The following is a 144,179-nucleotide window of genomic DNA, read 5'->3' as shown; positions in this document are numbered from 1 at the left end:
TTCCTTTTGCTGTAATCCTCCTCTGAAGATGCCAATCCACTTTCCTTCTTCCAGACAGCAGCCAAGTGGGTGTTTTTTTCTTCTTTTTACTTTACACCTGTTGTTGAGGCTGACTTGCACACGCAGACCTTTCCTCAAACGTCGCCAGTGTAATAAAGTTGAGGGAGTCCAAGTAGTTTAGATAAGCAAGTGTAGTTTATTCAGCCCCAGCCAACAGTCAGCTAACAACTGACAATCCTGGAATTACCAGTAATGGGAACCTTGGTGACATATGGTTCCAAACACTAGGTTCCAACATGGAACCAGAATATCTAGAAAGACAAGTCATCACACTTTACATCCCTACTGTACAATAATTCAATTTCTATTCCCAAGAGCAATAGACAGTTTTAGATTTGTTTCTACTCTCTGTGAAAAAACAAAGCCCTGAAATTAAAGGTTGAGAGGTAATGCTTGGATATCAGATACCTTACAAACTAACCCCAAGCACAAACACACAGTAAGGCTTGAAAATAAATATTTTAGGGCAAAGCATAATTACCTTGTCAGTTTTAAAGCCTAGGACAAAATACACATCAAAGAGAGCTGGATATTTTGTGATTAAAAAATGAATGCTGGACCAACGGTTGATTCAGTTGATTCTTCCTGGCTGACCTAACCTAAATAGCAAGATATTCTGTGATACATAGAGGTCAGAAAAAACAGGTGAAGTCTGAAGCTATATGTCATTATCTATGGCCTATGTTTCTTTAAGACACCCCACCATCTTCCACATTCTCATGTGGAGCTGCTTGAATCTAATAAGTGCATGAACGTTCTGTTTTGAATGCCATAACATTTTGTGAAACACAGGTATCAAATCTGGAAAATCGGAAAGCCTCTTTAAGAGGGTATTACTGTAATCTCCAAAAGAGGGACACAATCCGGTCCATTATTGTCAGTCTGTAAAACTAAGTCTGAAACCAGGAGATCATCACAAATGTTAGAAATCAATTTATCTAAGATGAATTGTGTAGCAAAATGTCCATGAAAACTATTGCTGAATACAAATATCCAAAGCTGTGAGAGCCTGAGACGTTTTAAGATGTGCAAATTGGGCTTAGTCCCTTGGCCCCCAAATTTTAAGGTCCCCCCGCACTTAAGCTTTTCGTAAAGTGCCATACTGTCTAGATTTTTAAAACAGCTGGTTTGTTCACTTTATTTTGACCAATTTCAGGCACAGAAATGACTTTAAACACACTAATTTTAGTTGAAAAGTTAATAATTCACATCTAACAGTCATTTACAGTTAGAAGATTAAATGCTAAAATGTCATCAATATTGACCATTTTGGGAACGTTCGACAGGTCATCGTTTTTCATTAGAAAATTGATTTTTTTGGACTGTACCAAAAATGATTCAAAATGTAAATTGGATCGTGCCTCATGATGAATTACCACTTTTTAAACCCTCACAGTGACCAAAATTGCAGTTTTTACAGATTTTTGCTTACTCGGAAGCCTCAATTTTGACCAATTTCAGGCACAGAAATGACTTTAAACACACTTATTTTAGTTGAACAAGTAATAATTCATATCCAACAGTCATTTACAGTCAAAAGATTAAATGTTACAATTTTATCAATATTGACCATTTTGGGAACGTTCCACAGGAACTGTCCAGGAAGCCTGCCCCGGCCTGAGAGAGGATGGGGTTAAAAACAGATACATGTTTGATCTGGCCATATTCAGCAAGCTCTCTAACCCTTTTAAGTGCATTAGCTCAGCCCAAGTGCACAAGCATTTGCCTTTATTCAGCATATGCCATTTATGCAAAGCAGAGATAGGCATTGTGTGTTCCCTCTGTGACTATCATCTCGGTGGAGCTGCTGCTAGCAGGTTCAATTACAGCCTGCTGTCTGCTGAGTCCTAATACCTGTCATGCTCAGCACAAAAAGTGCAGTAAATGAAAGTACCCTTCAGCACTGTATGTCTAGTTTCTGATGACAGACTAGCTACACCACACATAGGGGCATATGTACCAGGGAATGGCGGAGTACGATGTTAAGCAGAAAATGCTAACGCCACACTCCACCACTCCCGAAAACGCAGGGATGCCCCGTACTTACAAAGACACAGTGCACCCTTGCGTTTTCCCTAGCGCTGATGCTAAAGTAAGCTGCTGCATTGAGGGAATGATTGTTTGTGTACTTTTATAAGTACAGGAACGTGGCCCTTTCTCCACATAAGCAATCACAATTGGCGATTTGTAGTTTCTTTGTGTGCTGAATTATGCAGCACACATAGAAGTTACAAATCATCCTTTTTAAAATGATTGTTCATATGCAGAAAGGGACACCTTCCTGCACCTAAACAATCATTCATGTTTTTTTTCTGTTTCTATGTGTGCTGTACATTGCAGCACACATAAAAACAGCAAAAAACAATGAGAAATAAAGCATTTCTCTTTGTTTTGCCATGTTAAGGCCAGGCTTTCCTAGTCTTAATTTTGGCACTGCCTCCGAATTATGCCACCCTTGTAAATAGGGGGCAGTGTCAAAATCAATGGGTGTTGCGGTGGAACGCCCACTGCAACACCCATTGCCCACCCCTTTCACACTAAGTATAGCGTGAAAGGATGCCTTATTTACAAGGCGGCATTAAGCCACGGTAAGTGGCTCAATGCCACCTTTTAAATATGGCAAAGCCCTTATTACGTCAATAAAAGGGACATTCCTGTGGCAAGAGGGGCTTGTAAATATGCCTCATATTGAGTAGAAGGCTTTGTCAGACCACACGTCGTGGCAGGTAGGCCACATGCTAACGTGCAGCAGAGAGCAACATTATTTGCTTCCTCAATGACTTTTGACATGAGGCAGCTGCTGGGCTGGTGCAATTACAGTTTGGTGCCACCTGACTTGGAGTCCCTGATGGTCAAGGAACAGGGCCTTAAGAGCAGCAAACAATAAAAAGTACCCTTCATATGCACAGGCCCAGATTTTGAAGAACCAGTCCACTGCCCCAAATGCAGCAGACTTGTTCAGGTTGTTAGCCTTTCTGTTTTCTGGTTCCGAGAGAGACTGTTTGCTCCCAGTTGGTGCCCAGATGTAAGGAAGAGGGTTGCCAATGGATGCTGAAGGCATAAATGAGTCTAAAAGGGCAAACAAAGTCAGAGTTTATAAAAAAAAAAAGGGGTGCCCACATTATGTTTGACTCAGAGCCCAAAACCCTAAAATGCCCAAGGTACGTGCCAGAGTTTGAAAAAAGCGGTACAAAAGGGGGTGGTGATGAACGGAGCATCTGAACCAATCAAACACTCATACCCAGTCAACAGATCTGGGTTTAATCCATCATCAGAGTTTGAAAAAAAAACACAAATATGTTGATGGAAGCACTCTCTGGAGAAATGCCAGAAAAAATATGGTTCCTAAAAACTTGACTCATTCATAGTTTAGTGTCTGCAATATATGAAGCATCTAGAAATATATTGTATTTAGCATCCCCAGTAGATACTCTGCATGAACTGAAATAAGATGCTTCTAACAAAAAAAACACAAAATGTTCTGGCAATTTTGCAAAGGTCTTGAATATACTTCCACCCATGCGTAAACAAATGGAGGGAGCTAGGATTATGATGGAGTACGTCCTTATCCACAGGATATAGTACAAAAAACACAGTGGACGAACCTACTAATAAAGTTGACTCAATAGTAGTTATATGAGCAGCAGAAACCCATTAGGTTTATAAAAAGACCCCTCACCCACCAACCTAGTTGGTGGCATGCTTCGTCATTGGGGTCCCAACTGGGTAGCCGAATGCCATCCAGTTGTGCTAGAATGCCTGATTACAGCGGAGCTGGATTTGTGTAAACGTGGTACGGGAAAGTGCTAATAAAGTGGTGCTAGTTAAAAATGTCTCTGGAAATTCTTATTTAACGGTTTTTATTACCAGCGGCCCAGGACAAGGTTAAACAAGCGTTGGCATAGCTAATAGGTCTCGCTTTTGTGACCTTATAAGTATTTAATTATTCAGCACAATATCCTTGGTGCAACAACATCAAAGTTGCATGGCTAAACACTTATAAGATCCCAAAGGCAAGACCTATTGGCTACGACAAAGCTTGTTATGGATGGTAACTGAGCTGTTGTGTTTGGGTCGGCAGCGAACAAGTGGTCGCACATGTGTGCTTGAGTGTCGATGTGTGTGCATCCTTTGTTTAGGTCTCATAATCTTTTAGAGACCATATCTCGGTGTGTAGTTGGGTCTGCATGTTGGAAGTAGCTGTAGTCAGGGCGTTAACACATTTGCTGTTTATGGCAACCATGCATGGCTTTGCTATGCAGCTGTGCGAGGCTGTTTGTATAAATGTGGTCGGGTATGTCTGGAGTGTTTCAGCTTTTGAACCCTAGGGCACACCCTTCTCTGGGCTTGTTAGAAAATTATGAGTGTGCTTGTGTGCAGTGCATTATTAGTTTGATTTTAAGCCACAAAGTATTTTGTTTGTATTTATTGCTCAATCTCTTTCACATGGTGTTCTTTTACAATAAACTGTTGCTTTTTCAGGGCGCAGCTGAGTTGCTTTGCACATTTCCCTCTTACCAAGTGTGTCGGTGTTTCTGAATGGCACCATTTTATAAATATTGAAGGAAATGAGTAGAGGCCTGGTCCGGTATGTGAGCGAAAGGCCCTCGTCGCAACAGGATGAAGGTATTTTGTCAGTTTTAATATTATAGGTTCAGTCAGTGGCTTTCCACGCGGATAGTTTTCTGACAATCCCCGGGCCACTGTGCCTTTTACAAGATGCCTGCGGCTGCGTGGATGAGTGCACGGGTCTCTGCGAGCGCATAAGGCCAGTCCAAGGATTTCCAACCCTCACACATCTTCTGCTTCTACATCAAAGCCTGTCGGTGATTTCCAGGGTGCAATGAGGCAGATGGTGCGGACCAGAAACTGTTGCACCCACGGTGGGGGAAACTGCCCGCCTATTAATCTGAACTTCATTTCACCACTGCCCACCGCATGACAGGTACTTCTTCACAGGAGCTCCGCTCACTGAGGGAGATTGAAATGTAAATATGATGATTTAAAAGTATCCTTGTCTCACAACAAACCTTTACAGGACAGAGTTAGGCCACGTTTATTAAATAAAAAGAAAAAGAGGGTGACAATGAACACATTAGGAAACAGAGCCACGAGACAGAAAGACATAGGAAGGAAAAACTAACAAGTGTTGCTTTCCTGTCAAAGGGTGGGAGCCCAGAGCTGGAAACAGGGCACCTGAGAGGGAGGGTGAGGGTGAGACAGGCATGGGAGAGAGAGTAGAGAAATGTAAACAAGCGCACACAGCCACGTTAATTAGAAACAGATAGCCCCTACGTGCCGCTGCTTGCTCCTGCAAGGTGGATGCCGCCACATGCACGAGGGTTAGAAAAGTGCAGACCGATTCCAAAAGGTCATCTCGTAGTGCAGCTCGACCGAAAAAGGAATAAGGACAACATCAAGATGAACTGATCTTATGTGTCACTGTGGTGTACATGTTTCAGTCTCCTTTTAAAATAGTGAGGCTTTCTTCAGGGCCAGGTCAGATGAGTGAAGTTGTGGCAAAAACACGCTACATGTATAATTGTGCAGCACACGCGCTAAGGTGTGCTGGGCATGCAATGGTGTCTGTGTACTTACGGGCCCACTGGAGGAACACTAGCTACGAGTTTTTTGTAGCTTTTAGCAGAATCCGAAATGTAGTCACACATTCATCAAGACAGAGCACCCATTGTGCACCTATTTTGGATCTTCTCGCGGTTTTGAAAGCATGCCACCAACTAGGTTGGTGGGTGAGGGGTCTTTTTATAAACGTAATGGGTTTCTGACACTCATATAACAACTATTGAGTCGACTTTATTAGTGGGTTTGTTCACTGTATAGATCCACCCAGACAATTCAAATTTCTTATCACTGTTAATAAATTGATGTATGTTAACATGGGATCGTGAGGTTTGCCTTTGTCAAAATCCAAAAAGCAAAGGTACTGGGAAGCAGCCTTAAATAAATGATCTGTAAAATGTAAAACTGCAGAAACCAAAATCCTTTAGGTAAGAACTTACCACATCAAGGTCTCCAATTAGTAGTGCTTGCACCTTAATCTGAGACTAAGGGCCTGATTTAGAGTTTGGTAAATAGGTTCTCTGACTCAGAATTATCGGATTTCCTGTCTGCCTTATCACACGTCCAATAGGATATAATGCACTTGTGATAAGTAGGATAGGGTATCCACCATGTTTGTGAAAGAACATCAAATTCACCAAACTATAAATCACACCCTAAATTAGGGTACATACAAAAGATACACCATAGGATGAAGCTACTGATTTAATTCCATTTGTTCATCTTGTAATGACAACAGGACAAGCCCTTTCTTCATAGTAGTTATATCAACATTCGTAGGGAATGATAAATACTCTAAACATGAAATAGAACCTAATTATGAGTCAAGGTGGTTGATCCCTTGACCAGGCACTATGGCCAGTTGATGAAGAGAGAGACTGCTTTAGAGCTTCATCAACAAATCTTCATTGACAGATCATTTTAGCTAGACGTTAAAATCCATTTAATGAGATGGTATTATAGTTAGTTCAAGACAAAAATCAAGACTAGGAGTAAAGAAATAGTTCCACAGAAGTTGGTTTTACACAATTAAATGAGTCTTTGTTGTGAACCATGTCTTGAGATTAAATGTATGAAAATATCCTGACACAGAGTGATGTTGCTAAGAGCTTTAGGAGTTTGTTAATAACCGTGGTGCTGAAGGCTGTTCAAACAGCAAAAGCCATGCCAACTGCCAATTTATTATAATCTAGCAAAAACTGTGGACATTTGGATGGGGAGGCTAGTAGAGCGCAGAAATGTAATCATTTTTCAGACTGACAAAAGCTGTACAAGTTGTACATTCTCATGTGTGACCATTGTTGGAAATGCCTTCTTTGCAGGGTCACCACCAAACCTTTTGCATTCCTGGTCCTCTTTTTTGTGGAATTTATTTTTGCTAGCCTTAGGACTGCTAACTAGTGCTAAAGTGCATGTATCATCACCTCTAAACATGGTAATATGGATTCATCTTCGATTTACATATTTAATGTACTTATAATTCCATAGTAAAGTGCACAACATGTGCCCAAGGACTGTAAATTGAATGCTGTTTATGGGCCTGCAGCACTCGCTGTGTCACCCACTTACGTAGCCCTCTAACCATGGCTTGGCTTACCACTGCAGAGAATGTGTGTGCAGTTTACACTGCCATTCAGACCTGGCAAGATAAAGCTCTTACCAGGTCCCAATTGCCCATTTTTATTCATATAACTCATCCCTAGACAACCCAGAGGGAAGAGTGCAATGTATTATAAAGGCAGGGCATGAACCTTTCAGTTTAAATGTCCTGGTAATGAAACACTTTATAATTAGTTTTTCACTACTGCTAGGCATATCACTCCCAAAGAATTACATTGGGATTACCTTATTACAGTTTATAAGTGCAATATCCAGTTGTGAAGAGGTAGACTTTTTGAGTTTGGCGTCTCTGGTGTCACAATTTTAAATCCAAACTTATAGTGAAGTCGGATTTTAAATTGTAATTCTGAAAATGGCACTTTTAAAAAGTTGGTATTTTCTCACTTTAGCCATTTGGTGCATGCTGCCTGTCTCTGATCACATGTGTAGGGTGGGGGACAGTGAGCTCTGTGTATTCCTCCTGGACAGCCACACACAATTAGAGCTTAGGTATGGCTTTATGGGCAATCCTGGCATCGTGGGAAGGAGGAGCTAGCCAGACCCTCACTTACACCTGAATAGGCTGTTTCCAGACCCACCCAAAAGCTGCATACCCCCCCTGTAGTGAGTTTGGATCCAGTGCAGGAAAAGAAGATCTCTGTGCACTTCAAAGGGATATATGACGTTACCACGCGTTCTTTTACCACGCAGACCATTACCACGCATTTTTTACAACGCAGGACCCTTTACCACGAATACCTTTACAACGCAATACACTACAACGCAGGTACTATTACAACGCATACCATTACAACGTAAGTATAGGTAAGTAAATAATATGGTAAAATAATGTAATTATTAATAATATTTTTTTAATTAATACATTATTTTAATATTTAATATTCTAATTATTTATATTATTATTTATTTATTAATTTTTAAATATATATGTTAAAAATACCCCTGTACCCCAAAACCCAAACCCAGCCCTCAAACCTAAAAATACCCCTGAACCCCAAAACCCAAACCCAGCCCTGAAACCTAAAAATACCCCTGTACCCCAAAACCCAAACCCAACCCTGAAACTTAAAAATACCCCTGTACCCCAAAACCCAAACCCAGCCCTGAACCCTAAAAATACCCCTGTACCCCAAAAACTGAAAACTGACCCTGAACCCTAAAAATACCCCTTTACCCAAAAACTGAAAACTGACCCTGAACCCTAAAAATACCCCTTTACCCAAAACTGAAAACTGACCCTGAACCCTAAAAATACCCCTTTACCCAAAAACTGAAAACTGACCCTGAACCCTAAAAATACCCCTGTACCCCAAAAACTGAAAACTGACCCTGAACCCTAAAAATACCCCTTTACCCAAAACTGAAAACTGACCCTGAACCCTAAAAATACCCCTTTACCCAAAAACTGAAAACTGACCCTGATCCCTAAAAATACCCATTTACCCAAAACCCAAACCTAAAATATTTTAAATAAAATAATATACTTACCAATACTTACGTTGTAATGGTATGCGTTGTAAAGGTATCTGCGTTGTAAATACCTGCGTTGTAATGGTATGCGTGGTAAAGGGTCCTGCGTTGTAAAAGTTGCGTGGTAAAGGTAGGTCGTGGTAAACGTTGCGTGGTAAAGGTTGTATACCCTTCAAAGGCATGTCTTTAAGTCTGCCCTACTTCAAATGAAGAACTGGGTAAAAGTACTGGACCTCTGACACCAACACTTCAGTACACGTCTGGACCTGTGAAGACTCTGCCAGGAAGAAGGACTGCTTTGATGCTGAAGGACTGACATTCTGCTGGACTGCTGCTCTGCTGGACTCCTGCCTTGCTGTGCTGCGTTGCTGCCTACTATTCCCCTCCCTGGGTGAGAAGGACTGGGTTTGCATCACTTGAACCCAGTGTGACTCCAAGGGCTTGCAGTCGGGCCTCCTGATCTGAAGTCTCAGGGACAGAGAAGACTTCCAATAATGAATGAATGAATTAAATGAATGAATGAATGAATGAAAGGGGTTTTGTAGAGCACGACTGCTGCCCGAGGTCGTCCAAGCGCTAGGTAGAGGGAATAGTACTCTGAGGGACGGGGGGAGAGAGCCAGGGGGGAGTATTTAATTTCTGAACAAGAATGTTTTTAACTCTTTACGGAAGGACAAGAGGATGGGGTTGGACCTTAGGGGAAGGGGAAGGGAGTTCCATAGTTTAGCGGCATTGAGCGTGAAGGACCTGCCTCCTGCTCTGGACTTTTGATTCTGGGAACTGCGACAAGGAATGCGTTCGTAGATCGGAGTAGCTTGCCGGGGCAGTAGGGGGTGAGAAGTGTGTGGTTGATCTCAGGGCTGGCTCTATGGAAGGCTTGATGCGATATGCACAGGGTTTTGAATTTTATTCTTTCTCTGACAGGGAGCCAGTGGAGTGACCTGATCCCTGACTTAGCTGATTCTCTGCGGGGTATCTGGAGTAACGTACGAGCTGCGCAATTCTGAGTACGCTGGAGTTTCTGCAGCACGTATTGAGGGGCTCCCAAGTAAAGGGCGTTGTTAAAGTCAAGTCGGGACTGGATGAGGCCCTGAATGACAACCTGCTTGGCTTCAAAGGGCAGGATTGGAAGGATCTTTCTCAGCATCCGGATGATCCCGAAGCAGGTTGCTGCTGTTTTCGATGCCTGAGTGTTAAAAGTGAGGGTTTTGTCCAGCCAAATTCCCAGACTTTTGATGTCCTCCTTCGGGGTTGGGGTGGGCCTAAACTGGAGGGCCATAGTTGGTCGATGGGGGTGGGAGTGGGGGGGCCGAGGAACATGATCTCGGTTTTGTCGCCGTTGAGTCTTAGTGAGGATGCTGTCATCCATCTCCTGACATCCTCCATGCAGGCTGCCAGGTTGGGTTGGGGGAGCCCGCTGTTCTTCTGTGCCAGGGAGACCACCAGCTGTGTGTCGTCGCATACGAGATGATCTTGATGCCATATTGGCGGACGACCTCATCCAGCGGTCTCGTGTACACATTGAACAGCTTAGGGCTCAGGCAGGAACCCTGTAGTACCCCACAGTTAAGAGGTCTGCTAGTGGAACAGGAGTCACCGTCGAAGACCTGAAAGGTCCTTCCGCTCAAAAAGGATCCCAACCAGTCAAGAGTGTCTCCGGAGACTCCCAGATCGGATAGTCGACACAGCAGGTTTTTGTGGCACACCGTGTCAAACGCGGCGCTCAGGTCGAGGAGGACCACTGCCATTGACCCCTCTCGGTCCAAGATCCTCCTGGATTTTTCCGTCATGGCTAGAAGAACCGTTTACGTACCATGTTTAGGACGGAATCCTGTTTGGGTGGAGTCCAGTAGAAGATTCTCTTCGAGGAATTTAGTGAGGTGGAGATTAATATGCTTCTCCAGAATTTTGCTTGCCCAAGGCAACAGGGAGATTGGACGGTAGTTGTTAGGGTCCGTGGGATTGAGATTGGGCTTCTTAAGCAGTGCTTTCACCATTGCCTGTTTCCAAGTAGGGGGAACCACTCCTGTTTGCATGGAGCTATTGAGTAGCTCCATGAGGGTGGGGAGGATGACTTGGTTGGCCATGTTCATCATGCGAGTGGGTGCTGGGTCGGGGGGAGAGCCTGATTTTATCTGTTGCGCGAGGGATTTGAGTGATTCTAAGTCTAGTGGTGGGAATTCATTCAAGGATACTCGCGGAAAGTGTTCTATAGCGCTTGGAGGTTGGGGTTTAGTGGTGATAATCTCTAGGCCGGGGGCTGCGAAGGATACATATATTTTATTAATCTTTTGATAGAAAAATTCAGCTAGCTCGTTGCATCGAGGTATGGGATTGTCAACTGGGGCTGTGGGAGGGGAGATCTTGGAGAGGCTTTTAACTACTTGGTATATTTCTCTTGGCTTGGATCTGGCTGCCATGATTTTCTCTTTGTAATAAGTGGCTTGAGCTGTATTTATTTCGAGTTTGTAAGCCCTAATAGCTTCCCTATACCTGTTTTTTTCAGTGGTGACGTATCCTAGGCGCCACTTCCTTTCAAGCTTTCTGCACTGACGTTTTAACTCCCTGAGCTCCTCCGAGTACCAGGGGGCAGTTTCTCGTGCTCTTTTCAATATGGTTTTCCTGGTGGGGAGGATGGAGTCGATGGAGTCCTCGATTGATTTATTGAATTTCCTGCTGTCGGGTATGGGGCTCTGGGAGAGAGAGGGCTTTGAGGTGGATAGGAGGCTCGACCACTGCTCTGGCGGGAGTCTGGACCAGTTTCTCATCTTTCGTGAAGTAGGGGTGGGGGGAGTGAATCTGTGGGTGGACCAGTTGAGGGGAATGAGAAAGTGATCAGTCCAGTGGAGGTGTGTGATAGTACCAACCATGAGGTTGGGGCAATTGCTAAAGACCGGGTCAAGCAGGTGACCTTTGTTATGAGTGGGGGACCGGATTAGTTGTTCTAGTTGGATAGCGGCTAAGCTAGAGGCTAGCTCATTGGCGGTGCTGTCAGTGCTGCTGTCGAAATGAATATTGAAGTCGCCCAGCACCGTGAAGTTGGAAGAGGACATAGCAGATTCGGCCGCTAACGAGGGTAGTGAGGAGTGGAAGTGATTCAATGGGCCTGGGGGGCGATATACAAGTGCCCCAGTTAAACTGTCGTTGGGGGTGAGTTTGAGGCAGAAAGACATGCTTTCGCAATCTGGGATTGGGTCCAGGGTGCAGTGACACTGGCATAAAGATTTATGGATAATTGCAAGGCCTCCTCCTTTTCCGCTTGTGAGGTCCCTGCGAGAAATCTGGTAACCCGGGGGAAGTGCTTGAATCACATCTGGGTCACAGTCTGGGGTTAACCAGGTTTCGGTTACAAAGACGGCGTCAGGAGTCCGCTCGTCTAATAGCAGGAAGATTTCAGCGCTATGTTTTGGCATGGACCTGCAATTTAAGAGCAGTAGGGTGTAGTTTTGCTGGACCGGTCTGAGCCGGGCAGAGTGGAGGCTAGTATTGCAGCGTTGAGAGTAGGTGGGGAGGTTCAGGGGATGATGTCGGTGAAGGCAGCTAGCATCCGTGGGGGTTTAAGTGTGAGGAGGGCAGCAGCGCTATAATGAGTCCTAGGAGGGGGGCCAGGGGGAGTGGCCCCTGTCCCCCACCGGCCGCGGACGGGCACAGACGGGCTTGCCTTTGGCGCGCCTTCGGGGCGCTGGCGGCGCGTCCGCTGCACGTCCGGGAAGGCACATTATTTAAGGGGAAGGGGGTGGGCGTGGCCTCCCGGCCATGGGCGTGGCCTGTGGGCTCTGGCAATGGCGGCGAAATAATTTTTCCTACCCGCGGCAGCGCTAAGGTCCGCTGCGCGGGGATGTCAGGTGGCTTTTGAGGGTGGAGTGCCCAGGGACAGGTGAGTCAAGTTAAAACACACAAGTACAATTTACAATTTTTTTAAAAAAGATCGAGCGTCTCTCCCGGCTAATCGCCTCAGGAATCTGTGTCCTCTAAAGCGTGCCGTCCGCGGCGCGACTTATATAGGGTTTGGTCAGGGGGCGTGGCCTCCCGGCCGTGGGCGTGGCCTGTGGGCTCTGGCAATGGCGGCGAAAGAATTTTTCCTACCCGCGGCAGCGCTAAGGTCCGCTGCGCGGGGATGTCAGGTGACTTTTGAGGGGGGAGTGCCCAGGGACAGGTGAGTCAAGTTAAAACACACAAGTACAATTTACAATTTTTAAAAAAAAAGATTGAGCTTCTCTCCCGGCTAATCGCCTCGGGAGTCTGTGTCCACACAGCTTTTGCACCAGGACTCTGCCATCTGTGAGTCTGCCCCGCAAGTGTTGCCACCCCAGTCCTTGACTCTTGGAAGGGGGTCTAAGGTACTTGTTCCAGTGGAACTGATGCATCCACAGTCAAACCAAAGCATCATTGCTGCTGCCCAGATCAAAACCAAAGCATCCCCTCTACTGGGAGGATCTGAAACAGTGCATCACCTCTGTTGCAGGATCAGCATCGACACATCACCTACTGAACCACCACTGAGCAATGCACTTCTTGGTGAATGGACATAAGGCTGCAGTCGATGACAACGCCAAGCCTCCGCATTGCAGCTCAGTGGTCATTGGAGCTGTTACATTGCGCGGATGTTGCGTGAAACTGCACCGGCGCATCGTCACCAATGTGTGGATTGTCACAGCTGCGCCACTTCAACTGTACCACGCATCCTCAGCGTCGAAGCACCCAGGATGAAGGTGCTTTTGTTCAGCAGGCCTCACTGGGCCACAGTATCCAGAGGGTGCTCCTTCGCAGTTAGCCTAACATTTTGACTGTGTCCATGTCCGCCGTGACCAGATATCCTGAATAGCACTTTTTGCTTCTAGGTGCTATTTTCACCCAAAATCGTTGAAATTAAATATCTAAAGTTCTACTTATTAGATTTTTTTAATTTTGGTCTTGGTTTGTTTATTAAAACAATCTATATTTGTCTTACCTGGTGTGGAATCTTTTTGTGTGATGTTTTCACTGTTTGAAGTGTTGCCCAAATTCTTTATACATTGCTTCTAAGTTAAGCCTGACTTCTCTGTGCCAAGCGACCAGAGGGTGAGCAGAGGTTAATTTAGGCTGTGCCTGCTTCTCACCCTGACTAGGATTGTGGTTGCTGCTTGACTAGGGCTCATACCCCAGTCAACCTACAACCCAATTTCTAACAATCAGTATCTGCGAGGGAAATGTCATGCCCATCTTGAAGTTGTGTTATAGGATAGATCAATTCAAACTCTCACAGATTGACCACCAGACTTTATTTTGTTTTTCCAATATAAATGAGAAAAAGTATGGTTTAAAAACTTTGGGGTTTGGAGCAGTAAAATCTATAGACCTTAGTCTTGAAAGTGTTTTACATCACTCTGCACCAGAGAATAGTCATATTCAGAGAAATAATAGCCAAGTTCATGTTCGCAGGGAATTTAAGATTACTCAATGTGGAAACCTTCTATCAGGTGTTAAATTCAAGGGTCTGGTAATATTCTGTTATTACTGAACTAAGAACAGAGCCTTTGTGCTACCATTTCATGGCAAAAAACAATGGAACAATTACTCGTAATTCTGTTGCATCTGTATCTGTATTCAGGACCAGAGAAATCAATACTTCTTGTGAAAATAAGCCTGCACACTGATCATTCCAATAAAAAGAGCCCCGTAACCCAAGAGACCAGAACCATCTACTGCAGCTTACCTGGCCACATTCACTGTGATATTTAAAAGTCGGTTCATAAACTCGGATCTCAGAGAGGATTGGACCTTGTCCATTGATGCACTGTGGAGAATACCACAAATGTTCTCTTTTCCTCCACAAGTTTATTTTCAAATAAAAGTAACTGGACATCTGGCCCTACATCTGTAGATATCTATTGTCTTAATTTCAGATCGCATTTTATGGGCTGGCCATTACAAGGCTACATTTACATTCCTCAAGAGAAAGTCCCAAACATGTGAAGCTTCACAGTTCTTCCTTCTTCCTGGAGTTTAATATAGCTCAAACTTGACCCGAAATGATCAGGTATCCGAGCGCTTTACATAGCACCAGTAACGTTACGCAAGGACACATTCCCTTTTATTATGCAAAGGGAGATTAAGTGATTTGCCCAGAATCACAGGATATTGACCGTCATTGCCGAGACTCAGCCCCGGTTCCCCAGATTTGAGCTTGAAATCGACATCCCTATCCCCTTTGGCCATATCCTCTCCCCAGTTTAATTGGTAGCCCTCGAATCTAATTTTCTCTGGCAAATCCAGAATCATACGGAGAGGCACCACCAAGTAAAATATAATTGTGGCTTGAAAACATTACTAAATTGCCTTTCCAAGATTTTTGATACACCTGGTGGCCAACAAGATTGGATAGACCATGGGAATTCAAATTACATTGCCCCTAAAATGAGAATAGACAAGACACTACTCACGTCATTTGTCAGTGAGGAGGGGTTTGCTCGTTCTGTTTCTGAGTTGTGCTTGTGTAAATTAGGCACTAACTCGGAGAAAATTAGTCTTAATTGAATGCACTTTAAAAAGGGAAAGTGCATAAAAATGGGCTAAGCTCTTACTGTGCCTGTGCTACTGTTCAAGATATGGAACCATATCTACAAACAGGCAGGCCACAAATAGGGGCTGTCAATTGAATGTCAGCGTTTTGCAACGTACCCATATTTTTGTGATGTAACATATTAACTAACAGATCACATTGAAAAATTCCCATTCTCAGGGGTCACAGAGTGACTTGCCTTACAAATGTTAATTAGGAAAATGGCAATTTGTGCCTCTTGTGACTGGCTACAAACGCATGGGCGGTACCATCCTTAAACAAGCATTTACAATGCAACGGTTTCGCCTTTGAAAAAGTTAGAGCTGTTGGCATTGTAAATTACAACATTTTTATGTATGTGTTGGTTTTGAAAACAGATAAATAAATGGCACTGTCATTTACAATGCCAATAGCTTAATCTCTCGCAATTCTAATCTTCACTTCCTTGCCAAAATGTGGTTCTTTTAACAAAATGTGTCATCTCTCTGTGCCACACTTTTTCATTTCTGAAGTGCAGAGATGTTGGTTAACGCAAAGTATTAGAAACTATAAAAACTGGATATTAGCATCCAAACCTTTCTAGAGGGTCGCACCATGTTACCCAAAAGCAAAGAGTGGATTAGCATTAAATCTCTGCATGTTTCGTTTAGAGTCCACAACAACGTCCATAAAGCAGAAATACCAGCAAGTGGCATTTCTCAATCTGTTGAGAGGAAACACACACAAAATGTCACCCGACTTGTGTACTTTATTTGCCCTTATTTCAGTTCTACCCTTAAACAGGAAGCGCATGAAACGCAGTTAGGCTATATGTAGCCTCGGAAGAAAACTAAACTTGCAACACATTGTTCTAAAGTCAAAGCACAAACAACAAAAAGACACATACGAGGGAATAATCGAAGGGCATGCCTAATGTTCACAACACATGATATATCACACACGAGTCCACAAAAGCTACAGAGGCCTACAATAAAAATGTAAACCATAAATATATGCAGCCACTCCTCCAAGTTACCCTCGGCACTCCCACACAGCCCTAGGACCACGAGACATGACTGCAGCAAATACAACAATGTAATTTAAGAACTGGCTGGATAACTTCTCTAGTTGTTGGTCTAACCCAAGCAGCCTAACTGCTGAAAACGATTCTTAGGGTTTTTAAGTGGTTCTATAACAGGAAAAGCACTTCACTAAAACTAGCACACAGCTCAACAGACAGGTCATGGAAATCAAACTGTTTTAGATGTGTGCTACATGGGGCATTTTCTGAATCAATAATGATTTAATTGCTTCTGTGCAAAATGCGGATAAAAGCTACTTCAGAGCACTTGCCGATGCTGAAACATAAGACCGGTTTAAAAATCGCCAGGACATTACTTTGAACTGTGCTGTATTATTGCTGGAATAGGGAAAGTACAATTTTCTAACACAAACATGCATCAGTTCGGCTCTGTACTAGTTGAAATAAAGTGTGATAATCTTTAAATCAACAACGTGCGGCAGAAATGAGAATGCAAGGCAAATCTAATGTGTGTCTGACCATCTCAAACGTTGTAGTAGGCTATGGCTCGAGAAAAGCATGTTCGTTGTCAAAAGAAAACGCGTGGTCGTGCATCTTGAAAGGTTGCCCAACAGCGAAAAAATGTTGGAGGCGGGTGTAAAGCAAACAGAAGGGTTTGTGAGTTGTGCAAAGTGTTGATGTCACCAGTGACATGGAGCTGTACTGGTTAGGAACTGCCTCTCCTCCTGCGACAGCAGGTCACACTACAGCAGTCAGTGCCCTTTTCTACTGATTTTTAAAAAAGTTTTATTTTTTTCATAGCGCCAACTTGGAACACGGGATTTAGATGGCTTTACAACAGAACCGGGCTACTTTATACATTGTTTGCTTTACAGGCAGAGGGAGCTAACGTGATTTCATTCCAGTAAAAGAACGGCAGGTTCCAGCTGAACATCCTGTGCCATGTGGCGATGGCAACGCCTGGAAGCAAGAATCTAAGCCATTGCACTAATCATTTGAACGAAGTAGTAATAAAATAAAGGCAGGAGGCGCTACATCGATATACAAACAGATCGATATTTAAGGCACGTGATTATACGTTCTCAGAGAGAGCCCGGTAGCAGCCAAATGCTGGGAATCTAGGGGCATATTATCAAGGGGGTTTATCTCCGCTTTTATGGCTTTAAAAGCCAAGAAAGCGGAGATAAAATTATCTCCCTATTACCTATCTGTCGCTAACACCAGTTAGCGACAGCTAGTAGGAGATAGCGACCATCTTGGGCCCCACTTTGCATGTCAGTGATATTTATCACTAATGACATGCAAAGTGGGCGTGCCAAGATGTTAGCGACTGGAAACAGTCGCTAACATCGCTATCTCCTATTACCAACTTTTGGAGATATTCGCGCTAAGCGCGAATATCTCCAAAAACTAACACCTGCCCTGAGCAGTTCTTAGCCATGTTATCCAATGGGAGGTGGATAACATGGCTAAGAGAATTAGCTCGGTAATGCATGAATATCGCTGACTTTTCAGCGATATTCATGCATTGCGGCCGTTTTTTATCGCATTTGCGATAAACCTTGATAATAGCAAGGTTTATCTGCGATAATTTCTGACGATGCTTAGCGTTAAAAAATTCGTTGCTAAGCATCGTTAGCGATAAATATCGCTTAACGTTGGTAATATGCCCCCTAGTTATTTAATGCATATTAAAATGTGCTTGGTGCACTGTGCTTGAAATAAAATTAACTAATAAAAAGTATAGCTTTTACAAACAGAGGCTGCAAAGGAGAGCGAGAAAGCAACTTTTACAAGGTAGGATTCAAAGGGAGGGTGAGAATTGGCAATGAAATGTGCCACTGCCCTGATCTGCAGATAAAACACACTATCTGGAGGAGGACTGCAATGGACGTACAAGCAGCACCGAGGGATTAATACATCCCAGGTGGAAGTATCACACTGAAAACAGTACTGGAAGACATTGCAACAACATTAAAATCGAATAATATACAACGGACGGCAACAGGAAGAGAAACTATCTACCAAATGTCACTGACTTGGCCAGTGCACATTGAGGTTTGGCGGTAGTAGGGGAGAACTGAGCTGATCAGGGCAATTAATAACAGCAAAAGACAGAAAGAAGCCGCAGCTCAGCATGCACTCAACACGGGGATGCTGCAGATAGAAGAAACGTTAACATGAACGAAGGTCCATTTGAATGCAGACTGGAGAAGCAGAACACTGCCACAATATGCATTATTCTACATGGCTCAACTACTAGAGGACTTGCAGGAGTCTGTGATGCACACTGGAGAGATCATGCAATGCTCGTAGGGGTACTACACTCACCTCCGGGGTCCAATCCTTGGGCTTTTTCCGCAGAGCCTCTTTAAACTTGGGCTCCAGGAGGGAGCTCATGATACGAGTTTCCAGAGTTACTGCCGGTGGAAGTTCCAAGTCTGAGCACTGGAGTCCTCCAAGTAATGTGCCGAGTGCACGGCTCAGTGCCAGGCAATGCAATCTGGGGGTCCCGGGCAGCTGCTGTCCGCACACGGGTCCCTCATCGCTGCTCCGGCCGGCCCATTACTTGGGCTCAACTAAAGGGGTTGCCAAGTTCCATGATGCTGGTCAGCACAGGCCGGGCGGCCACTCCATGCTCCCCTCTCGCTACCTGCAGCCCACGCACAGACCCCGGCAGGGAAGCCGCGCGCTTGGGCTGGGACAGAGGCGATGGGCGTGCGGGAAGCTCCAGCCGGGACAGGGCTGGCAGAGAGGAGGCGGCGCGAGCGGTCCACAGGTTTCAGACTGGAGCCCGCCGAAATGAGAAGAGCGCTCTCCGAGGCGGCCTCAAGTCCTCGTTACTTTCAGAGGCTCCCGGTTCTCCTCAGTGAACTTCCCCCGCTCTCATACTCGTAATGAACACAACAAAAACAAAATGCCGTGATGAAAAAAGGGGCGGAGGGCGGGTGACGAAAGCCGTGACGAAAGGGGCGGGTGACGAAAGAAGGGGGCGGGACTTAAAAAAAGGCACGGGAACGCCCCCGATTCGCGTCCGGACGGGCAAAGAGTGACGGACAACAATGTCTGCCAATGGCTAGCCTCCATTTATGGAGCTAACCAATGGTAGACTAAGGCGGGACATTGCCACATACTGTAGATCAACAGATTTCGCCTGCGCGAACGCTGCTGCGCAGCGGACGCCAGGCGAAACCTAAAAACAGCCTGGCTGTTTTCGCAATCCCAAATCGGAAACAATATTTTAAATCAGCCTGTGTTTCTTTAAGTAACAGATGCTGCTTTAAAATGTGGTTACGACTTGGGAAGATACCAGATGGACAATTTTATTTCCTGTACATCTGAGTACCCTACTCCTTGTAAAGTTGGCTGACACAATCGCAACGGGGAAAATGTCCACCTGGGAGAGCATCCCTTCTGCAGACTAGCTTGTCATTGGTTTGCTACAATTGATGCATTCTTATGCATCTCATTGCTAATCACAAATAGGACGGGGGGTCGCTTCCATACACCATTCCAATAGCAATTTAAGAGTCACAAAACTCCTTTTTGTCCAGAAAGTATTTTCCAAGTGGCAAAAGGGGTTTCCTACATTTAATTTAATTAAATCCCCTTTGCGGTTTCAAAGCTCTTATTTTATCAAGTGCTGACAAGGTCGCGCACCGCTATTGCAGCGCTTTGCGCTTCCAACGCTGACACTGCTTTTAAAAATCTCCCGTTTTACCTATCTGATTTATTTTTTGTGGTTTGTTCCCTGTTTTTAACTGGGCCCTTAACTTGCACTATAATTGTTGGAACACCGCCATTTGAGCGGGTCCGGTACCTGGGGCGGGTCGCCTAGTATTTTCGCCGCCATACTGTAGTGGTGTGGGTGCTTGGCAGGCGAGAGGATCGGCGGGCGCTCTACTGCGCAGGCGCCAGTGTGAGACAGCTACTTAAAGCTCCTCCCCTAGCGCAGCGGGATCGCGCAGCGGGATCGCGCAGCGGGGGCGCCGTCGCTTAGCCGGAGTCGTGCCAGAGTCCTGCCCGTCTGCGCCCGTCCGCGCATGGTCGCGCTGGTCCGGTGGTGACTCTGTTTCCGGTCAACGTATGCACGATGCTCAGCTATACTAGGGAAGCCCTTATGTCTATCAACTACTGTCTGCCAACCTGCGACGGAGCCCGCATCTACCCCTTGTGTGGCCCCTATCGGTGCGCATGTGGTAGGTGGCTGCTCGAGGCACCCTCCCTATCGGGGGCCATTGGAGCGAAGTCCCCTACTTGTAGTAGCTCTCCCTTACATCATATTACCATCTGGAACCTGAACGTAAGGTCGTTAGTAAAACACCATCAGGACGTAGCCGACCTCATGGGCAAGGAACTTCCTGATATATTCTGCCTGACAGAGACTTGGCTCCAGGACTCTGACACAGCTGTTCTCAATCTGGCGTTTCCCTCTGAGTATTCCATCTATACGCTCAACCGCCCTTCCAGGGGCGGAGGAGTTGCGCTTGCTGTTAAATCTTGTTACCCTTGTACCTGGAGAGTTCAAAACATCGCGGGCTGTGAAAGTGTCCTGTTTAAGGTTTCTGTTACATCTCATTTTACTTTCTCAGGATTGCTAATCTACCGCCCGCCGGGCAGCGATGTGGCATTTCGGGAGGCTCTCCCTGAGGCAGTTAGCTCACTGGCAGTAGGCTGTGCCAACTTTTCCATCATAGGAGACTTGAACCTTCATTTTGACACCTTGGCCCTACCCTCAGTGGGTGGGATGGTGTCTGATCTTGAGGCCCTTCAATTGCTTCAACTGGTCTCGGATTCCACTCATGTCGGTGGACATATTCTGGACCCCTTCTTTTCAAATCTAGAGGGGGTAAAGGTGGCCCCTCCCCTTCCCATGTCGTGGACAGATCACTCGTTGGTGACTATTCACTGTCCATTGATAGAGGCTCCTGTTAAGTCCTTGTTGCGAGCCTTGCCCAGGCGGCGTTGGAGCAAACTAAAGCTGGAAGACCTTCACCGCCTTCTTACTGAAGATCCATTGGGCTTAGTGGAGAATGTGGAATCTGGCTATGACCATTTCTGCGAATGGGTAACCAGAGCCCTTGACTCCCTTATTCCGATGATATCGAGTAAGTGTGGACCTCGCGATCCCAGCCCCTGGTATAATGGTACATTGCGTGCACTGAAAAGCTCTTGCAGACGTGCAGAGAGAGACTGGCGGAGAATGTATGATAAAAGCAAAAAAGCCTTTTATATGGCTACTGTCAAGTCTTATCATCGAGCGGTCTGCAGAGCCCGGGCCGCATTCTATGCATTGGAATTTCGAAACAGTTCGAATACTGTTAAAACCATCTTTAAGGCTCTGAAGGACCTTGTGGCAAAAAAGCCCGCTACTGACACCATCAGCTCCAACACTCATTGTGAAACGCTGGCGGCCTTTTTCCTGGAGAAGGTTCAAACCATCTATAGAGCCTTTCCTACTGTTGCGCAGACCGGCGCCGGGTCGCACATTTTGCCTGGTCAGGTGGTGTTAGATTCTTTCCCCTGTCTCACCCCGAGATCTTCAAGACTTTGGCTCTTCAAGTCAAATCTGGGTCTCCGGCTGATCCGCTCAAGCCAGTAATGTTTAGAGACCTGACACTCTCTCACCCAGTCCGCGATCTGATTAACATCTTGCTTACATCTGGCCGGGTGCCTCCGAAGTGGAAGCAGGCAGTAGTAATGCCCATTTTGAAGAAGCCATCTCTCGACCCCAGTAAATCGGAGAACTATCGACCGATTTCACTTCTCTCGTGGCCAGCCAAACTCGCGGAGGTGCATGTTAACACCGCCCTCACTGACCATCTGTCGCGTACTAACGTTCTGGATGATACACAGAACGGTTTTCCAGCTGGCCACAGCACGGAGACAGCACTTCTATTTATGGTTGAGCATCTGCGGCCAGTGCTTGATGCAGGTCAAACGGCGGCGCTTGTTTTGTTAGATCTGAGCGCCGCCTTTGACACTGTCTCGCATGGGATCCTCCTGCAGCGCCTCGAGGAGGCAGGTGTGACGGGTACCGCACTCCAGTTGTTCCGTTCATTTCTAGCGGATCGTTCCTTCCGTGTGGCTGCCCCACCCTACCAGTCCAAATTCCATCCTCTGTCGCTTGGGGTCCCGCAGGGTTCCTCGCTGAGTCCCACGTTGTTCAATCTTTACGTGAGGCCGCTGGCTGAGGTCGTGAAGTTCTGCGGCTTGACTATGGTGTCATACGCAGATGATACTCAGCTAGCGGTCACGATCAGCGGGGATTCCGCAGTGGAGGCCCCAAGATTCAGGGACGGACTGCGGGTGGTGGCCAGTTGGATGACGTCCAACTGTCTCCAACTGAATGCCAAAAAAACAGAGGTTATAGTCTTTGGTAGATAGACGGAACTCTGGGGAGATACTTGGTGGCCCTCAGAGTTGGGACCCACCCCCACTCCGGTTTCGGAGATTAAAAATCTGGGGGTGTGGCTGGACCCCTCACTCAGTTTTGTTGGCCACACCAAAAGGATGGCGGCCTGCTGCTTTGGCATTCTGTGTAATTTGAGACCTGCACTCAAATATTTTGATGCCGCAACCCGTCAACTTGTGGTTCAGGCGACGGTACTGGCTCGGCTAGATTATGCCAGCTCCCTTTTTATAGGGTTAAATCAGGCCGAGCTTACTCGTCTCCAGCGAGTGCAAAATGCAGCAGCCAGAGCAGTCGTAGGCCTTCCTAGGTTCTGTTCGGTCTCTCACACCTTGCGTGCTCTCCATTGGCTGCCGGTCAGGCAGCGGATTCACTTTAAGGTGCTCTGTATGTCCTTTAAGATCTTAAAAGGCCCCTCTGCGCCAATACTGCATAACCTTTTGTGTCCCTATATCCCTGGCCGCTCCCTCCGTTCGGCGGATCTCGAATTAGCAGCAGCCCCACGTTTCAAACGTAGTCGAGCTGGGGGACGTTCCTTCAGGGTGCGGGCAGCCGCTCTGTGGAACGCACTCCCTTTTGAAATCCGGACCCTTGCCGACCTGCTCTCCTTTCGCAGGGCCGTTAAGACTTTTTTGTTTCCACAGCCCTGTTAAACTTAAATTTTTAATAAATTCTGGTCTTTAGTTATGTTGTGTGGCTACCTTGTCGGGCGCCGGGACGCTCCTTCGCTGGAGCAGCTGCGCGCATTACAAATGCCATTAACATAACATAACAAGTGAAGGGGTTTCGTCTGAAAAAGGACTTTGTACGTCAGGACCTAATTTCAAAAATACTTGGAGAAACTGTGGTGTGAAGCTGCCAGATGAGCAAGAGCATCGCATTGCTTACGTTTCTTTCCTCGCTTGATTCTACCTTTATAGTTTAAAAACAACCTAACACCGAATTCAAATAGGCGAGTCTCTTGTTCTTATTCAAATTTGGGTTATTTTTACTCCCATTTTAAAATGCATTAAAAGATTTTTTTGCATGGCAACACGTACTTTGAGCATGAAATAATTTGTCAGCTAATTGGCTTCTGAAGAAAGGATTTTTCTTATTTTAATGACTTTCCAGCACTTCGGTGTGCTAGCCTTAGTGTTTACTGTGTTATAAACTGTAAAATTATTCTTCAGTGGTAAATTCTATAAATGTTCTGCAGTTAAAGTGTAAAACCCCTAAAGTGACATTAATATGTATTAGTATTAAAAGCCTTAGACTTGCTTTTAGTGAGTGTTTGCTGCTATATAGCCTTGCAGGCTGTATTAATTCAGTAGAAGAAAATATCGCACATGTTCTTATTGGGTGTGCAATTTTTGCAAACCTCAGCAGAAGTTCTTTACATGCTCAATATATAGATTAGCTATGCAAAAAGTAAGAAATTGTGTAGTCTGCCTATTATAGTGAAGTTTGTATGCAGTAATCAGTTAAAGAGTTTGCTTGGGAGTGAACTGAGTATTGTCAGTCTAGTGTTTCCATAAAAGCAGCATTTGCCAACCAGCCAAAGTCATAGGGGGTCCAGTAATATATGTTTTGGAGTGATTTAATTTACACGAACACATGCCCTGCAAGCACATGTTCCTTTAGGTACAAGAAGGATTAGAACAGTGTGAGATGTGGAAAGCAATAACTGAATAACTGAAGGCAGAGTTGTGATTGCTTCTTGAGAAAGGGAGTAGCAAGGGTTAGTGAAAAGTGCATTGGTTACTATGGACTTCAAAACTTTGAGAAATGTGATCAGTATTAGCCGGGATCATGTTTCCAGGACTTTAAGTTGCATGTTGTAGTTTATTTGCTAAGACTATGAACATACTATCAGTTTTGTGGGAAGGGGGAGTGGTGTAACATTTAAGGGATCTTCATTCAATTCAATGTACTTTATTCGACCCACTTAAAACATAGATCATAGGAGTGCAAGTCAGGTTAAAATAAAATTTCAAGAAAATCACATTACCAATTACAGAGAGAAGATTGTCCCATTAGAAAATAGGCTTAAAAATTAAATAATAGGCCCCCCAAAAGATACCATCCAAATAAATCCATGATATGAAGCACAAACAATTCTTCGTCAGCTAGTAAATGACTGGGTCTTCATTAAATTAACCTGTACATTTCTTGGCTTTCCCCTGAAGAAGGCTTGCCGTTTGCATAGCCCACCCTTAGGATTGTTGCGGGATGAAAGCATCAACTATTTCATTGGTAAATGATGATGAGGTTATGAGCTGGTCGATTACCAGAAACCTCACGTTCCAGTTGTACTGGATAATTCTGTGCAATGGGTGATGGCCTGGGAACATATAGAATGACTGCTTGAAGGCCTGATAATGTTATTGGGGTCCAATAACATAACGTTGGCTTTGCAGTGGTTGAGTTCCAGCTAATTTCTTTCCAGCAGAATGACATTTCTTGATACATTTTCAAATGTAGCAAAAAGTATCTTGGTTCAAGGGTAGAAATGTTTTTCATCCTCATTTTATCGATGTAACACCATACTTTAAGAATGAGCATGAAAGTGAGTAAGCAATAACAATGTAAAAAAAAAATCATACAATTACTGAAAGTCAATTTGAGCTCTATTTTGCACTTTAAATTAACCCTGGGCGAAGCACTACGCTACACTCGCGTAGTTTGCGAAGTTTGCGCAACTTCGCACTACGCGAGCTGCACGTAGCACAGTGCGAACACGCGTAGCAGAGCATAGCGTAGTACAGCGGTCATTTTTTGCTTGTTCGCGGGCCTCAACGTCATGTTCGAGACCGCGAGCAAGCAAAATGACATCCCTGCGAGATTCTCAACGCAGGGAGGTCAGGTTTCTCATTGCGAGTGGCCGCGCATGCTCGCGACCGCTCGCGATGAGAAACTACCAGTCTGTGTTGAGAAAGCTGCCGCTCGAGTAAAAATCTACTCGAGCGGCAGAAAACTACAGCTTGCACTGTGCAAGATGCCGATTTCAATGATTGCACAGTGCCGGATGCTTGTCCGCACTGTGCAATCATTGAAAACGCATCTTGCACAGTGCGAACATGCTACTACATAGCTCGCGTAGTGCTACGTGAAGTTCGCGTAGTGAGAAGTGCACTTCGCGCAGCTTCGCGTAGCGCTACTTCTCGAACTATGCCCAGGGTTACTTTAAATCCTGGAGTGCCTAGGAAAAAATGAAAAATTGCAAATATTGTCACAGTTTGAATTCAGTGGACTGTAGACACACCCTGGATAATGTGTTAACCAAAACCTTGCCTACATTTGTTTTTGGCTGCCTAAATGCCCTCCTCTTTTGCTAGAGCTACATGATGTGATTTGCTATACCCTCGCCGATCACATGAATGGCGCTGTTAGCATATAGGACTTGCATTTGACACAGTAATTGATGTTAATTGTTGTTGTCAGAAATGGGGTTATTGGTTGAGGTGAAACCAGGCTCAAGCAGCAACCACAATCCCTGTCAGGGAGAAGTCTCAAGCAAACCCCAATTTAATCTATGCTCAACCCTGAAAACACATCAAAAGAAAAATCCTAAACCAATATTTTAAAGATTTCAGTAAAAAAGTACAAAAAACAAAAAGATCCAACTGTGGACATCTGGTTGTGTGTGCAAGACTAGGACAAAGTCACAAGTTCATGCTGACCTTGATGGAGGGTGGGTTGGCTACAGGGACCGAGCTAGATCAATGATCAAGAGTACATTTTATCATGGTTGCCAAGAGTTGCCGAGGGCAGCTTTGAGGATACATAACATAGCCGAGGAGATGCGAGGACCTGGTCAAAGATGCATCGCACAGCATCAGTTCCAAAAAGCTACAAGGCTGTGATGCGAGTTCCTTCATCGCTGTTAACCCCATGGCTGCTCAGCATTTTCCCCTGCTGTGCTGGAAAATCGAAAATGCCACTCCTCATGACGAGCTGGGCTCGTCATGAGCGTGCGAGGAGGCTACTTCATGACGAGCCCAGCTCGTCATGAGCGTGGAAGGGGTTAAGTAGCCCTTCGGCGAAGGGGCTGGCGAAGTGAAGTCCTGCATCAATGATGCGTTACACATTGTCTGGTTTCGAACAATTTGCGGGGCTTGCAATGTAGAGTCCTCCATCATCATGAAGGCTGCCGTCAACGAGAGTCTTGTTTTGTGAGGGCCTGCAACAGTGATGCATCACACAGTGGTGCATCTGATAAGGCTGCGATGTGAGATTTTGCGTCGGGAAAATCCATACTGCAGAGGGGATGCATCTGTCTGGCTCAGGGCTGCGGCCCACAACAGAGGAGATGCATTGGTTCTGGTTTGAACGGCAGAACACCTTCAAGCCCACTTCCAAGAGCCTATGACTGGGGTGGCACAGCTTGGCAGGGTAGTTCTCACAGATTGTAGATTACAGGTGAAGAGTTCAAGGTTATTGGAGCTTTCTGTCCCTTGGACTCTAGTCAGGAGGCCAGCCAATTAGCCCTTGGAGTCACTCTGGGTTCCTGGGTTTAACAGATGCAGGTACAGTCCTTCTCACCGAGGCAAGAGGGCATCACATAACAGGTTAGTACAGCAAGGAAGCAGGTCATCAGGTCAGGAGTGGCAGTACAGTCAGCAGCACAGCAGTCCTTCTTCCTTGGCAGGGCCCACATGTCCAGAACTGTACTGAAGCGTTGAGGTCTGAGGCCCGTAATGTATACCTGGTGCCTGCTTTGAAGTTGAAGAAGCTTCTAGAGGTCCCCCCCCGAGGTACCAGGTATCCCCTTCCTCCCTACCCTTGCCCCAACTTGTCTGGGGTCACAATTGACTTGTGATAATTCCTTTGTGAAAGTGCTCAGGCAGTACCTTTGTGTTGTGCAAGTGTGCTTGGTGTCAGCTCCCCCCCCTTGTTACTCAGAGTGGACCATCGTGCCAACACCTATTTGCGCTTTGTCTCACTTTCTGGGAACAATACACAAAGACCAACTGACGATTACACGTAGTGATGTGACCCAGGAAGAGGCTGCAGGCACCAAATGGTTAGGACAAGAAAATGGCAACTTTCTAAAAGTGCTAACCACAAAAGGGGTTTGGCCATCAATCAGTAAGGCCAGGACACTAAATAGTACAAGACCCAAGATATGTTAATACTGATGATCATTCACTCAGTATTTAATTCAAAGATCACATCACCTAATCTGTATGACCTGAAAAAATATTTTTTATTCTCTTTCTTTCTTTTTGTTTCTTTTGTTTGTATTCAAAAACTCTTTATTTTTAAGAAAAAAATTATTTGTTTGATACATGCAACAATTATATAGGAATGTAAACATACACTGAAGTCACAAAGAAAAAGCAATAATCAATTAACACATTAAATGACACATTACAATCATAGTACACAAAAAATCACATTACAGATAACTAACATAAACCACATATATAGCTCTGGTCCTGTGTGGTTTTTATCAACCACAATGATATTTACAACCAATATCCCTGAATAGTATCTTTCTCGATTTAATTTTGATTATTTCCAGAGGCAAGTCCTAATGGTGACCCTACCATGCTCACTTAATTTTTTTTTAAAACAAACACAAGAGAGGTATTTTTGTGTACTATGATTGTAATGTGTCATTTAGGGGCCTATTACGATGGAGGATTTTCCGCATCCTCCGGGCCGGCGGAATCCACCGCCGGCCCGGAGGATGCGGAAAATCCTCTGCGGACCCACCAAAGACCCACCGCCACATTAGGATGGCTGGTGGGTCCTGGTTTCCGTCCGCAGCTTTTCCGCCGCGGTTGGCTTACAACCGCGGCGGAAAAGATCTAATATGGTGACGGTGTCTCTCAGACACCGTCAGCCATATTAGGATGGGCTGTGAAAAATGCTTTTCCGCTGCGGGTTTTTCGCCGTGGAAAAGCATTTGTAACTTCACTGCGGGGGCCCGTTGCGGGCCCCCTGGGTGAAGGAGGAGTGGGGGGTGCACATGGGGGGTACCTATGGTACCCCCTCCTGCATTTGTATGCAGAAATCGGCAGGCACCGCACGGTGCCTGCCGCTTTCTGCATACAAATGCCATGTATGCAATTTTACCATTGCGTCGGATGCAGCTTTAAGCCGCACCCGCCGCAATGGTAAAAATAGAGGATGTGACCGCCAGGGTGGCGGTTACATCCTAATTGCACAGGAGGGAACTCCGCAGGCCATGCGGAGGTTCCCTCCTACTCTATGGTGGCGGACGGACTCAGGTCCGTCCGCCATCATAATTGGCCCCTTAATGTGTTCATTGATTATTATTTTTTCATTGTGACTTCAGTGTATGTTTAAATTCCATATATATATAAATATATAAATCTGCCAGTCACCTCATGGTGGATTTGTGCTCCTTTTCAAAGAATATGATGACAACAGAAACAACACAAGGTTCCAGCAAGTTGAGATGGCGAGGGTGAGCTAGACTTGGCACTCTCTGTAGCACGATTTCCAGTTGCTAGGAAGCCTTTCGGTGACATTTTTTAATGTAGGTGGTCTCAAGTGGTTGCATTCAGAGGGCTGCCTCTTAAATACATTTACAACTTGAAAAGCATTAAAATGATCTTGAACTTGGATTTTTAAGTAACTATCCTACTTGAATGAATGTTTCAGACATTTTTTTAATTTTATGGGGCATATTACCAAGCAATAGCGATAATTATCGCTATTGCTTGGTTAGCGATAAAAAATTATCGCCTAGCTGCGACGATTTTTATCGCAGATAAACCTTGCTATTAGCAAGGTTTATCTCTGAAACGATCAAAATCGGCTGGAATGCATGAATATCGCTGTAAAGTCAGCAATATTCATGCATTACCCAGCGAATGCTCTTAGCCATGTTATCCACCTCCCATTGGATAACATGGCTAAGAACTGCTCAGGGCAGGTGTTAGCTTTTGGAGATATTCGCGCTTAGCGTGAATATCTCCAAAAGTTAGTAATAGGAGATAGCGATGTTAGCGACTCTTTCCAGTCGCTAACATCTTGGCACGCCCACTTTGCATGTCATTAGTGATACATTTCTCTGACATGCAAAGCGGGGCCCAAGATGGTCGCTATCTCCTACTAGCTGTCGCTAACTGGTGTTAGCGACAGCTAGGTAATAGGGAGATAATTCTATCTCCACTTTCTTGGCTTTTAAAGCCAAAAAAGCGGAGATAAATCGCTTGATAATATGCCCCTATATTTTTTAACAGGAAGTAAGTGCCACAGAGGCTTTAATTTTCTCATCCTTCCCGAAGGGGCATCCCAGTGATTTTCCATCACTTCGTCACGTTTCATTTAAATTTTGAAGGAAAAGGGTTGCTCTCTTCTTTGTCTGCAACATACCACAAAAGGGGTGATTTTCAAGGATTTTATTTTGAGGAACCAATTAGGTAAAATAACTTTTGGATAAGTCTGTTGCTTGATGGAGGGCATTCAACACAGATCTGTGACTGGGGGCGAGTGTCTGAAAAGTTTCATGCTCTGTCCATCATCTCCTTGTGTTTACTTTGTTTGCCCTAGGTTGGCAGGGTATGCCCAGACTTGTGTCCCTTGCTCGCTGTGCCACTGGTTTTAAGATAGCCTGGCTGATGAGGGGTGTTACCCTGAAATCGATCCCAGGATTCTTTTCTCTTGTGCAGGGAGGACCTGGCTTCGCAATTTGGGCTGGACTATTCCCATGAGGAATGGAGTCAAAACTATTTTGCATATGGCTGGGTCTGAAATGGGGTGGCAAAGTGAGCTAAAGAACGATAATGGTTCCAACCCAGATCTGTGACTGGGAGTGAGTGTCTGCGTCCATCATCTCCTGTGTTTGCTTTGTTCACCTTAAGTTGGCAGAGTATGCCCAGATGTGTGTCCCTTGCTCACTTTGCCACTGGATTTAAGCTAACCTGGGTGATGGTGGGTGTTACCCCGAAACCTGTCCCAAGATGCTTGTTTCCCATCCAGGAAATATCTGGCTTTGCAGTTCGGGCTGGACTGTTCCGACGAGGAACAGGGCCAAGACTAATTTGCATATAGTTGGGTCTGAACAGGGGTGGCGAAGTGAGTTAAAGAACTATGATGGATTCAAGCCAGATCTGTGACTGTGGGTGAGTGTCTAAAAAGTTTCAGCGCTCCATCCATCATCTCCTTGTGTTTGCTTTGTTCACCCTAAGTTGGCAGGGTATGCTCAGATGTGATCCCTTTCTCACTTTTCCACAAGATTCAAGCTAGCTTGGCTGATGAGGGGTGTTACCCCTAAACCAGACCCAGTATGCTTATTTCAGGTCCAGGGAAGACCTGGCTTGGCAGTTGGAACTGGACTGTTCCCATGAGAAAGAGCGTCAAGACTAATTTGCATATGGCTGGGTCTGAACTGAGGTGGCGAAGTGAGATGAAGAACGATGATGGATTCAACCTAGATCTGTCACTGGGGGTAAATGTCTGAATAGTTTTAATGCTCCGTCCATCATCTCCTTGTTCACCCTAAGTTGGCAGGGTATGCCCAGATATGTGTCCCTTGCCACTGGATTCAAGCTATCCTGGCTGATGTAGGGGGGGTTGCCTCGAAACTGGTCCCAGGATGATTGTTTCCAGTCTAGGGAAGACCTGGCTCTGCAGTTCAGGCTGGACTGTTCCCCTGGGGAACGGAGTCAAGACTGATTTGCCTATGGCTGGGACTGAAATTGGATGGCGAAGTGAGGTAAAGAACGATGATGCTTTCAACCCAGATCAGTGACTGGTGGTGAACGTCTGAAAACTTTCAGCGCTCGGGCCATCATCTCCCTGTATTTGGTTTGTTTGCCCTAAGTTGTCAGGGTATGCCCAGATATGTGTTCTTTGCTCACTTTGCCACTGGATTCCAGCTAGCCTGGGTGATATGGGTTGTTACTCCGAAACTGATCCCAGGATGCTTGTTTGCTGTCCAGGGCAGACCTGGCTTTCCAGTTCGGGCTGGACTGATCCCATGAGGAACAGGGTCAGGACTGATTTGCATATGGTTGGGTCTAAACTGAGGAGGCAAAGTGAGCTATTGAACTATGATGGATTAAACCCAGATCTGTGACTGGGTGTGAGTGACTGAAAAGTTTCAGCACTTGGTCGATCATCTCCTGTTTGATTTGTTCACCCTAAGATGGCAGGGTATGCCCAGACGTGGGTCCCTTGCTCACTTTGCCACTGGATTCATGCTAGCCTGGCTGAAGATGGGTGTTACCACAAAACCGGTCCCAGGATTCTTGTTTCTGGTCCAGGAAAGACGTGGCTAGGTAGTTTGTGCTGGACTGTTCCCATAAGGAACATGGTCAAGACTGATTTGCCTATGGCTGGGTCTTAACTTGGGTGGTGAAGTGAGCTAAAGAATGTTGATGGATTCAACTCAGATCTGTGACTGGGGGTGAGTGTCTGAAAAAGTTCAGCGCTCCGTCCATCACTCCTTGTGTTTGCTTTGTTTGCCCTAAGTCAGCAGGGTCTGCCGATACGTGGGTCCGTTGCTCACTTTGCCACTGGATTCAAGCTAGCTTGGCTGATGAGGAGTGTTACCCGAAACTGGTCCCAGGATTCTTGTTTGTGGTCCATGGAAGACCTGGCGTAGCAGTTCTGGATGGACTGTTTCCATGAGGAACAGGGTCAAGACTCATTTGCATATGGCTGGGCCTATACTGGGGGGGGGGGAGTGAGCTAAAGAGGGATGATGGATTCCACTGAGATCTGTGACTGGGGTGAGTGTCTGAAAAGTTTCAGCCCTCCGTCCATCATCTCCTTCTGTTTGCTTTGTTCGCCCTAAGTTGGCAGGGTATGCCCAGACGTGGGTCACTTTTTCACTTTGCTACTGGATTCAAGCTAGCTTGGCTGATGGGGGGTGTTACCCCGAAACCAGTTCCAGGATGCTTGTTTTCAGTCCAGTGAAAATGTGGCTTGGCAGTTTGGGCTGGACTGTTCCAACGAGGAACAGGATCAAGACTGTTTTGCACATGGCGGGGTCTTAACTTGGGTGGCAAAGTGAGCTAAAGAAGAATGATGGACTCAGCCCAGATCTGTGACTGGGGGTGAGTGTCTGAAAAGTTTCAGTGTTTCGTCCACCATCTCCCTGTGTTTGCTTTGCACCGACCACCGGCCATCGGCGCACACCAGCAATAATGTTATTAAGGATTATTCTATTTCCCCCTGTATGCCATGCCTGCCACAGGTATGTCATAGGCCTTAGAGGTACACAAAATACCAATTTAATCTGTATATTATTATAATATTATATCAATATTACTTGTAATGGATACACTATTGTTCAACCATTGTGATGTGACCTCACCACATTATATTGTCTGTAGATTCAAACTGCAAATGTCACATTTCACTGATTAATTTTCTTGTTTGTTTGCTGTTTGGTGCACAAGCAATATCATCACACACAGTGCTGCCCGACAGAAAGCTGGTAGCGATGCACACCATCTGAGTCCTCCTCTGCTTCTGTTTTGTGCAGCTAAGTGGCAATTCCCAGAACTAAGAATGAACTTGAAGATGGCCCCAAAGAAGGGTGTTCCTCCCAACACAGTGGCTAGTGAGGAGGAGAAGAAGAAGGACTTTGCCACCATTGTTGTGCAGGCCTCTGTCTTTTTCAAGAAAATTGGTATACCTGCTGTGCCATCTTCTGGTCAGCAAATGGCTGGCAGAAGCACTCATGCATCATTGACAGCACACACTCAACGTAAGGCTAAGCTCTAGACCTTGTCTTGTCACGTGGTATGGAAAGGTAGGGTATGAAACACCACGATCTCTGGGTGTTCTGGTCCCAGCAAGGGCACCCTGCATGAATGATGGGGCCGTGGGGTAGCCTCAAGATCTCTCTGTTCCCAGCTGACATCCTGCCTCCTGTGGGAACCAGCATTCCTTGCTTTCCTATGTGCACATCTGCAGACTGAAAACCTCTGCTTCCATCAGGCGGGAGCACTTTGGCAGCTCCTGCCAATCAAAAGCACACAGATATGTCCCGGGGGTGGACACCCTGGGACACAGCAGGAGCCAGCTCTGGGGGGTGGCAGTCCCCAGGGCAACTGGCGGCTTGCAGAGGGAGTGCTGCAGGGTCGTGGGGCGGGGGAGGGGAAGGGTGGCGGGATCGTGGAGTCAGATGCGCTCGCTGCATCGCCAACTCAGCAATGCAGCGCGCGCAAGGTGAATAGTTTTATTTATATATTTACTTACTTTACTCCTGACTGTCATACGTCTGACTTCACTACCCTCTGCCCTTCCCCTTCCCCACCTCACCATCCCACAGCACTCCCTCTGCGAGCCGCCGCTGCCCAGGTTCCACATGTGGCTCTTGAAGGAGGCTTGAGCACCCCCTCCTTTATTGTTCATGGGCCGGCCCTGGGGAGTTGGTAGGCCGTATAAAGGACTGCTACTACTACTATTTACTAAGTATGGTCAATATAATGAGTTGGTCAACATCTGCTAATGAAAGAGCTATGAAACAACTACACTTTGCTATCTAACACTACTTAAGAAAGCAACATGCTAGTAGTAGTAAGATTTGGGACAGTAGTAGAAAGCATAATGGTATTTGTGAAAACAGGAGTATTGCTAAGTTGTAGTACTAAGAGTAGCAGTTATAGTACCAGTGGTACTAGTAAAAGTTGTAGTATTACTATTAAAAAAGTCAAAATTATAATTACAGATATTTATAGCTTTAACCGAACTGGAAAGGTTAACAATGATCAAGAGCAATAGGACTACCACTTCTACTACTACTACTACCACTACCACTCCTAATAATAATATTGCTATTAACATCGAACAATATTATTATTACATATTTTTACTCAGAAGTTGCATATTAAAAAAAAGTGCAGCTGAAAAGAACTTAAACAATATTCAAACACCTTTGAAAGCAATTTCACAGAATACATTATTCCTATTGATTTGTTATGTTTGCTTTAATTACACATTGCAATACATCCGTAAAGGACAAATCAAAATTGCAGTTTTAAATGGTAAAACCTTTCACCTTTTCATTACATGCTTCAGTGCCTACAAGAATTGCCAACTTGGATAGCTAGTTTACATCGCCCTAAACTGAAAAACACTGTTGCCATGTATTATGCATGTGTAATACTTTTATTGAATTTCAAGCATTACTGTGTCCTTTTCATTTTAAATAGGTCAGAGAAAACAATTGTGATATTTAGTTATGTGAAAGAGACCTTCAGCTAAAGGAAAAAAATAGATTCAAAAGGCAAAGGCATAGAACAGCGAAGCCATCAACGAAGCTCTACTGTTCTTATGAAAACCACATGTGCCTAAAAACAGTATTGTACTGATGCAATACATTTCATTTGTTCAAACAGGACAGTAAATACAAATAAGATAAGTCGAAATATTAAAAGCAATAATTATTGACACACTTTATACATTGAAAGTTCCTTTAACAGTCATTGCATTGGACCTAAAAGGCCGAAACAAAAAAGCACGTGAGGGGTCTCCTTCTCAAAGACAGTTTACTCTTGTGTTATTGTTTTACATTCGTTTACATGATTTTGTCAGTTTGGCCACAAAATATTTATAATGGAAAACATATAGGAATACTTGGGTCATATTTGTATACAACTAGTGCCAATTAAAAAGAAGTGTTCTTTTTTTAAACTTATATGTAATTTGACATTACCCACATTTCGGGTCTTATTCACAAAGAAATATATTAGCATGTTATAAAGGTACTCCCTTAGAACTACTTCCCATACTACTCAATGCTTTAGGGAATCAGCTCCTGTTTGTTAGACACTGGAGCACTGGAGAATTATTCTTTGTTAAAAATTGTGGATATTCAATATAGACAAAGTAATAAGATTACTGCCAGCAAATATCTATGGTTACAACCTGTGTTAAGCACTGCCAATTAAACAAGTAGGCAATGCAGGCCCTGATTAAAATCTTCTCTGATGGGTTCATATCAGAAGTAAAATGATCGTCACTGGTAAGTACATTATACTTGGCAAACCAACCACAGAAATACATTTTGCCCACACTGATGGAATTTACTCTACAAATAATATATGCACTGGGTCATCCTTAAGATAAATACAATTGCTGACCAGATTCCACATTAAGAAGCTTTTGGTGGGTTCGGTCACTAAACACGCCAACAATTATGTGAGAGTGTTTTATCATGCAGGCAAATGGGAAATGTTCTCTCAAAAAAGCCTACTCAGCTTGTGGACTTATCCAGGCCCCATGTCTCAATTTCATATCAACATAAACTGAGACCAAAGTTATGTACCATCCTCGGGATGGCACCAGCTGCAGCTCAGAATTCTTTTGAATGTGGATATTCAATTTAAGATTTGTTTCAATTGTTAACTACGGAATTTACAGGAGTCAACTTCCAGTTTTTTGTCATTTATAAAGAATGAATACATTTTCTTTGAAGTTTTATGAGGATCTTTGCTTTTCCGGCATGAATGTTTAGTTTGTTTACTTTATAGTATCTAACTCCTCCTCTGAGTAGTGCCTGCAGCGTCGACGATTGGTGATGATCTCTTCAGAGATTTGTAAAAGTATATCTGATGACCAAGCTGGGTCAGGAAGAAACACCTGTGATGGTATCACATTGGAGCTGGTGGCTTAGTGACTAACCTGAGGATTTTCACTGTGATGATTAACGTTAGGCGTTATTTAGAGGGGTTGCATTTTTGTTCGGGAGTCTATTTTTCTACACATTTGTAATTCTATAACTGCATGCACGATGGCTGCTAGTTTATGTGCACTTTAATGGGCCTCTGTGGTTATGGTGTCAAGCAAAATTGAAGCTGGTAGGCCCTACTGGTTCATTGGGAAAGGTTCTGCTTGATTCCATGGGTTTAATCTGTTCATTTTGAAACATTATGATAAAGCCAGTTTGCCTGATTTACTCATTGTAAAACAAATATGTTAAAAGCCATATGCTTTTAAGAATGGATTGCTATTGCACTGTGCTAAAGACTGTAAGGAGATATTTTGTAACAAGGAACCTCACAGATTACTGTAGTGGTTTGGTGTTGGTGGCCCATCCAAACAAAACATGGGTACAGAAGATTTGCACTACCATAATCAATACTGGGTTCTATTAGGAAGTTTTTATATTGTTATGATAATTGTAATTTGTACATATTTTAAATTTTATCAGAACATTGGAATGTTGGGAGCCTCCATTGAAGACAATGGAGTGCTCCCTGCTTCTACGGGTCGGTAAAGACCCGCAGAGCAACATTCCAATGTTTTACAAAGGCTCTCGGAGCACGAGGGGATTTAAATCCCTTCGAGCTTCAAGAGGCCTTTGTTTTATTTGTTAGAACATTCTGCCCTCTAGTGGCAGAATGTTCTAATAGCCTTATAGCCCATGTAGCAGGGCTATTAAGGCTATTAACGTCCTGTTCCCTTGGTAAAGTCCCTCGCCTTCGGTTTGGGCCTTTAACACCGGAGCGGGACTTTAATAGCTGGTAATGCCCGCTACGGCAGGCTATAAGGCTATTATATAGTATACCTGAGGAGTGCCTTGTGGAAAGCTTATGACCAAAACAGCATGACTGAGATGGTTATGGTGATTAACCAATAATAAACGATATAGGCCTGTTGTTAATAAAAATAGCTATGATCTAGGAGTGATGTTGATTGTAAAAAGCATACATTAAGGTCAATATGCATCTAGGGGTGAATTTTTATTACTTTGTATTAAAGCCTATAGATACGTATTTACGGTAGTAGTTTTGGCGTTGGTTACCCAAGAGATGTTTTCCCCAGTCATTTTTCATAGGGAAATTAGGCCCAACTACAGCAAAAACAGCTGAACGGATTTACACTGTATTTGGCAGAAAGCAAGATCATGGTCCAAAAACCATGTGGTCCACCTCCTTAGTCTTGGTCGGTCCCTGAGGAGCCATTCTCCTAAGGTTGATAATTAATGCAACGGTAGCAGGCTGTGGCCCTGGAGCCTACTACTTTGCCGTGTCCAAGGGTCCCTGTTTCTGCGGACACTATAGTTCTCTGCCATATAGGGTGCTGGTATACCCTGCCAACACTCTCCCAAGCAGAGAATACAACTTTGCCTACACCCAGTGGGAGTAGGGAAAATACTGCTAATGCCCAGGCTACAGCAAAATTCCGGAGCCAGCTGCCACCTGCACTTAAGCTTTGGCCTGCAGGGACTTTGGGACTTCCCTTGCTGTCTCCATTGTTATGGTGGGCACCAGGGCACCCACTTAAAAATGTTTTTTTTTAAAGGATAGATCGGGCCATAGCGGTGGCTAGCTAGTCAGCCAGGGGCACAGGGGGCCAGAGGCTCCCCCCTTAGCCCCTGAGTACACATTTTGTGGGTTACCTGGGAAGGCAACATGGCACCCAAAACATGTTTAAGAACAGAATAATAAATGGGCTGCGAGATCCGTTTATTTATTATTCTGTGCTCTGGCAAGGAGCGCCCCATAATGGCCTAGGGATTACCAAAATAATAGAATTTCTTGTTGGTAGTGCTCCTAAAAGGGGCAAGGGCACCACCAAACATTTTTCGTTTTTGTTATGTGGGCGACCAGCAGTCCCCAGCAACATTAAAAAACAGTAAGTATCCTTAGTTATTGAATCCATGACCTAGGAGAGCTTACCATATTTTTTTTTAAAACAATCTGAGCTGTACGCTCTTCAGCTGGAGCAAAGGGACTTTTAGAGATTGGTTCTATGGCTGCACTTTGTGCCCTGAAAAAAGTTTAAAAAAGGACTCAAAGATATGTTATTTTCTTTTTAAAAGAAAAGGTGATTATGAAAACTTTTATGAAATCTTGCAATGTGTGACATTATTAAATATACTTTTGATTAAGGTTATTGGTGACTTTTTGGCAAAGCCACCAAAGCCAAAAGTTGGTTTACATATATTGATATGCTGACCCCATGATAAAGCCAATAGGTGTAGCCACTATTATTTCCATAATTTGAGCCTTTCACAAAGCCAGTAGGTCTGCATAACTTAACATGACGCTTAGTATATTGTTACATGAAATAGCCATCATGTACAGTGGCAGGAAATGGGGCACAGGGCCTGCCTGAATGCCAGGCCCTGTGCTCAATTTAACAATGCCTATAGCCGAAGCTGTGCAGGGCAGGGGGTTTGGAGCAAAAGGGGGATTGGGTGCAGGGCCTGACTACAGGGCCTGGTTAAAATGACTTTATAGTTAGGGATTGTCATAATATTAGACTTGTAACTGCTACTCGATCCCTAGTAACTATAACCCATGCCTTTGCCATGCACTGCTAAATACCTAAGATATTTCATTACTAATTACATGTTCTAGAACATCATTGATAACATCACATCAACATTTGAAAAGATATCACTGTGCATTGCCATGCATGTTACTTTAGGGTACGAGTTATAGATACTTGAGATAACTAAAAGTGGTGAATTTTAGTGTTTTTTAAAATTTAAAATAGTATGTTTTTGCTACACTGACAATTTCACCTAACTATAACGTCCTTTTAATCTTTGTTTTTTCTATTGAATTCAAAGGGTTTTTTTGTAATGTGAAATAGTGACGTAGTATAGTATTACAATTATTTACTTTAAAGAAACCTTTGTTTTTCAGGGAAAAAACGAATGTATACATGCAACATCAAGTAACATGGAATGTCTTTTAAAAGCATCAGGAGCAGAATGTGCAAAACATGTAAATCTTTTGCCCTACAAGGAATTGATTTCTCTGAGGCAAACTTAAATGATTCATGACGTTTCAAGCATCGGAAAGGACAATAAAGTTTAATATATTGAATTAAGTACTGGATATCACTTTGACAGTGCATTGTGGACATTGGAGTCCTGGAGTGAACAATACTGTGAGACTCTACAGTGAAAAATGACAATTATGAGGTGACTGTTCTACACCATAATAATAAAAGCAGTACTTATATTGATGAAATATAAACACATTAATAATGGATGTACATTTTCACTGTTTCTCGGAACGGATGCTGCATCAAGTGTTAACTTATAACTAAAGTAATGTTTTACTAGCGTAAGTCTTTCTTTACTCTATTTGAAGTCTTGTGTTAAAAAGTCAGACAATCAGCTGCGTGTTATTTACCATATGATTAAGACCTATGCATGTCAAAATGCGTAGTAAGATTGTCTTTCGCTGACTATAAATGCATGATGAAATGAGGATTGGGTGGCTGGCTTGCTTCACGGTGCTGTTGAAACCTCTAAAAGGTATGCCTACACCAGACCTTCAATTATCCATGAATCATCATAAACTTTTCATTGATCTAAATCTTCCGCATTGATTTAACAGTGATCTATATTTCATCCAAAAATGCAAAGATTTTCTGACAATACAGTACTACAAGTTACTTTACAGATATTACAATTAAGATACATTTTACCACAGTAAAGAAATGAAATGCATTGACCTACTATCTAGTGGTTTTTTCCTTTTCCAAGAAGATTGTATAGCACTAGAAGCCAGATGGAAGAACCACCGGTCAGAAAATCCTGATAGCAAATTGTGACCAGTATTTTTGCGACCAGTGTGGTATTTTTCTAACCGAACTATGTGCTAATAGGTCAATGTGCAAACTACTGAATCATAGTGAGTCACAATTGGACCTAACTCATGAATATTAATGAGGTAAATTGCAAATTATTACCCACTTTGATTTGAAGCCATCACAGAGATGGTAGCCTGTTAAGTTCAGCAGACCATAAAGGCTCTGATAGCTTTTAAATAAAGCTGTCTGTGTTTTTTCATAAAACTAATAACACAAAAAGGGTATAGATGGAGCATTAACCCTACCAAAAACGTACTGCTCTGATAGCAATCAAATCTCACACACAGTTGCAAGTGTGATGACACAAGTATAGAAAACAAAAGGTTGTGATCAAAGACAAAGAGGGAACACTATGCTGTTAGGATGAGAACCCTCACTCACCCAAAGTGACATGCTTTGTCATGGGTTTCCTCCTCACACAAGGACTGCAAGGTATCTAGGGTGGGCTACAACTACCCAGCAACAAGAGGGGAGGAGAGGAGGTGTTTTAATTCAAAATGAGCAATGATATTATTCTAGCGTGAGGGGCAGAATGCCCAAGTCCAACATACTTCTCTCAGTAGGAAAAGGTAAATGTAGTCCAGGATAGTTGACAGAGTAAATACTGTAGGTACCACCCTGCACACAGCGTAGACAATTAGGTGGTGGAAAGTCTTGAGGAGGAAGGTGCATTCCCTGGCCTCCAAGCAACACCTGGAGGCCCAGAAGACTAGCTGTGGCCCTCCTAGAACCCCATTACAACTGGTTCTCTGGGAAGAGGAGGTCTTGGCCAGCCTGCATTCTGAGGGCTTGGCAGAAATACCTGGTGGAGTAGAGTCTGGTAAGTTACACCTCACAGACTTTAATGTCCTGTTTGCTCTCATCTCAGCTTTGGCTATTGTGCTGTCAATCTACCTTCCTAATATGCAATACTCAAAGTATCAGCTGTGTTTGATTGTTAGTGCTATTGTGTATTTTGAATATAAGATCATATGTATCAATGTCCATCACATGCCACAGGTTTGTGTCTGTAAGTGTATTGCTATGAAAATACTATTCAAGGACTGATATGTATGACTATGTAAATGTATGGGCCATACCACCTGCATTTTGACAGTAGGGATGTTACAGTAACCATTGGTTCGCTTTATTAGTCACAGGAATAAAAACGGTTATCAGCCAACGCTGTTCATTCCTTTGACCAAAGGAACTTCATCAGGGCTGAAACAATCACAGAAGACACAATATAAGTCATCACACATAAAAAAATATATGACATAACAAAATTACAGGGTTATTTGCAATTTTCCTTCACCATTCATGTACGGATAGGGCGTCGGCTGGTGTTCTGCCCTCTTAATGGGGGTATAATATTTCCAGTCTATAACATAATGAACATAGTTTTTTTGACCATGTTCCTTAAGGGTTAGTTGCAATTTTCCTTTATCATTTATGTACCGATGGAGCGTCGGCTGGCACCCTGCCGTCTTAATGGAGGTACCTTCTTTGTAATCTATAACATAATGAACAAAGTTTATTTTACCACATTCATACATTGGGTGACAGGCACCTTTACTTTATGCTATTCTCGATCATTTGTTATATTTATGTCACAATGTCTAGGGCTGATTCTCACTTACACCTTTGTAAATACCATTATTTGTCCTGCTTTCTGTTTCAATTCATAATTATGGCTTTTTACTCCTACCAAGCTAATATCCTTTTCACATTACAATATGGTGACCACCGGTGCTACACTTACCTGATGAAGTCATGCGACTTTGATCACGTGATGGGCATCAGAACAACTGGCAACATGCCGCCTTCCTCAAATAGTTGTGGACACGACCCACTGTACGAACTTCTTTGCTGGCATACTTGCCGTTGTCAGGATACAGAAGACCTCGTGAGTATGTTAGCTCGTGTGGGATTTACATTATTCCTCACACATGTCGTTTTTACGTAATTAAAATTTGTTTTCAGCAGCCGTTATGTAAGGACAAACACTTCTTAGCTTCAATGTTTTGGTATCATCTCAGGTCCTCATGGGGCTCTTGTAGCATTATTCTCATTCGTGCACATATGATTTAGCTTAATCTTATTACCATTACCATTTTAACTAAGGTCCTGCAGGTAGTCTTAGAGCCCACACGACGCTTCTGTTTTAAATGCATGTTCATTTACTATAATGATGTGCCCTGGTCATGTGTTCAGCGTTTGAAGGGTCATACTCTCACTTTTGCCCTGAAATTGCTTTAACTTTGGGCCCCAGCCCCCTCTGTTTTCCCCTTAGTAACTTGCCGCAACCTAAGGTCTTTACATTTGTTTTGGTTTGTACTGTTGGTTCTGAATTTCATTGACCCCATCCATTTGATGCGCATTTGTCACTCATGGGTTAGGTTTGATTTGGAGATCCACCTCAAGGGCTATACTTTCCTCATGGTCGAAATCGGCACTTACTTCAAACAGAGGAGTGGAGGCCTTAACGTGAGCGTTCAGTGACCTCTCATGAACACCTGTTACATTGGCATTCAATTTATAATATTGGCTATAGTGTTTCAGATAACTGCTTTGCTGTACATTTCAGCAGAGACAATTTAATATTCTGGTAGAGATTTGAATAGTTTAATTGGAATAGAATGCAAGCCATTACTTGTTGCACATTGTTAATGGGGTGTTACTCCCACAGATTATGAGCCGAGACTCGATTTGTTTGACCCTTATTGTGGGGTGACTTCCCGATTTACTACGTTTCTGTCACAATTAAGGAAGAAAGTACAGAACATGCCACTTGATTTATTGAGGTGAGATGTTACGTATATTTCACTGTTCCTCGGATTAGTTGTGACTATCCTTCCATTTTTTCAAATATCTCCCTTTCTTTCTATCTTGTACACTTTGATTGAAATTTGAGACCCTAGAGCTATCACTGCTCCCGCATATGCAGTACTTGATTTATATGCCCAGAAGCTATTCACTATGGTGGGATTATGTATATGCAGTGTTTATGTTATGTGTATAATTATGTATATATGTCGATATATGTGGTTAAAATGTTTTTTTATTAAATCTTATATGTAAGTATGTTATATAGTGTTGTATATAATTGTTGTGTGGGCTGTCCAACAACTTGATTTTTTGATTGTACATCTTTTCATGTGCATCATTTCAAAGTCTTTTTTGGTTTAGTGCATATGTACTGTTGATGTTTACAGGTACACATATAATCCTTTAATTGCACATGTCAACTCGAACGCGCAGCGGGCGCGACGATGGCGCGCCGAAGGTGCGCCTAAGGTAAGCCCGTCTGCGCCCATCTGCGGCCGGTCGGGGCATGTGGCGTGTCCTTCTGCTAGTTTTATTAAATACTCGTCTGCAGACCTGATCCGACTGCATGCTCACTGGCCCCTTCCCCCTATGACTCTGTCGAGATTTGAGCCATCGGGGTTTCTCTTTGTTAGAGAGACCTTTCCTGAGATGGTTTCCCCCCTGGCCCCAGTCCCTCCTCTGGCCACCCCGCCTCTCTCAGCTATCAACCCCCCCCATCAAAGGGTTTCTACACTCCAAACTTACAGTGAGCTATCTTAATACTCGCTCACTGTTAAAACACCAGCTGGAAATCTTCAATCTGTTAGACCCCGGAAAATCTGATATATTGCTGTTGACGGAGACTTGGCTTAATGATGAGTCTTCCCCAAATATTCTTGCTGCAATCCCCCCTGGCTACTACATTATTCAAGCGAATAGAGCTTCTGGCAGGCCAGGAGGTGGGGTAGCAGCGATTATTAAACACCCTATTAGATTCTCCGCCCTGACTGCCGTCAGCATTCCCTCGGTCGATTACCTTGTGCTGAGATTGGAATCCCCAGTGACACCCCTAATTTGTGTCATAGCCTACCGCCCTCCTCAGTCCATGCTCGACTTCCCTATGATGTTAGGTGACATGCTCTCCAAATTAGTTATCAACAATTCAAAAATTTTAGTTTTAGGAGATTTTAACTACTGGCCCTCTGATGAGAAGGAGAGTGCCTGCTCTGTTACATTTTCTGATCTCTTATCTGGTATGAATTGCCTCCAACATATAAATTCAGCGACTCACATCAAAGGTCATATTCTGGACCAGGTCTGGACCTCCAACCTGGACATCTCTGTTCCCCTCATTTCACCTTGCCTATGGTCAGACCACTTTATATTCTCCTTTTCTCTCACGCTTACCTCCTGCCCTAGTAGAGCTCTGGAGGGTAACCTCTCGGCCCTGAATTGGAACAGGGCCGATCTCAGTAAATTTGTCACCCTACTTAGAACCTCTACCCCCCTAATTTTGGCTCTATTGACACCCAAGCCTCTGCCCTAGCATGTTGGCTTGAATCAGCCAGTGACATTGTTGCCCCCCTTAGACAGATCAAACTTAAGCGCCTTCACGACGCCCAAAGGTGGTTTACGGAGGATCTTAAAGCCCTAAAGCTCGGACTTAGGCAGGCTGAGCGCCGTTGGCGACGCGGCTATGCTCCCGACATGAAGTTGCGGTTTACGACCCTGCTTAAAGAGTATAAATTAGCGGTCTTACAAGCAAAGACCTCCTATTTTTCTAAAAAAAGTGTCGACTCCGCCACCAAAACCAAAGATATCTTCTCCATTGTGGAGGAGCTGTCACACCCAGACAGGGTTACTATCAAACCTCTCCCTTCCCGCGCACTTTGTGACTCCCTTAATCAGTTTTTTGTGGATAAAATTGCTAATATTAAAAATAGCATCTCATCCTTGGCCCCGTCCCACTCCCCTAGGCCTGATTCATCCCTGCCCTTTCCCAACCCTCAGCGGCTGACTCAGGTCCCTCCAATCTCGGAGATGGAGTTCCTAGCTCTTTTAAATAAGGTTACTTCTGGATCCCCCACTGACTGCTGTCCTCCCTTGATTCTCCCGTGAAGCTTTCACAGCCTGTTCTATTCCCCCCTTGGCGCTACTGAATAACTCTCTTTCTTCTGGCCTGGTCCCTAGCTCATTTAAACTTGCCGAGGTTGTGCCCATTCTTAAAAAAACCTACGGCAGACCCTAAGGTCATGAGTAATTTTCGTCCTATTTCCCTGTTGCCCTACCTCAGCAAAGTTCTTGAGTCTCATGTTACTAACACCTTGAGCTCATTCATTGAACACTCATTCCTTGACTCCCAACCGGCCGGTTTTAGACCTGCTCACTCTACGGAGTCTGTTATATTTTCAGTTATGGAGGAACTGCGGAGAGGGGCGGACTCTAACATCAGTCAGGTTCTGGTGCTCCTGGATTTGTCGGCCGCCTTCGACACGGTCGACCATGATATTCTGGTCGGCCGTGTCAGGGAGGCTGGCATCCGGAGCACCGCCCTTGACTGGGTCCGTTCCTTTCTGAGCGACTGCCACCAGGCGGTCCGGCTCTCTCAGTTTTCTGCTGACAGGGTCGGGCTGTCATGTGGTGTCCCGCAGGGTTCCTCCTTATCCCCTCTCCTTTTTAATTTATACCTGACCCCCTTATTCGATCCCTGCGAGGTAGCAATGTCACCGCGTTTAATTATGCGGATGACATCCAGCTGGTCTTCGATATCAACTCCTCGGACCAGTCCATCGACAATTTTCAGTCTACTCTCTGTCACATCAGTGACTGGATGGGGCAAACCACCTCAAACTTAACCCCGACAAGACAGTGTTGGTTCTTGTTGGGGGGGCTGCCAATCCATGGAAATCCATATTTTGGCCCGCGAGGTTGGGTCTCCCCCCCTGCCCAGTCGACTCAGCAAAAAGCCTGGGGGTTATCATCAGTAATGATCTTACGGTGAAGCCCCAGATCATTGCGGTAGTCTCCTCCTGTTTTTTTCAGCTAAGGAAAATTCGTAAGATTGCCCGCTTCCTGACTACTGAGGCCCTTACCTTGCTCCTGCTGGCTTTAGTCATCTCTAGGATACACTACGCCAACTCCCTCTATGTTGGTATTCCGGCCTACCAACTGAAGAGGCTGCAACTCGTCCAGAATCAGGCTGCACGTCTTATCTACCATCAGCCTAAGCACCAATACGTCCGTCCTTTGTTAAAATCCCTTCACTTGCTCCCTGTTTCTGAGCGCTGTAAATTCAAATTAGGTTGTATTATTTTTAAGTCCCTGGCCGGTATGGGCCCATTTTTTATTTCCTCACTACTGCACCCATGTGTCCCCTCCGCAATCTCAGTTCCTCCCATCTGGCCTTACTCAAGGTCCCGGTTTTCAAACGTAAGAAACAGGGAGGATTGAGATTTTCATTCCTTGCCCATTTCCTTTGGAATACACTCCCTTTAGGTATAAGACTTGCCTCCCCCTATACCCGTTTCAGGTCCCTTCTTAAAACCCATTTGTTTTGTAATGCTTACAATTAACGCTCTTCGCTCTGCGGAATGTCTGTCTCCCCATGCTCGAGAGCCAAGAAACCGCTAGGTGTTAGTTGCGCTTTACAAATATTTTTTACATTACATTTTTACATTACATTTTTCATTACATCCTGTAATTTTGTTATGTCATATATGTTTTTTATGTCTGATGACTTAAACGTTGTCTTGTGTGATTGTTTCAGCCCTGATGAAGTTCCTTTGGTCAAAGGAACCAAACACTTTGGCTGATGACCGTTTTAATTCCTGCACTAATAAAGCAAACCAATGGACTAAAGTATACAATTTTGACTTCATTTGTGATGCACCTTCCACTTCTAAAAGACTTTGCTCACTCTGGATATCAGCGGCACTGAACGGCGGCAAGTGCCAGAAGCAGATGCACAGAACTCTTAATTTGTACAAATAGGGATTGATGTGCTGAACCTGGGTCAGCCGTTGTAAGAAGTGTTTGGTATGTCACACTAACCATTTTGAAAGTGATGGCAAGTACTGATTGGAATGACTACAATTACCACAAGGCCCTGTTTCTGCAACCCTAAACAAGATACATTTGTGATTTTTCCCATTCACACATGTTTGACAGATTACAACTGATGTTCATTTCCCATGTAGTTAACCATTATGCAAGTGTTGGCAAATAGAGTTTTAAATTTGCAGCAACTACCATGAGACACTGATTCTGTAACCCTAAACAAGATACAATTGTGATTTTGCCTATTCACACTTGTCTGACAGATTCTAACTGATGTTAAATTCTCATGGACTGAGCAATCTGCATAAAATGCTCTGCTGAGAGACATATCTGTCTACTTAGCTTTATGTTATCCTGGTCTCCTCAACTAAAACTATTGATGGCATGAATAACACCATACCAAGGAGCCCATTAGGATCGCGGACGGACTTGAGTCTGTCCGCGACCCTTGAGGAGGAGGGAACGTCCGCATGGGCTGCGGCGTTCCCTCCTCTGCAATTAGGATGTGACCGCCACCCTGGCGGTCACATCCTCTATTTTTAACATTGCGGCGGGTGCGGCTTCAAGCCGCGCCCGCCGCAATGGTAAAAAAGCACGCATTGCATTTACATGCAGAAAGCTGCAGGCACCGCGCGGTGCCTGCCGCTGTCTGCATGTAAATGCAGGGGGGTGCACCCCCCACCCCCGCTTCACCCTGGGGGCCCTCAACGGGCCCCTGAAGTGCTCATCCATATGCTTTTCCACGGCAGAGAACCCGCAGCGGAAAAGCATATCAGATACGCAATCCTAATATGGCTGGCGGTGTCTGAGAGACACCGCCACCATATAGGAGCTTTTCCGCAGCGGTTGTAAGCCGACCGCGGCAGAAAAGCGGTGGACATAAACCAAGACCCACCAGCCATCCTAATTTGGCGGTGGGTCTTTGGAGGCTCCGCGACGGTTTTCCTGCATCCTCCGGGCCGGCGGTGGCTTCCGCCGGCCCAGAGGATGCGGGAAAACCGCGATCCTAATAAGCCCCTATGTATGTAGCTGAAATATTTTTAAGACATGACGGTAACTCAGCTGAGTAGAAGTGGCACAGCTGACCAATTGACTCTGCATTTCACACATGAAGCCTAATGCTAAATATACAACCAAGCTGTGTGAAGGCCTATATTGTACACAAATAGACCTTGGAATGGCACAATACACATGTTACCTCTTCACTATGTTGGCTTAAATGTTTGTGAGACTGCATGCTATTCCTCGCTCCGAAATGAAACACCTCAGGACATCTAATGACCTTCTTAACTCTACAACATGTATTTACTGTCTCCAAATATCTTGTTAACAAATTAAATATGACTGGCAAATATCAGAATAGTAATCTTTACCTATTTTGTTTTTCCTATGTTTCTACACACTGTCTCACCAAACATTTGTAGATACCACACTTTCACCAATAACAATGCTCTCTATTTCACAATTGGTCGATCTGGCCAGCACCTAGGTAGAGCTTGGCTTGAGAAGAGACTCTCACTCCACCTCCAGATGAAGCCATTAGGGATGACAGCACTTTCGGAGATGTGTATGTGGATGACAGTCCTGATTCATCTTGTCAGCCTGAGCAGACGACAACAGTGAGTCTCACTGTGCCACGCCAACACCTCTCACCCCAGCTTCAACACCTCAGCCCACCCCTGTCCCCCTAAACACAGTTACTACCATCATGTGCCACCCCATTCCTGGATCCTGAGGTTACAATCACCAGTGTAACTAGAGAGGATCCAGGACCCAGTGGGAGAGGGCACCCTGGGTCAAGAGCACAAGCTTGTGGAGATAAGGGTCAGGGGAGGGGATCTCTGGGTCCGCTGAGTAAGGCCACTCACATGCAGGCGAGCATCAACCAAGTCTTGAGAGTCTATCATGATTCCAAGACATTATAGGCCAGGTATTTATAGAAATTCAGGAGATGAAGCAGCTGCATAGCGACATATACCAGAAACTGGCCAACCACAACACCACTTGTACTCCATAATTGGGGTGCTGCAGGACATCAACACAAACTTGTGCAGAGCTTTTCCTCCACTGTCTATCTCTTACTGTGGTCCAGCTACATCTGGGCCATCTACATCTAAGGGCAGCCACAGGGAGAGAGGCACTGCAAGAGGAGGACACACCTGAAGACACCCCTTTCCCTTGAGCACTGGATCCCCGGCATTCGCAAACCGTGACATCCATGCAACAATTCAGGAGGTGTGGCTGGCAAGACACTCACCACCACCAGCAAGAAACCTCAATCTTAATTTCCTCCAGTGTGTGTAACACATTCACTCTGTAGACTATTTCCAGACACATTTACCTTTCAGCTGGGAGTAGTACTTTGGACTTTGGACTTCAAACAATGTGGCATCTACAACTCTGGTTTCATTCATCATGAATGACCACTTCACAGTTTTTTCTGTTTGGTTGTGAACAATTTATCTCTCCACCTTTATCACATCAATAAATACATGAGTTAGAAGCTCATTGTCTGCTTAGTGTATCTCCATTTAGCAATATATGTATGTACTCCCTTCTGAACTTTACAATGGGGAAAAAAACTGTGTATGACCATATGTATGTTGCATGTGCACAATGTTTATCTCAGGATCACAACCATGTTACACCAATGCATTGATTCAAGTGTCTTGTCTCATACCCTTCTTTATTCCAGTGTCCCAACAATAGACTGGCATTATGTGGGAAACATAGCAATTCATAGATGACTCAAGTACTGTGTGTCAATAATAAAATTGCCAGGTGCAGACCTTCACAGCATCAGCTGCCTACCCTAAAAATGGAATGCCACATCAGTAACACTAATAAACAGATACATGACAGTACAAAATCCAGCCACGTCTGGTGGAATGCCACAAACAAATATCAGTGGTGGTGTGCTACAAGCACTTTGGCCTACAATGAAGAGACACATCAACAGCTACTTACTGTCTATACACAATGAGGATCAAGCCAATGTGAACGGAGACTAGCATGATTTATCCCCACAACCGCATTTTGTTAAAGCACATGATGGCACACATATTGCATTAGGACCACCACATGACAAGGATCAAGTCCAATGGATTCCTCATAATTTCCATCCTGTCGCTGTGCAATCTGTCTTGGTACAGGATTTAGGCACCCAAAGTCTGTGACAGACATTTCCAGAAACAACTATTGTCCCCTTCATACTTTCAGACAACATCATATAACCTAATGTCATAACTCTGAAATGTCAAAATGAAAATGAGATGGTAAAGGTACCTAAAATAGACACAAAACAAAGAGATTAGCTATGAAGCCATACATATAACACATAGTCAACTTCTCGAGAACACAGTCCATGAGAAAATATCAAAGTTGAACAAAGCACCGCTTACAAAATGACCATGTGTGAAAACCTTCCTCCACAAAGACCTTTGAACAGGATTTTACCGAACTTTACCATTCTAATATTTTCCCTCAAATCATCACAACAAGAATTGCTTTAACAGTCAAAGTCATGACATTTCACAACACACTTATACTCATGAGAAGAAGTTGTTGATGAGATATTGAACAAAGTCTTCTCCTTCCTCTTCACCATTATCATTTTGAATTTCAGGATCCTCACCCAGTGGCACTTCATGGTCTCCATCCTCAAAGCAATAAAAGGGATGTTCCATTGCAGGGCAATGTTGTGTAGCATGAAGCAGGCCACGGTGATTTGACAACCCCTTCCCAGACATCTGAATGTGGCCTTCAGGAGCCCCAAAGCCTGCTCCACAAGCCACCGTGTTCTTCTATGGGCCTCATTGAAGCGGACTTCCCCTGGCATTGTTGTATTCCTCAGTGGTAATAACAACCATAGATGGTTGGGATAGGCTGAGTCTCCTAGATGGAAGACAGACATAAGTGCAACAATAGGTTTCTGATCAGACTCCCTGACATCACCTACACAAAGTTAGGACAGATCAAACTTACCAACAAGCCAGGCCCTCTCCAGTAGAGAGAGAGAGAGAGAACTCTGTTTATTTAGACCGTAGTCTTTAAACACAAAAAGATCTCGTAAACAAATAAAGCCATACTATGCCTTAAAACTAGCTTAGCTTAGTACATATGTTAAAAAGTCTAGTATCCACCTTCTCTCCCAATAGCATCAACGTTTTTAATATTATATACACTAATTAAATAAGTAAAATAGCATACAATTCATTGGACAGTGGTACCATTAATACTAATTTAAAAGGGGTACATTGTCCACATCCTTTCCCCAATAGCAGCAATAATTTAAAACAGCTGGATCCATAAAATGTTCGTTAGGCTAAGATAATTATATACTCAGAATAGGGGGATTTTAAAAGTGAATACAATTTCTAACCTCCCCTGAGTTTATCCCTTGCAAAATGGTTTATGCCTTTCATTTAGTTTCCTAGTGCAATAGCAATATCAAGACTTGTCATTTCTGTCAGTAGAACAATAGCTTGGGCTCGTGACCTTATTCCATACATAAAAAATACTGTATGTAAAAAACTATTTTCTCAAATCTAAAACCGCAAGGCAATCTAGCCATATATGCTAAATTTTTAATATGGTCCCAAGCCCACATTTACTTGTTCCGTCTGTGTATAACATTTCTGCATTTATTTTTCCCTCCATTAGCCATGGGTTAATACCGATTCGTACTCTTAGGATTTCGCACCTAAGCCAGTGGTTAGGCAGAGTTTCCAGATACGGATACCATGCAGCATTTACCCAGGAGTTTATTATACCTTGATCTGATTTTTTTCCTACTCAGGTACTCCAGATCGTGATTCCTTGACTGCTCCATGCCTTGGTACCTGAGCGATCTCTTGGTAAATTCTACATCCAGGGGGTGCTGTGTTGAACTCACGTTTAAACTCCCTGCTATTACCTGGATTTTCCTTCTGCTTCCTTGGCCCATTTTAAACTACTGTGCCGGATCTCCGCACTAAACCAGTGTGCACGCTTTTGTTCCTGTCTCCATTCTAGTTGCCTGAATCATTGCGGAGCTTGGTAGGGACAATAGCGTTTTTAAGGCCTTGCCTTCCTCCCAAACCCACCCTCCTTTATCACTTAGATGGAGAACTTCTGCCCCTTAAAATACTTGAGATGGAATCATAGCTTCATAAGCTTTTAACATTGGTCTGTGCGACATATCCCCATAATCTTTATTACATTTTTTCAGCCTACAAATGGATGAAAAAGCTTTTGTTTTTTGGGCTTCTAGGTGGGTACACCATTTTAGGGAGCTGTCGAACCAAAGCCCAGATATTTATATTCTTTTACAGTTTCCAGTTTTATTTGTCCTGAAAACCAGCTAAAATTTTTGTCTCTCTTACCAAAACATAAAATCTTCATTTTATCCATATTTACAACTAAAAACTTTGCCTCACAGTATTCTCTAAACACATTTAATTTCCTTTGGAGACCAAGTTCTGTTTGATTAATTATCACAAGGTCATCAGCATATAGAAGACTTGACACTTTTCTGCCACTTATTCTAGGGCTTGCACTTCTTTCCTCCACTTCCAGTGTTGCTGGTAAGTCAGCTCGGAATATTGCGAAGAGCAGGGGGGCCAAGATGCAACCCTGTCTTAGCCCATTTCCTATGGCTATTTTCTGTGTCAGTGACCCTTGTGTGTTCTTAATTACTTGGGCCCAGTTCCCCATATGTAGTTCCTTTAGGATGGCCAGTAGGCCTTGCGGTATATCATACTTTATCAGGCACTCCCATAAGCTCTTGCAATCCACTGAGTCAAAGGCTGCCCGAAAATCAACAAAGCAACAATCAATTTTCCCCTTTTGCTCTATTGATTTCTGGGCAAGTGCCCAGAGGGCGAAACAATGGTCCATGGTGGAATGACCTTCTTTGAACCCCCCCTCTTCAACCGGTACCACTGAGTTCTGGTCCGTCCAATCTTTTAGTTTACCTAGTATTATTTTTTGCGAAGATCCTTTCCCCAATATCTATCAGATTAATTAATCGGTAGTTCTTTGCTTTGGGGCATGCACATCGCCTTTCTTGTATATAGACCTAATTATTGCACTCTTCCAATTATTTGGGAACTTCCCAGTATCTAAAATAACTTGATACATCTTAGAAAAGAATTCTGTCCACCAGTTCAACTGGGTATTAATTAGCTGGGCTGGGAGGTTATCTGGACCGGCTGCCCTTGTTAAATTCAAAGATTTTATCGTGTTTTTCACTTCTGAGGCCGAAAAGTCGGGTTTTAAATTTGCTACCAGACCGCTCCAATCCGGTTGCACACCCTCTTCAGGTTCTCCCCCTGGGCTGTATAATTCCAGCAAATATTCCACCCAAACAGCTTCTTTTACCACACAGTTCATTGTGGCCACGGGGCGATCCACTGCTGATTGAACTAGTTTCCAGAACGAACGTGTATTCTTTGTTTCTATTGCCTCAAGCAACTTTGTCCAACAGTCTTTTTTATAATCTCTTTTTGCCCTCCTAATTACTGTGTTATATTTCCTTTTTAGTTTTGTGAGAATATCAACCCTGTACATATTTTATCCTAAGGCTATGTGCTACTCCCCTTAATTCTCTCTTCTTTTCCAAACATTTCTTTGAGAACCACCTTCTTTGTCTCTCCGGATTTACTTGGTTCATTTTGGCATTTATTTTATCTTTCCTCAGACCATTGCAAAGGTTTTGGACCACTTCTTCAATTTTTCCCACATACCAATATAAGGGATGTTCCATTGCAGGGCAAAGTTGTGTAGCATGCAGCAGGCCATGGTGATTTGACATCACCTTCCCGGGTGAGTAGAGCAGGGCTACCCAAGTTTGGTCCAGACATCTGAATGTTAGTAGTTGTAACATCTACTGGGTTATGCATCTGTTCTGCACTATAAAGAAATCATGAGCTGATCCTGGGACCTGGGCACAGACATTTGAGATATACATATCCGATAGGCGTACAACTTGCATCTTGATAGAATGGAAGTGCTTTCTTTTAGGTTAAACTTGTTTCCTGGCTTACGGTGGCACTAAGGGAATATGGGTGCCATCAATGGCTTCAACCATGTAGAAGGCAACTAAATCCATGGAAGTCAACCTTCATTTTGGCTAAATACTAACATCTGGGTAACTGGATGTAGCTGTCAATGTGTCTCATCATTTCTGAAAGCACGCCTTGTAGTACACCACTAAACAATGGTTGTGACATACCACCACATATAACCACAGTGTAGTCAGAAAATGCAATACTGCCATAAGTTTCACAATTGGTGGGATACATGTGTGATTAGTGTTTTGAGGAAGGAAATCAGGCTCCAACTGATAACATAAATCCAATATTGCTTGCCTATTCAAAGGACATCTTGATGACATCCCTTTCTTACCTGGTCTGACAGTCTGTGAATGGCCGCTACACTGCAGGCAGTCTTCTCCTCCCTCTCCCAGGGTACCTATGTCTGGAGTGGAAACAATTTTTAAAATTGGTCACAGTGTGCAGAGTAACATATATGAAGAATAAGGCAAAAGTCATGTACCAAATCATAACGGGGTTGAGAAGGCATTACACACGATTGGAGAATATTGACCTCCAATGTATCGCCTTACCAAAATATTGTGACCAAAATATTGATGTAAAAAATATTGTCATTCTATACTTATAATTGTAATTACAAAAATATTGAGAAATAAATTGGTGTTGTAATAAATATAATTGTATTAAATATTGTTTTAGAAATATAATTAAATTGAAATAATAAATGTTAAATATAATAAATAGGAACATTCATTTAAAACAAATAAACATAATTAAAAAAGTTAAACAGATATCTAATAATTAATGTATATAATACAAATATCTACTTAAAAAAACAATTATCAAACTAATAATTTTAATTCATATTATGATTTCAAAATGTGTAACTATTTTAAAAATATAACAAATAAATATATATAATCATACAACAATGGCATACAACATCTTTAAAAACAAACCATTCTAATTAAATTTAAAAAAGTAAACAACTTAAAATTTTATAAAAAAAATTCAAGCATTAAAAACAATAATTACAGATAGTATGAATGTAAATAAAAACATAATATTATAAATTATAACAATATAAAACAAAATAGAAAATATAAAAATTGATGCATATACTATGTCCCCTACAATGTGCACAAAACTATGCAAACTATCATATTAAATATATAAAAGAATGTACTGCTCCTACTTCACATAATGCAAAATAATAAAACTGGGTAAAATTGACCAATCTCCCTCCATTAAATGCAACAGTAGGGAAAGTGTTCGATTGTGGATGGGTACAATGTACTATTCTCACTCCAGCTAGTACAACAGTAAGAAAAGTGTTGGATTGCAGAGGGGTAAAATGTACTATTCCCACTCCAGTCAAAACAACAGTATGGAAAGTGTTGGATAGTGGAGGGGTAAAAATTACTATTCACACTCAAGTCAGTACAACAGTAGGGAAAGTGTTGGATTGCCGAGGGGTAACATTTACTATTCCCACTCCATTGAGTGCAACACTAGGGAAAGTGTTGAATTGTGGAGGTGTAAAATGTATTATTCTGATTCCAGTCAGTACAACAGCAGGGAAAGTGTTGGATTGCAGAGGGGCAAAATGTACTGTTCCCACTCCTGTTAATACAACAGTACTATTCCCAAAGCAGTCATTACAAAGAGTAGGGAAAGTGTGGATTGCGGAGGGGTACAATTTATTATTTCCACTCCAATGAGTGCAACAGTAGGGAAACTATTAGATAGCAGAGAGGCAAAATTTAGGATTGCCACTCCAGTCATTAAGATAGTAGGGAAAGTGTAGAATAGCAGAGGGGCAAAATTTACTATTCATACTTCAGTCAGTACAACAGTGGAGAAAGTGTTGGATAGCAGAGGGGTACAATTTACTATTCCCACTACAGTAACTACAACAGTAGGGAAAGTGTTGGATTGAGGAGGGGTAAAATGTACTATTCCCACTCCAGTCAGTGCAACATTAAAAACAAACAAAATGTCTTGAATAAAAACAAAGTAAATAAAGAAAAATATAAATATGTACAAAAAACCTTCAGAAATATTTTATATTAAAAATAACAATATATTACAATGTTTAATACATATCACAATTAACTGAAAATATTAAAAATAAAAGACAAAAATAATTTTCATACAAAGATTTTTTTTTATAACATATTTATTAACTAAAAATGATTTAATACATGCATTCAATTTAGTTACTTCACACCTTATAACCCGAAAAACTCACAACCTGCACCTAAAACGTAACTTTAAAAAGCAAAATATTTACACTATTAATATAAATATCTAACAACTAATTATCATTAATTCAATATTAATTAATAAATAATTATAATTAAAATCACTCCCCCAATATGCCCCCACAAAACACACCACACACTCATAAACTTTAACAGAATATTATTTACAAAATTACCATAATCAATTACCAATGTGATAATTAATGTTAATTATTAATTAATTATCAATTACTTAAAACGTATTTACTTTCCACTGCATACCCCTAAAATACCCACAACCCACATCTAGAAATCCTTAAAAAGAAAATTAATTGCACAATTAGCATAATTAATTATCAATTAAACAAGTATTATGAATTAAAAACAAATTATTAATGTGTTAATAATAATTAACTTCAAACCCTTTACCCTCATAAACCCCACAACTTGCACCTAAAAACAATTAAACGATTAACATAACTATCAATTAATTAATTTTTATTAATTATCTACTAATTATTAATTACTTCCCACTCTTTACCTTAATAAGCCCTACCACCAGCCAAAAAATACCCACTTAACATAATGAATGATAAATTAATTAATAAATAGTCATTACATATTTATTATATAGTTAAAAATGTATGAATTCCCACCCTTTAACCCTATAAACTCCACAACCCACACATAGAATTTACATGAAAAATAATAGCATAATTAACATAATTGAATATCAATTAAATTTAAAAAATACTTCCCTCCCTATACCCCTATAAACCCACAATCCCATCCACCACCTCAACATCACGTCCGAGGGAAAACATGGCGGCTGCTGGTTAGGCGGTCGCAGTGCTCCGTGACCGGCTCCCGAGGAGAGCGCCGCATACAGCTTGGATATACCGTAGGAATTCCGAATGTGATGTGTTCATAATTGCCGGGGTTTTGGCGGCCTTTGTTATTTACTCCCTCTGTCTTTTCTAGTATCCAAACGGGGAAATTCGTCTCTCTGGGATCCTCGGGGATGCAGTGTGACTGGGCAGGCATTGATGCAACGGTCCAAGCAGTCCGCTTTCTCTGTCCAACAGCAGCTGCGGCGGAGATCGGGGAGGGTGTTGGAAGCGTTGGAAGCTGTCGGATTCGCCGGCGTTGTCTCCTCGCCTTTCCTGATAATTATTGTAGATTTTGCTCGAGCCGCCAAGGCGAAGGAGGTCGACGGCTCTTCTTCGGTTTTTCTCCGCGATCGGAGCAGCAAAGCAAGCAGATTTTTCTTCGCCGGGGAGAGGCGGCTTTCAGAGCGATTAGCCGAGCAGAGGCCAAAGACGAAGATTTGCATTTTTACTACACATGGCGGCTCCCTGATTCCAATCCCGATCACTACAGAGTTCCCAGCCTACGGGATTCTATTCTGGTTTCAGTATCCAAGGGGAAGCAATCACCGCAATTGCGTATATTTGCAGCCGCGCTGGAGCTGAGAAGAGGGAGATTTTTGAGGGGGCTGGGGGTACCATATCAAGCTGTTTCTTCCGCTATTGTTCCCCGAGGTGCCCCAGGTGACATAAGATCCCAGGTAAGACTTGCTCATTCTTCTGTGCCTACGGCACCATTTTTGGAGGCGGAGGTGGTCACAGATATAGATACTGAAGACATTGTGGATATTGTGTCGGGAATATCTCCGGCAGGGGGCTGCAAGGAGCTCGAGACGTAGTAGGCCCTTTCCCTGCTATATACCCAGGTCAGGAGGTAGTAAAGCGGTTAGTATCACCCTTGGAGTCTTTTCCAAAAGTGCCACTCTCCCGCAGCAAGGCTCACGCTAAAAGTTATGGCAAGAGAGGACGCAAGAAGCAAGCTGTGGTACAAGAGGGAGAGGGTGGTACCCCCAGGCTTGAATAACAAAGAGGCCGAATCATCCTCTTTCTTAAATACAGAGGTTAAAAGCAGAGGTACTAAACATAACGCCAAATCCAAAGCTAAATCTAAAAAACAATTATTGGCGATAGAGAAAGGCTCTAAAATTACACCATCTCTACGATCGTATTTCAAAGCTATCCCCCCAGATTCTACATATCTCAGGTGATCAGGTAATGTTATCTGAGTCAGAATTGGAACCCTCTCCTCTAACAGAAGTCTGCAATATGGCCTTTTGTCTTCTGGATGTTGAGCTGGGACATGAAGGCGTTGAAGAAGGGGTCAGTGAGCATGAAGATTCCACGCTAGATTTAGGAAAGGGGGGAAAAGCTCAGCCCCCACAACCTTTCCAGCCAGATAAGGAAAAGGCACCTATTCCTCAGGTCTTGTTGTCTCAGGCGATCTCGGAGTGGGGGGTTGTACTTAACACACCCCCAGGTGCTGCAGACCTAGATCTCCAGGTTATTTTTAGCGGATCCAATGAAGCAGCATCGGCCCTGGGGGGGGATCTCATTGAACAGATTGAGAGACCCACAGTAACCCACACGGATCAAACAGAGTCCGAGGCTAAAGAAGACATAACTCCAGCTTCTATATTAAATATGTTTTCAGTCCTCACGATGGAAATAAGGAAGGGTTTTGCTGAGTCTTCTGCTAACCAAGCCGAAATAAGAAGTTACTGCGAGTCCTTGGACAATAAAATTGATGGCCTCACAATTAGAACTGGAGTCCTTGAAGAGACAACATCGTCATTATCAGTCCACTTAGACCAGGCGAAAAGAGATATCCAGAGGCTCTTTAGAGAGAAGCAAGCACTAACGGATAGAATGGAATCATTAGAGAACAACGCAAGGAGGGGGAACCTCCGTATTTTGAACATACCAGAGGGCTCTGAGGGATCAGACATAAAGCAATATATAGCTGTATTGCTGTTCTTGACTTTGGACCACTCAGTGGAAGAGCTTGTTATGGATATCCAAAGAGTACATAGGGATCCTTTCAAACGGAACGCTCAGAGAGTAAAACCACGCAAAATCTTGGTTAACTTTCACACCTATGTCCTGAAAGAACAAATCCTAAACTTAGCACTTAAACAAAAATCTCTGGCTGGGAAGGGGTTTTCTTTCTTAATAAGGTCAGATCTTTCAAGCATTACCTTAGAGAAACAATGGGAGTTTGGGAGGCGTCTTGAAGCTTTTAGAGCACTAGGAGCCACAGCTCAACTCACATTCCCTGCAGCCATGAAAATCATGCACAATAATAAGTTGACTAACATTAGGTCTGTCCAGGCAGCTGATGATCTCTTGATGCAGTTAGGAAGTAAAAATAAGATGTGAATATAAGTTTAGGGACTCAATTAGAGAGTGGCCTGAATTCCTATTTGTAGCAATAAGCTTTGGTGCAAAACCTATTATGCTTTCTTTTTCTTTTTTGACCTAAAGTTGCTAATCAAAGGGAAAACATTTTTTCAGAATAAGTTAACCTTAAAGGAGAATAGGGAAAAAAAGGGGAAGAAAAAGGGAAAAAGGAAAAAAAATAAAAAAAGGAGAAACCCCCCCCTCCTATAAATTAGAAAGCAAAAATGTAATGTGTAGCTATCACTAGGTATTATCCAATTATTTTTTGGGGGTTTTTCCCACGTATAGATGGTGGCGTTTCCTTTCGGGAGTTCGCGGAGGGGCGCTATCAACCGGACATCGTTCCGGTTAGATATCGCAAGGGTTTTCCGTGGGTGGGGGGGAGGGAAGGGGGTGGCACTTAGTTAGGGAAGGTGGTGGGGGGTGGAAAAATGGAAAAAAGTCCTCAATAATCCAAGACAGGTTAGAAAGAAAGAAGATCTACAATCTTAGTTTTCTGGGCAATATGGGGCTCTATCAACAGGATATGCCCGTATTTCTTTTGTTTATGTACTGTAATGACAAAGATGGTTAATACAAAATTCTTCTCCTGGAATATTAACGGCCTGCGCACCAAACCTAGGGCAAATAAAATCATACAATATCTGCGAGATATGGAGGCGCAGGTCATTATTCTCCAGGAGACCCATTTAACACACTCAGAAATGGCTGACTTGATTAAGAAAAATAGATGGATTGACTTTGCAGTTTCAACTACTCAGACGCTAAACACCAGAGGTGTCTCTATAATTTTTAAAAAAGGGGCCAAAGCGAGGTTATTATCTCAACAGGTGGACCCAGGTGGCAGATGGGCCATCGCATCAGTGATGATGGCTGGTTCTCAAATCACAATTTTGGGCTATTACGGGCCGAATCAAGACGATCCATCTACACTGGAGGCTATGTTTTCTCAGTTGTTGTCTTTCCCAGAGCCAACCATCATAGCGGGTGATTTTAATGTGGTACTGGATCCGATCTTGGATAAATCCCCCAATAGTAGATCCTTAGTCCTATCTAAATCTAGGTGTGTGTTACACTCTGCAATGAAAACGTATGGATACCTGGACATATGGAGAGAGAAGTCTGGGAACCAGCAAGGAGTGTCCTTCCGGAACTATAAATACAAACACCAGTCAAGGATAGACTTTATTTTAATTAGTCAGAGGCTGGCTGATCATGTTAAATCTATTGAGTATCTTCCAATACATCTTTCAGATCATGCTGCTGTGATAATGGATCTAGCACTAGGAACGGAGAGGCTGGTACCAAGATGGACCTTTGATCGTTCACTTCTCTCTTCTGATGAGGACATGGAATACCTCAATCTTGAGTCTCACAATTTTGTTTTTAGATAACGACGACACAGCATCTGCTACGAACATTTGGGATTCGTTTAAAGCGTTCCTGAGGGGCCTCATAACAGGGAAAGCATCATATAAAAGGAAGCAGTACAAGGAACAAATATCTTCAATTGAAAAAAGTATAGTCAACCTCCAAAATCTTATTGATTCCAGTAGAGGAGTAGATGAATCCATCATCGATACACATAGAAAGCAAATGGCATCTCTGAAAACTAATCTTGGTGTAGTATTAAATCTCAGATTGCAGCAGAGATGGCAGGCAAGTAAGCTGGCCCATTTTGAATACAGCGAAGCTGCAGGTAAAATGCTTGCCTGGAAGACTAAAACAGACCAGGCCCGGAACAACGTAGCCACGATTAAGTTGGGTAACACATTTTTAACATCAGATGCCGACATAAGGAAGGCCTTTAAAGAATTCTTTGAAACCATCTATAGAGAGGAAACTGCAACTCGTCCTGATGAGGTCACAGACTGGTTATCACATATAGTCTTACCTACATTAACAAATGAACAATCCCAATTTTTAGATAGCGCCATAACTGAAGGAGAAGTAAGGGCAGCCATAAATAGAAGTAAGAAGGGTAAAGCTGCAGGGCCGGATGGCTTACCTGCAGAAATTTATAGAACCTTAGAAGCTGAGATAGCTCTCTTTCTTACGAAGTTGTTTAACCAAATCCTCCTTCAAGGTCGCTCTCCTCCTGAAACCCGGGAAACCTAAAGATGCCTGTGAATCATATAGGCCAATCTCAATTTTAAACGTGGACTACAAGATCTTTACCACAGTATTGGCCTCTAGGTTGGCTATGGTGGCCCCGACAGTTCTACACGCTGATCAAAAGGGATTTGTAAAGGGGCGACAGCTATATGAACTGACTTATGAGCTCATAGGGGCAATAGACATAGCGGTTTCACAGAACCTCCCTCTGTCTGTCCTCACGCTGGACGCGACCAAGGCCTTCGATAGGGTCAATTGGGTATACCTATCGGGGGCCTTGGCTAAATTCGGCGTGGGTGAGGGATTTCGCCGTACAGTCGATCTGCTGTATCGAAGCCCAGTGGCAAGCCTACTGATTAACGGGGAGTTGTCAGATCCCTTTTCTATAACTAGAGGGACACGACAGGGTTGTCCGCTCTCCCCCCTGTTGTTTGATTTCTACATTGAGCCTCTCGCACAACAACTGAGGAGAGAGACGACCATCAAATCTTTTTGTCACAGAGGGTGGGAGAGAAAGGTGGCTCTATATGCCGATGACCTGCTGATTCTCACATCAGATGTTGCCACAGCCCTCCCGGTAATATTTGAAATCGCTCGGCGTTTTGGTCAGATATCGGGCTACCAAATCAACACTTCTAAAACAGAGATGTTGGTTTGGAATGATGACGTTACTGCCCTGGAGGTACAGCCGGGTCAATCAATGCGCTATTTGGGCTTAAATATTATAAAAGACCTTAATAAACTCGCCATTGTTAACCTCACAGCAGTCGCCAAAGAATGTAGAAAGTTGATGCAATCGTGGTCTCATCTGCAACTATCCTTAATTGGGAGAGTAAATTTGATTAAGATGGCTATCTTGCCCAAGATCTCATTTCTGTTCAACACTATTCCTCTTTATTTTGATCAGACATACATAACTAAGTTACAGTCAGATATCACTTCTTTCATCTGGAACAAAAAACTTCCAAGAATTGCGTGGAAGAAGCTTAGGAGGCGATGGGAAAAGGGGGGCCTGACTGCCCCAGACTTAAAACTATATGCATGGGCATTTTAACTGTCGCATACTCGAATGTTGTTAAAAAAAACGACAGACCATGGGGTAGGCCTGATGTTTTCAGCCATGTTGAAGGGGGAAGGTCTTAGTCAGTCAGGGTACCTATTCAAATTTGGCAACCCGAAATTCTTTAAAAAGATAAAATTGAAGGTTCTAAACGGATTAGCAAAAATGTGGAATGAAATAACAAACTTCATAAAACAAGGGTATTTCTGTGATAAGACACCGCTCTGGGGGTTACCTGATAGTCCGGCCTGGATAGAAGACATCCTTGCCATACCTCTGAAAGAGGCGGGCCTAAAAGTTTGGGGAGATCTCTTCTATGAGGGAGATTTACTTTCGTGGGAGCACCTCCAGACAAAGACAAGGTCAACTATTTTGAGGTTTAAATACTTACAAATGACTAGCTGGACACAGGCTTATAATTCTATACCTTTTAAAAGAAACAGGTTCATCCTAGGAGGGTTCAGTCAAGTAATAACGAACTTAGTGAGTATTGGTCCAGCTAAAAAGGAGGTCTCAAAATGGTATAGACTCCTGCTTGAGGAATCTGATGGTGAATTTACGCTACGGTCCATCTCTGGGGAACCTTAATTATGGGTCAAGATATATTAAAACTTTGGTCAACCTCATTTGAGCTCCTAAAGAGTTTAGTAAAACCCTCTTGGCTTCGCAGGAATCATTTATACACCCTGCATAGAGCGTATTACTCTCCCAGAGGTTATCTAAATTTGCATTAGAGAACCCAGTTGTATGTCCAAGGTGTGGTCTCCAGGCAGCACCAGACACTCATATGTTTTTTGAATGCCCTCGTGTTGCAACATTTTGGGAAGCAATAGGGAAGACCCTCACAATATCGTTGGGCTTCCCAGTTATCATAGATCTATCCTTAGTAATCTTTGGGATCCTGTCAGGATCACAAGGAGCTGCAAGAAGTCTTGCCTTCTATACTATTCTCTTGGCAAGAAGAGAGATTTGAAGGAGGTGGAAGGACCCCCTACCTCCTTCACATGGAGACTGGTTGGCATCCATCCTCCAGACGGCCAGAATGGACCTAGCTAGACTGGGAAATAAAAACAAAAGAACCTTCTGGCACTTGCTGGTATGGGCACAATAAAGATCCGGGTTTTTTTTCTTTTTTTTTTTTTTTTTCCCCCGGGTCCAATGATTACACAACTATGGTGCCCATGTTTCAGCCTTCGATGCAACAGATACCCGGTCAAGCCCGGCCGAGATTATGCTGGGGGCGTTCCTAATGGCAGCCAAAGTGAGACTGAGCCAGTAACAGCTGTGGGATGTCGGGCCCCCCCCTCACCATAAGATCCCATCCAGTATAACACTGAGACAGCGGTTCTTTGGCCTGTTTCTAGATGGCTTTCTTCTACCAAGGTGGATATGAGGAAAACAAAAACAAACAAAAAACAAAAAAAAACGTATCTACTTTCCACTGCATACCCCTAAAATACCCATAACCCACATCTAGAAATCCTTAAAAAGAAAATTAATTGCACAATTAGCATAATTAATTATCAATTAAACAAGTATTATGAATTAAAAACAAATTATTAATGTGTTAATAATAATTAACTTCGAACCCTTTACCCTCATAAACCCCACAACTTGCACCTAAAAACAATTAGACGATTAACATAACTATCAATTAATTAATTTTTATTAATTAACTACTAATTATTAATTACTTCCCACTCTTTACCTACCACCAGCCAAAAAATACCCACTTAACATAATGAATGATAAATTAATTAATAAATAGTCATTAAATATTTATTATATAGTTAAAAATGTATGAATTCCCACCCTTTAACCCTATAAACTCCACAACCCACACATAGAATTTACATGAAAAATAATAGCATAATTAACATAATTGAATATCAATTAAATTTAAAAAATACTTCCCTCCCTATATCCCTATAAACCCACAATCCCATCCACCCCCTCAACATTTCCACAGACACCACACCTGCACCACCAGACCCACCCCACCCCCAGCATTACCCCAGCCACCACACCCACAGACCCATTAACCACCTCAGCAGTTCCCCAGACACCTCACCCATACCCCCAGACCCATCCACAACACTCAGCATACCCAGCACATCCACATCATACTACACCAGAAAACGCAAACACCCACACTAACTGACACAACAGACACATACAAAAGACAAACAAGATACATCAGACACACAGACACCTGCACCAACAACACACCCTCCCACACCTGACACTTCAACTCCCTCCACCTCTCAACCACTACTCCCTCCCAAATATCCTGCCCTTACGCCTGTGAAAGCGAATCCCCCTCCCAAAGCCAAAAGGACCTCTTTCACACCCCAACCCATTTCTTCCACATCCCAATCAACCATGAAAAATCTGATCTCCCACCACTAACCCAGCCATACCACTAAGAAGACCAAAATACCTCCCAAAACCAAACCCACTCCTCCAAATATTGACCCCACCCCTGCTCACTAGATGCCCCTTTCTGTGGAGGTTTCCCTGGAAGTGTCATGAAAAGCATGTTTACTGGCTCAGCAGTGTCCTGGGCCAAACATTGTGTTAATGGACTGGCATTGGTCTTTGCTTTACTTAATGTGTTAATTTTGGAGAAATACATTTTTTTGCTTGTTTTAGTACACATTAGTCCTACCATTACTTTTCTATTTGATGTTATTGGATGCTTTGGGATTTTGTGACTACTGTTGTGTTTGTTTCACCTTGAATGATGATCCATTTAAGTGGTTAGTATGATCTGAACCAATGCTGGAGTCACACAGGACAAGTGGAAATGTTCAATGGATGAATGTGTGGGATGAATTCCAATTGGGGCTGGCATTACAATGGGTGGTATTTATGGTAAGTATTTCAGCTTTGCTTGGCCAATGTCAACATTATTTAGCGTGCACTTTTCCCAATGATAGGTTGGATATGTGTTTTATGTGTGCAAGTTAGATGTGTATTTATCGGCACATGAAATGTGCTAAATTGTCATACCTTTGTAGACATTTTATGCATATGTATCCCTTTAGGTGTGTGCCTTACAAATACTTTATCTAAATGTGTGACAAATGCTGTTACTCCAATGTTTGCTTTAATGACTTGCACTTACACATTTCCCACATGTGCATGACACTTGGATATGCTATTGGGTGTCTCCCTGATATACTTAAATTCACATGTCCTGTGCACATAGACGTCTTAAGGCATATGCACAGTGAACTGTAGCCCAGGCCCCCCATCTTTCAGGGGTCCTCTTGGTAGAGACGTACCTATACTGCAGAGAGTCTTTACATAGTGACCTTTGAGTGATCCTCACACAGATTATTTGGAATCCCATTTACCGGACATTACTTTTTAATATGGGTGATGTGTGAGAGTCATTTACAAAGATTTAACAGAGAAGGTGTGTTTCAGTTTCTTGACACATCCATACAGTATCTGTGATATCACAACAGGACCAAGCATATGAGCAATGTGAGGGTGTTAACAGAGGTTAATAGATGTGATATTGATGAGGAGGTGCTGTTGTGTGACACAATGTAATGCACACATTACTACCCCTGATTATTAGATGTAAAGAAATGTTGACTTTGATAGAGTGTGCCTGTGCAGTGTCAGTAACCTGGCCAAAGAGTGCATCATAGAGCTGTGTTAGGATCATACATTAAGAACTATTCTGAACAGGGACCAACAAAATATGTTTGACCCGGGACCCCAAAGCCCTTGACATGTCCATGGTGGGCCATCTATTTGCTGAGGAGTCATTGGAAATGGGAAATAGTGTGGCTTACTATTGGTTGTGTCCATGACGATGGTTGTTTTGGATGTCATCAAGCAGCAACAAAAGCTGCAGGACGTGGAGGATTGGCTCCATGGTGGCACAGCACTTGTGAAGCTGAGTGCAGGGTATTTTCTGCTGTATATCCCTCCCTTTCTGCCAGCTCAGATGTGAAGGTTTGACCATCACTGTCATGTCAGTGGGGAGGTCCATCGTCGTTAGGCCGGCAGTAACACTGGCAGTTGACTCTGTGATAGATACATTTGCTTATCTCGCCGCGGTCGAGATTTCCGGGCAGCGATGGCAGTACCTCGGTGGTCTTTCATCTATGGAACAACATGCATTTTAATAAGGCAGTCAGACCTCCAACTGTGCGCCGCTGACTCCGAGACTGTTTCAATGGAAGTACCATGATGGCCAAACTTGTAATCAGGCCCTAAGTCTGAATGAAGATACCTTTACCGCTGCTTCATTCAGCAACTCACCAACGACGTGCTCCCTTCTCGATCACTGCCAGCGACCTTGCCCCACTGAACTTTGCCATCTCGGAACATTTTCTTCAGAGTTACCTCTAAGTCCTAAGGTAATTGTTAACCAGACCCAATCCACTCTTTGTATCCGACCCACACACCATGGCGATCAGCCATGCTTGTAGATTTGACCTACTTTCATGCCACTAGATGATTGTGGTTGGTGCTCTGATCTTTTAGGCGCTAGTTTTTACCTTAACCTTTAAGAATGAATAATGGTTCTTTTAATTAGATTTTTGCAATTTTTATGTCAAATACTTTTTCCAATGAACTCTATTTTTCTAATATTTTGTGGAATTTTGCATTTGTTATGTTTCACTTTATGCCTGTGTCCTGCATATTACGGTAAACATTGCCTCTAAGATAAGTCTGCCTACTTTTATTTCAAGCTACTAGAGGGTTAAACTCAGGTTCATTTATTGAGTTTTGTGGTTCACCCTGAGAAGGATTGTGGCTGTTCCATGAGCAGGGTTAACACCCCACCCCACCAAAAACCCAATTTCTCACATTTTGCTAGCATACTGTGAGAAATTGGGTTGTTGGTCCTAATTATGGCAACTGCTTGTTAAAAGCTTCTCCAGAACAAGAGATGAAACATGCTCTATGCATACACTTAAATAAGAAAGTCCTGACACAGGAAGTTTCACAACTGTCAGCCATTAGGAGATTGGGCAGATCATCCAACTACAAATGCATTTGAAGTCATAGCACTATATGAGGAATAGGAACCAAATTTCAAGACTTCCTTTCTGGCCTCTGCCATTATCCAGCGGAGCCAGCGTGTGATGGTAGGACTAGATATAGCCTAGTAGGGCTTTCCGAGATTAAGGACCAGATATATCAATGCTTTTTGTGAATGCAAATGGACCAATTCACAGAGTAGGCCTGTTTGCAAATGCAAAAATGCGTTTGGCAATGTATGAAACATCTTGAATTAGCAATATGGATAATCGCAATTACTTGAAATTCCCTAAATTGGGAAGGCAGTTAAATTGCGATTCCCTACATCCAATTTGTGTAGCTATCACAAATTGCGAATTAGCATTAAGGAATCACAAATTACCACCAACTTCTTGTTGGTGGTAATTTGCAAATTCCGAGAATTATTTTTTTTTTGCATTTTTCTATGTGCCACATGTGCCACATGTGCATACATTCATATTTCAGGGGTGCAACAGGGTGTCCTTTTGGCACCCTTTCACCCTTGAAATCGCATGGTCAATTTGCAAGTACCTATTGGGTACACGCAAATTGCTCATGCAATTCCTATTCATTCCTATGGGCCTCAATTTGTGAGTCCCAATTAAGGAATGCATAGGAATCGCAAAATGTTTGCAAAAACCTACATAAATTGCATTTTGCGAGTCTATATTAGCGAATCAGTAAAATTCGCTATTATAGACTTGCACAATCCAATGTTGATACATCGGGCCCTAAGAGTTGAGCGAAGTATTTATGGAGTACTCAAACAGTAATAATATGTAAGTACAAGGCAAAGAAAATCCCAAACCAAATTAGAAAAATAACGAATAATTTAGTAAATATGAACGCATTGGAACAACAAAAATCTAATAAGTAGCCGCAAGATGTGAACTTTGAAAGTATGAGGAAAAAATAGCAGTAGAAAGCACAAAGCGGCAACCGCAGGTATCTGGACGCACTAGTCCAGGTCAAAGACAAAAGTTAAGGCCAACCCCAATGGATTAGCTGGTTGAATACATGGACCATGTTTATCGCAGTGGAAAGGTATTGACTGAGGATGTATTTTGGAGATTACCGTCTTCAGTGAGCCCAGATAGCAGGCTGGATCCAACAAAGACCTCAATGACGCAGGGGAGCCGCAGTGTGAGCACTCAGAGTTGCTTGGAGATTACTCGCCATTGGACTCAATGACACTGTCTGCAGGAGTTATCTCATTGATTGTTTTTTTCTCAGCATTGAGTATGTTAAAGCAGTCAAATGGGCTGCTCGGTGTCATGTCTGGGAAGGCCATTGATTTGGTGTAGTTCAGTGGAGATCCTAGTGAAGCTGTTGATGGAGGGTGTTGGCGTCAATGCTCAGTATTGAGTTCAGTGAAACTTTCCGCTAGGCAGGAAGGAGCATAGACGGAAAACAGTCAGGGGTCTAAGATCTTGGGGACAGTACTTGGGCGTCAGGACTCACTTCCATTGTAGACCAGAAAAGAGGACGCAGTCAGGTCCGTTGAGGTGAGGTAAAGCACATACAGGAATGGAAGGGCTAACAGCAGTGGTGGCTGGTGACATTTGAAACTGGTGAGGCGTAAAACAATTGTTGTACTTCACTGTGGCGAGCGAGCCTGAACCACCTACGGTTATACTCTTTCTTTCAAAGAATTAGGGGAAAAGCAAACAATACATCTAGTGACCTATAAACATAGCTACTAAATTGAGAGCAGACAACAAGAAACAAAAAAACAGTACCAATTGAAAAAATCCAGAGATGTGTTGACTGAGAAGCAAACACCGCCTGTAAGATGACACATTATCGAATAATTCATTCACTCCTGGGGAAATCTTAAAGGGGCCGGCCAGTGAAAGATGTCATGTATCTCAAAAGCCAAACAAACATTATTGAGCAATAGGGCATTCTAGAATGTATGTTATTGGTGACTGGGGAAAGTGTACTGTTTATTTGGCAACACTTGATGTCCCCTATGCATGTGCTAGACTAGTATCTTATGCAATCCTGTTTTCCCTTTGCACCCTGTTTTCCCTTTGCACCCTAGGACTCGTAGTCCCGAAGTTATAAACGGCTAGCATCCATGATACCTCAGGCCACACATGGTAGAGAACACGTGACTCGGGTGTCACGTTAATAAGCAGCCAGCAGGTAGTTAAAGGTAAAGGTTGGGCCTGCCATTACTGTCTCCCAACCCCACTCCCAGTGAAGACTATGGTCCCTTCCAGGGGGACGGCTGGGGCTGACGTGAGCTAATGAGCAGTAGCTGCCTCCGCCGGTGATAATGGCATGTGTTAGCTGATCACTTCACGCCAGGAATGTGAGAACCTTCAGACCCAGGAGTGTGAAAAGAGACTTTCACGGCTCCTCGGACTAGATAGACTCAGGGGTGACCTGCAGCCCATAACGGCTGGGGAGGAGCTGCTGGGATTTCTGATGCATGGAGTATGGGTTGGTCTTGTAAGATAGCTCCTCGATGTAAGCGCTAATTGGTAGAGATCTCTGTTCAACGTACAGGTCGCAGCTTCAGATCCTGTGATTTGCAGCTCAGGCCTTCATCCTCCCACAGTACCATACTGTCATTGGTAACTGTGAAGTTTTCATTAGCAACTGTTCTGTAGGCGCTATAGTAAACCAGTTTAAATTACAGGTGGGATAAATTCTGCCTTCCATCTTTAAGAGGTCGAATGACTTTAGAACTATGCAGTACATCACATGAATATTTTATTAGGGTCCAAGCTCTACATATAGGCCCAGTTTTACGCATTCAGTGGACGCAAAACATGTTAGTTCCCGGCTCCCTCCACCTGTCCCATCCTAACGCTTGTCAACAGGTGTTGTGTCTTCAGAGCCTGACCAGTGAAATCTCTGCATCCCCACTGCCCCGCCATAAATAAACACCATTGTGAGAGGACGGGACATCTAGTCTGTTTGGAGGGAGCACTAGACAGCTATGGTTAGGGTTTAATAACGAGCCCCTTTATGGGGCAAAATAAGCGCATCTAAGTCGGTTCAGTGAGGTTTTAGGCCGCTGTTCTTAGGTTGGAAGATCTTACCTACTGAAAATTGTCTGCTTAGCGAGCTGTGTGTGGCCTCAGAGAAGACCCCCCTTCTTTATACAGCCCACCTCCATGTGTGTTAAACGTGCCCCTCCCCCAATCATTTAATCTGAGCTTGGCGGTGTTTCATGGACATAAAAGGCTGAAGAGTTCTAAAGTTTTGAAGTTGTACAGAACGTTTTCGGATGTAGCGCCTTTTCCCAAGGCACTCTGCTAGGCACATCGTTATATTCTCATCCTGGTTTCCTCTTCTGTGGGGGCGGGGAGGCACTATGATGTTGCACGCCGGCTCCAGGCACTTCCTGCTCCCTGGCTATTTACATACCTGGTCTGCTTCTACCTTAAATTTATGGTAAAGACATTTTATCTTTAACTCAACTGGGCGGCATGACGGGCGGGTGGGGTGGGGGCTGGAAATTGAGTCATCGCGGTGGGATGGGGGAGGCGGGAGGGGTTTGTTTAATTTTTAAAAAACATTACATAAAACTTACCGTCCCGCTTCTGGATGGGTCCCGGGTCCTGGCTCCCGCAGTCCTGCGTTTTAACTGCCTGCTGCTCTCGTCATTAGCAAATGCAGTGTCCCACCCTCCCCTCCAGGCTCCACCAATCACAGCAGGTGAGGCGCATTGGAGCGCGCCCCACCCGGGCCATTTTCTCTATAGCAGCCTACATAGAGAAAAACAAGGGAGAGTGGGCGGTCCTGCTCCAGGGCAGGGGGGGAGTGGCCGACCAAACAGTCAGTATGCACAACAGTGGGCAAGCCACTACCCCCTGCCCTGGAGCCGGACCACCCACCCCCAACCAGGCACTACTGCTTTCACGCTGTGCGAGAAGGCAGAAACATAACATGTAGTTATTATTACTATTTATGTTTCTGCCTTCTCACACTGCGAGAAAGCAGTAGGGTAACGCACCCACGCCCCAATGGGGGAGCCGCCACTGGCTTACAGGAATGCGGTCTACCATTGAGCCAGATTTACAAATTGCTGTCAGGACCATGGCATTCATTAAATTAGGGAGTCAATCTCAGACCAGCTTAGGCCAATAGATGTAGGGGTAATATTTTGTGGCAGAGGGACATAAGGGCTAAGAAGTACTGACTTCAGTGAAAGAATACACAACCACTATATTGTGGTACATTAGAATACTTATTTTAATGAAGTAATTTGCCATTTAGTTACAAAATTCCTTGGAAAGTGTGATTTTAATCGATGAGGAATTTGTGGAGAGTTCTTTAACTTGAAAGTTTCCCTTATCTTATTTTTGAAGGTTGCAATTTTGGATGAGTGGTACAACCTACAAGTGGTTTGAACGAATCTTATGTACCTGGAGAGAGTGGCTTTATCACCCCTTTTATCCTCCAGAATATACTTTGATTGCCATTTCTTTTCTTTTTTAAACTTTCTTAAGCTGGCGGAGTACTTCATCAAACCAGGGTTTGTCTAGCTTGAGGGGGATCTTTTTATTTTAAGGTGAAGCTAATTCATTAAGTGTTTCTGTCAGAAGAATACAGCTGTATGAAAGATTTCTAAAAGGGTGCTACTAAAAGAGTTAGCATTTACATTTTTCCCGTCCTTGCAGGACATAAAATTTTGATAACTCTTTAGAAGAAATGGTAAACAATTATCAGACCAGCTGGCATAACTTGGACTAAATTGATGCCTCCTGTAGGAGGTAGAATTAAATCTAGAGTGCGACCTGCAATATGGGTGGGTTTCATCATATATTCATATAGCAAGAAAGTGAACAGATACTTGTCAAATTCATATTCATGACAGCTAACATGATGTGAAATATTAGCCCAAATATCTAATCTCAAAATATACTCCCATGATGCAGGTTGATGACTAGTAAAACCTGGAAGGCTGCAGTTGTTGCACATTGAATGGGGCCACTTGTTAGCTATAGAACAATAGTTCCCAAATAAAAAAACTGTTCGTACGTGCCTTAAAAAGTAAGGTAAAATTGTACAGCAAGCAACTTTTTTTCTTTCAACCTTTCTCCCTAAAAGTCTTAAGTAGAGCTGTATCGATTATTCTCGAAGGTGTCAAGTTCAGCCACTTAATAATTTGATTTTGTAGCTGGCATGCTTTCATAATTGCCTCTCATCCACATTGGCTATTGTTGATTAAAATGTCTTTTTTATTGCTGTCAGGTACCGCTTATGTCTCCAGCCTGTTCTTTCTTTTCTGTGCATTGGGTGTGAGTCTGCTCTCCATGATGAAATGGATGATGCATTTTTTCTAAACGTTTGTGGGGAGAGATGGCATAAACTTGAGTAACGATTCTATGTAAGGAAAAAGGGTAGAAGACTTTTGCTTTCCTTACTTCCAATGCAGAAAGGGAGTGTTTGGGCTGCCCTGGAATATCTTATCTCACGGTTTCAGGAAAGATATGAATCCACCAACTGAATTATTGTGCTGTCACCACTATCTTCTATTAACCTATTACAAGCAATAAGTGATCAAATTATTTTAATAAAGGCATGTTCTGGTATCAGAATGCATCTTCACTAAGAAAATAAATCATAGGGGTTTACCTGTCTATAACATGATCTTATATATTATGTAGGCATGGGCGTGAAATTCCGCTCTGCTCACGGAGTTTGCAGTTTTTCCCGTGTGAAATTCTGCTCCGCTCAGCGTTAAGTTGGTGAGCACGAGTGAGGAAAATCTTACTACAGACCACCTCCAGGTGAGATTTCCTAAGACGGGTCTTTGCAGATGGCCACTGCCACTCGCGTTAAGAAACCTTTCACTCACAATGAAAAAGCTGCAGCTCAAGTAGAACATCTACTCAAGCAGCAGAAAGAAGCAGGGCCCACTTGCGATGCACATGGTGCCATTCGTGCTGATTTCCAGCATTGGACACAGACCCAGCGCAAAAGATAAACGCGAGCAGCGCGACCTAATGCACGCCACTGCTTGCGGAACTCAGTGTAGTGCGCCGAAGTTTTAGTGTCACTTCGCAGAGTTCTGCATAGCAGAACTTCACATTCTCCCCCGAGGCCTAATATTATAGAGTTCTGTGGTCCAATAAATGAATGGAAGAATACATTTCTTTATGACATCACATCCACATGACATTAAATTGACTTGCGATATAATTTTTTCTTACAGAATGGGTCGTTTTATTCCTTATAAAATGCAAGGATGCACCGTAATTTCCTCTTACCTTCTTCTGTGAAGTGTTTGTTATTTTGCAGCTTTTGATCGTTGTGACTCCTGATATGAAGATTTTGATATGTTGCGAGCACACATTTGAAGCATTTTAATATGGGTCACTATGGTTTAGAATGTAGGTTAACATGCATAGATGTTTCAAAATTACATTTGAGTGGTGGAAATCACAACACAATTGATTGCAGGCTCCCAAATATTACCCTGCAATGACATTGACTTGATGCATAAATGTGTATAATGAGCTGCTATTAAGTTCTATTATAGGGAGATTTGAAACGATCGCCAGTTCGATATTATAATTAAACGTAAGTTGCCTAATTTGTTTATATATTACCTACTGGCGGTCGCCAGTAGGTATATATAGTTAGGATTGATTTCCATAGGGAAATCGCAACATTCTATTGGGAATAACTTTGGCGCCGGTTGAGGAATCTGCCTGAATTTTTCAGCAACTTTGCCTTGCGGTGCTCCGGTCCTTCCCTGCAAGTTTGGGGGGATTCGTCAAGCTGGGGCTGAGATAAAAGGGGGGTCCCAAAACGTGTTTTCCCCATGTTAATTTCCATAGGGCGGTCGGTCGCACTTTTAGCTCGAACGGCTGAATGGATTTTCACCAAACTTGGCAAAATTGTAGGGACTGGTAGCCCGATGTGCCTTTGCTATGTCTCAAGATATGTGCTCCAGTGGATTTTGAGTAATTTAGGTTCAAAAAAATTTATATATCTATGGCAGCTTACCCGTGAGCTTACCCGTACGCTTACGGTACGTGTACCTCATTTTTTTACAAGAAAAAAAAAAGATTTGGGGGCCTTGTAGAAACACTCTGACCCCCCTAGGGCTGTTCAGGTGGTCCCATACGGATATTAACATATATAAATGTTATCCGCTAATTGAATTAGCATTTAAAAAACCTTGCGAGTTCACTGAAAAAAACAAAGGTTTCAGGCCTTATATAGTTAGGAATTAGCATTTAAAAAACCTTTGAAATTCACTGAAAAAACCATAGGTTTCACACCAGTTATAGTTAGGAATTAGCATTTAAAAAACCTATGAAATTCTCTGAAAAAACCATAGGTTTCACACCAGTTATAGTTAGGAATTAGCATTTAAAAAACCTATTAAATACACTGAGAAAACCATAGGTTTGACACCAGTTATAGTTAGCTGAACATTTTACTCATACACACACACACCCCACACACATACCCCCACATACACACCCCCACATTTTGTAAAGCGCGAACAATCACCCGTAAGGGTCTCTAGGCGCTGGGGGCCGTCGGGAAGATTAAGCAAGCTATTGCCCAGAGTCACATGGTGCTGGGCTAATCTGCCGCCAGCGCTGGGGATCGAACCGTGTTCCCCAGATTCCAGCGTCAGTCGCCCTGGCCGCGGCCCCACACCCATCCCTCCCACACACACACCCCACACATACCTCACACACCCACACCTCCACCCACACCCAAACACCCAACACACCCACACCCACACACACACCTTACACACCCACACCCCCACCTACACCCACACACCCCACACACCCCTAACCACACACACCTCACTCCCCCCCACACACACACACACCTCACAGACACAGCCCACACATCCCCCACACACACCTCACCCCTCCCCCACACACACACCTCTAACACACACCGCACACACACACACCACACACACACCTCTCTCACACATACACACCCACACACACACACTCCTCACACACACACACACACCCCTACACACACACCCACACACACTCCCCACACACACACCCACACATCCTACACACACACACCCCACACACATACCCCCCCACACACACACACCCCATCCCCCCCCACACACACACACACCACACACACACACACACACACTTATTATTTTTTTTCTTTTTTGAGGGGGTGCCCCACACACATACCCCTACACACACACACCCCACACCCACCCCCCACATACACCCCCCACACATACCTCATACACCCACACCTCCAACCACACCCAAACACCCCACACACCCACACCCACATACACACCCCCACATTTTGTAAAGCACGAACAATCACCCATAAGGGTCTCTAGGCGCTGGGGGCCGTCGGGAAGATTAAGCAAGCTATTGCCCAGAGTCACATGGTGCTGGGCTAATCTGCCGCCAGCGCCGGGGATCGAACCGTGTTCCCCAGATTCCAGTGTCAGTCGCCCTGGCCGCGGCCCCACACCCACCCCTCCCACACACCCCCCCCAAACATAACTCACACACCCACACCTCCACCCACACCCAAACACCCCACACACCCACACCCACACACACACCTTACACATCCACACCCCCACCTACACCCACACAACCCACACACCCCTACCCACACACACCTCACTCCCTCCCCCCCCCCACACACACACCTCACAGACACACCCCACACATCCCCCACACACACCTCATCCCTCCCCCACACACACACCTCTGACACACACCCCACACACACACACACACCACACACACACCTCTCTCACACACCCACACCCACACACACACACTCCTCACACACATCCCTACAAACACACCCACACACACTCCCCCCACACACACATACCCCCCCCACACACACACCCCCATCCCTCCCCCCACACACACACCACACACACACACACACACTTATTATTTATTTTCTTTTTTGAGGGGGTGCCCCACACACATACCCCCACGCACACACACCCCACACCCTCCCCCCACATACACCCCCCACACATACCTCATACACCCACACCTCCACCCACAACCAAACACCCCACACACCCACACCCACACCTTACACACACACCCCCACCTACACCCACACACCCCACACCCCCCCACCCACACACCCCACACCCCCCCACCCACACACACCTCACCCCCCCACACACACACACCTCACAGACACACCCCACACATCCCCCACACACCACACCTCACCCCTTCCCCACACACACACCTCTGACACACACCTCACACGCACACACACACACCACACACACACACACACCCACACACACACTCCTCTCACACACACACACCCACACCCCCCCACACACACACCCACACACACACCCCACACACACACACCCACACATCCTACACACACACACCCCACACACATACCCCCCCACACACACACCCCACACCCACCCCCCACACACACCACACACACACACACACACACACTCATTATTATTTTTTTTTGAGGGGGTGCCCCACACACATACCCCGACACACACACACCCCACCCCCACCCCCCCACACACACACACCACCATACCTCATACACCCACACCTCCACCCACACCCAAAAACCCCACACACCCACACACACACCATACACCCCCAAACACACCCACACACCCCCACCCACACACACCTCACTCCCCCCCACACACACACACACCTCACAGACACACCCCACACATCCCCCACACACACCTCACCCCCCCACACACACACACACCTCTGACACCCCCCCCCCACACACACACACACACACCTCACACACACACACACCCACACACACATTCCTCACCCCCACACACACCCACACACACCCCCCCACACACACACACCCACACACACACCCCCCACACACACCACACATCCTACACACACACACCCCACACACATACCCCCCCACACACACCCCACCCCCACCCACCCCCACACACACACCACTCAAACACACACTCATTATTATTTTTTTCTTTTTTTGAGGGGGTGCGCGTCCCGGTACACGTTTCGGTACATGTACCGGTACGCGTACCCTGGAGAAAAAAAGAAAGACAGAGTTTTTAAAAATGCAGCATTTTTATATAAATTGGAGGTAGTTCTGAAAAGAACTGTTTTTTATTCCTATTGTTGTTTTATATTTTTTTAATTGTTTTTTTGTACCACCCCCTGACTTTAAAAAAAAATATATATATATATTTTTTTGCCTTGGGGGTCCTTGTGGGACCCCCTGAGCAGGCCTAGAGGGTCAGGGTGTTTCTACTCTGGCCCCTTTGCGAGTTTCACACCTTTGTTTCACTGCTTTCTTGTGCCTTGGTTCGAACAAGGCACAAGATGGCTGCCAGGGACACCCAGTATGCAAGGGGAATTAGTTCCCCCTCTTCAAACATGCACGGGGGCTGCGTTGCAGAGAGGTGTAAAAAAGGGTGTGGCCTCATTACACCTCTATGCAATGCAGCCATCTGGCGCATACTGGAGGCTCCTGGTGGGCTAGTTGGCCCCCAGGGACCCCCATTATGCAAGGGGAATTAGTGCCCCCTCTGCAAACGCGCCAGGCGGCTGCGTTGCAGAGAGGTGTAACAAGGGGCATAGCCTCATTACACCTCTGCAATGCAGCCCCCTGGCGCATACTGGAGGTTCCAGGTGGGCTAGTTGGCCCCCAGGGAGCCCCATTATGCAAGGGGAATTAGTGCCCCCTTTGCAAACGCGCCAGGCCGCTGCGTTGCAGAGAGGTGTAACAAGGGGCATAGCCTCATTACACCTCTGCAATGCAGCCCCCTGGCGCATACTGGAGGTTCCAGGTGGGCTAGTTGGCCCCCAGGGCACCCCAGTATGCAGGGGGAATGAGTTCCCCCTCTTCAAACATGCAAGGGGGGGCTGCGTTGCAGAGAGGTGTAAAAAGGGCCGTGGCTTAATTACACCTCTCTGCAATGCAGTCCCCTGGTGCATACTGGAGATTCCTGGTGGGCTTTCAGGTCTTATATAGTTAGGAATTAGCATTAAAAAAAACTTTGAAATTCACTGAAAAAAACATAGGTTTCAGGCCTTATATAGTTAGGAATTAGCATTTAAAAAACCTTGCAAATTCACTGAAAAAAACATAGGTTTCAGGCCTTATATAGTTAGGAATTAGGCACAAGAAAGCAGAAAAACAAACCTGTAGAACACAAAAAGGGGGCAGGGTAAAAAACACCCTGACCCCCTAGGGCTGCTCAGGTGGTCCCACTAGGATATTAATATATTTAAACGTTATCTGCTAAAAGAATTAGCATTTAAAAAACCTTTGAAATTCACTGATAAAAACATAGGTTTCAGGCCTTGCATAGTTAGGAATTAGCATTTAAAAAACCTTGCAAATTCAATGAAAAAACCATAGGTTTCAGGCCTTATATAGTTAGGAATTAGCATTTAAAAAACCTTGCAAATTCACTGAAAAAAACATAGGTTTCAGGCCTTATATAGTTAGGAATTAGGCACAAGAAAGCAGAAAAACAAACGTGTAGAACACAAAAAGGGGGCAGGGTAGAAACACCCTGACCCCCTAGGGCTGCTCAGGTGGTCCCACTAGGATATTAATATATTTAAACGTTATCCGCTAATAGAATTAGCATTTAAAAAACCTTTGAAATTCACTGAAAAAACCATAGGTTTCAGGCCTTGCATAGTTAGGAATTAGCATTTAAAAAACCTTTGAAATTCACTGAAAAAACCATAGGTTTCAGACCTTATCTAGTTAGGAATTAGCATTTAAAAAAACCTTTGAAATTCACTGAAAAAACCATAGGTTTCAGGCCTTATATAGTTAGGAATTAGCATTTACAAAACCTTTGAAATTCACTTGAAAAAACATAGGTTTCAGGAGTTATATAGTTAGGAATTAGCTTTTACAAAACCTTTGAAATTCATTCAAAAAACTAACTATAAGTTTTAGTGCTGTTATAGTTAGCTGGACATTTTACTCATACAAAACCATTGAAATTGCTCCTATATAGTTAGTTGTACTAAGTATATATCGCGCACCCGCAATCCACTGCTGATGATGTCACATATTAGATCATTCATGACATGGTCAGTGACATCACTGATGACATCTCAAATGACATCACTGATGATATCACTGATGACATCATCCACGTGACAATCACATACACCTTTTCATACACTATTACAATTTTTCATCACTCTTTGTAAAATACAGAGTATCATATTTAAATCCATTGTCACAGCAATACAAGTATCTAAAAATCCACTCAGTGATTCATACATGTATACACACATCTAATCCCTTACCTATGGATTCACTCATACATGCTGTCAATGAACAATAGAACACTATCAAAAATACTTATACATCTATATCGACATTAAACAACAGCACGCATCCTATTCACATATGAAGTCATCCTACTCACTTATGCAAACAATGGATCATACTTACATATTTACTTAGCAAAACACTTATACAAACACCACTTCTTCTATTCATTTAGATAGTAAGTCATACTTAGTGAATTATAAAACCATTATTACAAGTATACAGTTATCCATACAGTCACTCACACAATCATTGTGTCTTATGTATACTTATTTATATACAACAACTGACACATACACTGCCTTTTATTTTTCTAGTTTGTTGGACCTGTACCTTTGAGAAATATATTTGCTCATCACCATACCCATAAAGAGATTCCCTCACCCAAACTGTTAGAACATGTAGTTTTAACTTCATATATCCACTGAATAAACTATTCACACATCTTTGGACAGTCACACACCCTCCACCGAACCACACACACTTTCACACTCCCAAACAAATACTCAGTTAACTAATCAATAACTAATATAGACTTTCACATAGCTACTAACCAACTGTAGAATCAGTTTACACAACAACTGACAAAATGATACAGATATTCACACAGTTTAGTCACTATCCACTATATTTAGTGAGACATTATAAATTGGTCAAGTAAACAGTCAATTACACTGCTACTAAATCCTCCATCCAAATATTTATTTATATATCCACTCATTCTTCAATGCAAGTTGCTATATATATAATGCATATTTAAATAACGAAGCAAACCACATTCACTGGATGATGTCATCAGTGATGTCATTTGAGATGTCATCAGTGATGTCACTGACCATGTCATGAATGATCTAATATGTGACATCATCAGCAGTGGATTGCGGGTGCGCGATATATACTTAGTACAACTAACTATATAGGAACAATTTCAATGGTTTTGTATGAGTAAAATGTCCAGCTAACTATAACACCACTAAAACTTATAGTGTTTTGAGTGAATTTCAAAGGTTTTGTAAAAGCTAATTCCTAACTATATAACTCCTGAAACCTATGGTTTTTCAGTGAATTTCAAAGGTTTTTTTAAATGCTAATTCCTAACTATATAAGGCCTGAAACCTATGGTTTTTTCAGTGAATATATATATAAATAAATATATATCTATATATATATCAAAAGAACACCTCCGCTTTACCGGGGGCCACCGGTCCTGCAGGGCGGGCTCAGGCCAGGAACGGAGATCCTGGAGAAACTGCGCTTTCAGCCACTCCAAAGAAAAGAGCCCCACAGTGTCTAACGATGCAGATGACTTTATTCGTCACATCCTGTGCAACATGCTTATATCCTTACGCGTTTCGACGTCACGTACATCTTGATCACAGGTGAGCACAATTATTCAGACTCAGTGGTCACGTGCCTGCTCAACATACTTCAGGCCCCATAATGCATCACCATAGTTATTAAGGACATGCCGAGTATTGGAGTCTTGCTTAAATAGCGATATTGCCAGCTTACTGTCCTTGGTCGGTGCAATTAAAATTCACGTTGCTTAGTGCAAGAGTTCGTTGCTTAGTGCAAAAGTTGCCACAAGATGTTAGATTTTATGCTGCATGTAAATGTAAATGTAAATGTAGTTGAGCTTATATAGCGCACAGCTACCCGCAGTGGGTGTCCCGGCGCTTGCTTAGGGAACCCTTCCTGGTATTCCCCTGTGAGATAGCAGGGTATCCACAAGGTGAAAGTCAGGCATCCCGCCACGAGGGGCCGTTGTGGAGATTAAGCAAGCTATTGCCCAGAGTCGCAGAGTGTGAACCCGTGAGTCGAGGAGGCACCGGAGCGAGAATTATCGAGTCCGTGGAATTTTTAGCCCAAGACCCGCCGAGGCGAGGAATTGAACCCTGGTCCAGGACAGATCTCAGCTTCCGGGTCTGCTGCCTCTAGCCCCTGAGCCGCACTTCTCCCAAGAAAGGCATTGTCCTCTCTTATCTCCCTTTCTCCTACGCCTTTTGCCATATTGCTACGGAAGTCCATTTGTGCTGGCAAACATGCGAGGAGCGGTCCATGCCCCCTCATTAAACATCAAAAGAACACCTCCGCTTTATCGGGGCCACCGGTCCTGCAGGGCGGGCTCAGGCCAGGAACAGAGATCCTGGAGAAACTGCGCTTTCAGCCACTCCAAAGAAAAGAGCCCCACAGTGTCATATATACATATGTGTGTGTGTGTGTGTGTGTGTATCTTTCTGCAAAGAAAATATTAAACGACCTATAGTTTATTAATACACTTGGGAACTAGAAAAGGTGTAAGTGTTTAAGAATAATGCTAAAAGGCACAAGAAGAATGTAACAAAGAGCATTTGGATGTGATATCTATATCTAAAAGGATTTGGGATCTCTGCCATTGTACGGAATACACATTAATCTCTATGAGTTGGATACAAATACAAGCATCTTCAAATATACTGCCAAGGAGTGAAAGACTCCCCTCAATTAAATAACTGCGACACAACAAAGAAGAATTTAGATTGTCCTGCAACCAAGGTCATTTGTGTGGAATTGGAAGATTGACTGGTCTTATTGACAAGCAAACAGATGGTCCTAGATAAGTAAATAAGGATCAGAGGGGTGAGAGCAAATAATCAATATTCTTTCAGATATATTGCTTTCCTTACAATGATCTAAGTCAATATGTAATTATTACAGATTGTGTGAGCGGGGCTTTACACAGTGTTCTAGAATGGGTACGCAGATTTGAATAGCTATCCTCTTGATACGCAAGCAGTGCTGTCTAATTAATGTTAAAAGACACATATTTATCAGATAAGGGGTTTTGTGTATAGATTGTTTCCACGCACATGTTCTTAAAAGCAGAGGGGCATATTGATCAACCTTTCCCCAGTGCCACGCAGAAAGCCACCTTCTGTGCTGAGTAAAAGGGCAGGAATGCACCGTATTTAACATTGTACTGCGCATTCCTGTCCTTTCGTCGCACTGGAGCACTTTTGGCTGCCGATTGCCAATGCAGGCACCCTTGTGTCATGTTGCAAGGGTGTCTGTGTTGTAGGTAGGATTGTTTTCGTGCAAGAGGCATTTTCCTCTTTCTGTGTGTGCTGCAGACTGCAGCACAGGAAGAAAGAGGAAGAAGCGAGGAGAAATAAAGATATTTCTTTTCGCACCTGGGGAGGCATATCATTCCAGGTCTACCACTAATGGCAAACCTGGAAATGCGCCAACAATCCATGGATGGATGCATTTGAACACCTGGGCACTCATTTATGGGTTTTTGGCTTAGGACAGCACAGCAAGTTAGCTTGCTGCACTGCCCTACATCAAAGTGAAAGGAGAGAAATGCACCATATGTTTGCAATACGATGCATTCCTCTCCTTTACCACTGTGCTAGTGCAATTTTTTTGCACCCTAGAGCCAATGCTGCCACCCTTTCACTACGGTGTAAGGGTGTCTGTGTGGTTGGAAGGGTTGTTTTTGTGCAGGAAGGGGCACCTTCCGACACAGAAACGATCGTAAGATGTGTTTCCTCTTCCATTGTGTGCTGCAGAATGCAGCTCATACAGAAAGAGGAAAAAACAAGGAGAAATAACGTTATCTCTCCTCGTTACGCCTCATCTCTAGAGGCATAAGGATTTGGCGGTTCCCCCCGGTTTACATGGTTTTGTAAATCTGTGGAAGCATCACAACCAATGGGTGTTGCATGGGAACACCCACCTCAACACAGATGGAACACCTTCCTAGCACAGAGTGAGGTAGTGCAGTAATTTGCGCTGCCTTGCTATACTCCCTATGTATGAGGCTTTGCATGGCCTCATATAAATTATATTTTAATCTGTTTACCTGGCCTGGAGCGTCACAAAAAGTGATGTTCCAGTGGGGCAGGGGGCTCAATAATACACCCCCCACACTCTACCCATGGAACGCCTCCCTGGGACAAAGCAAAGCAAGGCAGTGATTAGCATAGCCTTGTGTTACTCCAGATTTATCGAGCTATACAGTGCCTTGCTTGGCTTGATGAATCTCACTTAGGTTTTGTGATGCCCTTGTGCCCCTTTGTGTGGCGCAAGGGTGACCCAAAACTTTGATAAATATGTCCCAATGTATTTAGCATGCATTATAAATGAACAATATTTTTCTTTTTACAGAGTCAAAAGCAAGACAATAAAAGGAATTCACATACTTAAAATAAATAGTATGGGATATTACTTAATTCTTTAAGACTATGTTTCTACCAAAGAAAACTGAGAATAATCAGAAAAAAAGGATTCCAGTTAACACAATGATCATTTAACAAGTGTGCCCTGAGCATCTATCTGATCAGGAGATTAGAAGGATGATGGCTCAAATCTTTGTCACACTATAGGATACATTCTCACAGACTGAAGTAATTTTGGACCAAAAGAGGCAGAGGAACAGAAGTTTGATTTGCATCCTGGTTTGATCCTGGTTTCAGACAAATGATAGACTGCAGGTGGAAGAATTTAACCTTGTTCTAATGAATTGAATGTCTAGCTTGCTTGTCTTTTAATAACTACTTTTGTTACCTTATGTAAAACACACTGTCACCCATCGCATGGGTTGGCTCATTCCATGTAAAAAATGCATATGAACACATTTATCATGAATCACGAAATATTGTCCTCTTTGTACAGCGCTCTGATACCCGATCTGGGTCTTGCTCACGCTTTATAAAACTTTTCAAATAATTAAATACATTAAGGAATAGCCGGCTGCATGAGGATGATTTTTTAGTACTGGTGTGATAGACAGACAAGAGATTGAAGGTCTGGGCAAGCAACACACTCTGAAATCTGTAATGAAAATTGAAAAGCATATCTGTGTGCATTTCTTATTTATCCTATTTTCATTTTGGTTTTGTTGATGCTAGTGCCTGGAGTACTGGCCACCCATCTCAAAGGCATGACATATACCTCATATAGGAATTCGTTCAGAAGCAATTTCAGGGTCATGTTTCTTTTCTCTGATCACATGTCTTTGTTTATGTGCAACTGGTATTGCCTGCGCATAATGGCTGTTAATTGCCCTGCTTGCAATAATGGGTGACAGCTATAGGTGAGGGCACATGACAAGGCAATAAAAGCAAGAGGCTAATAGCAACCCACTCCCCCTTAAAAATAGAATTGTAGTAGTGGGTAATGCACACTGGTATAGTCCTATTGCTGTCAATGTTACAATGCACTAATCATTGGTCTATGCTCTGCATTTCCTCTGCCTCTCTCTCGATGAGCCTGGTTGGCAAAGGTAAATGTAACTTTTGTGTAATTTTGCGATTTTTTGCACTTCACAAAGCAATCTTACGATTAGTATCCTTACGACTGGTTATGTAAGGAGGCTGCACCACAAGTGCGGAGGCATCGCAGTCTTGAATTGCTTTGCGAATTGCAAAAAAGCATAAACTTATATAAAAGTGTCAGTTTACCTTTGTGAATAAGGCCATATATGTGGTGCTGTGCAGAGCAGTGATACAGATAGGCAAAGGCAGTGACCCTAGCAAAGGAATGCTGGATTTTACCTCTCATAGCTCACAATGTCACTGGTGCTGGATACAGTGATAGCCAGAGATGCATAAGAAGGATGGGGAACTCTTCGGAGCTCTTATGTCTGGCCCTTAGGGGTGTGTGGCCAAGATGGTGACTGAGCCAGTAGTTGCCACTTATTAGGCTCTTGTCCGATAGCCCTACTGCTGTTATCTTGAAGGAGTAGCGACCTCTTGCCCCTAGGTCATGTTTTGTTGTAGGAATCAATGCGGGTGATACCTTGACCACCTGAGTGCCTTCAGACGAGAAGGAATGCTCCGGAAAATAGATTCAGGGGTGGCCTATTGCACTACCTCCTACCCCTGGATGTAGTGGGAGTTGGCATTGTGCATGATGTCAGGAGGGCCACACCCGAAGGCTGCTGTGAGCTGCATTCCTGGAAAGCAGAGGTAAAAATTGTTGCTACTACTCCACATCAACGGTAAAAAAAGGGGTGGTGATGGACGGAGCATCTGAACCAATCAAACACTCACACCCAGTCAAAAGATCTGGGTTTAATCCATCAGTTTGGCAGTCCGGGCTGGACTGTTCCCATGAGACACAGGGTCAGACTGATTTGCATATGGCCATGTCTGAACTGGGGTGGAAGAGTGGGCTAAAGAACGGTGATGGATTAAACCCAGAACTTTTGACTGGGTGTGAGTGTTTGATTGGCTCAGATGCCCTGTCCATCACCACCCCCTTTTGTACCGCCTTGGCCGCCATTAGTGTGGCAGGGTATGCTCAGACGTGAGTCCCTTGCTTATTTGCCACTGGATTCAAGCAAGCCGGGCTGAAGACGGCTGCAATGCCAGAAAACGGTCCTCGGAAGCTTGTTTCCGGTCCAGGGAAGGCATGGCTTGGCAGTTCGGGCTGGACTGTTCCCATGAGGCACAGGGTCAGACTGATTTGCATATGGCCATGTCTGAACTGGGGTGGCAGAGTGGGCTAAAGAACGGTGATGGATTAAACCCAGATCATTTGACTGGGTGTGAGTGTTTGATTGGTTCAGATGCCCTGTCAATCATCACCCCCTTTTGTACCGCTTTGGCCGCCATTAGTGTGGTAGGGTATGCTCAGACGTGAGTCCCTTGCTCACTTTGCCACTGCATTCAAGCAAGCCGGGCTGAAGACGGCTGCAATGCCAGAAACCGGTCCTCGGAAGCTTGTTTTTCGGTCCAGGGAAGGCATGGCTTGGCAGTTCGGGCTGGACTGTTCATATGAGGCACAGGGTCAGACTGATTTGCATATGGCCATGTCTGAACTGGGGTGGCAGAGTGGGCTAAAGAAAGGTAATGGATTAAACCCAGATCCTTTGACTGGGTGTGAGTATTTGATTGGTTCAGATGCCCTGTCCATCCCCACCCCCTTTTGTACCGCTTTGGCCACCATAAGTGTGGCAGGGTATGCTCAGACGTGAGTCCCTTGCTCACTTTGCCACTGGATTCAAGCAAGCCGTGCTGAAGACGGCTGCAATGCCAAAAACCAGTCCTCGGAAGCTTGTTTCCGGTCCAGGGAAGGCATGGCTTGGCATTTCGGGCTGGACTGTTCCCATGAGGCACACGGTCAGACTGATTTGCATATGGCCATGTCTGAACTGGGGTGGCAGAGTGGGCTAAAGAACGGTGATGGATTAAACCCAGATCTTTTGACTGGGTGTGAGTGTTTGATTGGTTCAGATGCCCTGTCCGTCACCACCCCCATTTGTACCACTACTCCACATCAAGCCATGAAAGTGGGATGCGTGTGAACCTGTGAAGCACAGTCAGTTGGAGCCAGCTAACACAGAAGACCAGGAGGAGAAAGGTGTGAGCCAGGTGCCTGATAGCTCCAACCTTAAATGAGCCAGTTGCTGGACAAAGTGTAGTGAAATGCCCCGTGGGACCTCTTAGGGTGCTCTGGGGCAAGGAGACCCACACTCAACAAGGACAGGAAGAGCTGCCTCCATGCTCTCCCATGAGGCATACCACTTAGCAATTACTAAAGAAATCCATCACTTTCATGAAGTGAAGTGCAATTATTTAAACTCACTTTAGCTCATTTAGTCTTGGAGATGTGACCTGAGCTGCCATGTAGAACTACGACATCTGGGCCTCGGCAGCAGACAGAATGACAAGAAGGAGTACTCAGAACCCATGGTGCTGTGCTATGTGAAGGCCTTGTGGGCTCTCCCTAGTATCCACTCAGAAATGTGCCACCATAGTGCAACAGTGCCTTCTTGAGCCTAGAATAGGTTTTGTACTAGAAGGATATCCTTCAAGTGCCAAATACTATGCTTAGAATACCTTTCCACTTTTTTCCACTTTCTATATGTGTTGTACAGTGCAGCACACATTTAAAGTCTGAAAGGAAGACTATTTAAAATGGGCACAGTGTTTTTGCCACAAAACCCTGTCTACTTTTTTCAGTAAATAGCGTTTTACGTCAAAAACCATGGGTGGTTGCAGGGAAATGACAATGCATCACCCATGGAATGCCCCCATGGTGCTAAGTAATGCACAGCAGCGCCATGCGCTGCATTGAGTTACTTCAAATCACTTTCCAATGCTAAACAGGTTTTGCACTGGAAGGTACGGAACAAATTTACTAAGATTTTATGCTATCTCTGCACCACAAAAGTGACAGAAATTAGCGCAAAATCTTCCTTTCTGATTCACTTTCCAGCTCTGGAAATAAAATGAAAGTAACCCAAAGCACCGCTATGCGCTGCTTTTCATTATTTAGCGCCAAGGAGGCGTACCATGGACGGAGTATGCAACCACCCAAGGTTTCTGATCCTAATCCCAATTTACTAATAAAAGTAGACAGTGTTTAGCATCAGAAAAGAATGGACACTTAAACCTGGCGCCATGAAGGAGAAATACTTTTTTTCTCCTTTAGTTTCCAACTTTGAATGTGTGCTGCACTGTACAGCATACATACATAGTGGGAAAATGTTTAAAATTAGTCCAAGCATTGTAAATTTGTACTGGAGGGGTATCCTTCTAGTACAAACTCTAAGCTTGACTCACAGAGACAACCTCGTGCTATGGCACAAAGGTATCTCCGTTGTGTACAGCAGCTGATTTCAGCGCCGGCACAACGAAAAGGGGAGGAGAGTGCCATATTTCTGTAAATATGGCACTCTCCTGCTCTCACTTTCTCACGCAGCACAGTTCAGAATTTGCATCTACTGAACTGCGCTGCTTGAGATACTGGTAAATCTGGCCCTCAATAGGTATAAAAACATTTTGTGTCGATTTGCGTCACTGTTGTGATGCAAACAAGGTGTACAATCTTAACAAATATACCCCATAGTGCATTAAGACTTACATTGTCCCTGTTATAATATTCTAGAAGAGTTTGCTGACAAGTTTGCACTCCTAAGCTGTTAAAAGATTGAGGTAGTTAGAGCTGACGCTCAAGGAGAAGTGCTGGACGTAAGCAGATAATGTGCATCATGGAGTCTTGAACTTGTTGACACCATCTGCAGAGGTAAGCATTACCTGTGGCCAACCATTTTGGAAGAGGTCTAAAACCGTTGATTTATAGATTTCATTTTCATGATTTTGGAATAGCAAGTGCCCAAGTATGACTGTTGCACTAAGGCGTGATAGAAGTGTAGAACAATCCACAAGTGCGTAAGCACTTTGCAAAATAATTTTTATCTTTAAGAAATGGCAAGTGTCAGGGGTCCCACAGGGGGAGCGTGGCTAGCAGCCAACGGAGATGGTAGCAGCCTAACGAGGCTCCCGATCCCACCGCCCGTTATCCGCCAAAAACATCCTTTCAACGGCTTGGGAGCCCCGTGAAAACCGGGTGCACCCGAGCGACACACTGCCACTGCTCCAGTGCCACAGGAGTGCCGGTACCTGCACTGGGAGAGGCATACAGGTCCAGAAACATCTCGCGGACCCGAGGCGCAAGATGGCGGCGTCCCCATAGCTGCCGAGACACTGGGACCCGCGGCGCGGACCCTGGAGCCCGACTGTGACGGCCGGTGCGCTGTCCGGGTGCCTTGGGGAGTGGATGCCCGGCGACGGAATCCGGCGACCCCCCAGACTTCGTAAGGAGACGCCAGAGGGCCGCGCTCGGCGCCCCGTCAACCCCTGTGTGGCTCCTCCCTGCCCGGGAGGCGAAAATTGAGGCCCCGGCGTCAGCGGGGCCTACTACCCCCAGAGTGAACGGGAGTGCGGGCCCAGGACATCCGACCGAGCTCGGAGGACCGCACCTGCTGCGCCGCGCCACCTGGCGCCCCCGAAGAAGCTCAGACCGGCGGGTGAGTGCCTGCCAAAGACCTTGGCCCCCAGATCCACGGGGACGGCGGCTGCGGGGCGAGGCCGCGAGGTGGACACCTGGCGGAGGGGGAGAAGTGCCAGTGGTGTCTTCGCCGCTCGTGGGAGGAGAACAGCCACGACTCTGTCCCTGGGACCAAACTGCGGCACTCTGCCCGTAGCAAGAAGGCAGTGAGGGCGCTTGGTGGTGAAGGAGACACCGGAGGGCCGCGCTCGGCGCCCCGTCAACCCCGGTGTGGCTCCTCCCTGCCCGAGAGGCGAAAATTGAGGCCCCGGCGTCAGCGGGGCCTGCTACCCCCAGAGTGAACGGGAGAGAGGGCCCTAGACGCCCGACCGAGCCCAGAGGACCGCACCTGCTGCGCCGCGCCACCTGGCGCCCCCGAGGAGCTCAGACCGGCGGATGAGTGCCTGCCACTGCCCTTGGCCCCCAGAACCACGGGGACGACGGCCGCGGGGCGGGACCGAGAGGTGGACACCTGGTGGCAGGGGTGAAGTGCCGGTGGTGTCTTCGCTGCTCGTGGGAGGAGAACAGCCACGACTCTGTCCATGGGATCAGACTGCGGCGCTCTACCCGTAGCAAGAAGGCAGTGAGGGCGCTGAGGGGTGAGGGAGCCCAGGAGGCGGTCGCCCGACCCAGGAGTAACCCGGGGGAGCGCCGCCGTGGTTTGCGCGCCGTGCCCTGACACTCCGGTGCGGCTCCGCTCTGACTGGGGGACGGGACTTGGGGCCCCGACTTCACTGCTGCCTCCCACTGCGGCCCATGCGGTGGAGAGGGCCCGAAACACCCTCACCGGACCGGAGAGACGGAGTGGCTGAGGAAGGCCTTGGGACCGGCACCCCGGGTCCCGATTGCACGTGAATTGACCCGGCAGTCTCCGGCCCTGAGCGCATAGGGGCTACGCCTGGTGATCCAACGCTCCGGCCTCACTGAGGCCCGCGCCTGCTGGGGGCCCTGGGGAGCGGCTTGGCGTACCCGATAGGGGGCCTGGAGGCCCCTGCCGGACCCCGCGCCCTCTCTCAGCCTGAAGGAGGTGCTCCCCACAGGGCAGCCGGCCCGCACGAGACCCAACTTGGTGGGAGCCCCCGCGGAAACCCCCGGCCCGACGTGAGGGCCCCCGGCCGGGCCTGAAATATCCTGGAAGAGCCGAAGATTGCGGACCCCCTGCGTCCACAGACAGGGACTGGGAGGTACCTCCGAATAGACCCGGGAGCTGCAACGAGCGGCGGAAGCCTAACAGTGAGGCAGGGAGAGATCCTGCAGAAGGCCGTGGGGGACCCTGCCCAGCACGCAGCAGTTCGGCCGCGTGGCCGACCGGAATAGGCCCGACTCCTGCAGCGAAAACTGGGAGCTAGCTGACCCTGGGGCGGCAAAAGACACGATCGGACGCTCTGGGTAATCTCCCAAAGGGCCCCCGCTGCCAAACCACGCCGAGAGCGCCAGACGCCTTATTCTCTCACCGATACCCCGGTCCACCGACATCACACCGACATGGGGAAACCAAAAGGAGTGAGAGGAGATGCCAGCCCCGCTACAGAAACACCGGAGGATGCTCCCCCACCAACAACAGACCTACTGCAAATGCAGGATAGGATCCTTCAAGCGATCGCAGCCACGAAAGATGCCTTGCACCACGATATTGCACAAGTGTCAACGGGACTTGGACTCCTTCGGGCGGACCATGCAAAACTAACGGACAGAGTCAAGGAGACGGAGGACGCAATAAAAGTCATGGTACCAGCACACAAATCGATGGAGGGACGACTCACGGACGCGCTGGACCGCATACAGGCTTTAGAAAGGTGGGCAGAGGATGCTTAAAACCGCAGCCGCAGGAACAACATGCGCCTAGTGGGTCTTCCAGAGAAAACAGAAGGTACGGACATGGTGGGCTACCTGGATAACTGGCTAAGAACTGTGGTAGCCCCAGAGGGCCTTTCCCCCTTCTTCACACTGGAAAGAGCACACCGAGTCCCGTCCAGACCCCCGAAACCGGGACTGCTGCCTCGCCCGGTGGTCATCAAGCTGCTGCACTACAAAGACAGAGACTGGCTATTGCAACGGGCCAGGGATGCGGGACCCTTCCAAGTAGACAACAGCAAAGTGACCCTGTTTCCGGACTATACGTTTGAAACGCAAAAAATGCGCGCCTCTTTCCTCTCCATCAAAAAAGAACTACGCACGGAAGGCATTCAATACTCTCTGCTGTTCCCAGCCAGGCTCCGAATAGTGGTGGATGGAAAAGCTCAGTTCTTTACAACGGCGGCGGAGGCGTGGACATGGTGGGACACTTACAAGGCAGGCACGGATGGTGCACGATTTAGGGCTGAAGAGGAGCGCCAGAATCAACCGGTGAGGAAATCAAGGAGGCTCCGAAGGCTGAGACACAGATCCAGGAAACCGACGCAATCTCAAACGGAAGGCGAGCGGAAAGCAGCACTGCAAGCAGTGAAAGAAGTTTCGGGATCGGCACTGCTCCGATCGGAGAAAGAATCGGGGTCGGAGGAGCGGGGATCGGGCTCGGAGACTGAGTTGTCAGAAATGGGAAAAGCAGGAGGCCCGAGAATCACGCCGCAGACATCGGAGGTGATAATTGGAAGCTAAAAATCTCGGACACGGCTACTTGATTCTGGCGATGGCTCGTCGGACGGCCTCTACGAACACTTGAGCAGGACGCTGTTAGACTGAAATGTCGTAAGTTACACTGTATATGGCGGGATGGGACTATGGGGACGGCACTGGAAAGTACCAGTAACTAGCTCACGCTTCCCAGAGCCCATAAGGCTTCCGTGGTACTAGTCGCGGATTACGAAGAAGTTCAGAGCACGTTTGCTCACCTGTTTGGATGGGAACAACTCTACTGCAGTTGGGTCCTGTTCTGGGGGGGAGGGAGCCTGGAGTAGTTGGGGGAACTCAGGGCACTGTTCAGGGGGGGACATGGAGGGAATGTTGGGGGGGGTGGGAATGGTGTCGAACCTACTGTCTGGGTGCCAATCATGATTGAACTGGATCGAACGCAATGGGACAATGGCTAATGTGGGCTAAACACGATGACTAGAAGGCACAAAATTCACTCCTATTTAGTCCGCAGGGGAGTGCACATAGCATTCCTACAAGAAACTCACCTGACACGGAAGGAGGGAGTGGCGCTGCAGCGTAGATGGAGGGGCCACCTCTATTACACTACATACTCTGCCTTCGCTAGGGGGGTACTAATCTGGATTAGAGCGGGCACCCCTTTCCAAGTTACTAGACACACTGTGGACCCAGATGGGAGATATGTAGCGGTTGAGGGCCTGCTTAGAGGCCGACACATAGCGCTTACCAGCATTTATGGGCCAAATGTAGATCAGGCGACGTACTTTGCGACACTCTCTAGAACACTGGCCAGCTACTTCACTAGTCCCGTGCTGATAGGGGGAGACTTCAACTCAATTGTAGACACCGCCCTGGACAGGTCACACCCACCACTGCAGGCCTCCCCGGTGCATAGACTAGCGAAGCACAGAGCAGATTGGCAGGGGAGATGGGACTTCTCGGATGTCTGGCGGGTACAACATCTGAGGGAGCGAGACTACTCGTTCTACTCCAGCATACATGACCTCCATGTCCGCCTCGACGCCTTTCTATGCTCACAGACGGTACTCCCGACGATAGCCCGGACAGAATACCTAGCGCGAACGATCTCCGATCACAACCCCCTACTCCTAACACTAAACTGGATGAATGAAATCGCATGAATCCCAACATGGCGACTAAGGCCGGACACGCTAGACGACCCGCCATTTCGCGAGGCATTGGGAGAGAGGATCACACAGTACTTCGTGGAGAACGAGGATACTGCCTCATCTAGAGCCATGGAGTGGGATGCTTTTCAGATAGTGGTGAGGGGACACTGTGTAGGCAAATTTGCGGGGGCGCGCAGGACGCTAATAGATGATTTGGATAAAGCCGAACAGAGACTGAGAGAAGCAGAGCGAGAGCGCCCCAGCCACCCTGAGCTTCAGGGCAAGGTCAGTGAGGCGCGTGAGGCAGTGGCGGTGGAAGTGGAGCGCCTCCGCAGCTTTGACTATAAAACATACCTAACAAGAACCCTGGCGGAGGGAGATAAAACCGGCACATTACTGGCCTGGCTAGCGAGCCCCAGCCGAAACAGTCAGCCAATTATGTCCCTCAAGGGGAGTGGAGGCGACTCTTACCAGACACAGCCGGATATACTAGACTGTTTCCGTTCCTATTACGAGAGACTATATCAGAGCGGGCTAGTAGATCGGGGTGCAGCAACGGATGCCTTCCTAGCTGACTTGCATTTGCCCCACCTGGAACAAGAAGACGCTGAATCCCTGGGCGGCCCGATAGACTTGACGGAAATAAAAGGAGCGATAAAACATATGGCGCATAATAAAACGCCGGGACTAGACGGGCTGCTCATTGAATTCTATATAAAATACCTTGATCAGCTGGCCCCACGACTTCGAATAATATATAATGAGGCCAAAGAAACGGGCAGACTTCCTTGCTCAATGCGCGAAGCCATAATGATTCCCCTCTTAAAGCCACGAAGAGACAGCACAGACCCAGCGTCCTACCGGCCGCTGTCTATGTTGACGACGGATTATAAGATCCTGAGTACAATACTGGCTACTAGGTTGTTGACCCACATGAGAGACCTGGTCCACAAAGACCAATCGGGATTTATACCCACAAGAAATACAACGCACAACATCCGCCGACTACTCAGACTGATAGATGACCCTCCGCCCGAAGCACGGACTCCCCTGGTACTAGCGGTTGACATAGAGAAAGCGTTCGATAGCCTGGAATGGGATTATCTCTATGGAGTAATGGAGACTTTTGGGTTAGGAGAGGGATATATTGGGTGGACGAAGGTGCTGTACACCTCAGCGACAGCCAGAGTGAGGGTCGGAACCTTGGTGTCAGACCAATACGATGTGGGCCGGGGAACCAGACAGGGATGTGCACTTTCCCCCCTACTATTTGCACTCGCGGTGGAACCCCTGGCGGCAATGGCTAGGCGGGGCGACCACTGCAGCGGATTGGATTCCGGAGGAACCCGCCACTTTATCTCCTTGTACGCAGACGACCTACTCCTCTTCCTAGAGAATGCCGAGGAGGCGGTAGAAGGAGCCGAGAGACTGTTGGCACGCTTTGGCGACGTCTCTGGATTACGGGTGAACTGGACTAAAACCTGCCTCTTCCCCCTGCGGAGAAATGAGGCGCGTTCCCCAACCCACTCGAGGATGAGATGGGAGCCCGACTGCCTAAGCTACCTAGGGGTGCACATATACCATGAGCCTGCTGACCTGCTCGACGGCAACATTGGACGCTGCATCCGAGCCTTGCAGAGCAGTATGACCTTCTGGGCAACCCTGCCCCTATCCATGACGGGCCGAGTATCGCTACTAAAAATGATAGCCCTACCAAGGCTGTTATACTTTTTCCGTACCCTCCCGGTATGGATACCTGGAGCAACCTTTAAACGGCTGAAGTCACTAGTTGTGTCCTTCTTGTGGGGATCGGGCAGGCGTAGAATTGCATTGGCGACGCTAACCCGCCCGAAAGATGAGGGGGGCCTGGCGGTCCCAGACTTTGAATTGTACTACTTGGCGGCCCAACTACAATATTTCACACAAGAGGTTGCGAGGGCCTACCGAGGTCCGGAGCAGGAGAGGGAGATTGGTATTCCTCGCCATGTCCTGGCATACATTACCCTGCAACAAAAACTGGTACTCAGAGGACTATCTCTAGAAGAACGGACGCTTCAATTGTGCTGGAACCGATCACAAAAGCGAGCTGGGCCCGCGCACCCGTATGCGCCCGAAATCCCATTGGGTATGGTGACGGCGCTACCGCATGGTGGAGACTGGTCGGGGCTACAGGGATGGGAGGAGGCGAGTTTACAAATGCTAGGGGACCTCTATGATGACTGAGTGCTAGTACCGTACCAGACCCTTCAAGAGCGCTACGGCCTCCCAAGGGGCGATTATTTAACACACGCGGCAGTGGTGAGAGCCATACAAACACACTGGGGGGAGGGGCTGGTCGAACCAAAGACACCTCTGGCGTGCCAATATACGATGATGGCGGCGGGGACTTTCAAAGCAGTCACGTGCCTCTACTCCAGAATGTCATCCGAAAACATGCCACCCCTCACACCGCTTAAAACTAAGTGGGAAGTGGACCTACAGAAGGAAATCCCTGACGCAACGTGGTCCCAACTGGTAGGAAGAGCTAGGAAGAGCACCAGAAATGCGCGCTTCCAACTCATTCACCTGTACATCCTCCATAGAGCCTACTTAATCCCTGGGCGGCCCGATAGACTTGACGGAAATAAAAGGAGCGATAAAACATATGGCGCATAATAAAACGCCGGGACTAGACGGACTGCTCATTGAATTCTATATAAAATACCTTGATCAGCTGGCCCCACGACTTCGAATAATATATAATGAGGCCAAAGAAACGGGCAGACTTCCTTGCTCAATGCGCGAAGCCATAATGATTCCCCTCTTAAAGCCACGAAGAGACAGCACAGACCCAGCGTCCTACCGGCCGCTGTCTATGTTGACGACGGATTATAAGATCCTGAGTACAATACTGGCTACTAGGTTGTTGACCCACATGAGAGACCTGGTCCACAAAGACCAATCGGGATTTATACCCACAAGAAATACAACGCACAACATCCGCCGACTACTCAGACTGATAGATGACCCTCCGCCCGAAGCACGGACTCCCCTGGTACTAGCGGTTGACATAGAGAAAGCGTTCGATAGCCTGGAATGGGATTATCTCTATGGAGTAATGGAGACTTTTGGGTTAGGAGAGGGATATATTGGGTGGACGAAGGTGCTGTACACCTCAGCGACAGCCAGAGTGAGGGTCGGAACCTTGGTGTCAGACCAATACGATGTGGGCCGGGGAACCAGACAGGGATGTGCACTTTCCCCCCTACTATTTGCACTCGCGGTGGAACCCCTGGCGGCAATGGCTAGGCGGGGCGACCACTGCAGCGGATTGGATTCCGGAGGAACCCGCCACTTTATCTCCTTGTACGCAGACGACCTACTCCTCTTCCTAGAGAATGCCGAGGAGGCGGTAGAAGGAGCCGAGAGACTGTTGGCACGCTTTGGCGACGTCTCTGGATTACGGGTGAACTGGACTAAAACCTGCCTCTTCCCCCTGCAGAGAAATGAGGCGCGTTCCCCAACCCACTCGAGGATGAGATGGGAGCCCGACTGCCTAAGCTACCTAGGGGTGCACATATACCATGAGCCTGCTGACCTGCTTGACGGCAACATTGGACGCTGCATCCGAGCCTTGCAGAGCAGTATGACCTTCTGGGCAACCCTGCCCCTATCCATGACGGGCCGAGTATCGCTACTAAAAATGATAGCCCTACCAAGGCTGTTATACTTTTTCCGTACCCTCCCGGTCTGGATACCTGGAGCAACCTTTAAACGGCTGAAGTCACTAGTTGTGTCCTTCTTGTGGGGATCGGGCAGGCGTAGAATTGCATTGGTGACGCTAACCCGCCCGAAAGATGAGGGGGGCCTGGCGGTCCCAGACTTTGAATTGTACTACTTGGCGGCCCAACTACAATATTTCACACAAGAGGTTGCGAGGGCCTACCGAGGTCCGGAGCAGGAGAGGGAGATTGGTATTCCTCGCCATGTCCTGGCATACATTACCCTGCAACAAAAACTGGTACTCAGAGGACTATCTCTAGAAGAACGGACGCTTCAATTGTGCTGGAACCGATCACAAAAGCGAGCTGGGCCCGCGCACCCGTATGCGCCCGAAATCCCATTGGGTATGGTGACGGCGCTACCGCATGGTGGAGACTGGTCGGGGCTGCAGGGATGGGAGGAGGCGAGTTTACAAATGCTAGGGGACCTCTATGATGACTGAGTGCTAGTACCGTACCTGACCCTTCAAGAGCGCTACGGCCTCCCAAGGGGCGATTATTTAACACACGCGGCAGTGGTGAGAGCCATACAAACACACTGGGGGGAGGGGCTGGTCGAACCAAAGACAACTCTGGCGTGCCAATATACGATGATGGCGGCGGGGACTTTCAAAGCAGTCACGTGCCTCTACTCCAGAATGTCATCTGAAAACATGCCACCCCTCACACCGCTTAAAACTAAGTGGGAAGTGGACCTACAGAAGGAAATCCCTGACGCAACGTGGTCCCAACTGGTAGGAAGAGCTAGGAAGAGCACCAGAAATGCGCGCTTCCAACTCATTCACCTGTACATCCTCCATAGAGCCTACTTAACCCCGAGCAAAATAGCAACATATTTCGGAGTGGCAGACGCAGCGTGCCCCAGATGCAACCTACTAGAGGCGGACCTACTCCATATGCTAAGGGATTGCCCCCACATACGGGACTATTGGAGAAAGATAGGAGACACACTGAATACAGTGACGGACAGGGAGCCACAGTACGACAGTGCGGTCACAATTCTACACTGGTTCCCACACACACGCAAAAACAAGCTAACAAGCAAATTCATAGACATGGGCCTGCTTATAGCCAAACGGGAACTGACCAAGGGATGGAAATCGAAATCAGGGCCGACACACAAGAGGTGGCTGAACGAATTCTTGAGGTGGGCAACGGCTGAGAGCACGATTAGATACCAACTAGCTCGCCGAAGTTCGGATGAGAAAGCGCAGGATGCTGCGATGGCGTGGGAGATGTTGGTTCAGGCTCTGAGGGACAGCACAATGGAGGAACTAGAGGGGAGGAGATTGAGGACCCATTAACCCCTAGACACCCTCTGTTGACCCAGCACTAACACCAGACACACACATACAGAGTAGTACATAAACCTCCTTCGTCCAACACCACGACTACATGTTCTAGCACCAGGCATAGGCGTAGACACATGGGGGGGGGGGCAGAGCAACAGCAGGGGTATTGACGTGGTTAGACGACCAATGGTAGGGGTGGGGGGGGCAAGTTAAAGATATAAAGCAGAGGGCGAACGAACCAATCATTCCCTACACGAGCCAGCACGCTTGGGAGTATAACAGGACCACGAGTACCGCCGCCCGACCCCCGGGATGTGGGCTCAATGGCTGTGTACAAAATTATGGTTGAGAACAAGATTGAAAAGACTCTGAGGAACATGATTGTAAGTGGATTGGTTTATGAAGTGTGTAACTCTGCAATAAAAATCGTTTTACAAAAAAAAAAAGTCAGGGGTCCCACAGGCCAAATTACATTGTGACCGCCACAGTGGCAGTTGCATTGTAAAGGTTTTCCATTGCGGTGGGTTCTGCTGGCTGCAGAACATGCCGCAATGGAAAATGGGATGTGTAACACAACCTTGTACTACGTGACAGGCACCACACCCAAAGGAAAAGGGCCCGGGGTGAAGGGGGGCCTGCTGCGGGCCCCTAATGTCCATTCCTGCCAGTCATTCCATGGTGGTTAAACCACCATGGAAAGGCTGGCGGGGAGGGACCATCCTAATCCCTAAAGCGGTGCCTGGTTGGCACCACCACCATTTTTGGGATTGGGATGCCCTCCGCAGCACCGACAGGCTCAAGGAGCCTGCCGGATGTGTGGCGGTCGGGCTTTCCGTCCGCCTGTGCACCTCCCACCATCAAGAGCTGACGGGCGAAAAAGTTGCTTAGGATGGCGGGGAGACTGCCACCGACACCTGTCCGTCGGGATCCCCCCGCCATCCTAATCAGCCCCTACGTGTTTTGAAAACGGTTACAGCTAGGAACGAAATTGGCTGGTCCTACAAGACTGGTGATTTCCAAGTTCCAAAGACTTCTCTCTAGGGGATCTCTGTAGGTTGACTTCGATTGCTTCTGGATCATTCTAACCAAAGAAGGGCGGCCAAGCTCTTAAATTAGCACAAAGTTTTGCAAAGGCACCTTGGGGCATATTACCAACAAGTAGCGATAATTATCGCTAAATAGGCTTAGCGACAATTTTTTTATCGCTGCCTATTGCTGGATATGTTAGCGGAGAAAACATGCTATTAGCAAAGTTTTTCTCCATTGTGCTAAAATATCCAGCGATAGCGGCGAAATGCGTGAATATCGCTGAGAATACAGCGATATTCACGCATTAGCGACAAAATGCTCTTAGCCATGTTATCCGCCTCCCATTGGATAACATGGCTAAGAACTGGTCTAAGCAGGCATTATTTTTTGGCAATAGCGGGAATATTTCCATCGCTATGCCTGCCTTGCTAATAGGCGAGAGCGACGTTAGCGACTGCTTTCGGTCGCTAACAGGTTGGGTACGCCCACTTTGCATGTCATTAGCGATAAATATCGCTGACATGCAAAGCGGGCCCCAAACCGCTCACTATCGCCTAAAAGCTGTCACTAACATCAGTTAGCGACAGCTTGCTAATAGAGCGATAGAATTATCGCCGCTTAGCGGCCGCTAAACCGGCGATAATTGCCTATTGCCACCCTTGGTAATATGCCCCCTTGTCTTTGCTTCACTATGCCGAATTCCAGCACGATTTCTGTAAATGTAAATGTAAAATGTACAGGAATTTATATAGCGCAAATCACCATGCGGTTTCTAAGCACTTGCTTAGGGAACCCGTCCTGGTATTCCCCGTGAGATAACCCCAGCAGGGTATCCGCAAGGTGAAAGCCAGACATCCCGCTGCGAGGGGCCGTTGTGGAGATTAAGCAAGCTATTGCCCAGAGTCGCAGAGTGTGAACCCGTGAATCGAGTAGGCACCGGAGCGAGAATTGTCGAGTCCATGGACATTTTAGGACTCAAGACCCCGCCGAGCCGGGAATTGAACCCTGGTCCCGGGCTGACCTGTGCTTCCAGGTCTGCCTCCTCTAACCGGTGAGCCACACTTCTCTTGGGGTGAATTGCATACGTTGAGAAATAATGGTGAAAGATGCATGTTATCGATCTTTTATAATCTTGAATTCTGTGCCAATGTATAGACAGATATGCCACTTTTGTAGGGAAGTACTAGTTAAAGATGTGCGGTCGGCAATTAAATAAAGAAAAACTTTTAAAAAAAGTGTCTGCCCTGCTCGCCAAATAAAGGACAGCAATTTTTCATTTCAGGTGGTGACGTAGGAGGGGCAGAGCTCCCCTCTCTCATCTTTGAGGTCTCCTGCTGGGCCTTTGTGTCAGTTAATGCGGGGTCACTGTTGCCGACGTGCCCTGCTCTCAAAGAAAGGAGCGAAAATATGCAAAAAGCAATTGTTTTTTTAGACCCTGTATCTTGCAAAAGGCATTCTTTTCATTAGAACATGCTACCATTAAGAAAGGTATGTTCGAAGACCCCCGTCCATGTAATTGGCCCTTACCTTTGAGTCAGGTGTTTGATGCCGGATCAGACTTTTAATGGCCAGTATGGCCCACAGAGACAGGCTATAGGGGCATACTGATGCTAACAATATGTTTTTTTTCTACTTAAAATTTCATGAATACTTCTTTTACAAAAACAACTTTTACTGCCAGGTATTTGCTATTATATCCAGCTAGAGTGGAGTCGTGCCAAGTAAGCGAGGGCACGAAACACCATTTATTATGCAGTATTCAATATAAACTAAACATTTCGCATAATCAATGATATTCCACACACCAGTTCTGTGATGTCTACTAAGGGTTTTTGACACAAAACAGCAGTGCTCTGCAAAGCGTGACGGCCGGACGCCCACCCTTTTCTCCAAAATTCCTTTATGGCGCTTTGACATACTCCAAAGCAGTTCTGCTTTACAGCCTTTATTGTCGACAATACTACATGACTCATATTTGCAAACTGCACTGCCCCGACGCCAGTGTGCACGCTTCAGCCTTGTATTATTTTTCAGAACAGCATCCAGCAGAGATGTGTGCAGTGTCACAGTCACACCAAGATTACATGAATGCAGTTTCCCCTTTCTGCAACGTGTTTTATTTAATTTTCTGCCACTGAATGGCACCGACGCATTTGTATTGTAGTATTTATAATGAAAAATATGAACATTTCTTTTTTCAATTAAATAGTGAGAAGAAGTTTTCAGTAATTAATTAAATAGTACTTCTTTATTAATTGTTTGTGTTGTAGGGGCTTTAATGGTGCAATAGCCTGCCTGGTATGTTCTTCCTCTATTCATGTTCTTTGAGTTCTGAATTTGCTTCAGTTTGAATGATTGGCCTTTAATACTGTAACAGGCGTTTGGAAAGGCAAGTGGGATAATATTGTATTTCTTCCTCCGTGCACCGGTCTCAAATATGATACACAAGGTAAGATAACATTTTACTTAAATTCTGGTATCCACCCATAAGCGGCATGCACCTTCTGGCCCAGTCAGCAACAAGACAGAAAGCACTTTTACCAAAGAAGACATGGCACTTTCAACTTTAGCTTTTCCTAGTTGGGCCTTCTAGGTGGCTTTAGACCTCACTAAAATGCGAAAATGTTGCTGCCGCTCTACCGATGAAGATCTTAATCAGGTTTAAATCCTTATAGCTGCCTTCCACCACGCCCATCGGGAGAGTCAGTCTGCTGAATGTCCATGACTCAGTGCCACAAGATGCCCTGCAGACCCTATTTGACCCTGGTGACCTGCAATCCTATGCAGAAGTAAAGCTATACAGCACAGTCAGTCAGGAATATTGATGGTGTGCTTCTGGTCTGAGACAGGAGAAAGGAAAAAGAGCACACCCATTCCTGTATCAGTGGAGAGCTCAAATGTGCTGTCTACCAGCCACCACCCTGCCGAATGTATTAGATTCCAACTTAGGTCACTCATCTGGCAATACTCTGATGACCTGGGCTGAGGAGAAGATCAATGTAAGTAAAAGCAGGATAGACTAAGGTAAATACTCATGATCTAATGTAGAAGAGATGCTGTAAATTATTAAGGAGACTGGAGTAAGTTAATACTGCTATTCCAAGGCTTTTACCAGGCAGTGATCACCATGCATTACCATTACCATGCAGTCACTACTACACAATACCTTTACCATGCATGGCTTTAAGATGAAAATGTAAGTACATGTCAGGTAAGTCAAACATGTTTCATATGCCTATATATTTATAATTATGTATCTGTATAGCTGTATATCTATATCTATATTCACTGAAGAAAACAAAGGTTACAGGGACGTTATAGTTAGTCTCAGGTTTCACTTGTACAAAACCAGAGAAATTCAGCCGCTATAGCAAGTAAGCTAACTATAACTCACACCCTCGCAATGCACTGCTTATGACCTCACATATTACATCACTCATGACATGGTCTGTGACATCCCTGATGACATCACTGGTGACCTCTCATATGACATCACTGATGACATCATGCAGTGACATCATGCAGTGACTCAGTGTTTTTAAAAGGTTTGAGAGTTACATTATTTACCAAGGTGTATTGGTGAATCAGTGGGTGTATGAGTACCTGATTGGATGAATCAGTGGGTGTGTGACTAACTTTATAAGTGAGTGATTAGGTGTCTCAGCGAAGGCCTGGGTGAGTGACTGGTTCTGTGAATGTCTCTGTCTGTCTGTCAGTTGGTGTCTAAGTGGCTCTATGGGTTTGTGAATGGGTATATGAGTTTCTGTATGGGTGAATGATTGGTTGTCTGAGTACCGCTATGGGTGTCTGAGTGTCTGTGTGGGTGGGTGATGAGTGAGTGGGTAAGCCAGTGACTGTATGAGTTTGAAAGTGCATTTGAGAGGGGCTGTATGGGTGCCTCTGTGTGTGTATGGCTGTGTCTGTGAGTGATTTAATGTGTCAGTGATATGTCGGTGATAACTGTGTATGTGAAAAGCAGTATGGGTGAGTGAGTGAATTTGAGAGTGTCTGTATAGGTGAGAGTGAGCTTGTGTCAGTGACTGTATAGGGGAGTGATTATGTATTATCTGTATGAGTAAGTGGGTGTGTAACTGTATGAGTGAGTAAGTGGCTGTGTGTTTGACTGTATGCTGTATGGGTGGGTGAGTGAGTGGATATGTATGTTGATCTAGGAATCAATGAGTGGCTGTGTAAGTACTGGTATGGGTGTGTGAATGGGTAGTGTGGGAGTTGGAGTGGGAGTGTGAAAGGTTATATGGGGGTTTGAGTGGCTGCGTCAGAGTTTTTGTAGATGATGTCATCAGTGATGTAATTTGAGATGTCATCAGTGATGTCACTGTCCATGTCATGAGTGATGCAATATGTGATTTCATAAGCAGTGCATTAGGAGCTCACTAACTATAATGGCTGAATTTCTCTGGCTTTGTACAAATGAAACCTGAGCCCAACTATAACATCCCTGTAACTTTTTTTCCAGTGAATTAGTTTTTTAAATGCTAATTTCTAACTTTAATGTCCCTTCAACCTTTGTTTCCTTCAGTGAATTTCTATGCTTTTTTTAACCAGTGGTCACATCTGTGGAGTGGAATCCTGCTCTCTGGAATCCTGATGTGTTGGACTTACAGGAGGTACCAGCAGGGCTAATTGGCCCCAAGTTAACTCAGGTGTAAAGTGGACTTCATCTCCCAACCAGTAGTTCACACACACAGCCACGTTTGCAGAGTGGGGGTGAAAGGGGGTGTGGTGATAGACTACAAGTTGGGAGATGAAGTCCCCTTGGACTTTTTGGAGATAACATGAGGGGTAGTTGGGCTCCAAGGACGTCCTTGGAGGCTGACTAGCCCTCCTGTTTGTCCAGCAAGACTCCACAGCTGGATTACTGAGAGGTGATCAGAGCCACGCCCCCTTTCTCCACCACTCTTCAAACGTGCCTCCTGGCGCACTCTTGGTTGGGGGATGAAGTCAACTTTAGTCCTGAGGCCTCAGGTGGCAAGGGGACCTCATCCCCCCACTAGCAGTGTTCTGAGAGGTGCATTTGCAGAGAGGTGGAGAAAGGGTGTGTGACCTCTGACCACCTCTTAGCAATCTAACTGTGTGGGGCTTACTGGAGGGAACATGAGGTCTTGGGGCCCCTAAGGACCCTCAGCAGCCAAGATGACTTCATCCGTTAAATAGGAGCGCTCCAGGAGGTGTGTTTGCGGAGTAGTGGAGAAAGGGAGCGAGGCCTCAGGCGAGTTGCCGGGTTTTTTCTTAAATATTTTTTCCTATTTTTTAGGAAGGGGGCTGTGTGGTCCCCCTTCCCTAGACCATTTAGGGCCGTGGGGACCCCATCCCCAGGGGCCTGCAACTTAAATTTTTTTTATAAAAAAACAGGGAAGGGTACCCCCCTTTTTTACTTTAATTGCAAGGGAGGGCAGCAAGCTCCCCCATACCAGGCCATTTTCAGCCCCAGGGACCTCATCTTCCAGGGCCACCCCTTTTAAAGATATGTTTATTAAAAATAAGAAGGGCCGCATGGTCCCCCTCCCGGGCTGATTTCATTCCAAGGGACCCCAATCCGGCAACCCGGACTTTAGTGTGGGTGCTCTGGCCACAACCCAGGGCACCCACTGCAAATGTGGGGGACCACAGGGGGAGCCTGTGGGAGCCAGCATTGCTTGGGGACCCAGGGAGCTACTCCCTTGGTTCCAAAGCAAAGTGCCTGTTTCCCTGCTCACTTCACAGCAAGCAGGGAAACAGACACTCTGCTTTCAGCAAGCAAGAGCATTTTTGCTCTTGCTAGTGGAAATCAGAGAGTTTGCTATTGGTTGGCGGGAGCAGAGATTCTGCCATGCCATAGCAAAAATAAATGTCCTGGGCCTGGGCACACCAGGGAATTGCTGAAACCAGCCATGGGGTGTGGCGGTCCTCAGAACCATGTAGGGCTTCACGGCAAAGACATTGTGCCCTTCTCTTTGTTCAGTAAGCTCCAGGGAGTTAGTGGTTGCTGGGGGCAGTGGTCTGCAACAGAACCCCTTAATTACTGTCTTTATGCCTCATGGAGGTGATGGTCCCCGGGGTTACGGTAGAGGCTCCGCATATCAGTATGTCTAGGCCCAGAATGGGTCTGTCCCCGGGGCTATGGGGGAGGGAGTGCCTCACTCGTTTCTTTTTTTTAACAAAATCTGTACCCCGGGAAGTAGAGGTCCCTGTGGCAGGAGGGGGACAGAGCCCCCAGCGTCACTATATTATATCCAGCCTCAGGGAGGTGGTGGTCCCTAGGGCTGCAGGGATGCCAGCGCGAGTTACCACATCATAATCTAAACTTGTACCCGGTACCTGGCCCACCCGTGGGCCTATGGTAAATGAAGCATAGAGACCGTGCTTAATTTTTTTTAAATGTTGCTGCGTATCCACCTGCAAGTCTGCAGCAAAAATAACAAAAAATGCTTTTTATTCCTTGCGGGGTTCCTGTGGGACACCCTCACCATATCTAGGGGTACAGGGTATTTCTACTCTGCCCCCTTTTTTATTTTTTACTTTTTTCTGTGATTCAGCATGAAGCTGAGCTCAAGATGGCTGCCACCACTTCCTGGTTGAAGTGAAGGCAGCCAATCAAATTTTAGTAGGATCCGCAAGTCCACTGCAAGGACGCATGGTCCCAGATCTCAATATTTTTTAAACTTCAGCTTACGCCTTGATCACGCTAAGTGACAGGCGTTTTTGCACATATTTTAAATGCAGTGACAACATAAAAAACGGAGAGTGAATACACAGTGACAGTGTGGAAAACGGCAGCCATCTTATCATTGCAATCAGTGCAATTGAATCATTATATACAAGCTCAATCCCTGTGTACAATTACACAATACAAAAATTGAATGTTCATTACAATACAAAATTTGATATAGGAAACTAAAGCGTTTGTCACACTTGCTTTATGTATGTCAAACCCATTCATGAGTCAGTCGCACAGCTGATACACTGATACTCTAAGCATTTTGATTGGCGTCTTATGTATAGATGTTATTACCACCCCTCAAGATACACTAACAGCTGTTCCAAATATGAAAATTGATGAAAATGGTGTGACTAACAGCTATACTAACATTATCACTGAGGAAATTAAAACACAGGCTTTATTTAGTCAATTGGAAAAATTGTACAAGAAAGAACTCGCCAATTGGTGGGAGGCAGAATCCTTACAGAGGTACATTGATGTTGCACGGGTACCTAGAGGTCTGCGCATTTTTACTATACCCATCTACGAGGGCCCTTATCCAGAAATGCTTGATGAATGGTTGAATAACTCAAATGCGTGTTCTGTCACCATGCTACGGATATTATGCCTTAAAGGACTGGTGCAAATTATTGGCAGAGATTGAATTAATTCTGGGTGAATTGGAAAAAGTGGTTGCCAAAGACACCATTGAGGAATTTATGAAAAATGTATACAAACGGATGGAAAAATTAGAAGAAGAGATTACTGCAAAAAAACAAAGGAAGTTTGTGCCGGACTATAAAGATTTTCAATCAGGTCGCACTCTTAACTTTCACAAGAAATACGACCATCTCTTTGAAAAAGATGGGAGTGGTCCTATCAATCCTACCAAGACACCGGTAAGGATAGAAGTGTTGGAGAGTGATGTATCTGATGGGAGTTTGTCAGATGCATCAACATCAGTAGTGTACTCCAGCAGTAATGTGGTCCAGAAAAAATCAATGAATTTTTAAACCCAATTCCATATGATGAACCAAGGGTGGACAGGACAATCACAGGCCCAGGGGGCACAGAGAGGGAGAGGGTAAGGAGGCAGAGGCACCGGAATAAGCAAACCAAATATAGGAGAAAAAACAGATGGAACAACCCCTATGGGAATGATGACGAGGGGAAAGAAATCCCAAATATGACGGTGGTAAACCTCTCCCAGCGGATACTGAAAACGGAGGAAATTGAGCTGCTCACATTAGGTCTGTCCTTTTGTCCAACTAATAATTTTGCGCAGACTAGGATAGGTTTGTTTTATTTTGCGCGCAAATTGAAGTTAAAAAATGGTTTGACACCAAATGTGTCACTGATGTGACCGCCTCCCAGGGGGTGGCTGTGAGTAATTTAAATATTAAAGGACATTGAAGTTTTTAATGTTTTAAGTTCGCAAACTGAACAAAAGACAGTAATGAATGATGGGATTTTTTAATTTGCAACAGTATGATATTGATGGCAATGTGAATCCAGGAAGCGGCTTTAAGCCTAAATCTGTATTTTTGCCGCAAATTGATTGTGATGCTGTTGATGTGTTTGAGAGAGGAGTCCTGAGTGACCTTAAAAGAATGCGATCCAAAAAATCACCTTTTGACAAAAAGAATCTGACCTTTGATCAAAGGTTGGCCCTGGATGTCCTTACAACTGATTCTACTATTGTAATACAACACTCTGACAAAGGGGGGAATGTTGTGGTATTATATAAAGAGGCTTATCTGAATGAGGGCCGTAGACAACTATCTGACAGTACATGTTACTGTATTTCAGACAAAGGTTCATTATCCATATCAAATAAAGAATATGGAGACATGTTGGTTTAGTGGCTGGAACAGGGTTTACTGTAATGGGACAAGTATAATTATCTGAAATGTCCCTATCCGAAAATCCCTATTTTATATCTACTCCCCAAACTCCATGAAGATCCCATGAACCCACCAGGTAGGCCCATTGTTTCATCAGTGAGTACCCTACTTGAGAAAACATCTTGTTTCATCGACCACTATTTGAGACCCTATGTGGTGAGTTTGCCATTGTATTTGAGAGATACAACCCACTTTTTGACCATTATTGATGGCATATATTGGGAATTTAACTATACATTGGTAACTCTAGACTTGTGCAGTTTGTACACATGCATACAAGATCAATTTGGTTTACAAGCCGTAAGACATTATTTGAAAACTCGATCTATTTAATTAGTGGGGCATTCAGAGATGATTTTGACTATGATAGAGTTTTGCTTAACAGACAACTATTTATTGTTTGATGATGCCATCTATCGCTAGTCACAGGGCACAGCCATGGGCACCTGCATTGCCCCCAGCTTTGTCAATTTTGTCATGGGCTGGTGGGAGGAGCAGGTGGTTCCCAAATGGCTGAATACGATCATTGTGTCCTGTGGCTGCGCTTTATCGATGAAATATTTTTCATTTGAGATTGTAGTATTGATTCTGCCAAAGCCTTAGTTGTGAAACTGAATGAAAATTGTTACAATCTGGTTTTTACCGAACAAATGAGCAAAACTGAAACTGAGTTTCTTGATATCTTAATCGAAATCAAGGAACATACGATGCATATCAAACTATTTAAAAAAAAGACAGCGGCGAATAGTATCCTTAGTGCATCAAGTTCTCATCCCAGAAAATTGGTACAGAGCATTCCGTCTGGTGAATTGCTACGTGCCAAATGAAACTGTAGCACTGAGATTGGGTATCAGAATGAAAAGAAGATCATGGTACAGCTTTTCAGAGAACGAGGTTATGGAAGCAGAACCATATCAGCGGCCTGTAAAAAGGTTGAGGCAGTAAACCGTACTCAGTTATTACATCCTGAGAATAAGAAGAAAGAACAGAATACGGTCCGATTTATTACGACCTTTTCTGGGCAAGCTCAGGAGGTGAGGCTGACACTTAAAACACATTGACATATATTATTGACAGATCCACACCTCAAGAAACATCCAAGTAATGGCCCTCAGGTCACATTTTAGAAAAAACGATCCCTGAGGGATGAATTAAGTCCTAATCTTGTGACGAATATGGAGAGATTCAGGCAAGTCGGCAGAGCGGGCTTCCGGTGCTGTAGAAACTGCAAAGCTTGCAGTAACAGCTCATACTCTACGAAATTTAAAATCTTGAGCAGTAAGAGAGAGTTTGTGATTAAAAAAACTCTAACATGTAACACCATGTATTGCGTTTACGCACTGATATGTCCCTGTAATAAGGCCTACATAGGGAGCACGATTCATCGTGCAATCGTGCAAAAAATTGAGTGCTCGAACATATTAGGGCAATCCGCCATAATAACAGACAATACCCGGTAGCGCGACACTGTTTTGACAAACATTTGCAAAATGAGATCATTTTAAAAATGGTTGTGATTGATGCTGTAGCAGAAAGTGTTCGCGGTGGGAACAGATTATTAACTCTACGCAAATTGGAGTCATGGTACATTATGGATCTTGATACTATGACTCCTTTGGGGTTGAGTTCGAGTGAGGAATTGTCTGTACATTTGCATAACTGATAACATGCTAGGAAATTAATAATTGTTTGCTGTATTGCTGAGATTGAATTGTTTTTATTTGTATTTTAATTTTATTTTCTTTCACTTTTTAGGTACTTGCACTTATTTACTTATGGCTATCACAATCATTGTCGTAAGCCCACTTGGACAGAATTGCTATCTTAGGAACGAGCTACAATATTGGAGTTGCATAAATTGATGGATCATTGTTAGAAGTGGTGCATGTGCACCCTGCAGGATCTGCAATGCGGATAATCTTGAGGACAATATAACTGTATGCAGGGAACTCATATGCATAACAGCTATACATGTTTACTACCCGTGAATAATGGGAAATATTGTAGAATAATGAGAGTGCTCTATACAGGAGCTGCTTTCCACCTAAACTTGAGAACTACCCAGAGTTATCTGCTTCTTTATTGCATAATTTAGTCGTCACTCTATGCCTGAAAGGGTATTTTTTTGACTGATACTGGGTGCTCCCTTGTGTCTGGACAAAGCTATACCTCTCTGAAGAGCTCTAATTAGAGCAAAACACTGTGTCAGGGGTTGCATTTATTCATTTCAGGTTGGCTTGGTTGGTATTTTACCAATTCAAAGCTGTAATACTGTGCCTGGAATGATAAATGGCTTTTGTCATTATACAGCTCCGCAAGGACAGCATTATGCTAGTCCTATGCTTAAAACTTTGCTGTAGAAATGGCAAAAGACCCGGTTATACTCCTATAAAAGCAACTATGTACCCATCACACATATAGCCAGACAGTGGCTGGCACGCTCACACACACACACTCACAAGACCATTCACACACCCATTTACTTACCTGTATGTCCAATTTTGAGTACTAGTTTGCCATTTCCTGTCTGGAAGGACATCCACAAAATGCAATCTGCACCACAGGAAGCGTTTTAAGAGGACTACTTCAGAACATTTTAGAAGGTAGAACCCTACATTTAGTTGATCTTAGAATCATGGCCCTGAGGATACTAGCTCTGAGAAGGAGGGAACATGACTGGGCCAAGGTTCCAGAGGAGAGAGGTGATCCCCTCAGAGAGAGAGTTCCCAACTAGATTTGATGCAGGCAGTAGTGTCTCCTCCTAAGCCCAGTCCTCTGGGGAGCTCAAGGACAGACAGGCTGATAGAGGTCTGAGGCTGCAGCTGGACCAAGTGGCTGCAGAGTAGAGAAAAGCTGAGACTGAGAGAAACGTGGAAGAGAAAATGGTCTTGTTAGCTCATGAAGTGACTGTCATTGAGACTGGACTTGAAGGCCTAGTAGCTGTTAGATTCTAGCAAAAATGATGAGAGCACAATGAAGAGTCCATTTACTCAGAGACTACATGTCTGACTGTAAGGAGAGGGGTGATATAGACAGGTTGTTTCAGGCATTTGAAGTAGCCCTAGAGGCACAGTGTATCTCTGATGGGACTGGACTTTAGAGCCATATTCCTGGTGATGGAAGGGACACCCTAGTGGCCCTGGAGAATGGAACACATTGAGATATTGCATCATGAAGGAGCCCCTTGTAGGTAAGTATAAATTCACCCCAGAGGAGTACAGGTTGAACTACACAGGCAGTCAGAAAGCCTTATCCCACTCCTGGTAGGATTTTGTGAGGTACTTTTGAAATGTTTGTAAAATATACTGTATTGTTTTCTATCTGTTTATTACTTTTTCTTTTTCTTTTCAACAAGAATTGGGAAGAAGTAACTGACTAGACTGTGAAAAACATGAAGGTTCAATGGGGAACAAAACAAATAATTAAGGGGCATATTATCAAGCACGGCGTTAACATTATCGCCGCTTTAGCGGCAGAAAACTGCTGCTAAAACGGCGATAATGGGCTTGATAATACGCCATAGAGAATTCCAATAGAAGCCCATGTTCACACCAGAATATGGACACAAGGGCATATTATCAAGCCCATAATTGCCGCTTTAGCGGCAGTTTTCTGCCGCTAAAGCGGCGATAATGTTAACGCCGTTTCTTGATAATATGCCCCTTAATGTTTCTGCTGACAGTGCTTTGGATGTGTATGGAAAATCAGTACTTGCTGCTTTATGCTTTTTTCTTCAGTGTCTTTTGGAATGGTACATGTAATATACTGTTCTATGCAAGAAAGTACAGACTCATCTGTCTCTGTTCCAAATGTAGGTGCATCTTTTACCCACAACATCATATGAATATGAGAAGCACCTCTTTCTTGGTACTCTTTTTGCGAAAAGAAATCAGCAATTTCTCCAAGAAGGTTTTTTTTAATTGCAGAGGAAGGACAGTCTAGTTTTAAATCTGTGTTTAAAGCACCTGCAAACATCTGCTGGATCCAAAAAGCAAAGTTCTCCCGGTGTCTTGCATTTGATGACTTTATTGTTACAGTTTGTTTCTGTCAAAAAATCATGTAAGTCATTGTATGGATATTCTGCACTGCTCATACTCAGAAACCAAGTTGGTATTCCTAAATGTCCTTATCCTGTATGTAGTTAGATACACATAGCATGCAGTTTTTTCTTTTTTAGAATCTTTATGATTGTTTTTTTACCCACTGTTCATTGATGTTTCTTTTAACAGTACATCCCTTATGATGTATAATTATAGAACATGAGACAGTAAAAAAAGGATTTGCACCAACAGAAGACATTTGTGATGTTAAAAGCTTGCACCATTTCAAACAATGAGTAAGCATCTCACTTAAATATCTGAAGGCTGGTGCTATAATGACTGCAGTTGGTGGTGGTTCCCTCAAGGGTAATGTACAGGTAGACTGTCCTGCTACACCTACTTTGTCCTGCATGATTTAGTTGTTGCTCTTTTCCAGAATTATGGTTTAATTCTTCCACAAAGAAGTTTTCCCATGTAAATATTTTTTGTAGTGCCCCTCGATACATGCATGCTCTAATTTTAAAAATAGAGATAATTAGCTGTAACCTTTTTTCCCTCGATGATATTGTAAGATACTTCAAACGTTGCTTTGTTTAGTGCTTCCTGAAGAACCTGTGCACAAAAGAGTATTTGTAAATAGTTAAATAAATTATGTTATATTTATTTGTTAATTGTTTGTTTTAAATTGCTTTGTAATGTGTTAATAAAATGTATTTATAAAGATATAAAAATGAATACTAGTAATTTTAGTTATAGATCACAAACATACCCATAGAGTTTCTCACACATGAACTTGCATACCTATATAGTCATTCATACAGGTACTGACACACTCACACAGCCATTTAAAATACCATACATTCAGTCAATTGTAAAACTTCACAGAGACTAACACATTCATACAAACCTATGCAGGCACTCATATACCCAGACACTCACTGATACAGCCACTGACAGACCCAGGCTCACACTGATGCAACCTCTGACACCTAGGGGCATACTGATACAGTCACTGACATACCTAAAACACACTGATACAAGTACTGATATACCATTCACATTATGATGACAGAAACTGGCACATACTCATAGAGGCAATGACACTCCCACGCACAAATGTACACAGCCACTTAGATTCAGCCAAACACTGATATAGCATCTCAAACACCCATATGCATACTCATACAGCCAGTTACACACCCAACCACACACTAATACAGACACTAACATAGCCAGCCTAACACTAATGTATCAATAATACAACCAGGCACAAACTGATACATACACTGACACACCCAGGCATACACCAAAGAAGACACTGACACAGCCCGGCATACACCAAAGCAGATACTGACACATCCAACCAAATATAAATGCATTCAATAATATACCCAGGCACACACTAATGCATACAATGAAACAGCCAGACACGCAAACAAACATACACAAATACACCTATGCACACACTGATGCAACACTGACATACCCTGGAATACCACAATGCAGACACTGATAAACCTAGTCAAATGCTAATGCATTGGCATCCAATAACACAGCCAGGCTAACACTAATGCACACACCCAGGCGTATACCCGTGCATAGACTGACAAACCCAACACACCGCAATGCAGACACTGACACACCCAGCCAAACACTAATGCACCCAATAACACACTTAGGCGCACACTGATACCTACACTGACACACCAAAGCACACACTGATAAAAACACTGACATACCTAGACATACAGCACCAGAACTGACACATCCAACCATACACTAATGCATGCAACAGCACATTCACACACACACACTGATGCATGCACTTACACACCCAGGGACATATCAATACATACACTGACACACTCAGGCATACACCAAAGCAGACATCGACACACCTAGCCAAACACTAATTCATCAAAGAAGATACCCAGGCATATACTGATACACACAGTGAGTTAGGGCCATATGTATCAAACTCCCTTTTTGCGATTCCCAATTTGTGATTTTTCGCTAATCGCAAATCGAGCATTGCAAAACGGTATGTAAAAAAAATCACAAAAAAATAGCGATTCTATAAAAAATCACGATTTTCATTGCGACATATCAAATAGGTGCAGTTGATGACATCACAACCAGGAAGTGTGACTACCCATGCTGCACCTGAGTTTCAGAATCACAGTGAGAGAGTAGGAGTTGAGGTGAGGGATCTATGCAGTGCAAAAAATAATAACAGACACTGGAGACATGGCCAGTCAGGACAATCATGTGAAAAACAGAGGGAAAAGGAGGTAGTCAAGAGCAGGTCGTCCTCCTTGAGCAACGTATGAATAATGAGCCCAGTGTCTGGGTTCTTGGACCTGTCTTGTTTTTGACCGGATACAAAATAATATATAGTGTGGTCAGTAAAGAAAGAAAAAATGTCTTTCTTGAGTCCCCTCACTCACCAGAGTTTCCTCACGGTGACATGCTTCATCATTGGGGCCATCCCAGTTCTCTACGAAAAGGGGCGTGCTGCGACTTGCGAGTTACGTAGGAGCACTGTAAAGTGAAGGACTATGTGTGGTGCAAAAAAAGTGTTGTGGGGTGGAGTGGGTGAGTAAGTGAATTAAAAATACCGTGCTAGTGGGCCTCAATGTTTTATTCTGCTCCTAGACTGGTATGTTAAAAATGGGGTGATACTGTGGACCGCCCAACTATGGAGGAGGGTTCAGTATATGGTCAACATGTTTCACGCTACCCCGAGCGTTTCTTCAGGACCATACAGGGACCAGCCCTGTATTTTCCACTCCTAAGAACCTAAAATGAGGTTAAGGATGATTAACAGATAAGGTGGTGATAATCGCTGTTCACTAGGTAAACAAGCGTGGTTCAAAAAACATTCATACGTGGTAGACTTACTGACGTATTAGTTGTTCACTGATGAACCTGTAAAGAAATGAATAAACAAATTAACTAAACACCTGTCCCTTCTCTCGAATGAGATCGGGGATAGCGAAAGTCCTTCATGATGCACTTTTCATACATATACGTGTTTATGCATTCTCTATATGGTGCAGTTTGCCCCATAATTGTGCGTGCAGGCTCTCTGGTCCGTCGTGTGGTGAAATAAAAACACGTGCATGTATCTATATAGACACTGACAAGAGACAGGTTGTGACAAAAAACATTAGACACACTACATTTAACACTTAGAAGGAATGTCGATATTTACATCTCAGGGTGCTAAATGGCACTTCATGGTCTCAGAGAGGGCGGCGTCGCTTCGGTGGAAGCAACGCTGGAAGAAGTTAGAAGTTGTACGTGGCCGTTAGTAATGGCAAGCGATTTAATAAAAGAGCCGCTCGAAAAAAGAACCAAGCGGGGTGATGATGTTTCCTCGCTCGGAAATGGTTCCGGCGGTATCAGATGACTATTATCACTTACTTCCTGATCAGCAACGCCGTACGGTAATACCTATCTGCATCCCCTCGGACCGCATCTTGAAATGCGTACTGCGAGGCTCGTTTTTGTTAGTTCTCGTTTCCGGGTTCTGCAGAGGAAGACTAGACCGTATCTGTGTGGCGGCCATCTTGGAAGTGTGTGATCATGCACAGTCGGAAGTCTAGGATCCGCTGCGCTAGTGATCGATGTTGTTAAGAGATAAAATGCCCGGTACACAGGCACTGCTATTTTCATCAGAGAGGAAGGGGTCAAGATAACGAAACAATGTAGTCCGTTGTCAAAACTGGAAAATGTTATAATTTTTAAATTTTTATTAAATATTAATTTTTGATAAATAATAAACTTCATTTCGAAGGGAAAATTGGGGGTACGTATGGATGACCAGCTGGCCAATTTTGGGTTCTCATCTATCTTAAGGGCATTAATTAGTGTCTTAGGTGGAACTTTTTTTTTTGATAAGCTGGGGGTTATGATTCTGTACGTCAAGGATGTTATCAGGGGTTGAAGGCACCCCACGGTATATCATCATTAAGCCCATGTATATCTGTTTGAAGTTTGAAAACCCAACGTTGTTCTCGCTCATGTAGGATTTTTTCAAGGTTGTCCTTATCTTTAACGCATTCCAAAACTACCCATCTCAGGTCATTTGGTGTGTGATGTTTTTCTATGAAATGGGTCGTCATGCGTGTTGTAGACCTTTTGCACCGAATATTGCTCCTGTGTTCCACAATTCGGGTGCTCACTTTCCTCGTTGTCATGCCCACGTAGTGTAAATTGCAAACAAAGGTAATCAGGTAGACTACTCCCCTAGTGTTACAAATTGACAAACTCTTAAGTTTCCATGTCATGTTGTTGTTGAAAATGACCTCTTTTGTTACAGACGTGAGGTGGCAGACACTGCAGTTATTACACGGGTAGTGGCCGATTGGTAGAGGTTGCAGTCTGTTCGTATTGTCAGCTGGCTTTGGTCGTGTGTGGACCAAATAGTTTTTTAGGTTCATTCCCCTGCGATGGCTGAACATCGGTGTAGGGATATTGAGTTCCCCGCTGTTCAGTATTGGCCAATGTTTTTTAATAATCTTTGTGACCTGGTCAGACACTTTGTCAAACATGGTGATGCAGATTGGTCTGTCATTTGTAGTAGTTTTTCTGATTTTGGGTTCCAAAAGGGCATCCCTGTTATTATTACTTGCCCTCTTTTTGGCGTCATTGATCACTTTCTTTGGGTAGTCACGTTGTCTCAATTTTTTGCTCAATTCTTCAGCCTGTGACTGATAGTCCCGTTTGTTGGAACAGTTTCTTCTTAGTCGTAAGAACTGCCCAAAGGGAAGATTCTGTTTAAGGTGTCTTGGATGGAAACTGTTGTATGATAAAAGGCAGTTTCTTGAGGTTGGTTTGTAGTGGGTAGTGGTGGTCAAAGTCCCATCTTTAGCCCAGATGTTCAGGTCTAGGAACACCAAGTGAGATGTACTCATTGTGTTGGTGAATTTCAGAAATGGATCTTGTTCGTTGAGCCAATTGCAGAAAGATTGTGCCATTTCTTCATTTCCTTCCCATATTAACAGAATGTCGTCAATATAGCGTTTCCATAATTTGATGTTGTTCATATATGGATTTTCAAAAGTGAGGATTTTCTTCTTCTCCAGATGATGTACGTACAAACAGGCTATGCTCGGCGCAAATGTGCTGCCCATACTGGTACCATGTTGTTGATGATATAACGTCTCTTCAAATCGGAAGAAATTCTCTGTGAGGGCCAGGCGACAGCACTCAAGAACTACATGTCTTGGTGTTTGGTATGTCCAATTGTCTTCAAAGAGTACCTCTTCTAGGATTTCGAGTGTCTCTTTGTGTGGTAAGCTGGTGTACAGGCTCTCGACATCTAGACTTATTAAAATGCTAGATGTCGGGTCGTAACTCTTGTCTTACAGTAAGCATAGGACGTCCTTTGTGTCCCTTAGATAGGTCTCGGTTTTTTGCACTATTGGTCGAAGGAACAATGATGAAGCATGTCACCGTGAGGAAACTCCAGTGAGTGAGGGGACTCAAGAAAGACATTTTTTCTTTCTTTACTGACCACACTATATATTATTTTGTATCCGGTCAAAAACAAGACAGGTCCAAGAACCCAGACACTGGGCTCATTATTCATACGTTGCAGCCAGGACAATCAGCAGCAGGGGGAGACATCCAGAAAAAGAAAACAAAAGTTTTCTTAAAGTGAGCTGGAGGTCCTGATTCAGGAATTGGTCGTTAGCCACGAGCACCTGAGATATGCAAGAGGAGGATTTGGGCTGATATCCAGCGCAAAGTAAACGCAATTGGCGTCAGGCACCGAAGGGTGGAAGATCTCAGGAAGCGCTCGTACGACATGCGCCAGCACTCAAAGGAGCAGGTCGCTTCCAGGTTGGAGCAGGCCAAGAAGACCAGTGTTGGGACCTCTACTGCCACCGCCTAAACACCACTAGAGGAAATGGTTGAGGGGACCCTGCTTCCGGAGAGTGTAATGGGCGTGGCAGACCTGAATAGCTCCTACCACCCGGGACCAAGACAAAATAAGACTCATGCCGTCACACCCCTGAGATACCCCCCTACTACCCCCACACACCCAGGAGAGACCTAGTGGCACAACAAAACTAAAATCCTGTGCAGGTACACAAGCACATACAGCAATGCATTATGGTAGATTTAGTCACATGCATATAGCAGTGGAGCATTGACACCCAGCCAGTCCCAAACAGTATGTGCGCATCATGAAAGGCAAAATACAGACAGACAGGACCCATGTAACTCCAAACAGTGAAATGTAATGCATGACATGTGCAGGTCCAGCCAGAAAATTAATGTGTGCATTTACATCCACAGCACCATCAGAAACACAGGGAACAGTCAGTGGAGGCGAGGATGAATCCCCTAACCCAGAGGCAACAGGCAAGAGGAGGAGATGGAGGAGGAGGGCAGCCCAGTTATCCCTCCAAAACGCAGCAGGCGGAATGCAGTGCCACCATTGCCCCCGCTGGAGGAGGAAGCCCAGGACACCGATGGCGATGTCCAACCAGTCCCACGACAGCCAGAGCCACAACACCGTGCTCAAGCACGTGCTGATCCGATTCTACCAATTCCATCCAGGCGCAGGGCATGTGCATCCACCAGTGCAGCAGTGCCAGGAGAGGACACAGTCTTCAGAGGGCTGGAGGGTACATGTTGGAAGTCCAGCACCTGCAGGCGAGAAACATTAGAAGGCACTCTGTGCTGAACTGAGGGCAGATCATGCTGCTAGGTGCAGGGAGATGCAGCGCCTAGACCTCTAGACCAGGTCGGTCAACCGCCTTTCCTCAGCAACCAAGGTGCTGTCAAGGCGCAGCATAAGTATGCAGCGTGAGGTGGCACACAACAGCCAGGACGTGACAAGGGTCCAGGTACAGGTGAAATGTGCTGTGGATGAGCTGCAGGTAGCTCGCACTACTGGCCCACGCCAACAGACGAGGACGCCCAATCTGGCAGGAGCAGCATTACACCCCCCCGGATAGGTGGCACAGAAGGGCTTCTGGAACCGGTGAGGAGGGCACTGTGCACTGTGCACCAACAGCCAGGGGCTACGGGCCAACTGCACCGCTGTTGAAGTGCTCGAACTTGGACAAGGAGATGGGTGCATCAACCCAGTGTACATGGACACTTGCTCCTGATTGTTCATTCGCACTGTGATCCTAACATGCGCTGGGCATTGGACAATATATGGTGTGCTACACAGGCCGTGTGCCGTTATTAATACTGAAGTAAAGGAAATCAAACACAGTCTCATAATTGATATTTAGCATTGTGTCATATTTTTTTACCTAGAAATAGTTCTGTGTTATCTCATCTCGCCTCTGGTGCCCAGCAGCTGCACCAATTACACCATTTGGCATGCGTCCTGGAACTGGCCCCTCCTCATCTGATGAATCCGATTTACTGAGCTCTACTGGTGTGTCTTTCCTGGTGGCAATGTTGTACAGCATGGCACATGCTACCACTATCTTGTAACAGGACTGGGGGCTGTATTGTAGTGCCCCTCCAATCTTATGTAGGCATCTGCATCTGCTCTTGAGCATTCCGAAGGTCAGCTCAATGATGGTACATCTGGTTGTTATGTGGGCACTGTTGTACCTCCGCTCCCCAGCGTTGGCTGGATTCAGGTAAGGAGTCAGTATGAATTCACAGACCGCATGCGCACTGTCACCTGTGGGGTGGAAGGAATATGGTTAAACACTGTCCTGCCAATGCTGTCCTTTGCTAATGTGTCCTTTGTACAAATGCATTTACTTAGTAGGCATCCCTCACCAAACTCCCCACTTGTGAGTCGACGGTGTAACCCACTGTGGCAGAAGATGAAAGCGTTGTGTGTGCTGCCAGGGTATTTTGCAACAATGTCGGTGATAATGTGCTTGGCATTACACACCACCTGTATGTTCAGGGAATGGTAGGATGTGTGATTCCTGAACACATACTCGTTCTGGGCGGGGGGTGATATGGCGACATGTGTCCCATCCATGCATCCAATGACATGGGGAAATTGTGCAATTTGATAGAACTCCTGCTTTGTCTGGTCTAGTGCCTGTGGTGTGCTGGGGAAGTGGATGTGGTGATGCAGCCTCTGTACCATTGCATCAAGGAACGTGTGAAAAAAGCATAACAATGCACTCTGTGAGACCCCTCCTGCTGATGCTACCACCCCCTGGAAGCTACCTGATGCCAAGAGGTGCAGGGAGCACAGGACCTGGATGTGGGTGGGGATGGTGTGTATCCTGCGTGTGGAGTGTTCAATTATAGGTTTGAGCTCCTCTATTAATTCCAGGATGCTCTCTTCATCCAGTCTGTAGTTTGTATGGATCTCCTCCTCAGTCTGCTGGAACAGGGTTATGCCTGCTGGAAAGATCCTTTCCTGGTGTCTCCTTCTCTGTGCAGCAGCACTGAGTTGCAGCCTCCTGCCTATCACATACAGCCCAGCCATTGTGGAAAAAAACTGTTGCATTGTGGGCCTCCTTAAATAGTTTGCACCTGGTTACCACCTGCTCAGACTTGGTGGTAATTGCGATTCTCTAAATTGTGGATTTCGTCAAATAGCAATTTGTGATTTTTTCATGCATTCCGCTTTGCGAATTCACAAATTGCGAGCTCACCAATTGCATTATTCGCTATTGTTGAACCACATTTTGTTAATTCTCAGAATAATCGCTAAGTTGTATGACTCGCAAATTTGCTAATCCCTGTTTGTGCGATTAGCAATTTTGCGTACAGAATGTGTCTCTTACATAGCAAAGCCATGTTTTGCAATCGTAAACACCGTTTTTTTGCGAATCGCAGTGTATGCGATCGCAAAACTGCTTCATACATATGGCCCTTAGCTCTTTGTTTGACCGGATGGTTCTTCTAACAAGATCTGCTTTTTTTCTAGAAGGGTTTTTTAACAGTTTTTTTTAACTCAGCATTTTTTTTTTTCGAAAAGTGAACAGGGTAGTAAAAAGGGTAAGGATGGGGAACTGCAAAGACTCAACTGGCTTTAGTCTTCAAAAAACCTTATGTGTTCACTGGTAGCAAAACCCAATTAACAACAATTCTTCTTCCCTGTATCTAACAATACACCTGAAGAAATTTTTACAGCAACAACCATGTGGCATTTCATACAGTGAATAACGATGTTCCTCAGTTCTTCACAGACAGCTGGTATTGTAATGACTGCAGCTGATGATGGTTCTCCCAACACTACTTAAGACGTTGACTGCCCTGCTGCACCTGCATCATCTGGTTGTAGACCTTTTCATGAAATGTTTTAGGTGCTTTTACATGGAACTTGTCACATGTAAATTGCAGGGCCTCTAGAAAACTGCTTGCCCCAAATATTGCTCTGCAAATGTATTGCTGTTACCTTCGTCTCCCCAGGTGGTGGGTTTTCCTCTTCCTCCTCAGCAGGTTGTGGATGCTCATCTTGGATGGACAATGTAGCTTCAGCCATTCTGTAAAAGCAGAGATTAACTGATTTTGGATGTAATTTTTAGGTCCTACCATATCAAATCAAAAAACAAGGTTTGAGTGAGTTTTTGAGTACATTTGCGAATCCACTTCATAAACTTTATTTTAAGTCCATATGTTATTCTACATTTTTAAACATATATAAAGTATATTTAATAAAAATAAGAATGTCTACAGTACAAAAAAACAACATTAAAAATCAAAATAAATTGTAATACACGTATTTCTAAAAGTATACTCTACAAAATAATTTTATAAAAAACTAAACATTAGAGGGACATAATACTTTAGAAATGGAATTTGGGTTACAGTTAGTTAGGAAATAGAATTTAAAAAAACCTTAGAAATTCACTGAAAGAAACAGGTTACAGGAACGTTATAGTTTGGCTCGGGTTTCACTCATATAAAAACAGTGAAATTCTGCAGTTATATTTACCTGAACTAACTATAACTTGCACCCCCGCAATGCACTATTTATGCCCTCACATAATAAATCACTCATGACATGGTCAGTGACATCACTGTTGACACCTCAAATGACATGACTGATGACATCATCCAGTGAATGTAAGCATTTTATTAAGTATGGGCGCAAAATCCGCTCCGCTCGCTAAATTTGCGCATTTTCGGCAATTTCGCAATCTGCGAAATTTGCTAAATTGCTGAAAAGTTTGCGAATTCGCGAACGGGCAGATTTTTTTTTGGGCCCACAGGAAGCACAGTTAAGGCAGGTGCTCGAGTTGAAGCTAACTTTGTAACCATTTTAGAATGGTGCCGGCAAGCTGCCAAAGTGCTTGCTGGCGCCATTCTAAAATGGTTACAAAGTTAGCTTCAACTCAGGCACCTGCCTTAACTCTGTAAGTGCTTCCTGTGGGCCAAAAATTAAACCTCAACAGGAAGCACTTACAGATATAAATAAAGCAGGAGCCCGAGTTGAAGCTCAAATTCAGTAACGTTTTAATCAGCCCAAAACATTAGTGAGCACGGTCGAGGCTGGGCAAGTGTGCTTTAACCCCATATCTGCTGTCGAAAATTATCTGTAATACCCGAGGGAGGTCTTTGCATCCCTGAGTTTCTCGAGCGCAATCCCCGTTCCTGTGACCAGGAGGCTGCTTTCTCCTCACCTGCTGCCCTGCTCACTCTCTGACCCTTTATACACGAGGCGGAGATACCCCTTCGGGGCTGATTCAAGCGCGATAAAAGACCATAAATAAAAGACCATAAAAGACCATGTTGACACGCAGAGAAGCCCCGCACCACACACTAGCGGTATCAAACTTCTTCCCACCCTTTCCCAACTATGATGGACAGCTCAATCAAGGGACCTCTGTGCCTTTTGGCGCTGTGGCAAAGACAGAGGCACACATGGTCAGTGGAGACAAATCTTCTGGCCCTACGCAGCTGCAGTGTTGGAAAAGCACTATCATTTACCCATCGAGGTAGCACTTACTGGATTAGCCAGTAGAAAGTACTCCAGTTGAGTAGAGATATTGCACAAAACGGTGGCATCTTCGTGGATAACTATGCAGGGCAGGATTCATTCTGGCACGATGCTGCTGTCACAAAAATTAAACCTCAACAGGAAGCACTTACAGATATAAATAAAACAGGTGGACGATTTGAAGCTCAAATTCAGTAACGTTTAATTCACCTAAAACAATCCAGCAGTGTGTGCGACCTCACCATCAACACAAAAGTATTCACTTACAACGGCCACACGCATAAACTGAATCACCATTCCAACTGCAAGACTCACAATGTGATCTATGCGATCCACTGCCCCTGTGATCTCTTTTACATCGGCCAGACAACTCAAATGGTTAAGCAGCGGATCATCCAGCATAAAAGTAGAATTAACTGCAGAGTACTGACGGCCCCCTTGGTCGCACACTTCCTGGAAAAACAACATCTTGACACAGACCTGAGATGGTTGGTCATTGAGAAACCTACACTGCCAATCAGTGATGGTAGCATGGCCAATCTACTTAACAGAGCAGAATGCAAATGGATTTCACGCGTTGACTCTGTTAACCATGGCCTCAACACTCTTGATGAGTGGAACAGTACCGTCACCGTCTAACACCATGATCCTCATGCACCCTCTTGGTTGCTAGACACCTTGGCTATCGTCCCCCTCACCATTACCTGTGCCTTTATGCATCGTCCCTTACCTGTGACCAGACCCTGCTCCAGAGTATCCCCTTTGTATGACCTTGCCCCTATTTAATTGACCATGGTTTGGGAACTTCATCCCCTCTAAGTCCCAATTACTTGATACCACGGTTTTATATGTCACATGCTAAGTCACCGTTGTCTGTTGTCACTATCACACACGAACCTTGTATTCTACTGTGTTGTGATGCTTACATTACATGCTCATCTTCTCCTTAAATTCAAACATGTTAACTTATTGACTGGTTCGACTGTTTTGACGAGTGTCGAACATTCCTGTGTTTTAACTATGTTTGTCATGCCTATGTACAAACTGTTTACATTATCATTGTCTGATTGTGATATCTGCACTGACCTCGGCGAAGCTTCAAATTCCCTTTGCCAACTACGTGCCTTTTTCAGTGTAAGTTCTTCCTGTTTACCACGTTGCCCCGGCAACTCTTAGACACGGCACTTGTTCCGCCCCCTTCGCTCCTTACATGCCCTCCACGTCGGCCACTACTCTATCACAGTGTATATACTATGTCAGAACCCTTCCGGGTTCTCGGAGCTGCTTTGAGTCTACGCCAGCTGCCCGCACTGCCAGAGCCCTCATCGCCGCCGGCCGCCTTGATTTATTCAGATATTGTGCACTATGGAGCCGGGTAGCGCGCCAGCCACTGTTTCCTCCGGGCGGCCGCTTCATGCATGTGTTCACTCTTTCGCCCCGCCACCTGCAATTTTTATTAATTGTATTACTCCTAACCAGCGGCTTTTCTTCACTTAGGCGCTGCCAAGCTGTAACGGCCCTAGGCTACGCCGAACCACAGCAGGTAAATTCTTTTTAGATAGCAGCCTTTTGCTTCATCATTCCCTTGCAGTGATTGACGGTCCATGTCCCGCTTTTCTAGACGCCGCATCCGCTGCTCCCGCCAGGGGTTCCAGAAACGACGCAATTACCGTCTCCTGCACAAGTAGGTTTTAGCACCATGCCTCAACTGTCCCCACTCACGGACCCCCTCTTACCCTTACCACAGTAATTATCCGCTGTCATATCCTCAGATTCACGCCCCTTGGCCACACCTCTAACTCTGTGCCAGCATTCGTCTGGCTTTTGCTGCCCTTTCACTAGTCACGCCTCACTCATCCGAACACTCGATTTCTAGCCAACCTGATGCGCGACTATTTACTTACTGCATCACCTATCCACTGGGTCCCACACCCCTATCCTCTTCCACGGGCACTGTCCAGGTCCACCCTTACATCGTTCACATAGCCTGCATGCGTGCTTGGGCCCCCGTCTCCGCTGCTCCTCCCTTCCTCCTTCACGACCTGTCCCATACCTACCACCCCGTCTTGCTCCCCTCCCCCCCCATCCATTGCCTTTCATGCCACCGTCCCCTTTCCCTGTTTGATTCGCTCTTTCTCCCCACAGCACTGCTCATAACTCGACAACCCTGTCCTGATGAGGATCCCGACTCAAGGGTATCGAAACGCCGTCGACTCCACAGCGCAATCCTAAGGCGCAACTAACGTTTTTGGCTCCTGTAACATTGTTTGTTCCATGATTTAAGTGACTATAACTTAATCCTGCGGAGCCATTATTGTATTATTTCATTGTCACTTTGAGCCGCTCACGCTGTCCACGTTCAGCACTTGCATCTTCACCTTTCACCAACTGTAAATATCACCACTCACCAAGTGCCTTCGGGTTGTCACATGATTCTCCCTGTACAGTGCTGTCTAACTGTTTTTCCATGTGAAACACCCTCCTTTGAATTGGTGAATAACAAACCTTTAAACCATATGAGCCTCCTTGTTTCTTGCTTATATAATGCTAATTGCATATATTATTGAACTGCCTTAAACTGGGACCTGTTGGGAATTGTTGTTCTTTATACGCCATACCCATCCCAACGTGGTTTATGGGTGTTACTCCTGTGTTCCTTATACACACATTAACCCCATATCTGTCCTCAAAAATTAGCTGTAATACCCGAGGGAGGTCTTTGCATCCCTGAGTTTCTCGAGCGCAATCCCTGTTCCTGTGACCAGGAGGCTGCTTTCTCCTCACCTGCTGCCCTGCTGCCCTGCTCGCTCTATGACCCTTTATAGACAAGAGGCATGTGAACACGCATAAATGCCCCGCACCACACACTAGCGGTATCAAACGTTTTCCCGCCCTTTCCCAACTATGATAGACAGCTCACTCAAGGGACCTCTGTGCCTTTTGGTGTTGTGGCAAAGTTACAGGCACACATGGTCAGTGGAGACCAATCTTCTGGCCCTACGCAGCTGCAGTGTAGGAAAAACACTATAATTTACCCAATGAGGTAGCAATTACTGGATCATCCAGTACAAAGTACTCCAGTTGAGTAAAGGTATTGCACAAAATGGTTGCATCTTCGTGGATTACTATGCAGGGCAGGATTCATTCTGGCACGAGGCTCCTGTCACAAAAATTAAACCTCAACAGGAAGCACATACAGATATAAATAAAGCAAGTGCCCGAGTTGAAGCTCAAATTCAGTAACGTATTAAGCAGCCCAAAAGCATTAGTGAGCCTGGTTGAGGCTGGGCAAGTGTGCTTTAACCCCATATCTGCCATCGAAAATTAGCTGCAATACCCGAGGGAGGTCTTTGCATCCCTGAGTTTCTCGAGCGCAATCCCCATTACTGTGACCAGGAGGTTGCTTTCTCCTCACCTGCTGCCCTGCTCGCTCTCTGAGCCTTTATACACAAGAGGCATGTGAACACGCATAGAAGCCCCGCACCACACACTAGCGGTATCAAACGTCTTTCCGCCCTTTCCCAATCCCAACTATGATGGACAGCTCACTCAAGGGACCTCGGCACATTTTGCCACGGTGGCAAGTTACAGGCACACATGGTCAGTGGAGACAAATCTTCTGGCCCTTTACGCTGCTGCAGTGTAGGAAAAACACTATAATTTACCCAACGAGGTAGCACTTACTGATTTGCCAGTAGAAAGTACTCCAGTTGAGTAGAGGTATTGCACGAAACGGTGGCATCTTCATGGATAACTATGCAGGGCAGGATTAATTCTGGCACGAGGCTCCTGTCACAAAAATGAAACCTCAACAGAAAGCACTTACAGATATAAATAAAGCAGGTGCCCAAGTTGAAGCTCAAATTCAATAACGTTTTAATCAGCCCAAAACATTAGTGAGCACGGTCGAGGCTGGGCAAGTGTGCTTTAACCCCATATCTGCCGTCAAAAATTAGCTGTAATACTCGAGGGAGGTCTTTGAATCCATGAGTTTCTCGAGCGCAATACTCATGTAGTTCCTGTGACCAGGAGGCTGCTTTCTCCTCACCTGCTGCCCTGCTCGCTCTCTGACCATTTATACACAAGAGGCATGTTGACACGCATAGAAGCCCAGCACCACACACTCGCGGTATCAAACGTCTTCCCGCCCTTTCCCAACTATGATTGACAGCTTACTCAAGGGACCTCGGCGCCGTTTGGCTTGGTGGCAAAGTTACAGGCACACATGGTCAGTGGAGACAAATCTTCTGGCCCTTTACGCAGCTGTAGTGTAGGAAAAGCACTATACATCTACCCAACGAGGTAGCACCTACTGATTAGCCAGTAGAAAGTATTACAGTTGAGTAGATGGAAATCACAAAAAAATCCGCGATTTTGTTGGAAAATCCGCAAATTCGTGGACTTTTTTGCTATTTCGCACGAATTTGCGGACCGCAGATCCGCAAAATTTGCCCATACTTACATTTTATAAAAGTTTTTTGATTGTTAAAATATATATACTAGGCTACTAAAAAAGTTACATTAGTATACTAGGTTTACTAATAATGAGTGATGCTACTTCTAACATATATTATGAGAGTGACTGTGTGACAATGTGTATCTTTGTGTGAGTGGGCATCTGAGGTGGCTGCGTGGGTGTATGCGAGAGTGTGAGTGACTGAGTGGTTCTGTGAGTGGTTGGAAGGGTGAATGACTGGCTGGGTGTGTCTCTGTATGAGTGGGAGAGTGGGTGTGTGAGTGACTGTATGGGTGAGTGAGTATGTATCTGAATGGCTGTTTAGATGACTGTATGGGTGAGTGAGTGGCTGTTTGAGTGGGTGTTTGGTTAAGTGCATTTGTACGTGACTGGCTGTATTTTAGAGTGAGTGTCTGTGTGAATGGCTGTATGGGTGAATGAACTGGTGTAAGAGTGCTTGTCTGGATGTGTGAATGTGTTTGTAAGTGTGTTTGGGAGTGAGTGTGTGAGTGCTTCTATGAGTGAGTGACTGGCTGTGTTGAGAGGCTGTATGGGTGAGTGGGTGTGTGAGTGGGTGTATAGGTAAATAAGTGTGTTTGTGTGTAGCTGGATAGCTGAGTGTGCTGCTGTGTGTGTGAGTGGCTATATGGTTGAGTGAAAGTAACTACCGAAATAGGAAGTCTTCATTGTTTCAGTTAATAAAAACCATAACAATTTCAAAAATACCTATATAATCCACATCTTAAAAATGTTTAGAGGAAGATTTCATAAGCAAATTATTAAAAGAAGATTTCATAAGAAAATGTACATTGTTGCTGACTTTCTAAATATAAAATACAATACATTGAATCCGTTTAACCCATTTGCTGCGTGCGTCGGCCAACGGCCGTCGCGAGCACTACCTCCGTAGCGCTATGCATGTCCGTTGGACGACGCGGACCCGCCCGCGCACGGAAATGCCCACACCGTGGTGGATTTTAAGCCGCGGTTAATAGGTTAATACCAATCTCAAAACCCTACCCAACATATTAAAACCAAAATACATGGTCCAATTCCCATTTGCCACGTTAACAAAAAACGAGCTTTCTTACTACCCATTCCAATCCCAATATAGAATTCATCAATATATAACTCCTGCTGCAACCTCTTATTTGTTCATAACGGATGAACTTCGCATTAAGGTACTTGCAATCACTATACAATCAATGGCACGGTGCTTTGTTTGTCTATACTCATTGTTAACTGTTCGAACCATATCAAAAATGTCATCACCTTACAGTTTAGATATGGATCCGTTGAGTCCAAACCTTAGATTATTGCAGCTCTACAAGACCGAATCCAAATATCATTAAATGCCTTTTTCAAAAGCCACGCCTTAGAAGATTTTAAACAAGTTCATATGCAAATAAGATGAATGAAGTAGTTGTATCTCCATTTGGGCTTATCCACTAAACTTGGTTAGAGCCCGAACCTGGTCGCCATGAGCTTCTGTTTTAGGTAGTATTGATAGCTGCATGGATAAGTGACTGGTTGTGTGAATTTTTGTATGAGCGAGTGGATGTGTGAGTGACTATATGAATGTGTGAGTGAGTGTGTGAGTGTGAGAGTGGCTGTATGGGCGTGAGTGGTTGTATTTGTGTATGGGTGTGTTAGTGGGTGTGTGAGTAGTTGTGTTGGTGTGTGAGTGGGTGTCAGTTCTTCTGTGGATAATGTAATCAGTGATATTATCAGTGATTTAATTAACCATGTCATGTGAGGTCATAAACAGTGCATTAAGGGGCGTAAGCTATAGTTAGCACAGGAAGTATAATTGCTGAATTACTATGGTTTTTCATGACATCCTTTTAACCTTTGTTTTTTTTTAATTCTACTTCCTGTATATAAACCGTCCCTGAAACCTTTGTTTTTTCACTGAATTTCTATGTTTTTTAAATTCTATTCCCTAATTATAATATCCCCCTAACCTTGTTTTTTTTGTTGAATTTCTAAAAAAAGTTGTAATCCTAACGGTAACCTGTCAACTTTGTGAGTGGATGTGTGAATGTCTGTGTGGGTCTGTGAGTAGGTCTGTGAGTGCCTCTGTGTATGGGCATGTGAGTGTATGTGTGGGTCTTTGAGTTGGTGTGTGAGTACCTTTGTGAGCGTGTGAGTGGGTGTATGAGTTTCTCTGTGTGTTTATAAGTGGGTTAAGGATTACCTTTGTGGGTCTGTGTGTGGGTGGCTAAGCAACCATGTGAGTATCTTAGTGGGTGTCTGAGTGCCTGTGTAGGTGCGTGGGTGGATGGGTAAGCAACTATATGAGTATCTGAGTGGGTGTCTGAGTGCCTGTGTGGGTCTTGTGAAACTATGTGAGTGCTTGTGTGAGTGTCTGAGAGGATGTTGAGTGCCTGAGTAGCTCTGTGAGTGGGTCTGTGAGTGGGTGTTTGAGTGCTTCTATGCATAATGTGCATTTGCATACTTGAGGTATTTAAAAATTTGAATCATAGGCTCTCCTCTCACCAGGAGAAAATGATAAAGATATCACTTGTCACAGTCACCCCAGATCAGATTGGGCTCTGATAGATCAATGTTGCAGTGACCTCCATTAAGGATTTCAGATAATTTTTCATCATGAAATACAAGGGGAAACACTCTTGCTTTTCCTTTGCGAAGGCCAAGAAGTTAGGATCGTTTGTGCTTTACTGCCGTGAAGCTTCCACTGGGGCACCTGCTTTGTTTATATTTGTAAGTGCTGGACGTTCTGGTTTAATTTCTATGAATTAAGCTCCAGGGCCTGAGTGGAACCTCATCTTTCCAATAAGAGTCACCGGTTTTACCCAACTGGAGTACTTTCATCTGGGTAATTAGCAACTGCTACATCAGTAGGTAATTGTCTCATGCATATTCTGCACTAAAGGACCACAAGCTAATTTTTCCAGTGACCTTGTGTGCATGTAATTTCGGCATTGTGATTACTCCTCAACCGTCTTCATCCACAAATCTGTGATAGCCTGAATACTAATTAAAAGAAGTGAACAAGACTACAAAGAGGTGAAACTCCACCAAACTGGTGTGCTTCCTCTTAACTTAATGAATTAAGTGCCTCTTTGCTTGGTTGAAATGTCCTCATATTCCTCTGCATCAATAACGCAACATTGTAGAAAAAGGTGACAAGACATTTGCATACTACTAAAGAAAACGGGAAGAGGGGATGCACGGCTTCCTTCCCTGATGTGATTTCAGCCCTAGGGACCCTATCCCCAAGGGACGGGCCCATCTCCTTGGGTGCTCTGGAGTCCACACAGGGCGCCCAGTGTACTATGGGACCACAGGGGAAGCCTCAAGTCCCCAGTGATCCCAGCCAGCTTCCTGATTCCTGCAGGAGCCAGCATTGCTCTAGCACACAGGGAGCTGCTAGGTAGCAGCTTGCTGCGGGTGAGAGCAATACTTTCCTTTCTTTCCCCACCCACATGTCCGCGGGAAGGTAAAAAAAAATGAAAATTCTGCTTTCAGGAAGGGGGAGCACTTTGCCAGTACCCACTTGCTCAAAGTGAATTGTTTGCGTATGCTTGGTGGGAACTGTAAAAGCTCTCACCGGACAAAAACAGCTGTGTCCCGGGGGTGAGCACACCAGGACATAGCAGAAGCCAGCCCCGGGGCGTGACTGTCCCCAGGTCCATTATTGGCTCCATAATTGGGGCCATGTGGCCCCCTCCTTTGTTGTGCATGGGTGGTCCCCGGGGCCATGTAAAGACTGGGAGGGGGCCACGTGTCCCCCCTCTATTGTTTTAAAAAAGTAATTGGACCCTCTTTTTTATGTTTATTTCATCCCCGAGGAGGTCCTGTGTGGCTCCCACCATATCATTTTTTGTATATAGCCCCAGGGAGCTAGTGGTCTCCAGGTCCAGAGGGTCCACACAACCCCCCTGCATTAGTATTCCTATTTGCCCTGGGGAGGTGTGGTCCCCTGGCCATTATTAAACCCTTTGAAGGGGGCAATGTATGCCCCCTCCATTTTTATTTAAAACTCAGCATGCCCCTAGGACCTGGCCCACCTGGGGCAACATTAAAAAAGTGTGGGAGGCTGTGCTTGTTTTTTTATTTCACTGCAATATTCACAACTATTTACGAATTTCATTTTGACTTCTTTTTAAAATTGCTTTTTTGCATTGCCGGGCACCCGCTGGGGCCCCCAGACTCAAAGGTAGAGGGTTAGGGTATTCGTACCTTGGCACATTTTCTTTCTTTTTGGGTCTCAGCTGAAGCTGAGTCCCAAGATGACTGCCAACACTTCCTGGATGAAGTATTGACAGCCAATCAGAGCTCTGCAGATCTCTTCAAAGCTAGGTTATTTTTAGTGAAGACTTCACAATCGTAGATAAGCAAATTTCGATTCCCTTTAATTTCTCGGAAACTACGGAACAGATTTACTTCAAATGACTGAAGGCATAATCTGCGGACCAACAGCTACCTTTCTGTCAAATTTGAAATAATTCCGTCCAGCAATTGTCAGTTTTTTACTTTTCACATTATTGTCTGGGCAGAATGTGTGGGTCCTAAGAGTGACAGACACATACATTAACAGGGTTGTGATGGCGTTTCATTGAAATTGCCTAATGGTTACTTTAAACGTTATAGGAGAGCTTTCTGCAATTATTGGGTTTATCTAGACGATATATTGGGGTTTACAAGCTGGTGGTATCAAACTTCGCCTGCTCATGCTTTCATTCTTTATCAGTGGAAACAATCAGAGCCAAAAGACATGTGTTGTGTGCCAACATCTCTTGGATTGCAGGTATTATCTGGAATAGTTAGATTGTGTATGTGCTGATGTGGAGGCCTAACAATGTGTCAATATTTGTATTGCACCTATATCGGAGGTAGATATATGTGTCCTTGGAAATTAAAAAAAGTATATGTCATTTGCACAAATTATTACCGTGCGACGTGTTCCTTTTGAACGTAAGGAGTTTGTTATAGGTTCATGCTTTCTAAGAGTGATGACACAAAAAGTAAATGTTAGAACGGCGAAGACGTTTTCCTATAAAAGATCAAGCCCGGTGTCTGCCACAAACTGAGACACGGAGCGACCATATTACCCCGGATATTACATTTCAAGAAATAATAATAGATCTAAAGGACGGATGTTTTTAGCCTAGACTTTTCTGTTCACCAATTTTCTGTAACAATGTGTGAAAGCCAGAGTGACACACTGACAAATAGAAAAAATAGAATACACATCTTGTAAGAATTGTGGCTGACTTTGGTAATTATTATTTCATGTCATTTTTTATGTATAAATTGTCTATATGTTAGGTGGGGACTTTACATTGAACAATGACACTAGCCAAAATCACGATTTTTTTGTCATTGATCCACAGCTGCTCTTAAACATCGAAACATTTTATTAATATTTTAAAAATCACTGATTGCTGGCTTCTACTTATGATTAAAGTACATTTCTCGCAATTCCGATCGGTAAAATTCCGAAGACTTCAATTGGAGCCTGAGCAAGTCATTGATTTCGTCTTGTAGTCCTGATTGCCTTGCATTTACCTTTTTTAATTGTCTACAGGAGTAATCATTTTCTACAAAGCAGATGTAAGATTTCTCGTCAGAACCAGCATGGTACACTTATCGCCTCGTTGTCTCATGGTCCGTATGGTCATTATATTATTTTGGTGTTTACAATATACATACACAATGTAATGAGTGAAATGGCCCAGGCTTAACAATATATCCTTACAATAGATGAATCCCAATGCTTTGGCACACTCTCCCAGAGCGCACATCATAAATCATATTCTTTAGGGGTGAGAGATGTTCATGTAGTCCTGGCTTTGGCTCTATCAGTGTGCAGAATTGTATTTGTGGCTCCTGGATATAATGGGCATGATAAAACCGCAAGCACTCTAATATTTTGATGCAACAAAAAACACTGGATGATTTGACAAGTCATAAGCTAATATCCACTAGATAATGTGCTTGCACTTGGGGTGGAACAACTTTGAATTACTGCCCACGTGCCACGTTTAGCCATACCTAGGTGCCACAAATGTAAACACCTGAAGCTGCTACGCCCATGAAGGACTAGCTTACCCAGATTTTTTTGAGAACTCTGGCACATGTATCCTTTGTTATCCCATTTAAAACCAGGACGGCAATTTCCAGAATACACCGAAATAACATGTAGAGTACATATAGTCACTCATGGACCTGGCAAACTTGGTAGCTATGTCAATAATTCATCTACACAGCATTTAGCTATTAGCATTACGTGGGGTGTGACCTTAGTGGGGGCCTGAGTTCAGTCTTGGTGAGAGGAGGCTGAGTCTGAGGTATGACCTTGGTACGTGGCAGGGAAAGCAGTCACTTCTCCCAGAGGAACACACTTGGTAACTGTCCAGTGCTCCTTATATCAGGCCAGAACCCATCACAACTCCCCTTAAAGGAACAGTGCCCCTGGTAAAATTAAGTTAGAGATCAAAGTGTGTAATTCCTGGAATTGGAGGCTGCAGAACTAGCCAGAGCCATTTCTTCAGCTGTGGTTTCACAGCTATGTAGTTGGTTTCTTTTTTTAGTCAGTGATGCCCAGTGCTGTCCAACATCCTGCCACGTAGATAGTGTTCACACTTTTTCAGGTTTGTGAACACCGACAACAATCATTTGTGATGCAATGAAACCTAATACTCTATCCAGTATTCCAGCACGTTGACAATCATGCCCACTTTCACTCCACGGAATCCTTTATTCTTTCTGTAGCAGATGATATGAGAGAGGAGGCAGATGAAGGTCATGCGTTGGTCCTCCTGCATCTATTGGCAGCCTTCAATACAGTGGATCATTACATCCTTTTTAACTGTATTGAGGCCACTGACCTGCAGGGTTGTGGTCTGGATTGGATAAAATCCTTCCTATCTCACCGTTTGCAATCGGTTTGCCTCCCCCTTTTTGTTTCTCCAAGGACAATCTCAGCTCTGGAGTACTTCTTGGTTGCTCCTCATTCCCATCCTATTAAACTCTCTCCTGTCATCTGTTGGTAAACTCCCTAAAAAGGCTACAAGTCAAAATATACAACTATTCTGATGACACGCAGCTAGTGTTCAAACTCGATGACACTCCAGAATTCTTCCAGACACCATGATCTTTATCCAGGGCTGGATGAACTGCCGTCGAAGAAAACTGAACTCATACAAAACCTAGGTGGTGATGGCCAAAACAAATTGCATTGCTGGAGTCCCTCCAGTTGACCTCAGGAGCTAGTCTCCGCTCCTATTGCAAGAAATATGGGCAAGAGTCTTTGCATACTTGTCGATGAAAACCTCTCAACAAACCCTCAGATTGCAGCAGTGACTTCCATCTTCTTATTCTAGCTTTTTTAAATAAAACAAATCAGAAATTATTTCCCTGTTGTGGCCACCATCCTGATTGTACTCGCACTTGTGATGTCCCGTATTGACTACTCCAGCGCTCTATACCTAGGTCTCCCTAAAGGTCTGAGCCAAAGACTGCCGCTTGTTTAAACTCAAACAGCCAAACTGGTCTACCAGCAAGTGAGATAATGCCACTCTAAACCGATGTTAAAGAAACTGCACTGGCTTTCAGTCGTACAACGAACCCTTTTTAAAACAGATTGCGCGATTTTTTAAATCCAGTAGAGTAAAAGCCCAACCTTTGGTTCTTCCAGAATAATCAACTAGATCCCTTGGGGAAAGCTCAGATCAGTACATCTCAATCTCTTAGAGGTTCCCACATTCAATAGGAAAAGGCTGGGGGGATCCAGGTTTGATGTGTTATACCCCACCATTGGAACTCTCTTCTAGACAACATAAGAGCAACAACCTCTCACGAGCAATTCAGAACCTTGCTAAAAACATGGCTTTTCAGACAAGCCCACGATTAATTGCATCTCTGCTCTGCTGCTAGTGCTCTCAGCGCTGTGACACCTTTTGGTGAACGAGCGCTTTAAAAGTGCCTTATAACATAACATCAATACTGCACAACCTGAGTGTCCTCGTGCCATTTAACTAATATGTATTATTAAAAAACTAAGGGGCAGATTTGCAAGCCCCTTGCGCCACTTTTGCATCACTTTTCCCATGTTAAAAATGACGCAAAAGTGGCGCAAGGGGCTTGTAAATAGGCCCTTAAATGTCATTCGTTGATCATGAAAGTAACGCAAGCTTAGCAACCTGCAAGTACTTTTGAGAAGCAGTCATACCAACCACCAAGTTGACTATACTTTCAGCAGACGACAAATACTCTACTTTAAGTGCAATGGGTGTGTCAGCTGTCACTTCCACTGTCTCAGAGAGTAGCATTAACAGGGTTTACTCTTCTTTTACTCGTGAGAAGCGTCATTGAGTCACACAGCTACAGATGCATGCATAGCAGAGCTATCTCTCTAACATCATATGAGTGACATACTTTTCCTCGTCCCTCGCTTTTTGTCCTGGCCTTTGATGTGAACAGGGGCACAGGATGCAGGACTTTTGATGGGCCAACACCTTCAATTAATGTGTCTTTTACTTCCTGGCAAGTGTTGGGGAGAGAGTACATTCCTTGATTACTTTTGGGACTTGCCAGCCCCACTACCCTGCTGTGTCTTTTAGCGTACATGTAACATAAATGCACCGGACTTAAAAGCAGCAACACTACAGCGTGTATAAACGTCTTGTGATGTTTGCCTTTGGGATGGAATGCCAACTCCTCTAGCCAGGTCAAAACTCCCCTGACCAATATGACTTTAGCTCAGAAATGTAAATGTGGTCAGCTTAAGAAATCAAGGATGTCACTAACTACCTAAACGTAAAATAAACTTGAACTTGAACACTAACTACCTTGCTATAGGCAAATATATTCTATAACTTTGATCCATTTGGGTGGCAGAGCATGAAGTCTACCAAGATGGCCACTTCCTGATTTTGCTCCAGGTGATGCCAGCTATCCCGCCCTAGCACTGGGTATGTGCAGCCCAACACCAAGCCATGGCAGAGAGTCCTATTCCTGGAGCTGACATGACAGGCCCACTCCTGAGTGCTAGGGGCCATGATGACACCCCTGCCCAGCCATGACCTGCTCAGGAAGCAACCTCCGGGGAGCTACCCGAGCCCCGGCACAGATGTGACTGGCTTGCCTGTCGGGCCCTGTCACTGGACCCATACCCAATGCACCCGACCCCTGGGCGATCAATGAGTGTCACATAGGAACTTACAGACAACCCCAATCCTTGGACTAGCAGTTCTGTCACTTAGGAATCACCCCATAATGGTAGGGACAGGCAAGCCTGGGGCTACATCCTTGCAGCCCTGGATTCAACATTGCAGGACTTCTCCTTTCATAAGGCATAACCACAAGGGTGGCTGCTGGAGCCCCTGACCCCCACCATGAAGCTGGTGCATCGAGACCCTATAGACCGCTGGGCTAAATGAGGGAAGGCATGAAATTAAATTATGCAAGATATTCAGTGGCCTAGCACAGAGAGCTGCTGTGTGGCACCTTGTGGTGCCGGCCCATCCCCCATTGCCATCTGCCCCAACAGCTCTCTCGGATCCTGCTTGCTTTAATAAGATACAAAAAGGTGCCACTTTGCACCCGTGGCAAATGACACCTGTCCTTATTGCCCTTTGGGGGTGATAAACGTGCCCCATCTCTGGTGACAGAGCCTGGAGTCAGAGATTGGCTGCACCCTTGGCTTAGAAGAGGCTTGGGAGACAAGGCAGCACTGGAGGCGTTCTGATGCTTGACATAGCCCAACCTTGGACCTCAGCTTTGGTGAGGTACAACCAACACTGCAAACGGCCAACTGGACACTACCAACTGCCTGAGTCCTACACAGCTTGCCTCCTGCCCAAGCCTATTCTACAGGTGTTGCAAGTGCAATCAGGCAGTAATTCAGGGTTCAATACACCTTTGGTAAGTACACCGCTTCTCAGTAACCGCTGCACCTTGCCTTTGAAACCTATCGGTGACACGCTAATGAAGGGAGTTTTCCTGGTGGCAGCCTCCACAGGACCATAGAACATTAACTGACCCTCATTAGATGCTGGGACTGGACGCCGATCTGCTAGATCAGCACTGTAGCAATAGCCAGAGACCTTTCTGGTGTCCTCCTCGGAGCTCGAGCTCCCTCCGGGCATCGCCCCCTCCTAGATCTGGTCACACTGTAGATGTGGGCTCCTTACTCACAGACCCATTCAATATTGTTAAACATGTCACCCTTCCACAAACCTTTTTTCCTTCACTCCTGTTTTTCTGAACTCGTTTTCTTTTGCCTTGGTCCTCTCCATACTTCACCACTGTGCTCTCTCTTTCAAACTAGGTAAAATTGGCTTACACCCAATTCACACATTTAATTTAAATGTAAGTCCCTAATAGAGTGGTACTACAGGTACCCAGGGTCTGTAAAATAAATTATACTAGTAGGCCTGCTGCACTGATTGTGTCTCCCATTTAAGCAGCCTGCCATACAGTCTGTGTGTGTGTTTAGTTTTAAACTGGCATTTCGACCTGGTAAAATAAACTTTTTGCCAGAATTAAACCTTTCTTTTAATGCATATAAGTCACCCCTAGGATAGGCCCAAAACAGATTAAAGGGCAGGGTGAGTAATATTTAAAAAGTTGGATGTGTAATTTTACGTTTTGCATGTCCTGGTATTGAAAAACTTTTAAATTCATTTTTAAATATTGCAAAGCCTACCTCTCCCATAGAATGGCTTTTAAATAAGTAATAACGTTTGATTAGAAGCAGCTCAGGACATCATCTTTGGTGTCTGAGGAACTGTAATATAAAATCTTCTTTCATGGTCAAGTCAGATTTTAAGTAAACATTTTGGGGCAATTTTAGAAAGTTGGTATTTTCTTATGCCAGCCATTTGGTGCCTGTAGCCTCTTTCCTAGGTCGCATGACTAGGTGTAGTTGGCCTTTGTGTATTTTCCCAGACAGCATCACAATAGAGAGTCTGAGTGTTGGCAAGATGGGGCATGTCTAACATGATAGTGAAGCAGAACTGTCACCTTCCACACTGGCACTTCAAAGGCACTGAATCAGTTCACACAGAAAGGACTTCACACTAGCCTATTGTACCCCCAGGCAGACTGGGGCAAAGGCAGGGAGGCAGAACATTCCAGACACCTCTATAGGGGGAAACTTCTAAAGCTTCTCCCACTTTAAGGTGGGTACCAGGTATGAAAAGGGAACCCTCAGGTCCACTCTTCAGTATACTCCTGGAACTTTGGATACTGCTGAAGATGGAGGCCCTTCTGCTTGAGGCCTGTCCTGCTTGTTGATGGGAAGACTGGACCTGCACCCTTCATCCCAGGTTGAAGAGACTCTATAGCTCAGCTGATTGACCTCCGGTTCTGAGCTAAAGGCACACAACAAGCTTGAGGCCCCTCTGCAACTGATCCCCACAAAGTGCCTCTCAGGTCCTGGGCCTTTGTTGTGGCATTGGCTAAGTTCCTACTGTAGAAAAGGAGAAGTGTTGAAGTTTTGAGCTCTGTGTGACCGAGAAAGTGTCTGTTCTTGCCAATACCCGTGCTGACCATCCTATGCGAAGCTCTGGTGAACCAACCTCTTTGCTCTATAGTGACCACCAGTGATGACTAACAATGCAAGATCTGCACTTGGTGCTACAGCCTCAACAGCCCGCAGTGACTGTCAATGTGAAGCTCCAGCAACAACCATCTGCAACGCCTGATAGGCTCGTTGCGCGAAAGCAACGACTGTAGACAATGCTAGATCTGTGCTTCGCTCTACAGTGTCAACCATTGGCACTGTCCTACCTGCTCCTCCTGGCCTCTTCCACCACAAACCAAAATCTTTGTGCTGGACTTTAGTGTGTAACTTTTTCAGTGCAGCTATACTGGTCCCTGTATCCGGCTCACACTCCATCGAGGTCAGCCTGAACCAGTGACACACACCTGGTCTCACATGACCAGATATCGGCCAGGTGAGCTTTGTACTTTTAGACGCTATACTTACCTTAAGTCATTGAAATTGCGTATCTCCGGTTCTACTAACTTGACGTTTATCATTTTGGTGTCAAATCATTTTTCTAAATTTATTTTCATTTTCTAATTTGGTGTGGTATTTTCTTGTGTTGTGTTTTCACTTTATTATTACTTGAGTGCTGCATAGTTATTTTATACATTGTCTCTAAGTTAAGACTGACTATGTTTGTGCCACACTACCAGAGAGTTAAGCACAAGTTAACTTAGTGGCTTTTTGTGATTCACCATGAAAGGATTGTGGCTGTTGCTTGAGTAAGATTTGACCCTCCTCAACCAATAACCCAGTTTCTTACAAGCATCATTAGATGAATGCTCCTATTTGAGGCCATTCATTGTGGTGAGGGAGCCCCTCACTGCTAGCATCAATGCATTTGCCCTAAGGGCAACCCTCTGGTAGGAGTCTGCCGCCCTTTTCCAGCCCTGAAATCTTTAGGTGACTGGCTGTGGCCCTCTTGTTCTGCATATGTCCCTCCTGCCCTGCATGTCAGCCTGCTGAAAACCTGCACACAAGCTGCTGCACTTTGAGGCCATGTGTTGTTCCCAACAGAACACAAAGATATCTATCCAGACTTCCCCTACAACAGCTATGTAAACACTACTCATTCATAGGGGCCACCCTCACCGTGATGGACCCAAACATGATGGACCTTAACTCAGATGTGAAATCCATCTTACAGAACATGTCAAGCATACTTACCCATTTGGACAAATGTGATCTACTAGACGCAATTGAGAACCAATATTAATGTATCCCGTATTGGGAGTGTGACATTGAATTCCTGCACTGGTGACAGACTTGGAGGACAGAGAAAAGAGAGGCAACTTCTGGATGTATGGGATCCCAGAGGGGGTGGAGAAGTTGGACATGATCACATACCTGTCATCCTTCCTCCCTGAAATAATCCTTCAGCTTCCCGAAGGCGCTTGAGTTTTAGAGGGTGCACCAAGTTCGGTCCTACAGTGCATCCAAAACCAATACTCCAAACCCCATTATTGCATACACGTTGCCCAACAAACACACTAGGTGTATACTGCAGGCAGCCAGGAGGGCAACAGAGCCTATTCTCATTGATGGCAACAGAATCGCCTTCTCAGTATGTCACTCAGTGGCAACCAACACTAGACTCCGGAGGTACCGTGCACCAGTGCTTGATTTGCAAAACAATAAGTGCCATAACCCTCGTCAGGTGGCCACTGCAACTTGTCCGACCCATTGCCCCTGCCTTTACAGCCAGTGACAATTCAGACTATTCAAGGCCCCCAAAGCTAAAAGAATGGCTTGGGATGCACCTATTAGTCTTTTTAAATATATAATAATTAAATAATAATATTTTTGTTCCGTTCATCTCTAAATTAGGCAGATAGCATCCCCCTGTGCTTAAGTGCCGATGCCGAGCAACAGAAACCACTGGCTCAAATTAAGCAGTGCCAAGCGCTATGGCCCTGGATGAAACATTGATACATCAAATATATTCTCCTTGAACCTGCAAGGATGATGGTGGCAGTGGACAGGCAGACCAAGGACTTCTCGGAGCTGGGTGAGCTGGGGGTTTTCCTGGACTCCGTAGAAGAGCTCCTCTCCTAATGGACATGGTTTTTACTGTTTCCACTAGACATTTCCATAAGGATGACTCCCTGCCCCTTGGAAATCACCTAGGTACCAAAGATAGCACACTGTGATTGGGCAAAAAAGCTATGTTTTAAGAACCTTTCTAAAAGTGTCATACATTGCATCTTGTGTCAGGGAGACTACAAGCCTTCACCCCAAGTACGAAGATGGATCTGCCTTCTCTAGTTTGTTACCTCAATTTTGGAATCCGTAATAGTTTATTATTAGCAAATCTTACACTCAGTGAAAGTATGGAACAAAGCAGTCTCAGAGAAATGTGGGATTTGCTCAATAAAAAAACCCTGTAAACTATAGAGATTTAAACAAAATCACATTTTCCACAGAAAGTGAGTGGAGTCCTCTTAAACCCTTTGGAAGTAGAACTTTAATTAGGAATTGTGAGCGCAAATATGACTGTAGTGCTTCTTAATTGGATATTAGGCAGGCCCAGGAAGAGACTATTACTATAGTCTAGCCTTGAAGTGATGTGGCGATGGACTTCCTTGCAGACATAGGGTAGAAGTCCAAAAACGTTTTCAGGGACTTTATCAGGGAAAAACAGGTTCCCGAGATAGTGCTAAACATGATGGTGAAAGGATGTTCAGAGAGATTGAAGACAGATTGTTGTTTCCAAAATGAAGGATTTCCGAATTGCACTTTAAGTAATTGCAGTTCCTTAATCTAATTGCTTGGAAGCGGCAATTAAAAAATGTTGACTGAAAACGAGAAGAATTTTTTTCAAGTGACAAGGCCAATTGGGTAGTATCATCCTATACCATAAAAAGTGATAAACAATGATTTGATTAGCACGATAAGAGAGAACATACACATGTCAAACAATGTAGATGTTGGACTAAACCCTTTCACCAAGGTAATCCAAAAGCCTTTTCCCATCACTGGCCTGTTTTCTGAACCGGTTATTGCTGTCTTTTAGGATTTGGTGCACTTTATCACTGCTAACCAGTTCTAAAGTGCTTGTGCTCTCTCCTTTAAACATGGTAAAATTGTCTTACATACAATTGGCACATTTAATTTGCTAGTAAGTCCGTAGTACTGTAGTACTACATGTACCCAGGACCTATAAATTAAATGCTACTAGTGAGCCTGCAGCACTTATTGTGCCACCCTCTTAAGTAGCCTTTTTAAACATGCCTTTAGCCTGTCAAGCAACTTTCATATGCAGTTTAATACATATAAGTCAGTCCTGAGGTAGGTCCTAAACATTCCATAGGGCAGTTTGCAGGGTATTTAGGAAGTTGGACATGTACGTTTTAGTTTTGCATGTTTTTCACTACTGCAAGCCCTACCTCTCCCATAGGATAATATTAGGTTAGCTTAATACACTTAGTAAGGGATAACTTTTCATTGGGAGCAGGTGGAAATGTCAAGTTTGGTGTCTAAAGTAGCCTGGGCGTAGCTCGTGGAGTTCACTCCTCAGAAACCTGCAAAGTTACAGAAAAACTCTGTCAACTTTCACGGAGTTCTGCGAGCGGGCAGACTATTGCTCTGCCTCCCCTACCTTTTATCTTAACCATGTGAAACACCGTCATTTGTGCAACTGCCCAGACCAAGCCCTATCAGAAAATTGTCAGCACTAGCACACAGTGGAGTGTTGCCTTGATCATTCGTGGGGAGGCTGGCCTTGTTCACTACTCATGTGATTGTTTTCTTTTCCTCTTTTGTGCTAACAGTGTGATTCTCTGGAGGATGCAGGGGCAACAAGGGAAGCGAAGAGCATTCCAGTGTATTGGAGAGGAGTCACTGGTTCTGGTAAGTTTAGTTCTCCTTTCCTTTCTACATGGCCCCAGTTCAACAGTGTAAATGTATTCTTACTCTTTGGAATTGGTGTGAGAAAAAAGTCTCGCCGGGATGTCATTTTGCTCTCTCGCGGTCGGCAACTTGAGGTTGAGGACCGCGAGTGAGCAAAAAATGCCAACTATGCTACGCTACGTGATTTTGCACTGTGCTACGTGCAATTCGCGTAGCGCAAAGTAGCACAAACTACACAAACTTCGCGAGCGTAGCATAGTTGTCCTCCCAGGGTTAATATTAGTTTTTTAACAAGCCAGCATGGAAAATAGTAATTTGTATGTGTAGCAACAGATGATGTTTGACAACAGGGAGAAGTGCTCAAATGGCAATACTGACAGGATGAACAATAGTAACAACTGCCCGGGAACAAAGGCACAGCTGGGGCCATTCATTACAATCCCCAAGTATTTCTGCACAATTACGGCCTTCTCACTTTGGCTATTGTTGATTCCTGATGCCACAAGCAGTTTTATCAGCAGCAAAGCAGCTTATTTGTAGAAGTTGACACCGGTAAACTCCACTCCGCAGTAGTTAGCGGAGTTTTTGCCAAACTCTGCACTAAAAACGGAGCACAGAGTGGCAAAACTCTGCCAACTTTGCCGGCAGACCAGAGCTTACCTCCAACCCTTAGTCTAAAGCATTACAATTGTAAACCCTCTTTGATGGTAAAGTCAGATTTTAAGTCGCAATTCTGAAAATGCCACGGTTGGGATGGGTGAATGTGATGTCAATGAATGTCATGATATGTACAGGCCCAACAACGGCAATGTCAGTAAATGCAATATGAACGTATGCCACTGCTTGTACCTGCACTATGCCCGTCAATGGAATGTCAATGAATTGCGTAATTTGTACCTGCGCAGCTGCGCCGACATCAGCAATAATAATACCAATGTATTCAGTGAACCATGCTCATGCGATAGTAATATTGTTTCAAACAATGACAACTGTATTGTTAATACCAGTACAAACAAATTCAATGTACAAAATGACAACTGTATGCATAATAATGGCTATGCTGATAA

This window comes from Lissotriton helveticus, chromosome 7, assembly GCF_964261635.1.
Source record: "Lissotriton helveticus chromosome 7, aLisHel1.1, whole genome shotgun sequence".
Lineage (NCBI taxonomy): Eukaryota > Metazoa > Chordata > Amphibia > Caudata > Salamandridae > Lissotriton > Lissotriton helveticus.
Note: the sequence above shows the minus strand (reverse complement) of the source record.